The sequence below is a fragment of the Drosophila navojoa genome, chromosome X, assembly GCF_054131105.1.
Source record: "Drosophila navojoa isolate 15081-1374.11 chromosome X, UAZ_NAV_1.0, whole genome shotgun sequence".
NCBI lineage: Eukaryota > Metazoa > Arthropoda > Insecta > Diptera > Drosophilidae > Drosophila > Drosophila navojoa.
The window spans coordinates 15,308,483-15,452,661 of NC_142895.1; the positions used below are offsets into that span (position 1 = coordinate 15,308,483).

The 144,179-nt window shown below is 38.8% G+C and overlaps 3 protein-coding genes across 12 annotated transcripts; 1 reads left to right on the plus strand and 2 right to left on the minus strand.

Moving 5' to 3' along the window:
- Nucleotides 1-1,892: 1,892 nt before the first annotated feature.
- On the minus strand, nt 1,893-10,654 carry LOC149090643 (uncharacterized). Its single transcript, XM_089263008.1, has one exon. The coding sequence runs from the start codon at nt 10,652-10,654 to the stop codon at nt 9,566-9,568; it is 1,089 nt and encodes a 362-aa protein (XP_089119134.1). The 3' UTR covers nt 1,893-9,565.
- On the minus strand, nt 1,893-109,704 carry LOC115565375 (A-type potassium channel modulatory protein KCNIP1). 10 transcript variants are annotated; one of them, XM_089263000.1, is made up of 9 exons: nt 92,855-93,202; nt 88,770-89,197; nt 38,282-39,361; nt 38,090-38,131; nt 26,912-27,112; nt 19,867-19,940; nt 11,558-11,770; nt 10,639-10,882; nt 1,893-6,393 (listed from the first exon to the last, which is right to left on the minus strand). In XM_089263000.1, the coding sequence occupies exons 3-8, from the start codon at nt 39,042-39,044 to the stop codon at nt 10,772-10,774; spliced, it is 1,404 nt and encodes a 467-aa protein (XP_089119126.1). In that variant the 5' UTR covers nt 39,045-39,361; nt 88,770-89,197; nt 92,855-93,202; the 3' UTR covers nt 1,893-6,393; nt 10,639-10,771. The 10 variants fall into 10 exon arrangements, with proteins under 10 accessions (XP_089119126.1, XP_089119129.1, XP_089119124.1 ...); XM_089263003.1 differs by having other exon boundaries at nt 26,921-27,112; nt 88,770-89,062; nt 92,855-93,201; XM_089262998.1 differs by having other exon boundaries at nt 88,770-89,062; nt 92,855-93,201.
- LOC115565142 (uncharacterized) lies at nt 40,402-40,924 on the plus strand. The gene has a single exon (XM_030390145.2). The coding sequence runs from the start codon at nt 40,562-40,564 to the stop codon at nt 40,844-40,846; it is 285 nt and encodes a 94-aa protein (XP_030246005.1). The 5' UTR covers nt 40,402-40,561; the 3' UTR covers nt 40,847-40,924.
- Nucleotides 109,705-144,179: the final 34,475 nt, after the last annotated feature.

Genomic DNA, 144,179 nt, shown 5'->3' on the forward strand with positions numbered 1-144,179 from the left:
CAAATGAGCTGCAGCTTTAAATTTCACTTGGTTTTATATTGTAGTATATATGTATGTATATATATGCACATTACATTTGCATTGCAGCTGCAGCTCATTTGGTTTTTGGGCATTGTTTCGGCCTGGAGCTTCTGGCCCATTTGCTGCACTGTTTGCATTTGGCTTGTTTACATGCTCTTTAAAGTGCGGGGTGAACTTTGTGTCCCTTTTAGCCATTTGAAAGTGCACAATGTGACGTTAACGGGGCAAACAACATTTGCATTCGCACGAAAGCCCCTCGCAGCCCTGGATATTCTATAGAGTCTCGCGCCGTCTCTCTGTCTCACTCGCTCCTGTGTCTGTCCGTGTCTCTCTTCCACTACTAATAGGCACATTTAAGCGCATTACGTTGAAATTATTGTAGCCGGCAAACGCTTTGGAAAATGCAATCAGCTTTTCCGCAACAATTGCAGCAATCAGAGCTGTCTGCATGTTGGATTTTTCCAATACGATGCGAGCACGGATTACAGACACTGTCGTGCTTCCGCTGACTATTTGACCAGAAAACTGATATTGTTTGTGCGGACAGTTTTTATTTTGCAGCAACAACAACAGCAAAAAAAAAGAGATAAAAAACAACTAAATGTGTTTCCATTGGATAAATTCGACGTGCAGCTACACTGAATAGGAAAATGCACAGGTATTTGTCAGCTGGAGCTTTTATTCGTGGTTCTATTTAGCCACGCTCTATATGGGATTCCCAGAGTGTTGTTAGGTTTGTTGAAAATATATTAAAATATCAGTATATCGTTATATTTTACAACAGAAAGTATATTTATAAGGGAATAACATTTTGCTCAAATATCGAATATTTTAGCGATATTTGTGATATCTTTGCGTGGCTCACTCCTGTAATAAGTGAATCAATTGTGAATGTACAACAAAATTGTGAAAATGTATTATTCTGACTTGATTAATGGAAAAACGAAATGTAATTTGTGTAATTAAATATGCTAACACATTAAATATGACAAGCACAATGATATTTTGGAGCACCAACTACTGGAGCTGGCGGTCTGTTTCATTAAAAAAAAAAAAAAAAAATATACTTATTCTCATTTTTCGCTCTTTTTGAGACAGACTATAAATTTATTTTGTGAAAAAAGTTAAAAAAAAAATCTAAAAATATTGATATATCGATATTTTTAAAGTTGCATACCAAATATCATATTGATATATTTTCTAAGCTTAAAATATCATCGATACGATAGTTGAAATATATTCGAAAGCACTAGCTGCTGTAATAATATAAATATATATATAAAAAATATATCGACTTCAGCTCACTCTTTAGAAGCAGAAAAAACTCGCATTAAATTCATAGTCTTATTACTCATTTAATTGATTAGCTCTCTTTGCTTATATACTAGCAATGTTTATTTCCGACAAGAGGTCTTTGTGTTATCCCGTTCTCTATCTGCAAAGCCCGTTCACATGCTCAGCAATTCTCTCTCAATCTCTCTCTCTCATTCTCTCTCTCTCTCTCTCTTTCTCTCTCATCGCTTGCCTATTTGAGTAGCCTCAGAATCATGCTGCCGACTTGAGTAATATCTCCAATACTACTCCAACAATAAGACGCTATCCAGTCACGTCATATTTTATACCTGATTCGGCGATATATTTATATATTGTATATACAAAAATATATATCGACATCAGCGCAGGAAAAAAACTCGCATTAAATTCATAATTTTATTACGCTTTTATTTTTCATACACTCTTTTTATATATGCATATTTTTAACTTTACAAAAAAAATTGTGTTTTTCTTTTTTTTTTTTGTGTGTATTTGGTTTTTCCTTTTTTCATTAATATGCTTTAATTAAATACTTGTTTACTTTTCTTTTTTCCACGTTTTTCTTATGACTTTTGATTTGCATTTGTTGTCATGCATCTGGATTTCAACAATTTGGTTTTTAGTTTGAAAGGAGTTCTCGTCGTTTCTCTGGAAAGTTTTGGTTCCCAGTTAAAAATACACCAAAAAAACTAGAATATATTCGTAATTATCGATTTGCTATTGCAGCTCTTGATTTTCAGATCATCTCTCTGTGACGAAGAAGAAAGTTACACTTGATATACATTCATAATACTTTAGTTGTTCTCTTTTCTCTTTATCTCTTTTCTCTTTGCTCTTTCTCTTATTATTATAATTAATTTCCTCGTTCTCGATAATCTCAATTTGAATCGTTTTTGATAAATGACTACATCATTTTGCAATATCTTGGGTCTGTTTGTGTAGTAGTGTGTGTGTGTGTGTTTTTGTATTCCCGTTGCTTTGGGTCTGATAACAAATACTCTTTTGATATATCATATTTCATACTTTAACAGAGAGCCATGCACTTCCGCATATCATATAATATATATAAATCAATGATTTTTTTTCGCTCATTTCTTACCATTTCTTTAATTTTTTTTTGTGGTTTTTCTTCGTATTTTTTAAGTCACACTGAAATATTGAATACAATTAATTGTACTTAATCTAATGCTATGACATGTATGTATATTTGTTTTGCACTCTATTCTTAGTTATTCTTTAGTAATTCACAAAGCCAAAAAAATATACATTTATTAAAATTTTTTCAATACTTTTGTTTGTTTATACATTTTGGTACCATGTTTTTTTCCAGTTCTATTTTTTTTTTTTTATTATTATTTATTTTTGGTTGTTTTGTAAACAGCAGGAAAAAATGAAAATCTTAACGAAAATTCTCTAATTCTCTAAAACGAGATTTGTTAGTTCACATCATTCATTCTAAAATCCATCGGCTTGTTGAGAGACCAATTTTGTGTGTTTTGTGTAAAATTTGATTTGAACAGCTTTTTGAAAACTTTAGAGATTTAAAAAGAAGTATATTGAATTCATACATATACATACACATATATAGAGACTATATACATTCACTTAACACTTTGTATTCGATTTGATTAAGGCTTAGGCCTGGCAAATAAATGTGGCAACATTTCAGCTGCCGTCGAACAAGTGTCCAAAATTTCTTCGCATTAATATTACTTAAATTTGACACTTCTCAATTGATTCCAATGCCAATTAAAGTCCGGTTAAGGGTTTTTGCAAGTTTCTATAACTATTTTAAATTACTTTTGCTGCCTTTTCTATAATCAGTTAGGAGATTCGTAGAACTGTGTGGGCCGACATTAAATCGTCTAACTAGCGCTTAAAGAGCGTGTTCGAGTTGAGCTTAACTACTCTGATTGAATACCATCTTGATATGAGCCACAGCAGCTTTAACTTCTGCTCTGTTTTGGTAGTTCGTTGCTATTAGATGTTCTTTACTAGCTGTCTATTGGTTAATTGCTGATATTATTTAAAATTATATATAAATAAACATAAATTAAAAATTATTTTTTGATATACGTAAGAATAAGATTTAGGTTTTGGGGAAGATTCAGTTATACCCTATGGCTCGAATAGATGAATAGATAATATATGGTTAGAATATATCTAAGAAGCTAAAGTTCAGCTTTTAAAGTATATTCATATGAATATCTATAAAGAAAAAACCAATTAGATTTGATATAAAACTTTAATTTTCAGAGAATTCAGAGCTTAGGGTATTCATTAGTTATTCACTTCTAACTAAAGCACTCTTACTTGTCTGCATAAAAATATATAATCGAATACTTGTAAATATTTGAGTAGATTACCTAGAGAAACCACAATTTACAATGGGAAACTGAATTTACTTGAATATTGCAATACATATAGATGGAAAAGAAATAATAACAAGCAATTGCATTTAACCTTCAGCTTCATATATCAGCAGGGGGATGGGGCTCAGAGGTTAGACTGTAGCTTTGCTTGGGTGGGTCCGAGTTGAACGTGTGGGTGAATTGGCATTGTGTGGGTTCACTTTCAGCAGTTGGCATATTGTCATGATCCGCTTAGAGTTATCAACAATATACATATATATAGATATATATATAATATATATGTATGTATATATGCTATATACTTGGGCATCAAAGGTGGATGCTGCTTTCATTGTTCGATTAATTTGTAAGTTTTGATAACAAGAAACCAATGATAGTAGAGTCAAAGAAGTAAAGTATTCATTCGCTAGTGTTATATATTGTTAGATTTTCGAAAAAAGTAATTATACCTAATATAGATAGGGGCGTTCGCCTAGTTTTAGTTTTAGTTTTAGATTTAGATTTAGATTTAGTAGTTCAAGTTGTGAAGGAGTTAGTTAGAGTTCTAGGTGTCAACACATGGATAGTTATAGAGCAGTTGGTATGCAACGCTTTTGTTTTTGTAGTTGGTTTCTGGATGTAAACTTTGCTGTATGTAATTGTTCGTACTGCTGCAACATTTATCTAAAAATAATACAATGTTTTATTTTTTATTTCTTTTTCTACACTTTCATTAAACTATTTACTCGTTTCAATGTCCTAAATATTCATTTCTTGTTCATCATTCGATTTATTTATTTATTTTTTTTTGTTTGATTAACAGTTATTGTTGTTTTGGACATTATTTGTTTGTTTAAATTTAATATAATTTTTATTTTAATTTTAATTATTTCTTGTTCGTTTGTTTATGTCTTTTTTTTTCATTTTTTTTAACAATTGCACTTTGTGCAGAAAAAGTTTGTTCGTTAAATGTTTGTTTCTAGTATGTATTTCGGTTGTAAAGTTGAAAGCTTTTCTTTGGGTGTTTCGGCTAAGGTACCAATTTGCTACAGGTTGTCTAAGTGGAAATTACTTTTGCACTATCTCTCTCGCTCTCTCATTCTATCATTCGGTTTGGTTCATGTTCTCGTCTCGGTCAGGCCAATAGGTCAAGGTTCAAGATTTGTTTGCTGTTGGAAGACTATAGCTAAATACATTTGTGTGTGTGTGTGTGTGGGTGTGTTTGCATATACCAGAGTAGTCTGTATGCCTATAGTAGTTAGATCGGTTTGGACTAAGATCTTAACAATCTGCTTGCTACATACAATCAATTATTTACAATCCATTTTAGTGTTTTTTTTTATCTTATGACTATATCTATAAAATACAACACATCCACATATACATATACATATACATATATATATATATATAGTATTTGATAAATATCGTAATTGTGTGTCTGCAAACATACATATATTGTATATCGTATGTCTGTATACATATCATATATACAGAATTTTCCTAATTTAATCATGAATAGAAGAACTAGAACTAGAACTAAGCATTTGATTTGCTTTCTCCTTTTGTTAATACTCAAATTTTGTTTTTTTTTTTTTTTTTTTTCAATATTTTTTCTTTTTTATATATATATTTATTTTTTATTTTTGCATTACATTGCTGGTCCAATTTCTGATTTTAAAACGTTGATTTATCATTTGATTTTATACTTACAATTTGCCTAAAACACACACATACATATATCCATATATATATGTCTGGTCTTATCTGAGTTTTGTATTTTTCTTTCATCTCTTCTTTATTTAAATTTTACATTAATTACGGAAATTTGATATATTATGTTTATTTATATTATTTTTTGGCTGAAATAAAATTTAGATATCTATTTCGCATGCTCTTTTAGTAGTATATCCAATAATCCTCAATTTCATTAAGGTTTCGTATAGTTGAGTTCTTCTCTTCTTCTTCTTCTTTTTTTTTTTTTTTTTTTGCTCTGTATTCGCAATTAAGTAAAACTGGGCCTTAGCTTTGGGTTTATTTTGAATTAATTTTTTTTTTTTTTGTTATTGAAATTTTGACTGTTTGGGATGTTCAGATTTTTAGTCTAGTAAAAAAAAAAATAAACAAAAATTTTTAATACAACAAAATAGGCATTTTATTCTCTACTTAAGTTAGTTATTATAGTTTTGTCTTTTGTTTAGTATTCTTCTGCTTAGATTGGTTTGCAATCCTTTCATATATTTAACCGTTAGTTTTTGTTGGTTGGTTGGTCTAAAGCTTTCATTACGCATGCATTTGTCGTGGAAAATTCTGTTGCATACTTTTGTGGGCGAGCCGAAACAACATTTAGAACTGGCCCATCTATTGTTTGTATGCACATGTGTGTGTGGTACAGATTTGTCTACATATATATATATATGTGTGTGTGTGTGTGTGTGTGTAGGTGTAGCTGTGTGTATGCTCAATCGATCAATCGCAATGGCCACAACCGAAATGTTGGCTTTGTATGCAATTGACATAAATTGCCTATTGTGAATAGTTTGCCTGTGTGTGTTTCTGTGTGTGTGTGTGTGGCACAAGTGAAAAACATAAACACATCCACACTTTTCGAGCATAATTGCATATTTATGGCCATTTCGTAGGTAGTTTGACAATTCGCGTTCGATATTTCACTCGCTCATATTTCATTTTGTTGCTATGCAAATTTCTGTATGCGTGTGTGTGTGTATGTGTGTGTGTTGAGTAGAGCAGCGTTTCAAGCAGTCGACAGCAGCGGAACGAGCAGAACGAGCCAGAACAGATAACAGATAGAGCAAGAGATAGAAAGAGAGAAAAAGAAAGAAGAAAACATATATTTTAATTGGCATACAAGAATTTCAATTTCATGCATCTCTATATATGTATGTATGTGTCTACATCTGTCTCGCTGTATATATATGTTTGTGTGTGTGTGTGTTCATTGTTGAAGAAGAAGAGCAACGAAAAAATCATATCAGAAAATACACTAAAACACAGTGGCAATAACAGTTAGCAAAAGGTAACGAGTAACTGCATTCATTATTCTATTTTTCTTTATTCTCTTTTTGTTTTTTGTTGTTTTCTTTCACCTTTTGCTCTGTGGCTGAGCAGCTGAAAGCTCAGTCGAGCTCTAATTGCTTTGGTCTTAATGACACTTCAACAAATACAAATGCAACAAACACAAGAAAATGGAAAGAATGAAAAGGTAAACACACAGAGAAAGTCATATATAAACAAACATGGACACATGGACACACACACGCATATATGTATATGTATTTACAGTTAACTAATGTGAGCTTCGGACAGAGCTGAAGTTCATTTAAATTTATACTCGTTCACGTGTTGAAAGGAGTATATTGATTAGGGGTAATGCCTGTCCATCTGTCTGTCTGTTGATGTTGGTAGGGTATAGTATAGCTAATGTTGAATATGTATTCATCTTGGAGTACCTAATGTCATCTCATTTGTGTTGTAAATCGGATATCCTTGTATGTGGTAGTTTGATCTATTTATATAGTATCTATCTACCATATGTGATATGATTTACACACTGTAAGCTTTAAGCCTTTAAGCGTGAACGAGCATTGTGCAGTCGGGCACTACCGACTCTAACATATTTGCCTTTAAGTTCACTTATTTCAACAACATTTAGTTCAACAAAGTGCAACTGCAGTAAAATATTTTTAAATTATTGGCTGAAAATCAATTTTAACTTCGTAAGGCATAAAACATATATCCATAAATAAATCTTCATTTCGATATTTATTTGTGGGAGAACAGTAAATTTGAAGGGTATAGGTTTATGATTAAAGTTTACCTACAAAATTCATAGGCATAAATGTTCGTATATCATTGCTCGCAAATAACTGTTAACTATCTGATTGCTTATGCTGTGTTTGCGTGATCAGCCTATAAGGATCATATTCCCTCTTACTTTGAGTGAGGGAATTCGGTCGCTGAGCCAGCTGCTTCGGTTCTTTTGAGCGCTCGTGTGACGCTCTTCAAACGAACATCGTTTAGGGAGCGATACGATAGACGATCGTAGTAAGAAAGAACAAGTAATTAATTAATAGTTCTCTGTCTGATCGCGAACGAAGCTGCTGCTGAGCCGATGCAGTCGGTTGCTCTCTGTGTTTTTTCTCAGTTTGCAAGCAAAAGACATTTATTTGCACACATGAAGAGATAGTCAACAGTTATTGGCAATCTAGCATATAAATATACATATATAAATATATATAAGTATATATTGTATATAATGTTTACTGTAGTACCAATTGTACCAGACTAAAATTGTAAATTATACAAGTTTCTCACTTAAAAATTGTAAAACAATTAATTATATAAACTGATAAATTTAAAACCTGATTTAAATTTATATTAATATTTATTAAATATAAATTCTTCAAAAATATATTAAAAATAAAAAAAAGAACGTTTATTTTGCGCATACCAGAGATATATACATACATATATATATATATGCAGTACAATCCAGATATTGGAGAAATTAAAATTATCGAGAGTTAATGAGAACAAATTTCTTTCAGGGGGATAGATTTTGTTTTGATTTAGCGCGATTTTTAATTTAGCGGGGTACTTTATAAATATATAAATATATTTCGTCATTTGATAATATTTTAAAACATTTTTGTTTTGTTTTGCGCTTGAATAGTTATACAAAACAAATATTTACAGCTGTCACGCGAAAGTGTTAAACAACTTAAAAGTAAATGAATGCAAATACCATAAAATATAAAATCAACCCACACGCATACACCCACCCAAACAACACACATACATACATATAAGTAGTTACATGCACACATATACAAAAGCAGCGCCCTAGATGTTATGAAGTATTCTGTTCGTACACATACATACATACATATGTATTACATATGTATATGTACATATTAGTAGCTCGTTCGTTGAAGCTATTGAGCAATTTAGTTGGATCTTATTGATTAAGTAATAATAAGTAGTACACCTTTGATTTTCTAGTTGCTAGTTGCATGGTCTTGGTTTCCTTTAGCTTTAACAGTTTAAAGTAGTTTTAATTTTCATCACAGCTAACGTCAATTTATTTTTTTTATTATTTTTTAACTATAATAACTATTTTATTTTATTTTTTATAGTTTTTCATTTTCAATATTGAATTAATTTATAGAACTTTTTGCTGCCAATTATGGAACGCAAAAAATTAAAAATAAACACAAAACATTTCAATCGGATTTTATATTTTATTTCTGTTTTTTTTCTTTCTTTTTGAATTTTGTGATTAAAATTAGTTTAGGTTATATAGCTACCATAGTATACTGTTATACAATTGAGTTTAAATTTAGTTTTTGTTTTTTTTTGTATATATTTTTTTTTCTTTTATCACTATAACACAATTTACAATTTGTTTTAACATCAATTTAACATACACATAGCTTTGGGGACTTTCTCTCATGATTTTTGTTTTTCATGCCAGCTGCTAATCTGTTCTACTATGTTTGTAAGTCTAAGTAAAGGGGAAAAAAAAAAAACATCATACAATATGTCTAAATATATATATAGATATACATGTATGTATATATATAACCACATCAAATGTATAAGTAAGTACATTGTATGTAAATCTTATCAATTTAAACACTTTCAGTTGCATTTTCAATCCAGAAAAAAAAAAAAAAAAAACAATAAAAAACACCGTCTCTTCACACTTAATATTTCCATATAAAGAGGGAAGTTTCTGTTGCAATTTGAATGCAAAGTTGCATGCATATTTTTGGATAGCCCAAGTCTGATATCAAAGGTACTCACTGCCCGGCGAGCGTTTGGCTTCAAGTTAACAACTGCAAATATGTAAATGCCTATTAGCAGGAGACGCCCTGCTTGGCCACCGTATACCAGGTGCTGACCTTTACCAGCGAGGGCGAGTCTGGTGTCTGGGGCAGCTCCGTGTTGCCATGCCCATTGCTATCCGCTGGCTGCACCGCCAGGCCATTGGGCGGCGGCAACGGCGGGGCAGGTGGTGCAAGCGGTGCAGGCGGTGCAGACGGTGCTGGCGTGGGCGCTGCAGCCGGCTGCTGCGCTGTCTGCTTGCGCTGCTTGTGCTTGCTTTTACTTTTGGCCGGCTTGGGCGGTGCCTGCTGCTGGAGCTGGCCCAGCTGCTGGGGATGATGGAAGTGCATGGGCTGCGGCGTATGCAGATCGCGACCCACCTGCGGCCCCACCTGCGGACAGCGAAAGCGTATGGCCAGCTCATTGGCCATGCTCAGCTCTGGCCAGCGCGGCCTAGATCCGCGCGCATCCACTGGACCATGTGGATGTGGATGCTGATGTGGATGTGGATGCTGATGGTGACGCTGTCGACTCTTGCTGCGCTTGCGCTGTCGCGACTTTGAATGGGATTTGCGCAGTCGCAGCGTTGGCAATTGGCGCGAATGCAGCTCCGTTTGGGGCCGTTGGCAGTGCCGGCAAATGGCTTGATTGCGTCGAGCGATGCCCATTAGCGGCTGTTTGCCAGCTTCGTAATCATCCTCATCATAATCGTCATCATCATCATCATCATCATCGTCATCATTATCCTCATTCTCGTCATCAACATCGTCGTCGTCGCTGTCGTTGTCGTCTTCATACTCATCCTCGTCATCCTCCTCCTGCTCCTGCTCCTCCTCCTCATCGTAGTCATTGATGACGCGCTTTTTCAGTGTTCGAGGCCTGTGATTAGTTTTGTAGTTGTTGTGCTTGTGATGGCTAGTGCAGTTGGTTGTTGTTCTTGTTCTTGTTGTTGTTGTTGCTGTTGTTGTTGTTGTTGTTGTTGTGCTGGCGCCATCGATGTCAATGACATGACAGCACTTGGCTGCCATCTGGTGTCTTGTGCTATGTATTTGTTGCATTTGTTGTTGTTGTTGTTGTTGTTGTTTCATCTTGTAGTTTGACTTACGTTTCTCAGTTTCCATTTGCTGTTTGCTGTGCTGCTGTTGCTGTTGCTGTTGCTGCTTTTGTTTTTGCTGTTGACTCCGGCTACGTCGCAGTCGCCGCACCGTATACTCATCGCCCTTGTCAGTCGGATATGGTCAGAATGCTGTATCAAAGACAGACATCGATCTGGATATGGCATCATCATTGCGGCACGCCTCCAAAAACTCCTCCAGCGTCACAACGCCATCCCGATTAATGTCCATTTTCTGTGTGCGAAATCGAAATAAAGTGTTGAGCTCACATTAAAAAGGTGCAGACTAGACTTGGACATCTCTGAATAGATGCTAATATTATATGTGGAAAGTGTTTGGGTTGAAAGGCAGGTCACGAATTAACTCAACTTTTGTCAATTTCCAGAGCTTAAGAGTCTCAACTGTCGTGAGTGGCTGGGCTTAAATTGAATATGGGCCAGTGTGCTTTAAGGCTGCGCATAATAATGATAAATATCTGGTCATGTATGCGGCTAGCTGTGCTTAGCCCCATTTGCCGCTTCCGTTGCCATTTGCAGCAGCTGGATAGAGGGCAAGCCGGATAGAGGCATTCAACAGGACCTCGGCCGCTAATGACAATGCGTGACTGGCAAGCAAAGCGAATAGAAAGATAGAGAGATAGCTACACACAGAGAGAGAGAGAGAGAGAGAGAGAGAGAGATTGAATGGCTCTGGCTGTCCAGCTGGCGAAATGGCCAACAAAGAAATACATAATTTGATTTGCATAATGCAGAGTAAATAAGCCGACAGTTTGAGGCGAGCGCAAATTGAAATTGCATAATTAACATAAGTAATGCGAGCATCTGTCGATGTCAAAGGAAGGGAACAGAAACAGGAACTGGAACTGGAACTGGTGGTCGTATTCGCAGTACGGGTATGTGGCTCACTCACCTGAAAGATTTGCTCCACCTTGCCCTTGATCTTCTCCTCCTCGGGACACTCGTCCGGCAGTCGGCCCATTAGCTCGTATATGGCAGTCACAATGTCAGTCATTTCCTCCCTCGTAATGAAGCCGTCGCCATTGATGTCGTACAGCGAGAATGTCCAGCGCAGCTTCTCCTCCACGGAGCCGCGCGACAGTATCGAAAGTCCTTGAACGAAGTCCTGTTGTAAATGAAATGAAAAATATGCCAACATAAATACACGCATTATGCATTACACATTCAGACACAGACACAGATACAGATGCAGACATAGATACGGATGTGGAGACAGATACGGGCAATGGCAAAAAGAAATTGAAAATCTGTTTATAAAGAATTGCCCATAAGATGCGGCCGGCACTCGACTTAAGACTCCCAGTGCCTGACCACAGCTGTCCGCAGATAGCTGCAGCTGGAGACTACACGGAGTGGCCGAAACGTAAGCTGCTGCTGAAGTGGACATTTATTTCAGTGATTCGTATGACAAATGTGACCAGATAAGAACTGGCAAGTGGAAAAAGTTGTACAGCTACAGCAGTCTGAGAGGGAGAGGGAGAGAGCGAAAGAGAGAGAGGGGCAGCAGGAGACGCATTCAAGTTGAACAGCTCGCAACTAGAATATAGCTGAGAACAGGTTTTGTGTGCTCCTATACCCTCGAAATGCGTAGCCGCATCAAGGGTCACATGGGATCCATTTTACATCATTTGTACAGAATTTTCTCTTTTAGATCTATCAGATAAAGAGTATCAAATCCACTCCTGTCACATTCAAAGAAAATTCGACCAATTTTCAGCTACAGGGTATATCTCAGTCGCACCCTTTTCGTTGCCACTGTGAAACGTGTTTGGCTATTTGTATTTGCGAAACATTTGCAGCGGCCCATTAAGCCCCATTTGGACAAGTGCAGAGTTCGCTTGGCTAATTTATCAATGTGCAGGAAACGTGACAGAGCAAGCCAACAAAAAAGAGAAACAAGCAAAGGAAAAAATCGTTGCCTACTTGCGGGCGTTGCAGCCCCAGACGCTGACAAATGCGTGCAGTCCAGGGCACACGTAAGCAAACTCTTTGGATCTCGTTCTTTAAGCTGCATTCCTAAATCAGTAAAGTCATGAGGACAAGTGAAAGCAGATTGGGAGGTAACTTTCTAGCAGATGCTATTATTTGTGCTATGACACTTTCTTTTTTCATGATTAGCTCTCTAGATCAATGAGATATTTGTTTAAAAATTTTTATACGCACTATAAATTACATTATACTCGTGTGGTTTAAAACAAAAAAAAAAAAAACAACAAAAATTTAGAAAAATTTAAATAATATTATGGAAACATAAAAAACTGATATCATGTTCATATAATATTATTTGTGTTAAAAACGAAAATTTAATAAGTAATATTTAAATACAAAATTATCAAAAAGTGCAATAAGATAATAAATAAAAATAATAAACATTTTAAAAATAATATTAATAAAAAATTGACTCACAAAATAAACTGAAAAAGACCAAGAATAGAAAAATTATTTAAATTTTGACAGCTTATAATTTTATCATGAATATATATATATATATATATATATATATATATATATATATATATATATATATATATATATATATATATATATATTTATATATATATGTATGTATATATATTTATAAATATATTTTTTTTCTACATTTTTCATACTATTTTTATATGAAATGAAAATATAATGAAAAAAGTATAATAGCCCGAAATTGCCAACATAAATAATATAAATTAAAAAGAAACAAATCATAAGTAAAATGTATTCATAAAAAATTAATAAAAAAGGCTAGGAATAAGACTTAATAAAAAATTGTATTTGTAGGTATATATTTTAATACACGAATTTTTTAATTTTCAATTATAGTGATGTAATATATAATTTAAAAAAATATATACATTTTTTTGTGCAAAGCAATTCTTATATATGTATGTATAATAAATATATAGATAATTGTTTGCATATATATATATATTTATATATTTTACATAAAATTAGAAAATTATGTAGACAATTTCATACTAATCAATCAACATATATATATGTACATATTTCATATCTATGCATACTTTGCCTTGTTCAACTTGATTTCTTTCACTCTTATTGTCAAATCCAGCTCTGACTAATGTAATTACATTATTTAGCTTGCATTTCAATAAGGCCATTGTTATCTATACACGTATCTAGCAACATGTATGCGTATGTGTGTGTTACATATACTCGTATGCGTGTGTGTGTTAATTTGAGTTGAGGTTTTCTCGTTATCCTCATAAATCACGAACAAATCGTTTTACATTTGCTAGTCGATGTTTTGCACTCAAATTGATGTTGTTAATGCTCTTGTTACTGGAGTTGTTGTTGTTGTTGTTGTTGCTGTTGTTGTTGTTGCACAACGTTGGCAATTTAATAAAAGGAAATGTCGTGCAAATCGTGTATAAAACACCTTGCAACAATATGTGAGCTTAATTGAAAAGCGGAAGTCTACTTAGTCAGCCGTCATTCGACACACTCGCCGGGGACGGGGGAGTGGGAAACGGGAGCCGATGGGACGCCATATGTAAACATATGTGCATGTGCATGTGTCTCTGTGTGTGTGTGTGTGCACATGGTTTATATGGCGAACGTGCCTTGTAGTCATTACAATTTTAGGTCATTATTCACAAAACGAAACTGGGCGAGCTGGCAAAAAGGCAAAGGCAATGGCAAAGGCAAAGGCGAAGCTTCTGGCGGGCCTCGCTTCGCAGCCAGATAAGCGCCTGTCTCTCAGTAGCTAGCTAGCTAGTATGTGTGTGTGTGTGTGTGTGTCTTTCTGGGTGTATAACTGCAGCAGTTGGCTGGCTTTTGTTTGGCCTGTCTTTGGTTTATATCGCACTTGTGTCTTGGCTTGGCCACCCCCGGCGAGTTGGCGTTAAAATCGCCATAATTCATCGTTTCAATGGCGTCGCCAGCGAACACGTGCTGCCATTGTGCTGTTCTCTGGCAGTGGCCCCAAAACAGTTCCCACTCGCACTCACCCTCTCTCTCGCCCTCTCTCTATATCTAGATCTCTATATATAATATTTAGCATAACCAATAGGCGTGGCCGTTTGGCCAGCGAAGTTCATGTAGCAGCAGGAGGCGAACAGAGAACTGCAAAAATTATTTGCAATTTGCATGCGAAGTGCTGCCTGCCACGCCCACAGCGCCATTTGCCACGCTTTTGCATGCGCATATTTATTTGATTTCCGTTTTGCACTTCTTCGCCTCGCTTTGTTCGCTCGCCTGCAATAGAAATGTTGACAATGACAGCAGCAACAGCAGCAACAGCGGCAGCAACTGCGACAGCTACATGAATACCGCACGCGACAGCAGATTGAGATGGACGACTGCATCATGTGCACCACTTCCATACCAACCACCACCTTCCACCACCGCCTGTCACCCACTTGTGCTGCATTTTATTTCAATTTTGAGACATTTCACTTGATTTTTTGGCTTTTGTTTCGTTCGCTCACTTTGGCCCGCCGGCGAACTACCTAAAATGCCCGCGCCCAAAAGCAGGCAATGCCAAATGAAACAAAATGAATACGAAAATGAAAATGCCAAATGCCAAATGCGAAATACGAAATGGGAAACGCAACTGACAACGCCTGTTTCTCGGCTTTCTGCCTGCTGCACACTGCACAAATTGGAAATTTCAATTACATTTAAGTATTATTCTATTTAGATCTACTATGTGAGCTACTGGCACTGCTTGAATTTGATAGAGAAGGTGATGAGAGTCCTGAATCCAAATTGGTATTTAGTGGGCATTTCTATGTGGTTGTGGACTCGATCGAGTTCCGAATGGGAGTTCATTAGGCGACGTCCATTGAGGAGCAGCTGCTGCAAGCGCTTTCCATAAATACATACATACTTATTCACAAAGTGAAAGAAAATTTTGCTTTTGTGTAATGTTCGGGCTGCTGTCCGCTTGTCCGTCCGCTTGAATGAAATCCGTTCTGTCGGTATCGAAGCTAAAGACTTCAAATCTGGAAAAATACTCGTGGGAGTTTTCCGCTCTTAAAATGTAAAATTTCAAAATGTGCCGCTAGAGACTTGAAATATTCTCGATGTGCTCGCATTGACAAGCCAAGATAAAAAATATCAGTGGATATATTTACGCCCATTGGGGCATGGCGAATGCACAAAAGCTCAATTTTCTTCGTTTTAGGAGCCAAATAATTAGAATTTAATTAAATTACGCTCAACTTTCTTCATTAAATTCATGTTAAATTATTCATAGACGCATCTTCGGGGTATGGCGAATCGGTATAAATTGCCTTATCTGTATGAGTATTGTACAGTCGGTAGCACTGGTTTGCAACATATACGATCTATGCATACATATGCGACATTTTCCATTTTTTTTTTTTTTTTAATATATTTTATTATATATTTTGCTAAAAAAAATTTGGTCAAATGATTGAATTTTGTTCTTCAGTTTAAGCAATGATAAAATTGTTTTTTCTTTTTAAATTATTTCTTTTTTAATTAATCATTAAATTTATTTGTTTATTTATGTATTTATTAACTTATTGATTTTTTATTTATTAATTAATTTATTTATTTATTTTCTTATTTATTTATTATATTATTTTAGTTTCATTTTCATTTTTTTATTTTTTTAATTTTATTTTTGATCAATTTGATATATTTTGCTAAAAAATATTCGGTCAAATGATTGAATTTTATTCTTCAGTTTAAGCAATAAAAATTTTTATTTATTTTTAAATTATTTCTTTTTAAATTAATTATTAAATTTATTTGTTTATTTATGTGTTTATTAATTTACTTATTTATTGATTTTTTATTTATTAATTAATTAATTTATTTATTTTCTTTTTTATTTATTATATTATTTTAGTTTCATTTTTATTTATTTTATTTTATTTTATTTATTGTTTTTATTTAATTTGATTTTGATAATTAACAGCTAGCTATATAATTACTCTTTAAATTAAATAAGGATAATTATTATATGGGCGAAAAATGGAGAGAGAGAGAGAGAGAGAGAGAGAGAGAGAGAGAGAGAAAGGGGGAGGGAAAGTGACAGAGAGAGAGGGACTACCGTGATTCCTTCCAAATCCAAGTGCTTTCTATGCAAATCTCTAACTTTTTGCCTGCCAAACTTGCGAGTCATTAATGACGCGCATAAACTTGACAAAAACTTGAGCTGCACATTAAAGCCTCTGCCCAGCGAGAGCGGAAGACAATGTGTGAGCGTGTGTGTGTGGGCGAAATGTGGAAATAAAGTTGTGAAATATCCATCGTAGATAATAGTATAGCAACACGTTTAACGTTTAACTAGAAGTTGGCGTAGCACAGCTTGAAGCTGGGATAGCTGGTGGCACTTAATAGAGCGCTGACACTTAACCGGGGAGTCGTCCGGTTCATTCTAGTTGTTGTCGTGCTGTGGAAACCGCAGCTAAATGAGCTGCTCTAACTACACGCTGCTTGGCCAAGACTGTGGCTGTGCTTGCTGCTCCTGTTGTTGCTGTTGTTGTTGTTGTTGTTGTTTCTTTGCGAAGCATTTTGCAGCATCATTTGGCGCTAACCACTCAGCCACCCCCACACACACAGAGAGAGAGAGAGAGAGAGAGAGAGCCACAGGCCAATGTAGAGCAAGTCGCTTATGATGCCACTCGACTGTGTCGTGGAGTTTCAGCTCAACTGTCAGCCATATTTTATGCTTAAAATGTCTAAAGTAATTTCATTGTACTTAAGCGCATTTTGTTGCTCTTAAGGGGGGGCCAGCTGGGGGATATGGATGCTTTGCCTTCAGCCTCTGCCTCTGCCTTGTCTCACTTGGCTGACCACTGAGACACGCCCACCACCCACAACCTGCCCCCACAACGAAACAGCAGCAAAAAGTTGCCTCAGCTCGGCTCCATTTTCCGGCCCGGCTGGGCCAGGACTCCATAATTTAGTATATTAAAATTGAATTATTTGCCAAGTGCTTAGGCGCATTAAAATGTACCGAGTGCGTTCCATTTGCGACAAAAGTGAGCCTCTGGCACAACTCTTTAAGGTCCACAGCTCGATTTGTCTTCGGTTGCTTGTAGTGCCCAGAATTACCACAGATCATCTCAAATGTCAACGTTACGCCCGGCTTCGCCCCGCCCCCATTTAACGAGCGGCAACTCTTTAACAACTTTGTCGTCTTTAAGAGCTGCACTCGTACCGCTCTCAACTTATGGCAACATCTTCAGCATTTCCCCTTCGCCTCCTTAGTTTTATATCACCACAAAATGGCGCAGGAATCTTCGATTTTTGTGTGCTGCTCTTTACTAGCTGCAGCCAGCACAATGATGCGCATTATCAGGCCAATCAACTGTTTGGCACTTCAAGTTTTATCACGATGCGCGTAAAACAGGGAAACGTGTTCAAGACAAGCGGAAACATGTAGCAAGCGTGTCGAACACTCAGTTGATGGCTCAGCTATGTGTGTCTCATTGACTTGCAGTCGGACAAGGCTGATATTGCTATATGATTGATCTATGCCGAGCTCTGCCGTGAGAGAGCGAGAACTATATATGTTAATGTTCTTCTGCTTTTTTTATAGAAAATAAGAATTATTTTTTGAGTTACTTAAAAATAAATATTTTTATTTATTAAAATTTATTTACATGATAAATATAATAAATAAGAAATACTAATTAATTTTTATATAAAAATCAATTCGTAATTTTTATTTTCAATTTTTTTTTTATTTTTTTTTATTTATTTTTTTTTTTAAATGAAAATAAAACTTATTTTTACTATAAAAATTGCATTATATTTAGTGATCTTATGGGGCTTCGAAAAGCGAGAATGACACATTTCCATCTGTCATATACTTTTTTTTTTAACTTTTTTTTTTTTGTATTTTTATCATATAAATTAATTTAAAAAAAAAAATAAATAAATAAAAATAAAATTCTTTAAGTTAAAAATAAAAGTATATCATGTATTTAAATTTGCCGTAAAAAGACTAATGTCTAATTTGGAATGAACATTTAAAGCTGCTAAGCTCTCACCGAATATTTAGAGTTTATGCAAAATAAAATAAAATAAAATAAATAAGATAAAAAAAAAAAAAAATGGCATTTACCTTATAAGGATGGAAGTACTCAGAGTGGCTCGAAAGCCTTGTTAATTGGTATACATTACTTTTTTACTGCATTGACTGTCGCATTAAAGAGCGATGTCTTTTATATGAAATTCTTATATAGTTTATGCCTGCGATTACTCATACCTTGCTGTTGGGGCATAGGATACAACAAATTTTCGCATATCTCCATGAGAGACTCTCAAAAATTAACAGTGCTCTGTATGCATTGAGTGAAGTTGAATGTGAAGCCCAATATGTTGAAACGAGCATCGGATCCGACTGCCCAATATTCAAGCGAGAGCAAGTCACATTGAATCAGTGGGAATGCGTACAAGAGATTGCATTCCGAATAATTTTTGTCATTGTTTTCGTGTGTAGGGGGAAAAAGAAATTATCAAACTTCATTTCGGCCTTTCGGCTAGTGATTGGACTCTCTTGGGCCTTGCCAAATTATTCCTTCCATTTTATGCTTTATTCATTCTTACTGCAGACTGTGCCTATTGGTCCGTCTGTCAATCTGTTGCTCAGCTAAGTGGAATCGCTGCCTCTTGGGGTTTATATAGCTAGACGATTCTTTGGACTTTGGGTGTGATATCGATCTATGTCAGAAATCGAGTCAATAGCTTGTCTTTTCTATATATATTCAGATCTTAAACACATCATACCATTATATAATAATAATATAGCAATTCGTGTTAATCGATTGGCAATTAAAGAATGTATTGTCACTAGGAGGGAGACAACTATAGATGTTGTTGAATATGGTCCCGGGTATCTCTGGGTAAGGGAGAGACGACTAGTTATGTCCCTCGCACAGGGTCGCTATGCTTCCTATGAACAAGAATATGCGACGAGAACTAAAAGTTTTGACAGGAGAAGAGAAATCACACTTGGTCGAAGACAATTGAGTGAAAAAGAGCTTTATAAAAAGAGGTCAGCGACACCGGGAGCTTGTTGGTACGCGCAACTATAAAACGTAACACCGCGACATATATATATACATATATATACTTTTAACTGTATCAAATAACTATCACATCCCAAGGTTATATACCTCTATCTTACACCTTCTATATAACATAATATAAATACAAAAATTTTATGAACATAATTTCATCACATTCTTTTTGTGGTTGACTTACCTCAAAGCTGACAATGCCGCTGTGATCCTGATCCAGGGTATTAAATACATAATGTGCGTATAATGTTGGATTCGCTGTAGTTGTTGTTTGTATATGTTTTTTTTTTTTTCAGAACAAGAAAAAGAAGAGAAGAAAAGAGAGACTGTGTTAAAAGTGAGTGAACAGCGGTTAAAAGCCAAGACATGTATGTCTAGGACTTTGACTTTTAAGTAGAAAACTTTTGAATACATATATGTGCTTACAGTAACTCTCAACTCTACGCATACACAAATACAGATACGCAACACACACATATGCACACACACACACTCATGCACACCCACAGAAGCATGTTCGATAGACAAGCGATTACTTTGCCACATGCTACGTCATCGATAAACTATGCGCAAAGAACTGTTGTGCTGTGTTGTGGTTGATGTTAAATGGAAATGAAAATGAAAATGTGAATGGGAATGGGAATGGGAATGGGAATGCAGAAAGTGAAAAGTTAAAGTGAAAAAGCAAAGTCTTCTGTTGTGTATTAAGCTCAGTTTGAGAGTTGCCCAGCATCAAGATGGAAATGCTGTCGTGTCATTGTGGGGTCGCAAACTTTTATGGGGGCCTGTCCGACCCTGTTGTCGTCCTTCAATGAACACGGCCGGTACTTGTGTCGGTCTCAAAATAAATGCGAGAGAGCAGCGAGCGTGGGCAAAATGTTGCAACAAAACTTTCGTTTTGCCAGCCGCAAAGTTTTTGTTGCTTCTCGAGAAAGTCAACATGGCCCCAAACGCGACTTGCGACTCTCTAAGACAAGCGCCAGCCCCAGCGCTATCTAAATGCCAAAAAGAATAAAAACAAAAACTGTTCGCAGCTAATTATGTGTGCGGGTGTGTGTATGCGGGCGTGTGAGTGTGCAGATAAGTTGTCAAATGCTTAGCAAATTATGCTGCATGTGTGTCAAGTATTCTGCAGGCGATTCGTATGCAGAGAGGGTATGCTGGGCGTGGGGGGAAGGTATGTAACGCTGATTGGATGGCTGGCCGATTGAGTGAATGACTGAGTGATGGACTAATGGGTCGACTGATTTGATGAATGACTGGTTGACTGATTGACTGATCCACCTATTAGGAGAATAATTGACTAACTGAGGGGTTGATTGACTGTCTTACTGACTGGCTGAGTGACTGATCGTCTGATTGACTGAGTGTTTTATCGAGTGAGTGACTGATTGCCTGATAGACTGAATGATTGATCGAGTGAGTGACTGACTGAGTGACTGACTGCCTGATTGATTGAGTGACTGACTGAGTGACTGATTGCCTGATTGACTGTGTGATTGATCGAGTGAGTGACTGATTGCCTGATTGATTGAGTGGTTGATCGAGTGAGTGACTGAGTGCTAAAATACTGATTATGATTGTCCGATTTATTGATTGAGTTATTGACTGACTGCGTCGCTGAATTATTGATCATTGACTGACTGATAGCGTCACTTACTGACAGACTGATAGACTTGCTGACTGACTCACTGGTTGACTGACTGATTGATTGCCGGATTGACTGACTGATTGATTCAATGGAGTGACCGACTGAGTGGCTCATTGATTGATTGACTCGCTGACTGATGGCTGAACGACTGATTGACTGATTGATAGCCTAACTAACTAACTGATCATTGCCAGACGGATTGATTGACTGACTGTTTGACTGAGTCATTGATTGATTGACTGATGATCATTGTATCAATAAAGTGTTTCACTTGATAGTGTGGACTATAGGAAAAATAGAAAATAGTAGCATAATAGTAATATCTATATGTCTATTTATATATATTGACAATTTTCGATAGATCTTTATGATATATTATTCAACACACAACAACACAATTGAGTATCAAAGCTTGTATAAGCCACAGCTCCCAAGTAGTTCCCATTTGAGTTAGTTCACCTAGAAATACACACTAAGATACACACTAGGATAAAATACACTTAGTCGAGACGAAATCGTAGTGTAAATGCTAATAGGTGCACCTATCTATAGGGTATCAAATAGTCTCCCACGCTCAACTCAGCTCAGCCCAGTTATATGCTCGTGGCACACTCCGACTTCAGTTTTACTGCCTTCGCGAGAGGCGTGGCGTGACGAGGCGCAACCACCGGCGGGCACTTGGTGCAAATGTCCTTATCTGGCCATCACATTACATTTGGATTATTGCCGAGCAGCCGTTCATTTGTACTGGGTCTTTTTATGATTATGACATGATGCCTTGTGGTTGCTCCAGTTTCAGTTCCAGTTCCAGTTCCAGTTCCAGTTTCTGTTTCAGTTTCACTTTCAGCTTCGGCTCCAGTTCCACTGCAGCTGCGGCTCTCCAGTGCGAATCGTGCGCTTTATGGGCGCACAATGCTTACACCTCTTCTCGAGTGGTCACGGCACAGAGAAATGCAGTTCATAAAATGGCCACCACGCCGCCACGCCCATCGTTTTTGGGCGGAATGTGTGGCAGAGAGCAATTTTATTGATGTGCGCTTGCCCTATGTGCTTTAGCGCCGTTAAGTTGGCCCGAAAAGTGGACTGGAGACCGGGGGCTTTGGGGATTGGGGGAGAGGGTGAGAGGGGAGTGCGAGAGCTGCTCCAAAAAAATGTATTTGTCAAAGTTTATTGTCGCCGTTTGATACTTAATGTGTTTTTATGACGCATGACGCACTGGCACGCCCACAACGCCCACGCCGCACATCAAGGTCAAAGCTCAAAGGCAACGCCAGCATCTGCTGCTGCTGTTGGCGCTTTTGTGGCTGTCGAAAACGTTTTTCCCTTAGCCAAATCAAAATGACTGCAAATGTGTCATGTAAAAATTGTTATGAAATTTGCGCTGAAAATTCGCAACACGCTGAGCTGAGGAAAAGCACATGGAAAACAACGGGAAACACATGAAGCGGCACGGACCAAGCCACAGTTTGTGTGTGCGTGTGTGTGTGTGTGTGTGTGTGTGTGTGTGTGGGGGGCAACTGCAGCTGGAGCTGGAAGCAAAAGTGATAAATCACCAACTTTGATGATAATTTTTTGTTGTTTTTTTTTTCGCTCTTCTCTTGGCTGCTGCTGCTTCTTTCATTTTTTGGGCTGAACTGTCGCCTCGTATTAGGCACATCGTGTTGGCTCCGGCGGAGTTTGGCGGAGTGGCAAAGCGGCTTATCAAAATAAAAAATGATTTCATTATTTATTTTTCATCAGATAGCTAAGGCGCAGCGTATCTCGTGTTCACTCCCGCTTTTCGTTTACTTTTTTTACAAGCATTTCCGCCTGTCTCGCTGTCGATGCTTGTTGTGTCAGCTTACCGTTAGCTGCCGCGCCCCCTCCTGTATTCAGCCTCCACCCTTATCGACCGTCCCACCTCCAGCTGCTTCACCTACGCCTTAAGCTTTCGCTGCCATCTCAAGGCCATTACCAAGCTCCATACTTGTTTTTTCTTGTCAGTATCTCTCTCTCTCTCTCTCTCTCTCTCTCTCTCTCTCTCTCTCTCTCTCTCTCTCTCTCTCTCTCTCTCTCTCTCTCCCGCTCACTCTCAAAGGCAAAGCCGAATAAGTTTATTATAATAATTTAGTGCGAAACATGTGTAGCAATATTTCTTTGCTTAGTTTTTTCTTCATTTTTTCCTTTTTTTCTTTTTTGTGTGACCAGAGGGGATTGCGCCATGACATTGGTCGTCCCACTGCAGACAGCAGCAACAGCAACAGCAGCACAAAAAATTATGGAGAAGAAGAAGAAGCTACACAATCATGGATTTTAAGTAGAATTTATTAGGAGCCGTCGGTACAGACACGCAAGCGAGCGTAGCTCTAGGAGCTGCCAGACATCGTGATTCATAGTTTTCCTCTTCTTTTTACAGACTTTCAAATCTGCTGGGTAACTGAGCACATGTTGCAGCTGAGACGAGACGAGCTAACAAATTCTAATTAGTTTTGCTTTTGACTAACTGGGCAAGTCTATGCAGAAAGTAGAAAATGAACGGGTTATTGTTTTCCTAATTTTTTGTATATTTTTTTTTTTTTAGTAAGCTTTGAAGTCCAGGCAATGCAAATGTGGTAAGTTAAGAGCCCGAACACGAAATATAGAGTGGATAATGATATCGTAAGACAGAAATATTATTATGTTAACGAGATGTATATAACTCTGTCTTACATATGGATGCTGATGACTCTGAGCAAGGCTTGAATAGTTTGCCTATCAAACATGGACTTACTATTTCATACTTGATTCAAAACGAAACGAGTAAAGCCGATTCTAAAGTCATAACAGTGGAATAACAGCCGCATAACAGTCGCCTATCTAGAAAAGCATGAGCTAGCTTGGTTTGGTGAAATGTTTATAGACCAAAAAGCCTATGTAATATCAAATACTGTAAGCGTAGTATAACTCACTCCATTTGCATATGCCAGACAGCCTTAAGACATTTAAGGCATTAAGGCAACATTTGCTCTTCAATTTTCATCTTTTGAGTCTGCTTAGGAAAGGCGAAAAGCCTTCCGACTTTTCAGCCCTGTTGAGGTATGAGAAATATAAGCTACACTTAACTTCACTCCATTCGTATATCCCTCACATCTTCAACAGCCTTAAAGCTTTAATTTTCAACTCGTGTGTCTCGGCTGGGGTTACGCCCTAGACTCTGCATGAAATAATCTAGCACTTGTGAGTGTTCAGTTCACTTCGTTCCATTTGTATATCCCAACAACATCTTTAAAGCCTTAGCTCTCGGCCCTTCAGCCTTCATCTGTTCAACAAAATATTGTATGTCTGTCAGGGGTTAAGCCATCGCCCTGATGTTTGCTCATTAATGGGGGCGTGGGCCTTTTGTCAATCAGTCAGTCAGTGGGCATAGTCGGTCCGCTAGTTAGTTAGTTTGGTGTCCAGCAGCTCATTAGCCACGCCTCGAATTGACGCGATGCGGCCAGAAATGGTTTTTGTGGCCAGGGCTTCAATTTATGTTTCAGCAGCCGGCGCGCTACAAAGTAAATGAGCAAATTCACTTGTTATTCAAAAGAGGTCAAGTGGGTGGATTGGGTTGAGCTTGAATGGGGGCTGCTGCCTTGGCCGGCGCAGGCAGCCACGGCCCAGGACGAAGCCCAGATCCTGGCTCGGGCTGTGGCCCAGCCTGAGAAGGCTACGGCACCCTTGGCCCCACCCGGTCGCGACTTGTGAAACATGATTTTGCTTTTTATACATTTGCTAATTTGCGCTCTCAACATTTCAGTTTTCACAAGCCAAGGGTGCGCGCTTGACTACACTGCGCCTAGGCGTAGCCTTTCGGGCTGGCTAATGAAGAGTGCGGCGCAGCGGTGCGGTGCGGTGCGTGTGCGTGTGCATAACTGCTTTTTGTGGGACGGATGCCCACGCCCCGTTCATGCTCATCATCTCGTGTGCATCAACATAGAAATGCTTAGCCCAGTTGGACGCGGGGCCAGCCTTTGTTTTGCCTCCGGCACAAAAGAGCCAATATTAACGATAATCCCAGTCCCAGTCCCAGTTCGAGTTCGAGTCCGAGTCCGCATGCCGGCTGTCCAGGCACAGACAGACAGCCTCAAATGCCGATAAAACCGCCAATGGCAATGGCAACAACAATGGCAATGGCAACGGCAACGTCAATTGGCAGCAGCATCCATTCATGGCTGCCATTCGGCCAATTGCTGGCTTCATTTGAATGCGGGCCAGCCGAACCCATTGGCCCGATAATAGATAACAATAAGAATCAAGTGAGCCAATTGCCAAATTTATGGCTCAGTCCGTGCACTAATGGCCATGTCAAGGGTCTTGTTTCGCCCAGTTTGCCATTCAAAACAGATCAAGATTTTTGTTCATTCTGAAAGCCTGTTGGCCCAATGACTTCAATGAAGTACTGATGTGGTTTACGAACAGAATATGATTTTCAGTGCATGCATGACAGAGAGAGAGAGAGAGAGATGGAGAGTGAGATGATGTGTGTGTGTGTGTGAGGTACTCGACTAGCAAATACTAGCCCTGTAGCTAATGCTCTCCGGTACCATTATCAAATATCGATGATATTTTAGCTACAATCGATCATTGTTATCGATAGTTGCTACCCCTATTTATTATTTTATTTATTATTATTTTCTTTAAAGCAATACTATGATTATTGCAACGGCATATGCATATGCCCGAGTTCAAATTTCTACTCTCTTTAATAAGGTTCTTTGGATTCGACTATGGGAATGAGTTGGGAAAGATCTGAATCCACAGGAGTTTACTGATTGAATGTAGTCCATGTTGCTTCCAGACAAGTTATCCATTATTTATTTATAATTTGATAATATATAGAAATATGGAATGCTTGTATTCCTCAAATTTTCAGAAGAACTGTGTGATTGGATAATAAGTGGACATGGCTAGACAGACTCATTTGGTATATTTTTGTCGAATAGTGTCTGCTTTTTGCATACATCCAAGCAAAAGTAATATACCCTCAATAAGCGTATACGCGAAGGCTTATAAAGTAATGGAAATTATTTTCTATAAGCGAAAAATTTCAAAGCAAACTCTTTAAATCAAATCTCTCTGATTGTTTCTTCTTTATCTAGATTTAAATTAGCTGAACTGAGTTGAGTCCGGGTATATCATAGTCAGTTTTGCCTCTTGTCTGTCAGTTGAATGGATGCTTTTATGTTTTAAGAAAGCTCAAAAGTTTTCCAAAATAATTTTCAACATTATCAAACACACAAATATACACAAATAACAATAACAATACTTAAAACTGTTAACATATAACCATATAGATACATATAAACACATATACATAGACACATAAATATCAAAATGGATTTATTTCAAATATGTCATAATTTTCAGATTCTCAATTTGATGGCGTGCTGAGCGTGTTTTGCAAGCTGCCAGATGCAAGGCTAAGGCAGAAATCTGAGCTACAAGCAAATAGGCAAATGGACCAATGTTGCGTCTAATATGTAGTAATAATGCTTGGAATGATGGAAACATAAATGGGCAGGCGTTAGTAATGCACTAGTTCAAGTCACAAATGTTAACGAAACAAATTATACTGTACCGCACGAACCTCCCTGTGGAAAGAACTGCGAATAGATCACTTTGAAGGTATCCTCCTTGACCACGCCCGTGGGGCACTCAGCCTTAAAACCCCGATAAATTCGTTTGATCTCGTCCTCTGTGAAGCGGGTGGCCCTGCTCAGGGCGCTCAGTGAGTCTGGTCTGTAGCGCGCCGGCGTCTCGAACTCTTCTAGTTCGGAATCTGGAAATTCGATCGATGGACCACAAAGCACATAGAATAAAACGGTAAGTGAGAAAAGAGAAAAAAGTGAAAGCAATGCATGAGTGAATTGGTTTTTTTTTTATTCGTATTATTTTTTTTTTATCAAGCAAAAGCTGTGGAATATTTATTGTAATATCAAAAAATTATTAAGCTACAAGCCATGAAATCAAATAAACATTTCTTTTGTGAACTGAATTGGGAAACAGTTTTAGAAATTGAATAAATTGAAGTGGTATGCCGAGAGAGAGAGAGAGAGAGAGAGAGAGAGAGAGAGAGAGAGAGAGAGAGAGAGAGAGAGAGAGAGAGAGGGCAAGGGAGAGAAATAGAGTCGTTATAATTTTAGAGATGCATCGAGTTGGAGCACAGAGAAACTTGGAAGTTATATATTCCATGTCATTTTCCAAGTTATGTATTGATGTATTGATTGACTCCTGTTACAATGGAGCTTTAGCTGCTTGTAAGAATCTCAGGTGATCAACTAAATATCGAAAATTTGTACCTCATTAATCGAAAATTGCGATAAATCGAATAAAGATTCCATCCCCTTGAAAAAAATCGTTCTCGATAATTCTAGATGATTTGAACTTCTGTGTAAATCGAATTATCGGGACTCGACTCTATATTAGTTTGCAGGGCAAACCGTACTTTATTATTTATAATTTTTTCTCTGGTCCCCTTTACTTCTTATATATTTTCTTTCTCGGGATTACTTCCCTTGCTCTTTCACTCAGAAAGACAGTTTCTTCCACCCATTCCTTGTATCAGATATATAGCATTCCTTATCTCATTTCTTATATACTCGAACTTAATCTGATTTTCTCTCAGTGTTTACCTTTTCAAAAATCGAATTTTAGCTCTAAATAAATAACAAATTCTGGTTCTCGAAAGCAGCTTTCTCTCTTCGCCCTTTTTTCTAGAAATACAGTTCTTTTTTTACTTCATCCCGGTTTTTCTCGGAAGTACATAGAGATGCTTCCTGCCTTTTTCCCTTTAATTGCTCTCGCTCCCTTACTTTCCATGAAATGTAAACTTTTTCCATTTGTTGCTACTTAGAAAGAAACCCTTTCCGTCCCGCTTCCCTCCCTTCTCTTTCCCATCTCCATCCATATTAATAGCTTCAATCTCTCATCTGCTTTAATACATTCTGCCTACCCACATCTACCCAATACCCACGCTCGCAATAAGTACTAATAAATCACAAATTTTTGCTTAAATTGAAGCATGTCTGATAGAAGATAAGAGCGCAAAGAAATGTTAAAAATGGAGAAGTTCAAGCAGTCGCGTGTCAGCTTTTGTCAGCTGCCCAAATTTGTGCATTTTTGTGTGAAATTCGTGTCATTAGCCGGAGGTAGATTTCGTGAGGTATTTTCTTATCAGTGTACGTCTGTCGTAGTATGTCTTGTTGACTACCTAGCAGCTCGTTGGCCCAAGACACCACACACACACACACACTTCTATGTGGCGTGTAGAAGTTGGCGAGATTTTGATCTTTTGAGTCGCTTCTAGCGCTGAATTGACTTGCAACTTCCTTAAGTACTTGGCCTGTCGCAGCGCAAAACTTTTTCAGGCTTTTCATGTAGTTTTCTTCTTCTTCTTCTTTGATATTTAGACTGTGTTTGCATGGCAAAGAATCTGCAACTTTTGAGCAGGAGCGAGAGAGAGAGAGAGAGAGAGAGAGAGAGAGAGAGAGAGAGAGAGAGAGAGAGAGTGACTTTGCAAGGTAAATGCCCCTTTTTGACTTTTTGCTAACAAAAAAGTCTTTGTGGCTGCTGTGTGGAGCCTCAATTTTGGTTAATTAAAAGTTTTGCACAACTCATAAGTACACACGCACACATACACACACCGACAGCAGCTGCAGGCAACCATGTGTGTGTGTGTGTGGGAGTATGCCTAAAAGCAGGCAACACTTTTCACGCGCTTGACAAATGGCTGCTTAAAAATGCATGAAACATGCGCTGCGACTGAATTGTGGCAGACAGCCGGAAGGCCGGAAGGCGTTGGCCAAAAAGAAACAGTAGAAGAGTCAGGGGTTGGAGATGGAGGTGGCAAATGCAGATGAGCTTTGGCCGGGCAGGAGAAGGCGGGGCAGCACATCAACTATTTGTTAGCTACGCCCATATTTAGCACAAACAAACGACGCGATGCGACGCGACGCGAATGCGCCGAGCTCAGTTTAGCTGCCTGAAGTTAGACCTGCATGGGTATCTGGAATGCAAGTATGCAGTCTCTCTCTCTCTCTCTCTCTATCTCCATATTTCTCTACGTATATGCACAAAGAGATTGGGCAATTTGCCATGCATATTGATAGGTATTTATATGTATATGCACATATATTGACGGCAGCTCTTAAAACGAGCTCATACTGAATCAAAAATTTGCAATCTCAACAGCATTTTCATATATATATATAGGAGTACATATATATGAGTATATATAATAAAAAGAAGTTATTAGCTTGCCGGGTATTTGGCCGTGTGCTATGCTCACTCAAAATGTTTTTAATTTTCATATGCATGCCCGTTGGCATAACGCACACACACATACACATGCACATGCATATGCAAAGTCTTTGTTTAATATGCATTTTCTTTTCCATTTTTTTCTCTTTTTTGCATGTTTGTATGGGTATATATATGTATATATTTGTATATATATTTATATTGCAAATATTTAAATGACTCCCAGCTGCAAATTGTGGGTCAATATTGAAAAATCTGCGACAATTATTGAGAATCGAAAAGTGCTCGAGGTGTGATGAATGCGAGAGAGAGAGGGGGAGTTTCATAAAGAGAGAGCGAGCGAGAGAGATAAGGAGTTTCATAGAGAGAGAGAGAGTGAGCGAGAGAGAGAGAAATAAATATAGAGAAAGTGAGATAGAGAGATAGAGACAGAGAGAGAAAGAGAGACAGAGAAAGAGAGAGAAGTAAAGATTAAGCCAATCTAATCTTTACTTCTCCCTCTCTCTCTCACTCTCTATCTCTCTGTCTCTGTCTTGATTCAGAGCGTTGTCCTGATCAGGATTATATAAACCTTATAGAGTCAGCTAAGTCTTAGCCTGTCACAAATATTTTCACACAACCAGCATACCCTCTGAGATCTCATTTGCCATGGGCTCAGCTTATAAAAACTATGGCTGCCATTGGATCTGTTTAATGGAAATCATATATTTGTAAATATTATATTTATATGTAGAACTATGACTCATATAAAATGACATCAATCAAGGCATATCAAGTGCTCAGTACACAATCTCCTAAGCGCTTAAGATTAACTTCGGAATTACTTATAATTTTACATATTGTTCATTCTTTTATTCGTAAATTACTCGATAGTTCGATTGCTGTAGTCTTACTTATAAGGTTACAGTTGCTGTTAGTTGTAATTGTATTCATCTCATACTTAATCTACACAAATCTTGTCCATGATTCGCAACTGCCTATGACAGAGAGAGAAAGAGAGAGAGAGAGAGAGAGAGAGAGAGAGAGAGAGAGAGAGAGAGAGAGAGAGAGAGAAAGAGAGAGAGAGAGAGAGAGAGAGAGACCCGAAGCTGTACGAACCATTGGGTCGTCTCTAACACAAGTTTATAATATATACGAAACCCAAGAGTTCTAAGCTACAGCTCTAAGCTCTAATAAAGTTCAATTTCTCAGCAAGAGCTTATAGAATTAAATGATTTAGCACAAAGAATAGAACAATACACTATTCCAAGCACTAAACTAAAATGAAAGAGTGGAGCTTCAATACTCTCTTCTAGGGCTCTAACACTAAATATAAGTCGAGTTTAAGGAATACATTTCGAGCCCATTCCCGTTTGCTTAGCTCATAGCCTGAGTAGCGCTGAGTTACTCTATTCATACCGAGTAGTACAAATAGCTCTGTGGCATGGTCTGGGTGTAGAAACGTAAATATTTATATAAGTTTTTGATATATATCTCGACTGAGTTACCTGCCTGTCGCAGCCAGGCAGTTCGTGCTTAGAGCTGTCTCTGCATATGAAATGCAATTTTTATTGTTGCTTGAGCTGCTCGGTCTCTGGTGCGTTATGCGACCTGCATTAAATTCGTGGCCAGTGCTGTTACACTCGAGCGCACACAGACTCTGGGAATTTTGATAGCTCCCCATCTCTCAGCTGCCATTTGCCATTTGCCAGCTGGCGGCTGCAGTGCGAGTTGACGAAATGCATTAATTTGAATATATATTCATGTGGCGTTTGTGTTTAGCTACGAATTTCAGTTTACCACTTGCCCCAGCTGACACTCACACACGCACACATAAATGTGTGGCTGTGTTTTATTATCAGTTGGCAAACAAAAAGCAGCCAAAAATATTCACACAAAATGTCTAAATTATTTGCGAGCATAACAAAGCTATTTGTGCGACCTCGGCCTCAGTCAGAGAGCAGTCAGGCATTTGGAGGTTGCGGTCTCTAGCTGTGCTTTGGGGCTGCCACCAGGCTGATGGTGCAGGAGAGGGGGAGGAGAAGGGGCAGGGGCAGGGTATAGGAGTACGCAGTCAGACTTGGAATCTCGCAATGCCCAAAAACAGGCCACACTTTTGCTGTTTATTCTTGTTTTTATTTCACTGCTGCTACTACTCCTGCTGCTGCTACTCCTGCTGCTGCTACTCCTGCTGAGGTCAAGGTGTGAAGAACGTGAATTGCGACGCCAATGCAAACAGGCCGCTCATTTGCGTTGACACATTAGCTGTGGCCGACCACATGACACGCCCTCCCGTGGGCGAGCTGGCAATGGAGCGTGGTCAGTGGCAATTGCCAGCCATAACAATATACATAAATGCCGAGCGTGAGTGGAGCTTCAAGCTGCCGCCAGCTGCGCCCCTGTTGTCATTGTAATTGCAGATAACGCAACAAGCAAACAGAGTGGGAGGGCGAGAGAGAGAGAGAGTGGGATAGAGTATGAGAGAGACATATGTATGTATATGTATGTGCGGCCCTTGCAACTTGCAATTTTGCATGCGCTCGCATAATAAGTTCCTGTTTATCTCGACTCGGTTTGTTTGTCTGTTTGTTTGCTGCATTGCTGCGGCTTGCAGGTTGCATGTGTGTGTGTGAGTGTCTGTGGGTGTGTGTGTGTGGCTGCGCAGGTGTCATGTTTCCGTTTCCGCTGCAGCACTCGTGCAACGGCAGCAGCAGCAGCAGCAGCAGCAGCCGCCGTCAGCCAAGCGCAAATATTTTTGCATGCTGCTGCAAACCACATCAGCCTCAGTATCTGTGTGCGTGCGTGTGTGTGTGTGTGTGGGTGTGTGGGTGTTTGCGGTTGGCTGTGTGGGCGATGCAACAACTGTGAAAATGCTTTTTATTAGACATGCCCGCTGTTTTCCCCACTGCAACTGCAAAAATATTTACTTTCGTTCAATTTCAAGTTTACCGAGTGTCGATAAGTGCACCACCGCCAGCCGCTCGGCTGGGTAGCATAGTATAAATTAATATAAGAAATATAATGCATATGTATATAGAGGAGAGAGACAGAGAGTGTGTGAGAGAGAGATGTTTGTTTGTGAGCTACCAAATGATGTGTGCTACGTGCTTAAGCGAGTCTGTTCTTTGCCCTCGTTCAATAATCCTTTTGAAGATTGCGAGCTCAATGGAAGCGTTTACAGATTAGATTCGCACACACACACACACACGTGTATGACAGCGCCTTTGGCAGTTTTATAGCTCTACATTCTCTGTTTGATAAGCGACTGCCAAAAAAAATAAAATAAAAGAAGGCAAAAGAAAAGAAAAGAAAGAAACTCAAAGCAATTCGTCGTCATCATTAAAATGAGCTGCAAGCGTAGCAAACTAAAGCGAATCCTTGCCGAGCAGGAGACAGAATGAGAAAGAGAGAGACAGACACACACACAGAGAGAGAGAGAGAGAGAGAGAGAGAGAGAGAGAGAGAGAGAGAGTGGAGCAAACCAAAGGGCAAATAACTTGGCTGACTGTCAAAACGAAAAGAATCTATAAAAAATTTTATGAAATCGTTAAAACTAAGTAAACGCGTTGCCTCGTAAAAGACAAACAGATATTGTTGCTGCTTTGCCTGTCCGCCTCCTGCTGCTGCTCCTGCTACTGCTGCTGCTCCTGTTCGACAAGTGATGAACAAGTTATCAAGCACAAGAAAACGTTTTCATACATGCCAATATCTATTTGGATATACTTATAGTATATAAATCGCTTTCCTCAAGGTTTCCTATTAAATTCCTTTGTTGAGTTGTTCAATTTGGCATTTGTCTTTGTACATTTATATTTTATTTTATTTAATTTTTGATAGGGTTGATTTTGCTCACTCCATAAAATGATGTAAACTAATGCTTGGCTTAAGCAATATATAGAAAATATTCTACATTTATAAGCAAATGTGGGAATTGCTAAAGAAACTATCTTATTTATATCTAAGAAGATTGAGCTGAAATATTTGTGGAATTGAAACAGCTCAGTGAAGGTAATTTGATGTCACTCAAGCCCAATTACGCAAACCTGAGAGGCTTTAATATAATATTTATATATAATATACTATTCAAATATATCCTAAAAGCAGAGAAATGAAGCTTAGTGTAAAAAGAATATTATATAAGAGTGGGCAGCAGACATTTTTAGAGTTCATTTAATTTTGTCTAATTCAATTACGCTCCGCATGGAATGAGACGTAATTCCATGTTGTCTCTTCTCAAATGCCGATTGAGCATCGTGTCTCTCGCATTGCCTTTACGAGTTCGGCTCCTTCAACAAGGATCATTGCGCTTCACTGGGCTGAAGCGACGCTCTCAGTATCAAACGTCTCCACAGTGGAAGACTATCCCATGCAGCTGCCTCTGATTCGCCAAAGCTCTCTCCCTCTTTTTCAATATTCTCCCACAGCTCAATAGAGCAAAGAAATATTCTCTCTATATAGACATACTTTAATGAAATTTCCTCTTCTCTATATTAAATTATCATACACGGTACTCAGAAGACCCTCTGAAAACTTGTACAGCACTATATTATTCGGGTCATTCGCGCTGCTTGCCTCGCATTGTTATTCAGTTAGCCGAAACTTGAACCACTTTAGCAGTTGGCTATCCACTTAGCCAGCTATAGTTTCTTACCGCCTTTCAGGTAATACGATTTTGAAGCGAAAATCCACTTGGGCAGTTGCGGGGCGCTTATCACGCCAAAATGCTGTACAATTTACGGCCGTGGATATACATTTGTTGTTGTTGTTGTTGCTGTTGTTGTGGTAGCAGCGCACTGGGCGTATGTGTAATATTTTGCAAGAGGAAATGCGAAGGATAAAGTTTGTGGCGCGTGCTCGTCACAATGTTGCAAAAGTAAAACTATTGCAGACGTTGTTGTTGTTGTTGCTGCTGCTGCAGTTGCTGCTGCTGCTGCTGCTGCTGCTGCTGCTGCTGCTGCTGGCGTGTGTGGATGCTTTGTTTTATTGCGCATTTAACAGTGCTGCAATTGTTGGCCAGACAATTACCAACTAATTGCAGCAGCAGCAGCAGCAGCAGCTACCAAATCTGCAGTTAAGTTGGCAGCTGCTACCAAACTCACCTCTATCAACAGCGAGCAAACAACTACGAGCACACACACACGCACACAGATAAAAATAAATGCAAAAACTTTTTGTGCAAACAAAACGAAATGAAAATATTTTCAAATAAATGAAAAAAATGTGCACGAAATGCACTTAACTCATTTGCAAGCCGCACAGAAATGCGCTTAAATAAATTAAAATGCGGTAGCCCTGACACTTAAATGCGAAAGGGAGAGGGAGAGGGAGAGGCAAGGAGAAAGGCAACATGAGAAGAGGCGAAAGAAACAACAGCAAACACACACAAAAACAAACATGACAGACAAAGGACAAAGTGTCCTGGCATCCTTGCGCTTTCGGCTGAATGCCCGTGAAAGGCTGTGAAGGCGCGAGGAGCCAAGGCGGAAGACGGAAGGCGAAAGGCGAACGGAGCAGGGCAGAGGGCACAGAGTGCAGGACGCAGGACGCAGGACGCTTGGCGCAACTGTCAAGATAGTCAGCTGCATGGGGCTTCGAAGGTGGCAGCTGCAGGTGTTGCACTAAGTAGTTGCCGACAAGACGAAGACACCCCAGCTGCCCCAACCAGCCGGCTTGAGCCCTGTGCAGCGAGACAAGCACTTAAGATGTCGCAGTTCCCATTAAAAATGATGTATAGAGTATCAAACAACGAATAATGAAATGATAATTAAAAGCATGGGCGGGGGCGCTTCTACAGCTGGACAAGTGGGCGTCTGTGCTGGGTCCTGCAAGGACCTTCATTTGTTAGCCATAAAGTGCACAAATTGGAGCGACCACAAAATGCAGACGCAGAATTCAATTACGTGGTGAATGCGAGGGGCGGCACGTGAGCGGGGGGCGCGGCAACTAATGAAGAAATTATGAAGTACAGTGAAGCGCAGCAGCAATGCCAAACAAAGCTCAAGCCAAGAAAGAAAAAACTGTTGACAAGGACACACACAGAGACAGGCAAACAAACAAACAACAACAACAACAACTGGCAGCGCCAGTAAATGGACTCAGCCGGAAATTGAGAAGCAGCTGTGTAGCCGAGTGTTGTTGCAAATGGCAATGGCGATTGGCAGATTGAGCATCGCTGGCATCGGCAGCCCATCTGGCCCGAGGAGAAGGAAACAATAAAATGCAGCCAACGGCAATGCGGGACTCAAAGGACGAAAAGGCGCGTCTGCTGAAGCAAAAACGAGCTGCAATCTCCGAATATTTCATTCCAGCTCATCGTTATTCTGCTCTCTGTTTTCATTTCTTCTTTGCTTTGTGTCTATCTGTGTGCCATTAAAATCGGAGAACCTAATAGAGGCAGACACTTTCATATCCAGTTCATTTTTAGGGTATATATTCCAATTTATAATAAATAGTAAAAAAAGAAAAAATTAAAAATAAATAATAAATAATAAATAATAAATAATAAATAACAAATAATAAATAATGAATAATAAATAATAAATAATAAATAATAAATAATAAATAATAAATAATAAATAATAAATAATAAATAATAAATAATAAATAATAAATAATGAATAATAAATAATAAATAATAAATAATAAATAATAAATAATAATAAATAATATATAATAAATAATAAATAATAAATAATAAATAATAAGTAATAAATAATAAATAATAAATAATAAATAATAAATAATAAATAATAAATAATAAATAATAAATGATGAATAATAAATAATAAATAATAATAATGAATAATAAATAATAATAATGAAAAATAATAATATAATTATTGATTATATTTTCCCAATTAAATTAGGGGTTTTTCTTATGCAATGTCTATTTATTCATTATAATTAGGACTCACTTAAATAATTAATTTTTATAAAATACAAATGAAAATGAAATAAACTGTGTTACATATTACAGCATCTGCACTTTTCCATGCCCATTTGCAAATTTATATAAATATTTTATGTGAACGTCAGCAGCAGGAGGAGCATAGTTAATAATCACAAAGTGCTCTATACGATTCACTTGATTTTCCAATACTGTTAAAAGCATTTTCAGATCGATTACATTTTCAGCTTTAATATGTGTGAAATTACGCAAATTGCGTCAATGTTTTAAGTGCAAAATCATTTTGTGCATTTAAAACACACACAAAAAATTGTCCAAAATCAAATGGGCGTGGGCGTGGGCGGCAGCAGGTGGAGTGCGCTTCCCGAGCTGGCGCGGCAGCCAACTTGTCATTCATCAAACTTTTTCAATAAAACTTTTGCGCTGCTCATCGCTGGCCGAAAAAAATAAAAATGGAAAACGTGGCCAAAACCAAACGGAGCTGCAAATCCGGCGCTCATTTCGCTGTAGCCAAAAGTCAAAATCTGATCCTGTTGGCCAAGTGAATTGAAATTTGTCTAGATTGAGCTGGAGCCACGTTCATGTGAATGAGAAGCTGTGGCTGTCCTTTCAGCGACTCTGATTGGATTGAGTCTATGCAAAAGTTTTTCGCAAATCCGTTGAATGTCAGACCTCGCCTGCTTCAATTCCATATCTGTCTGAGAGCGAGGTCAGACATCTCCACTCTTGCCAATAAACAATTTACCTGATATTTTGAGCTGACTTCAAGCTTAAGTTGAAAGCCCAGCCATAGCACGAGAGTTCAGCTTGGGCGTAAGCCCAAATTCTTTGGGATATTACTTGACTAGAGATAATATCGTAGATTATTGATAATACCTAATTTATATGCAACCCTGTAGAATCGCATTCGTTATGTATTATTTGGCTAAACAAACCCTTTCTGTTAAGTCGATGATCTTAAATCTGTTATCAAATAGACTAGAAACCAAAAGTTAAGGGATCGCATGATATGATACCCTGCAATGATGTATTCGATGCCCTAAGAGAGCCTGAATTGAACCTCTGGGCTGTTATAGAAGAATCTAACTTAAGTCGATAACTATTAAGTTTTTATCGAATAGAGTTGCAAGGAAAAGCTAATGGATATTATGATATGATACCCCGTAATGCTGCATTCGCTGGCTTGTGTTAGGCGTAACAGAGCCTCAATTAAACCTAGGAGATATCATGGAAGAATCTAAGCTAAGTCGATGATTTTAAATTAGTTATCGAATAGACTGGAAAGAAAGACTGGGAGTTAAAGGATTGTATGATATAATACACATATAATTATGTTTTATATAGCTTCAGTTAAGCTTAACAGAGTCTGGGTTGAACTTCTTTGTCATAAAAGAAGAATCTTTCCAAAAGTCGATAAATATTAATTTGTTACCTAATGGACTATGAATGGTTTCAGTGACTGTTAGACAAAAGAGCGGATGCAACAGACAGTTTGTCTGGCATGTGCGACGGCTGAGTTAATAACAAATTGAGACCAGTTAGTGGCAGTGGCACAGATCGGGTTGATCAGGCGAGGGGGTAGCGCATGGGCAAGGGATACGAATCGCTTACGCTTGGAGATGCAGCCCCAGGCCACGAGCAGCTCGATCAAAGCTGTACAAGTTCCATCAAAAAAGTAAAAGAGAGAGAGAGAGAGAGAAAGTAAAGATAATGTTGGCACAAAAAACACAAGATCAAAAAGGAATGTTGTTGTTGTTGGGTCGGGTTATACAAGTACGACATAGTTGGCTCCACTGTGCTTACCATTCTGTGCGTCGCTGCCCTGGAACAGGTTGCGCAGATAGCTGATGAGGCGTCGGTGCAGTGGCCGATGGCGATGGCGCGAGGACTTGCGCAGCGAGGACGACGACTCCTGGCCACCGTCGCCCTGCTCAACGTCGTCCACGTCGGCCGCCTCCTTGCCGCACTGCGTGGCATCCACAATGATCTCAATGCTGCGCTGTGTGCTGGACTTTTTGAGAACGACGCCAGCGGTGCCGGCAGCAGTGCCACCCACACCACCGACACCACCGCCACCACCACCGCCGCCGCCGCTGTTGAACGCCGCCAGGGCGCTGCTGCTGCTGCCAGCTCCCGTGCTGGTGGCAATCGTGCCGATGAGTGCATCCGTCGCCAGGTTGCCCGTGCCCGCGATGCTGCTCACGACATTCTCGCGCGAGCTGTGCGCCGGCTGGTGCTGTATGATGCGGCCGTGTTGGCCCATGTGGCTGCTGGGCAGCTGTCGTCCCGCCTGCCCACCGCCACCGCCACCGCCGCTGCCGCTGCCGCTGCCGGGCAGCTCGTTCACTGTGCCATTGCTGTGACTGCCCCGATAGATGAGCTCCGTTTCGTTGGACACCTGGCGCAGGGCATGCAGTCCCAGGCCCGTATGCGAAGCGCTGCTGGCCATGCCCCCAGCCCCAGAGGCTGACCCACCACCACCACCAGCAGAGCCGCCGCTGCCATTGAGCCCCGTGTAGTAGGCGCTGTTCGGACGCTGCGTATGCTGCACCTGTGGCCCGGCCATTGCGCACTCCTCGCTCTGCGCAGCGGTTCTTGGGGGCGGGTCGGCGGCTGACTGGTTGGGCGGTTCACCGGTTGACCGGTTGAGCGGGTGAGCGGGTGAGCGGTTGGCCGCGTCTCTAGTTACGTGCTAAGCGCCTGTCGTTTCGGGTTAGTAGTTTTAGTTGCATTGCGTTCATTTTTGGTTAATTACATTTTGCCCCACTGTGCGCTGGCCTCTCTCTTAGCTTTGACTCTGGCTGGGATTAGGCTAGGATTAGTCTTAGCTCTTGCGCCTAGCAGTCGACAGTCGCTGCAGTCTTAACTTTAAATTCTCAACATCTGCACGGTGCCCAAGCAGTGACAGCAATTGGGGGGAGAGAGAGAGAGAGAGAAAGAGAGACAAAATATCAGAGGCTTGTTAATCAAAATTAATATTTAGTTATTCAGTTGGTTAACATTTCACAGCCAGCAGCAATGCATAGAGAGTCGGTGCGTGTGCGTGTGTGTGTGTGAGGGTGTGCATGTGTGTGTGCTCGAGTACCTTGATATTGCATTTACATACATATATATCACATACATACATGTATATCATTATAGAACTACAGCATTTCGTCGTAGATAATTATATACTAATTCATTTAGTTTTGACTATGGAAATAAGTTTTTTTATATATACACATCTTTATCTCTTAAGAAAAATACATAATAAAAAGAAAAAGTAATACAAATTCAAGTTAATATAGTAATAATAATATTTAATAAGTCTGGCTAGGCACTCCCTTTCTATGTACTTAGCAAACCCATATAAATATTCCATTTGCCCAGTTCGCAGTAGGCATAGCCTAGCTAATGGACGCTACTATAGTACTTGTGGCTTCTTCGTTCCCGGAATTAGCAACAAAAGTATATGGGCTCGCCTTTGATTTCACGTAAACAATGAATTAATTCATAGCGAGTATACGGAGAGCGAAGATACGGAGGGAGGGTAAACGAGGAGTGAGTATAAGAAAAACGAGTATACAGAGAGTAAGTACACAGAGTACGGAGCTTTTCAAAACCCAAATTCAAATAAATTTAAAAGTTCTCGCTTTTTGCTCTCTCATATACTCTCTTTATCGTAGCGTCGCACTACCACAACTGCAACATTGCATCGTACAATCTGAGCAGACAAACTCTTCTATTCCATTCACAATGTCACTTCATCTTATTATAGTAAGAGAATATATGCATTTACTCGTATTCTATTGCAGTTCACTTCAGCCAAATTAAATCTTAGACCATTTATAACATGTATTCCAAATCGCCTTTATTAGCTCTTATGAAAAAGAATAGCTTATATTCATTTACCAAAAATCAAAGCAAGCCATGCTGCAAAATTCGCACTCAAATTCCTAATGATGTAGAGATTATTTCGTAGTGTTTTCAGTGTTCGGCTCGAACAGTTATAAATTGTTGTTTGTTTATTTTTTTTTTTTCGTTTTCAATTTTTTATAAATATTTTGTTTGTCGCCTATCCGTTATTTGGTTTGCCTTACGAAAATGGAGAAAGAATGCGCCGATGAGATGCCCTTCAATCCCTTCTACATCGGTCCACATCCCAGCCAGGCCTGCTCGAATTCAAAGCCCGCCGTGGAGACTGGGCGTCAATGCTCGCCGAATTACACGGATACCCAAAGTCTGGCAGCCAATCCACCCGGACCTCACTCAAGCAGCAGTCAGGCGGATTGTAGCCAGACCACCAAGGGAAACACACCGGCGAAACCTGCTGCTGCTCCTGCTGCTGCTCCCTGTGGTCACTATCCTTGCAATGATGTACGGAGATAGGCAGTCGATGCGGATAGGCGTACAAATTGAATATTTCTTCAAAATTCACAATGTGCAATAAAGCCCGAAATTGAAAACAATTTATGAGCTGTCTTTTATTGTCTATATTCATGGAGCTGGCTGTCATCTTAAGATCACAGCTATTGGGAATGTGGCATAACAGCTAAACAGCTGCATGGCATAAGATTGCTTTAGTCTTGATCTCCCATCTCTGGGTCTGCAAAGCCTTAGAACTGTTTCCATAAGATGTATAGCTCTTGTTTCCAAATCTACCAAGTGAGTTAGTGTTGATCTTTCTTATAGATATTATACATATGCTAATTTTTAAAAATTTATTTTGAAGTTTGTAACATTTCAGCAGTATAAGAAATAAAAAAAATAATTAAAAAAAAAAAAAAAAATATTTATAAAAAATAAATAGTAAAATTTTCTCAATATTTCCTAAAGCAGCTGATTTAATATTTCATTCACTGTTACTCAAAATTGCAACTCGTTGATTATTGTAATATTTAACTGCATATATATTATGCCATCAATTGTTTGACTGTCTTGGGCTTTGAACAGCAACAATCGGAGTCGATTTCGAATTGGCCAAGTCAAACTGATTTCACAGCAGCAGCTGCAAGTTTAATGGCTTTGCTGTCGGCTGTAATGCATCAACAGCAGCAGCAGCAGGAGCAGGAGGAGCAGCAGCAGCAGGAGCAGGAGCAGGAGTAGCTGCATCAGCATCAACATTCGACTGCTTGGCAAATTTGAATTTTGCATTGGCATCGCATCGTGGCATTCTGCTGCGTATCTATCGAGCGTATTGCACTTGCAAATTGAATGAAGTACAAATTTATTATTTATTGATAGACTTATGCAAGTGCGCAGCAACAGCAGGAATACGAGCAGCAGCATCTTATAAGTGCTTATGTATGCATACATGCACACACACATATGTGTGTATGTGTGTGTGTGTTTTGTGTTGCTCGGCACTTGGCTAAATTGCTAAACGCAGCTGACTTCTTTGACAGCACTGGCAGCAGCTGCACACCTGGTGCCACCTGTATGACCTTGGGCTTTGCCAACTGCAACTGCAAGCCCACACACCCTCGGCCCTGCCCACACGCCCGCACGCCCGGCCGTTTACAAAATGATTTATGCATTTCAACCATTTGTTGTCGACTTTGCGCACGAAAAACAGGAACCAACAACGTTTAATGTGATTTTCTTGTTAAATGGAAACGCTGGAGCAGGTGGTGAAAAGTGCGGAGCTTTTCTAAGAAAGCGCTTTTCACGCGCTTCGCTGTTTTCTGTCACTTTTCATTTCTCAACAAATTGTCTGCACTTACGAACCCCTTTGTTAAGCACTTGTTCGCATTTCGTTCTCGTTCCCCCACTCCCCTCCCCCATCCAGTGGGCTATTGTGAACGGAACGAACGACTAAATGGATGGAAACGGGCTTATAGTTATAGTCCAATTGACTGACTATTTCTTCGCCAGCAGCCAAGCCCAGCCCCACTACGATCAAGGTCGATCGCGTTGCACTCAATGGATTGCGTTGTCCATTGTGCGGCCACCTTGAACTGAGTCGAGCTGCAGGGCTACGTGAGCGCTTAAAGCTTGAATTTGTAATACATTAATAGAGGTAATGTCTGCTGTAGAGCCAGGGGCAATTCATATTATTGTGAGAAGCTGAGACTGTGCGGGCTCTATGGGAATGCAGTTACTATATAAGACTTGATTTATCGATAACCTAAGCAGCAGACAAAATGTCGGTTTTCGATAACTAAAGCTCAAATTCAACTATCGATAAATGCTTACCCCTAGGCTTAAGCAGCTGCTGAACTAAAGCTGTACACTTTCATTGATTATCGATATCGATTATAGATTATCGATAGTTTAGGAGGCATATAGACCATGTGTATAAAAAACTTAATATTCAGTCTGTGGTTATCAATCTAAAATGCTTGAGTTGACGATAACTATAACAGCTGCTGAATAATAGCTCGCCAAAAGAATCCATTTTCCTCAGTTATCGATAGCTCAACCAGCTATAGTTATCGAAATAATTATACTGTAACAGCTGAGCTGTAGTTATCGAAAAATGTGTACCCTTTCTTTGATTATCGATTACTTTACTAGCTGCGGCGGTATAGTTCCCTTGACATCGATAACTATACCTATCGATCAAGCTGTACTCCCAGGAAAGTCGCCTTTGCATGCATAGTAATCTCACTGCAAATCAAAATGTAGTTCTATGATGATTTCTTTCGATAGCTATGCTAAACTTGAAATGGATATAGGAATAGTAATTTCTATGCAGGTGCATTGATTTCACCTCTGCAAATTGTCAACAAATCAAATTTGAGAACTTAATTTATTGGCATGTCGGAAGGTACGTCGGAATGGCAACGTTGCCGAGTGAAGTGAATAAAAACAATGCATAAATATCTATTAAAATTGGATTGAAATAAATTATGGTTTACAGAACACAGGCGACGGCGACGGTGGCGGCAGTGCCACCAATAAATAGGTGTGGGACTGGAGGTAATGATAATGTGGCGACAGAGGTTAATGGCAGAAAAGAGGAGGGAACTGAGTGGGCTGTGTGGGTGCTGGGGTATATATAGGCCACAAGACGGCAAGACGTTGAGATGTTGAAGGTCAGCTAGAGCTCTCCAGCTAAGCTGGGGCGAGCAGTGGAGTGCAAGGCAAACACATCGATGGGGAAAGGCAAAATCAACTTGACGTGAACAGAGGAAATTAAGTGCATGGCAGCGTATCAGAGAGGGCGACGAGCAGCTGACGAGTGACGACTGCTGCTGCCCCTCCTGCTGCTCCTGCTGCTGTTGCTGTATAAAATGTCGAGGACAACAAAAGGACTCGCATACTTAGACGCACTTGAGCATGTTGAAAGAAAAGAAAGCAAATCGCTAGGAAATGAAGCTGAAATTTATTATAACAATACGGCGTAATCGTGTGCGCCGCCGGGCTGCAGTTGCCTTCGCTCCGCCGGATGGCCGATAAACGGATATGCCTTTCAAATAAATAAATCACGAAAATAAAGGTAAGCGTAAGAAGGGTGAGCGTAAGCCTCAGCCAGCTACAAATGATTATGATATGGCACAAATAACAGCAGCTGCCAATTGGAGGCACGTAGCAGCAGCTATTCGAGTGCTTCGCCTGCACTTGTCAAACACGGCCACGTAGAGGGAATCTGAAGTGCACTTTGTCAGAGGGCGCTGTGGTTTGTCTGACTGCTTTGCCGTCAAATAGACCAACCGAAAAAAAGTCGAAGAAGAAGAAGCAGAAGCAGAAGAAGACGTGCCACAACTTCACTCGCTCTCTCTCTCTCTCTCTCTCTCTCTGTCTCAGTCTCTGCCTTGAAATATGCGCAATATTCAAACGGGAAGGTAAAAGGAAATTGGATTTTTGTTGACATTATTTTACAAATATCCGGGCGTGCAAATAGCTATAACAATGGCTGCTTCTGCTTTTCGTCTGCTTCTTCATCTTCTTATGGCCAGTTCTGGTCACACTCACACTCACACACACACAGGCACACATACACGCACACACCTTCATTTATGCAATGAGTTATTTGCGAGAGCTGCTACTCAAGTACATCCGATTCAAAGTGGGTGCTGCTCGAGCAGCATCTAAAGCTGCCTGGCCAATTTCAATAGAAATGCCAACCATTGTGTATGTGTGGGTGTGCGTGAGAGTGTATGTGTGTGTGTATGCTAGATGGCGGTAAACATATTTTGATTTTGCATAATAAATTGCTGTGCGCGCCGAGCGCAAGTCGACAGCCAAGAAGGCAACGCTTCGTACCAAACACAATCTGCTCCTTGAGCCACACGGATGCACTTTTCAACCCACTCGGAGATGGCTTGGCTGCCCGAACAGACGCAGCTGTATACCCTTTGATTTGATAGTGCATATTGGAGATGTATTTGTATCTTGTGTGATGTTCCCTCAGAGAACTCAATATAAGATATGCAGTCAGCGGACTTAGCAGCTAATGATCGTTATGTATTTGGCCTAGTCGCATTTATTTGATATGTAGTTACTGCTGATATGTCCACTGCTGTTCACTATATATCTGTCTAGGCCTCAGCTCTTTTAGAGTTTCATGAGATGGCAGATAATCTATAATTTTTCTTCATTTGTGATCAAGTAGAGAAGAGGCCAATGGAGCACATTTATTCTGTCTTTGAGTTAAGTTTCACTACCTGATTCTAGCTATGAATTTTGAGTCATTTCAGTTAATGATCATTATATATCTTCTTTATTCCAAGCTATATCTTAGTTGCAAAAAATGTAAGTTAATCTATAATTGGAATATATTTGTGAACAGCTAAAAGAGACGAATTAATTTTCAGTCAGGAAACCAATTCTCGAAGCCTGTTCAGATCTCAATATGATATATACTTATGCATGTATATATTTGAGTATGTAGCAAAGCTATATCAGTTAATGAATATTAAGTAGTATCAGCTTAAGGCATATATGGTTCATAGTTACTTAAGAGAACAGCTTCTTCCTCTCGCATATCATATCATAGGAATGCCTTCAGCTGAAGTGCAGCTCCTACAACTGCAGCTCCTTCAACTACTCTCACGCTCCCTCGTTCCCTCTCTCTCTCTCTCTCTCTAGCTCTCTCTCTCTCTCTCTCTCTCTCTCTCTCTCTCTCTCTCTCTCTCTCTCCTCTCTCTCTCTCTCTCTCTCTCTCTCTCTCTCTCTCTCTGCATAAGAGCATTTGATCTTCGTTAGAGCTGCTTATTTTTCGCAATTTCCTCCTGCATTTGCTTGGCCTGACATGGCCTGGCCTGGCATTGTTTATGCTTGAGAGATTGCACGAAATACCACTTAGTTTGCCGCTGCACTGGCAATGTAAACATATTCATATTTATGATTCCTTCCACTGCTGGCTGTCAACTGTGTAAGCCAATCAAATATACGTGTACGCTGTATTTGCAGAGGCAAAAACAAAATGTTCCAGCATCTAGAGAGATATTTTCTGTTTAAATATATTTTGAAGATTTAAGGCTACAGCAATTGCAGTCGATGCCAGCTCATTGGAATTCCTTTTGTCAATTTATTTATTTTCGAATTTTCCCTGGCACAATGCGAAATAAGAGCAACAACAGCAATTCAATGCTGACAGAGCATTTAATGTCAATTAAAGAAGATCAAACAATTATTAGGAATTGCTGTGTCTGTGTTTGCCTCTTGTGCTGGGGCAAATATTTGGGAATTCATTTGAAATTTACTGTTGAGACCAGAGTCTATCGTTTATGACAGCCGGCCAGATTTGCACAAGGCAAAGGATTACGCACTGAAAATCGAATGAAACATGCCTTTGAGTTGGGGCTTAGGAATTTGTGGGCTTGAGCTAGAGAGGGAGCTGGAAAGAGCGAGAAGAGGCGAGACAATGCTAAGCGTAATGATGATGAGCATTGCTTGCCACTCAGCCAGCTCAAAATTACAGGGTATACGAAGCATATAAAGCAAGCCAAACAAGAGAAACTTTTGCTGCCGTCTACTATGCAATATAATCAAAATTAATTCGGCTTTGCTCAAACTAATTAGCCTTAAATTATAGAGAGAATTGCTGCGGTATGAAGAGTGTAATAGAAGCAAAGTATATACATATATTTAAAATATTTATAATACGCTCTGCAGTAGTAATAATTATTGGTTATTCTGTAATGAATTAGCTGAAAAGCAGATTTATTTGTCTCTCATATAACAGAGAATGTCCTCGGTTCGGCGCTGTCTGATTAAGAAAAACCATCACCATAGCGAAGAGCTGATATTCGAAATAAATGTCTATTTCTCTCAAGCATATAACACACACATACATACGCACACACGCATTAGCGCGCGTTCTGCTGACTGCGCTCGGGCTGCACTTTGGCTAATTTAATTGTTGAGCAACTTTTCTTCTAGATGAACTTTGCTAATCAAATTCGCAGTATGTGATAATGACATTTATATGTGTGTGCAAGTCTCTAGATTCATTTGCCATTATTTGTGAGGAGGAGGGAGGCATCCAAAATAATTACACTAATATGGAATCCAAAAGGGAATCCTTGCTGTATACCATGAAATATAATTTGCATGTGCATATGTAGAGATTTCATATGATTTATGAGCAGCTATACAGCTCATGTAATTTTTGGGATATTTTTGGCATATGAATATCTCAAGTAGACGTACATATTAAAAATACAATTAAATATAGATGTAAATTTAAATTTTAATTTTTTAATTTTAAATATCTAAATTATTTGCACATAATATTTAAATAACTATATATTATATTTAACTTAAGTAAAATAATATTCATATAAATGTATTTTATATTTATTTTAAATACAATAAAATAATAATAATAATAATAATAATAATAATAATAATAATAATAATAATAATAATAATAATAATAATAATAATCATCATAATCTAATAATAATCAGCATAATAAATAATAATAATACGAATAATAATAATTAATAATCATAATACTAATAGAATAATAATAATAATAATAATAATAATAATAATAATAATAAAAAATATTAATATACATAGTAATAAAAATTATTAAATTATCATGTACATTTGATGTAAAAATTAATAATAATAATAATTATATTATATAATAATAATAATTATATTTATACCTAATTTATATTTTAAAAATCTCTAAAATATATCAATATTTCTATATCAAATTCATTAAATAGGTCTAATTAATTTTTTTTTTTTAATAGAATGATAATATTTATGTAAACATATATAAATAGAATTTTTATAAATAATAGATAATATAAAACATAAATTTTTAGTTAAGTTCTTAATTTATATTGTATAACTCTACATAAAATATATATATTTTAATATATGCCTGCATATAATTATTATGTTTTATTATTCCTGTATAACTTAAATATCTATAGTCAAGTTTTGGCACAGTGAAACCAAACACAAATCGCAGTGCAAAAGTTTGGCTTGGAAAACAATTGAAATTTGATTATCTTTACGCTGGGTTCGATGCTTTGCCCGAAGTGCGCCCTGCCAGCTGTCAGCAGCAACTAAATAAATGTGACTTGGCTCAGAGGAACAACGCACAGGACATGCATGACAGAGAGCGAGAGAACGAGAGAGATATAGAGGAAACGGGGTGCATCATCTTGCTGCACGTGAGCTGCTGCAATCTGTATGACACTTTTGTAAAACGACCACGCCCCCAGCTAGAGGGGCTGCCAGTGCCTTTTATCACATTTCTATGCGCTGCGTTTTTCGTCCATTTCTAGTTTTATTTAAAGCGCAGCTTGCGTGGCCAATGGAGCAGTCGTCGCTCACCTGGGCGAGGACCAGCCAGGTGCACCAGTGCCAACCTCGCATTTATGAATTCGCACGTGTGCTTAAGCGCACGAGCATCTCTTTTGGCAACAGAAATAAAAATAAAAATACCAAAAATACAGGAAAAAAACAGAAAAACAGAAAAAGCAAAGAAAACACAGAGTGAAAACTCTCGAGTGGGGTTTCGCTTTCAAGTGAGCGACTGTTTGTTCACTTCTCTACGTGATGCTGTTTAAGTGTCTGCAATGACTTTCTGTCTCTGTGCGTGTGTGTGTGTGTGCACGTGTCTCTCCGAGCTTGACATGAAAAAATAACATTTATTGTGCCAGCTTCAGCTGCTCAGTGTGTTTAAGTTGACTTGAATCGAAATGAATTTCATTCCATTGTCGATTTCTTTTCGCGCTCAACTAAGACCCACTTGATTCCTCTCGGATCGCCCTCAAACTAAACATTGTTCGCAACTATTTGGATATACATATACTGCCGGCATCTGCCCAGGCTAGAGCTGAGCTGGGGGCTAAGCATGCTCAGGTGTTTAGCAGCCGGAAATAGCACTCGGCTGCAATAGCTTTTAATCTTAAATGAAGTGGGCTTAGCCATCGTATGCATTACATTTCGAACAGCAGCACTTGAGAAGGCTCTCGTTTGCTTTTTAGCCAGATTAACATAAAAGCTTAGAGTTGTGGCATTGTCAATGCAATCAGCCGATTACGGCTAGGGTACACGTGTATGGGCATGTGTAAACATCTATAAGTAGATGAGTGCGTGTGGAGGATGAGTGTGTGTGCGTGAGACTTATGGCAAAGTAGACTGGAAAGCGCACGCCTTCAAGCTAACAAGTTTTAGTTGCTTCTTTCATCTCTATGCGAGCGGGAGGAGGCGGAGAAGGTGCGGTTGAGTACGAGAGAGCTACCCGAATTTCGCCTTTGGCCAGCTTCGGCCTGGCTATACATCCATTCCGTTCGTTCGTCCGTCCGTCCGTCCGTCCGTCCGTTTGTTCTACCTGGCTGCCATTCATTGTCAGAGAGACATCAGGTGCAAAGCATTTTCTATTTTCACAACTTTTCCTTAGTATAATTAATTCAAATGCTTTCATAAAGGCAAGCACAGCATTTCCGCCAGCCGCTGGCTTCCACTGCTGCTAATGTGCGCAGCTGTGTTATCGTTTATATGGTATTTATTTTTCCTTGCCTCTGCTTTTGTATTTCCTTCTGCCACTTCTAAACGGCTGCTACCTGTGTGCCCGCCCCGCCTGAGCATGGCTTTAAGCATAGAATTTACTGACTTCTTCGGGGCAGTAGCCAACAGCGATTACACAACAGCAACAACAGAAATTAACGAACAGCTCGAAACTGAATCAAGCTAACCGCAAGCCGTAGCTCAGCCATTCGATCTACTGGCTCTGACGATGGCTATGGCTATGGCTCTGGGTATGGCCAATGCCATTGCTATTGCTCCTCTCATTAGTATGCATTGATAGTTGCTCGGCCTATCGGCTGGCTAATGTAATTGAAAGGGATATAAAAATTAATTTACGACCTTTGCACGCGCACCGATTGCAACAGCAGCAAAAAAAAACAAAAAAAAAAAAAGACGGCAAAGAACCGATTTGATTATGTATTGTATAAAGAGCGAACACGGTGCGTATGCGTAATGCATAAGGACTCTCAGCTCTGCTGGCTGCTCCAGCTGAATATAATGAATGAATGCTTTAACATGACAGATTCTTTGGAAAGGCATTTCAGAAAGTTGTTAACCAAATTAGATTAAACTTCTATTTATAGATATAAAAATAGCGAACAATTCATTTATGCCGCGTGCTGTATATAATATACCCTGCACGAGTTGAATATGCTATGAAGTATATGCTTGGTTAGTATATTCGTCTATTCAGTAAAGTAAAATAAAGGATATTTAAGGAGGAAGTGACTAGAGCTAGAGAGAAGAGCTAAAGACAAAGTTAGAGATAGAAGAGAATAGCTTGAAAGAAGAGCTAAAGACAGGAGCTAAAGATAGGGGTTAGAGACAAGAGATAAGAGCTTGAGACTAGAGCTAGAGCCAAGAGTTAGAGACAAGAATTACATGCTAGAAATTAGAATTATTAACTCAGTGAATTAAAATTGTTTAATTTTTATCGATAACTCGATAAATCGATGTTTCGACATTGTTCTCTCAGCTCTCTAAAAGTTCTAGATTTACCATCTTCATCCGTTTATTAACCTATATACTCGAGGTTGTTCTCATTGAATTTTAGGAGCTATTTCTCCACAAATTTGCAACTTTAAACTAATTTCAAATACTAGAGACTTGCACACGTATAAACCTCATTATCTCACTCTGCGAATTTGATTAGCAAAGTTCATCTAGAAGAAAAGTTGCTCAACAATTCAATGTGCCAAAGTGCAGCCCAGGCGCAGTCGCTGCGCAGTCAGCATGTGTGTGTAGATATTATCACACTATCAGCTCTCTGCCGAACTCAGGGTATTTGCTAGTCGAGCAGTGAGCAGCTCAGCCCGGCTCTCGTAGTTGCTTTGTACACGCTCTTCAAACATAATTGAACTGCTTCTATTTATAGCACGTCCACTTGGTTCGTTGCCCCGTGCTTAACTTTTCCGCTTGTCCGTGCTTTAAAATAGACAAAAAACAAAAAGTGAAAAAAAACCACATGGAAAAAGAGGAGGAAAAACAACCGAAATCAGATCCTGGCGCCAGCTAGGACTCGTTGCTGCTGTCGCTGCCGCTGCTGCTCTTCAATTCCCAGCTCAAGTGTTTCTCCAGAAATTGAATTAAATTTGTGTATGAATAAAATACAAAAAAATAAAAATAAAAAGAGAGAGAAAGTCAAGCGAGAAGACAACGATATTTGAATACCCTAACGGACGTGCAGTATATATGTATGTAAGTGTGAGTCTCGTATGCCCAAGCATTTGCTGGCAAGCCCCGTTAGATGATTTATCCATGTATATCGATGCCCCACACATATGCCCCATGACCCGCCTGTGAGTGTGTGTGTATGTGTGTGTGTCTATGTAAAAAAAAAAGGTTGGCTCGCTGTCGCCAATGAGCAGATGAGCAGGTCGTTGAGCAAAATCAAAATAGCACAAAATGAAAATGAAAATGAAATTGAAGTTGGCCGAGTGCTATAAAATCAACAACAACAGCAACGACTACGGGGCGTATAGGGCTAGAGCCGGGGCATAGGGTTACGGCAGCATATAAAGCACTAGACACGAGCGGAGGAATGCTGCAATCCCAGGCCCTAGGACCAGACCCGGCCACAGAGCAAGAGCAAGAGCCAGACACAGATCCAGAGCCAGCCCCCCCCCCCCCCCCCCCCCCCCCTCCAGCTCCTGCCCAGTTGGGGGCAACGTGTTGCTGACAATGCGCGGCAGCGAGTGGGGTGTGGGGAGTGGGGAGTGTGGAGTGGGGTTTTGGTAGTGTAGGACTTGTCGTTGACAGCGTTGACGCTGGCTGGCGATGATGGCGATGACCATGAAACGATAATGATGTTCATAATGAAGCCGGCGATGGCAATAATGATGATGTTGTGACTCTGCCCGTAGCTGAGGCCAAACGTTGCCACCACCGCCTGGCTCAGTCTCAGTTCGACGCTGGCAATTTGAATGATGCTAAACTGTTGTTGGCGTCGCCATTGCTGTTGCTGCTGCTGCTGCTGTTGTTGCTGTTGCTGTTGTTGAGTTTTATTGCCGCTGGCTCACATATTTTGCCTGGCAATGGCTCCTCAAAATGAAAACATGAAACCAAATTAAGAAGAACACGAGACCTAAACGGAGACAGAGACAGAGATGATGATGCTGCTGCTGTTGTTGCTGTTGCTGCTGGAGCCATGGCCGGGACCGGAAATGGAGACAGAGACATGGCATAAGCCCGGACCCGGAAGCGCCCGGCGGTAGGCCTCAAGATGCCGCTGCTAATGATAGCATACAGCGCAGCCCATCATGCAGATGAATATACATACATACATAGATACATGCGTGTGTGTGTGTGTGTGTGTGTGTGTGTATCTCTATGACCAGTTGCTATGCCAAAAGGCTCTAGCTGCGTCTGTGGCCATTAAGCAGCGACGCTGCCGCCGCCGCCGCCAATGTCCGTCCGGCTGATGTCATTCCGTGCGTTGATGGATTTGAGTAATTTCTTTATGCCGCTTGCTATTCGGGCCACTGCCACAACATAAATTGAAGCTGGATTTAATTACGGCCAGCGCCGCACAGTGCCGCCAGAGCGCACATAAAGCAAGAGAAGAAATTGCAGAATTTCCCTTTAGACAAACACTTGAATATCATAATTTCAATCAAACGGATTTCCATTGCACGTCACTAAACATTCTCCTCTCCTCCTCTTCTTCTTCTTCTTCTACTGCTGCTGCTGCTGTCTGTCTGTCCCATGTGCGAAAATCCTTTAAATATTTTTGCATTAATTCGTGGCATACGTGGCATTGCCACAGGTCCGTGTCCGGGGTCTGGAGCTGGAGCGCGCGCTCAGCTGCCTCGACAATTATTCAAGTCATGCAGATTCGCTCCCCAGCCGCCAGGTGGCGCCCCCGTGCTAATGTGTGTCACGACCTTACGAACCAGTCGCAAATTGTAATTTCTAATTTCAGAGACGTTCTCGTTGTCGTTCACTGCTGCTGTTGCTCTTGCTGCTGCTGCTCTTGCTGCTGCTGCTGCTGCTGCTGGCACAAAGCGTTGCACGGCATTTATTAAAATCGCATTTCAGCTCGCACGGCCTGCAGCTTTTCATTTCGATGCTCTACTTGAGCTGGGGCATTGGAATTATGTGAGCGAATATGTGAGTGGAAGCTATTTGTGAATCTATTATCCACGCACATAAGTAAATTCTCGATCAGCAGTTGAAGATATACACTCATACAGTATATACAGCAGCCAGAATAATTAGGAAACTTAACATTCGCTCATCAACTACCAACGACAGTCCAGCACTCTTTGTTCTTTGTTCGGATCTTGAAGGTGTTGGAAGCACTCAGTGTATGATTTACTTGTTTAATTAGTAATTGTAAAAGCTGCTCTTCAATTTAAAAAATGAAAAATAATATAATATAAAATATACCATACATAAAAAGGATGACAAAAAAATAATAAAATGATAAAGAAACATATTTTAATCAAACTGAATTGAAAAGCAGAAAATATAACAAAGAAATTAATTAAAAAAAAAAAAAAAAAACAGAAATTTAAAAATTACTTTAAATATAGTGATGTCCACAAATATTGATTAATCGATTATTGAATCATATGATTAAATTTAGCCGTGAGATTATTAATCGAAATTAATCAAATGATTTTTTGTTTAATATAAATATATGCTTATTATTTATTTACTGCTTGATGAGGCCAAACAAAAAGTGACAATTATTATTATTATATTCTGTATTGAATTCAAAGCTTTCGAGCTATAATAGGTATTATTTTTCATCTACTTAGTTACTTTGCATGAAATTCATATGCTATCGAAAGGTTTATTATTTAATACCATAAAATTGATTTTTTTATTTTATATTTTTTTTTTTTATGTATTCATTTTATTTATTTATTTTATTTATTTCTATTTTTATATTTTATTTTTTTGCAAGTGTTTCAGATATTGTTGATATTGATGTTTTGAATAAATTATATCACATTTATAAAATATGTCAGATAAAATATATAGAATATACATCTGAGTTAGTTAAGGATTCTAATAGAAATTGCTTCCGTAGTAAGTTTTAGAGCTTATTAAATACAAGCCATCAATCAATTATTTCTTTTCTACATATTAGCACAAACAGATATGATATAACATATTTGACCAATCAAAAGGAGCAAAAGCACATTCAATCTTCGTCTAGTCATAAATTTACATTTCTATTTGGATTTCTTTTTCGATTATGCTCACTTTGCATTATTAAATTGGAATTCTATTTTCTCTATTTTTTTGAGGTTTCCCTTTGGTTTTGTTGGGTCAAAGGTAGACGTAATTAGATGCGGAACGTGCCTTTAATTGGCAGCAGGTGCTAATCGATGGGGCAATGCTACTCATAAACTCGACCCGAAAAGCACTTCACGCGAACATGAAGCATTTCTTGGCTTGAACGACAATTTGCAGTTGTCACGTTTTGCACCTTGGTCACTTAATTACTTAATTGGCTATTAGCTAATGGCAGAGCTGACTGATGGGCGTGGCACGCACTCACACACACAAACACAAGCAAACAAATGAACACACTCTAAAGTGCAGCCACGGCCTAATTAAAAACTTAACTCAACTTGTACAAATTGCTTGCATTTTGCATATGCATCGAATGGCCATGTTGCATGTTGCATGTGGCATGTGGCATGTTGCACTTGGCTGCATGTTATGCTCGCATCACATGCCACAAATACGCCGCACAGCCACAGATGCGATAAATTTAATGCAGCCACAGCAATCAGTTATCAGCTCGATCAACTCGAGTTGCTCTATGCTATAAAAGCCGATTTAATAAATATTCTAGCAAGCCCTTATATATCCTGTAATTGTAGGCATAGTGCATGCTAGAAACATATCTTAAAGATTTTTTAATATAATATAATTAAAAGCGATTTGACATATTAAAGCAGTTCGTCAATTGACTTTGTTTGACTGGGCGTATACGTAATATTTTCTAACAATTTGATGAGAACAAAATCAGATTCGCGGTTAATTAGTTGATTTGCTGATTAAGCACAGCTATTTGTTAAAGGTGGACAGTGAGAGCGTGACTAACAGATACCCTTTAGTCTTTAGTCTTTAGTCTTTAGTCTTTAGTCTTTAGTCTTTAGTCTTTAGTCTTTAGTCTTTAGTCTTTAGTCTTTAGTCTTTAGTCTTTAGTCTTTAGTCTTTAGTCTTTAGTCTTTAGTCTTTAGTCTTTAGTCTTTAGTCTTTAGTCTTTAGTCTTTAGTCTTTAGTCTTTAGTCTTTAGTCTTTAGTCTTTAGTCTTTAGTCTTTAGTCTTTAGTCTTTAGTCTTTAGTCTTTAGTCTTTAGTCTTTAGTCTTTAGTCTTTAGTCTTTAGTCTTTAGTCTTTAGTCTTTAGTCTTTAGTCTTTAGTCTTTAGTCTTTAGTCTTTAGTCTTTAGTCTTTAGTCTTTAGTCTTTAGTCTTTAGTCTTTAGTCTTTAGTCTTTAGTCTTTAGTCTTTAGTCTTTAGTCTTTAGTCTTTAGTCTTTAGTCTTTAGTCTTTAGTCTTTAGTCTTTAGTCTTTAGTCTTTAGTCTTTAGTCTTTAGTCTTTAGTCTTTAGCCCTTGTTTCATTCCCGATTCCTTACAAATTGACACTGTATAAATTGCAAGAGATATCGCAATTTGATGGCTGCGACAATTGATCTGATTGCCAAGCGAGACAACTGCAATTGAGACGGGCAATGGGACAATGTCGACCAAGAGTTAAGCTAACAAATTGAAAAACTGTTTGTGTCTGGGCTGCGAGTCCAATGGACGGTGCAGCACTGATAGCGGACAGCGGATGGCTGAAGGACGTCCCGCCTGGCGGCGTCTCCTGTTGAGTGCTCGGCGCGCGCTCGTTTATTAACTGCAGCTGGGACAGGGCAGGCGAGCGAAGGCAACGGACTTGCTGAATGCTTAAATATTTTTTAATGGATCGCTTTCAATTAGCGGACAGTAAAAAGGAGACGCTGCAGCCAGCGTCAGGCAGGCATGAATCAATGTGGCAGAGACATTTAACTTACTCCTGCCAGCAGCACTTTAATATAAGCTATCACTCTCTCTCTCTATCTCTGTTTCTTTCGCTCTCTATACATAATGAAATGCCAATTAGCTGACATCGCCGTGGCCCTGCCTGCTACCGGCCACACATAGCCATGATAAACAATAAGCCCAATAACAATGTGGCCAACAAAATGGACGATACCTAATTAGCTGGGCGAAGCTGCATGAGCGGCGACCAGTTGTCCTTGCCACATGTCGGTTGGCCTTCGTCCAAGTGAATTTGCTTTCTTAGGGCTGCGTCTGTAAGTGTATAAGTGTGTGTGTGAGCTGCGCTTCTATTCGCACACATTTCTGGCTCATTGATTGCGACAATGCCCCGAACAAAAGCCAGCAAAGTGTCAACTTTTGGAATTGATAGTTACAGATACCAACACATGAATGACTTTTGGCCATTCCCCAATTTTGACACCCCACACAAACACACACACACGAACACACACATCCCCACACAGCTGCAACAGTTTTTATATAATAGATAGCAGCATCAACACAGCTCTCGCTTCAGACGAAAGAGAAACAAAATAAATTAGTATGGCCAGCGTATCGATGACAGTATCGAAAAGTTATCGATCGCCATTACCAAGTGTTGACAGGACTCGAGGGCTGCTATATCTGAGATGAGTTCCGCCTTAATGACGACCAGTATTAAGTTCTCTTTCGTGCAGCCAGAGCTCCGCTCCATTACACTTAATACTCGGACTCAACATTCATTTACATAGCGTGCAGAGAACAGTTGAGACTTTTATTCCGTACGCTCTCTACGAAAAATCAACTTGAGAAAATCATACACAATAGCTCTCGGTCTGAGATTTCGGTTCTTTCCTTATTATTTTCTGTTGAATGTCTTGAGTTGAACTAGTCGTGAGACGGTCTCTTAACTAACTTCGTTTGTGATGAGACAATGAGTAAAAACGGGAATATAATTCACATGCACACACTCAATTCACGGACTAGAGAGTACTACGTGTGTACAATACTCGCATACAAACATATATATCCATACATATACATACATCAAATACTGTTTGCTTACAATTATTCTTTACCATGGGGAACGAACCTGTTGAAGAACGGCTGCAATTGGTTCAACCCTGACTTTTGATTCAAGTTCTCAGTAAGAGACATTTATAAGCTGAAGTCGAGAACCTGTCAACATTTATTTGCCAGCTAGGCTTATTAATAATCAAAGCAAATATAGATGAAAATAACAGTTATGAAAAGTCCTGGAGGAGCTGTTCGACAAGGAAATATGCTGAGCTCCAAATGATTTATAATAAAAACAAAATTTGTTTGAAAAAACTTTTGCCTTCTGCTGCCTCATGATTTTTAGATAAATATTATAAAAAATTTTCAACACATGAGCTACACATACTATTGAATATTTGTTAAGACGGACAGCGCTAAATAGACTCCAATGTATATACTTAATAGGCTTTGCCGCGCCGCCCCCTTTCTGCTGTTACACATACAATATTTTAGGATTGCCCAAACTTTCCATCTCCAATAGCTTTCGGGTGTATGTAAAACAGAAAAATAAACCTTTAACATTCAAGTAAATGCTGCAAGATATCTCCTAGTGACCAGCCCTACCCAAGCAAAAAAAGAAAAAAAAGAAGAGAGAGAGAGAAAAGAAACTTTGCTCCGACTTACTTAAACGTAAACTAAGACTTGCTCGCAATAGACTGTGGATAGAGTTAATCCCTGTGGTATTTGCAGCCTTTTAGCCAGTTCATATTATGATTGTTCTCCCTGTGTGTGAGTGTGTGCGCTAATGCTAACGTCAATATATATATTCGCTGCTGCTGCTGCTGCTGCCTGTCCTTGCTTGTTCACAGCATCGGCAGGACATGTGCTCCAGCGAATAATCGGCAATTGAATTATTCTGCATCAACTGTGCAAAGAGGCCGAAAGTAGAGCATCAAACGCCTCAGCTGAACGCCTTGTGCTATGTGTGCCTAGATCGGGTCATGTTTTTGCTTCGGCCACAGTTTGAGTGTAGCCCACGCAGGGTTTGGGTGCGCTTTAAGGGTTTATGTTCGGGTTTTTGGGTTTTTGCATTAATCAAGTGCTTAAATGCCTAATGCAGCAAGTCGATGGCATTGTTGGCGGTGCGTGAAATCGGCTTTTCGGCAGGCTCGAGTGGGTGAGTGTATGGCCGGGTGGGTGAGTGGGTGAGTGGGTGCTGGGATGCGTGGTTGGCTAACGAGCAGTGACAACAGTGTACATACAGCTACATCAAACAATTTGGCTTAAACGGCGGCTCATTTTAAATTAATTGCAGATCGAGGAGAGGAGCCACAGCAACTTGAATGAATAATTCGAGTTTATTGATTTCCAGCCTTGCACACACACGCACACACACACACTCGCAAAGCAAACAAGCAAACAATTTACAACATGATACATTGTTCGTGTCTGTATGCGTGTGTGTGTGTGTGTGTGTGTCTATGTTTTTGGGCTAATCCTCAGACGCATACCTACTAATACCCATTGGTATTTGAGACTAATGACAGAGATGAACAGAGCTTTGACGGCCGAATGGCCGCCACAACACGAGTCAACAAAAACAGAGTTCAAGAAGAACACCAGCAGGAAGCGCATCACACACACACACACAGAGAGCGAGGGAGAGAGGGAGCATTGGCAAATGAGGGATTAGAATTTGCGCAGTGGCCGTATTATTGATTACGGATCTGGGGCTTTGGTGCCAGCATAGCGCGCCAAAGGCAATTAACTTCGAATTATGAATAAGAGAGCGATACAGCTGGCTCTGCCTCTTGCCCACTCGGGCGTATGCGTGATGCTGACAGTTTCACAAATGTGCTCACATTTGTTTCGTCGCATTTCACACTTGGCCTTTCGCAATTTTCGGCTGCAACTTCGGCCCCATCTCTGACATGGACAAGGCGAGTGCTCCCTCCGTCCCTCCGCCCCGCTGACTGTTTGTCCAGCGGCTGGCAAGGTGTATTCGACGCATCAGCTCCGCCGGGACATCGGGCTTCCATGTAAATTATTTAAACTCTAAAGATGCGAGCATCGGGCAATTCCCGGCCCGGGGCACGTGCCGGCGCCAGTAGGTCCAGGCCAGGTGCGAGGCGGGAATGGAGGCGAACGTGTTGACGAGCCCGAATGAGTTGCCAACTCCAGGCAGCCCCTCTACCCGCCCGCCGGTGGCAAGGCTGAAGCCAAGGAGGCTAAGGGTTGGCAACGGCATGAATATGCATAAAGCGTAAGGTGGTTTTCGCATGAATTAGTTATGAGGCCTATAGCCGTCGTATTGCCAAGCCCGGCCCGGCCTGACGTCACAAAAGCTTTAATATAATTAAGCCAAACAAAACAAAGTAGGCGACTCAAAAAAAAGGGGGGAAAAAAGGAAAACGGAGTCAGGCGGCCAAAAGGAAGGACAGGGATAGCCCTCAGACAGCATACAATCCAGGACAAAGGCAAAGGCAAGGGCTAAAGCATCACATCATTTTTGATTTTGTGATTTTTGTGCGTCTATGCCAGCTAAGCACGACTAGCAGATACCCTAGCTGCTAAGGGCAGCCTCTTGTTAAGAGGCACTTGCCATGCAAATGATCAGATCTATTGTGACTTAATCAATTTTTACGACTCTCGAACTACTCTCGCCGGTTGTGCCCCATAAACGTGACTCAATGTGAGTGTGCCAATAAATGTGATGTGAATATATATATGCATAAAATATATATATACAGAGATGTCACCCTGTATGTGCGTGTGTGTGTGGGGAATATGCAAAATGTTGTCATAAATATAACAGAAAAAGCTGAAAGCTAAAACAGACTGACAGCGAACGAGAGAGAAGCAAAAGGAGGAGCAGAGGGAGGGAGTGGCAGACAGTCAGACAGTCAGACAGTCAGACAGACAATCAGTTAGTCGACGGCAGTCGAGTTTTGCTGCTGAATGGCAAATTGCACTCAGCTACTACACGTATATAGAGACACTCGGCGAGAGAGATGTGCGTTCCATAGACAGAAAGTTTTGCCAATCAATAAGTTGCCATCGAATGTCCTCTGTATATGCTTAGTTTACAAATTATATATGCGTCTGTGTGAATGTATGTACATATGTATGCTAGCTATATTTGTCTACATTGAAATTGCATATTCAGCTCAGCTTTTGTTATTGTTATGATTATGTAATTGGATTTATTGTTTACTTGCCTCCATTTCTATGGAGCACTAATAAGTTATATGGGAAAATTACAGTTAACTTGATTACAAAGTTTCGCTTGGCCTCAAGCGCCAAATCATATCACAAGGTATTCCCATTCCGCCCACATGAAATGGAATTACAGGGTATGCTGATTGTGGGAAAATGTATGTTACTGAAGGAGCAGGAGACGGGGCACACCATATAGAGTGTAATGTTAAATACCAAATCATTTGATCACTTGTTTCTCGATGCGTGTTCCTATAATCTTATTATCGATAAAAATCGATATTTTGACTTTAGTCTTAAGCGTAATTTAGATACCGTAATGCATTAGAAAATATGTTAGTTATATTCTGCACCATCTACATCTCATCTCTACACAGGATTCAGAGTATTTACTAGTTGGTCTATTGAAAAACCTCCCATATCCCGCTCGATTCTGCTCATGCAGCGTGACAACAAATTGAACTCGTCGTCTAAGAGCAAATGGATAAAAAAATTACCATTCAATTTAGTCAATAATCTGTGTAATTGCTGCGTTGAGCCCGAGTGGATCATCGAGTGGGCTCAGGCACTTCACACACTCGACACACTATGCGAGCTGGAGACATTTGGAATTGGAATTTGGAATGCGGAATTTGGTATTCGGTATTCAGTATTTGGTATTGCAAGTGGAATCGGGCAACTGGCAATCGGCAACAGGCTCGTTGCTCATGCTCAATTGAACGACTAACGACTGCAAACAGAATGAAAATATGCAAATATTGCTCATACGCACTGTGCGACGGACAGAGAGGGGAGGGGGCGACAATGGGTGGCTGCGCTGGCCGTTGTTGTTGCTTAAAAGTCACGGCTGTGACAAACACGTGACAAGCGCGTGACACGCCTGTGACAGCGCTGACAAATCAGCGCCAAGTCGTGAGGATTCCTGCTGCGAATCTCTGACAGATGAAAGCGGAAGCAAGAGAGACGGAATGACAGGCTGAAGTTGAGGTTGAAGTTGGAGCTGGAGCTGGAGCTCTGCATCGCAGGGGAGATAAATGGAATGGGGCGGGAGCGTGGTCGGGGTTGCTGCGCATACGTTTTACTTAACCCATTATTGACAGCTCGACGGGGGGCGCGCCTGCTGCTAAATTTAAATGCGTTCGCAGGCTCACGTTGCCCTGCCACACGGGCACCACCCTGGGTAGGCGCACATTTTATTTTAATTAAATGCTGGAAACTTTTTCCTCCCGCCCGAATAGACCGAGGCGAACGGACCCTTCCTTCTAGCCGAATGGGCGTGCGTGTGTGAGTAATTAGACAGGCAATAGCCCGTTGTCGTCGGTGGCTTCTTAGCGCGCCCCGAAAAATTATTACCCGTCAAATGTGTCATAAATTTTTCTGGGCTGCCAGCGAGCCTTGACAGCCATTTTGGAGAGCGAGAGAGAGCGGCGCCTGGTTGCCCAGGGACCAGGTGAATAAAAGGCGCCAGCAGCGAGCAGAGCGGGAGAGTGGGGAGGAGCATCGGAAGTCAATGGAGCGTCGTAAACTCCCTGGCGAGCAACTAAGACAAACGGCTGTGCGTTTTGCACCAAGTCAAAAAGCTCTCAAATTCAGCTCGACTAAATGTATATTTTTTGGTTTATTAATAAATGCAGAAGCCTCAATGCGGAGCCCTTTATGGCTATTTGCTGCGGGGAATACGAGCTGAGTAGAGAGCAAGACTGCGCCACTTTCATTTGAATATTCGAATTGTATATTGAACACTCACTGAGCTCTGGTGTGCCAGAGTCTACTCAGTATTCCACGAATTTAAATTTAGTTGGAGTAATTAAAATGCGGTTCCCATGAACTGAGTTTTCGTTTGAGCGACTCTTATCAGATTCTCATGAACTTAAGGCATCCTCAATCTGATTTTCATTGGTTATATTCTCTAATGAATGTATTTAGATATTGTATAAGTATATATGTGTACAGCTTAGTATTTATACTCTCTCTCTCTCTCTCTCTCTCTCTCTCTCTCTCTCTCTCTCTCTCACACGCACACACAAATAAACACATTGTATTCGTAATCTTATAAGCTCTAGCTTACCCCACGCTCTTGTTCTAATTAGCTCTTTCTACTGCATATACCTCAATCTCTCTATCTCTCTCTCTCTCTCTCTCTCTCTCTTTCTCTCTCTCTCTCCCTCTCTCTCTCTCTCTCTCTCTCCCTCTCTATCTCTCTCTCTTTCTCTCATACACACACTTTATATCACTACTGTTAAGCTGCCGAGATTTTTCGTATAGCTTTAAGTCAATGCAAACAAATTTAAGAAACAATATATTTACTTCATATTGAATTTCCTTTGGAAATAAAAAAAAAATTGTGAGAACTTAACTCGATCTGGATAAAGAAAATATTTGACATTCACAAGGCTACATGCCTGTGTGTATGAAGCTAAATACACAGAGTGAAGGCATATATATATTGTATATATTAGATAATTGAGTCAATTTATAGATCTTCAACCTCTGCTCTCGCTGTGAAGCATAGTTGGAAAACGGAACGAATGAGAATGAAGAGACTGAAGCAATATGAATCTCTTATTTCTTCTGAATAAATAATTTATTATCATAAGAAAATTTGTGTTCATTCAACTAAAGAAGGGTATATTGACATAGATATTACACAGCATATTGAACTTTATTATTGGAAATGATATCTAGGTAGGCAGTTCTGACTCCTTAACTTTTTCTTTTTTTATTAGGCTCAAGTCATAATTTTCTGTTGTCTCATATCTTCTCGTAGTCTCGCGCTTCGGCTCTCTGCATGAGCTTCGTCTACTAATACGACGCCACACTGTGCTCCACTCCCAATTTCCTCACTATCGAACCTCGTATCTCATAGAAGCTTCACAACACTGCAAGATTTTCTGTGGCTCAGCTCTGTGAGGCTCTGCTGCATTTAATTATTCTCTCTTAACATAATGTTAGTTAACAGTACTTTAAAGTAATGTGACTAACATTTATGTAAATGAAGCAATATACGGTAAATATATTCTGTTACATTAAAATAGATAAATGTAATAAATACCCAGCTCGTATCTGTGATAGTAGACACACGCGAGAGAGTGAGTGAGACAGAGAGAGATCGCTTACACAACTTTTGCTTACACTGTAGTTTTTTTTTTGTGAATATTTTCTCTTTTCATTTCAGCAGAGTTAAATGTTAGAAAGACACTCAACATATTTAAATATAATTTATATATATTTATATAAATGCATATTTCTTGCTTTACATTTTATTAAATCTGCATGAATAGGGACTGAAATAGCGTAAATGCCGTTGGACTTGTCTGGTGGTTAGCGTCTGCTGCTGCTGCTGCTGTTGTTGTTGTTGTTGTTGTTGCTGCTGTTGCTGGCGCTGGTGGTTGTTGGCACAGTTGGAGCAACTGCCGCCGCATATGTGTCAACGACTTGGTCAACATTAAAAGCTTTGCGCCTCGTTCGGCGTGACCTCCTGCCGCGCCTTGCTCTCCAGCCAAGCAAGTGTGTAAGTGTGCGTGCGTGTGTGTGTGTGTGTGCACAAGTGACTGAGTAAGTGTGCGTGTGTGAGTGCATGAGTGAGTGGGTATCTTTGTGTGTGGCAGCCGTTGAGAGGCTGGCTTGGGGTGAGGCACAAACTTTGTAAACTCGGCATGTTCGTTTAATCCTTTGCCGTAAGTAGCTGCCATAATATGTGAAATCCTTATGGAATTTAATAAGCTTACGCCGGCCAGCCCCACCCCCGACCGCTGCCCATTCAAAGACTGCAGAGCCAAAGAAAAAAAAGTGTATATTCAAAATTAAATGAGTATTAGCTCAGCTGATGCTGCCAGCTAAGTCGAAGGACTTTTCTCTCTCTTTCGCCCTTTCTCTGTCCCTTCTTTTTGACCGATTGCCGAAGCATGCAAAGCCACAAGCTCAGCGCAGAGAGCGCACAAAAAACTTTGAGTTTTTAAACATAGATATCAAAAGTTGGCTTAGCCTTGCCCTAAAATATATTTCCCTACCAAAATTTCACGAACATAAATTGAAATGAAAAAAAAAGAAAATAGGAAAAAAAATCCAAGTTTCTTATACGGTTGCCCAACTGGCATTAAATCGAAGTTCTTTGTCAGAGCTGGAGCTAAAGCTGATCTGCTGTAAGTGTGGACTGAAGAGATTTGGCTCCATTGCTGGCTTGTGCCCAGCTTGAGGTCGAGGGAATAGCACAGGGCACAGGCGAGTTGCCCTAACAACTGGCGTTGCGAAACTTGTGAAGAGTTTGGCTAAGAGAACCAGCTGCACGTTGCGAGCTCTTCGAGCTTCACTCGAAGGAATGACAACAATTACTAATTTAATTTCTCTGTGCGCCGGCTGTGGGCTGCGCCTGCCTGCAGTTGATGTCCTGCCACTCAGGCAGGCCTTGAGCCCTCCAAGCCGGAGCTCTGCCCGCTGCTTTGGGCCGCTGCGAGTGCTTTGCTGTTAACTGTGGCCAATGTAGCGCATTTCGACTGATAGAAAGAGTCACACGGGCGGAGTGGGGAGTTGGTGGGGGGGACTGACTTGGCGGAAGGGAAATGCCGTCCAAAGTATGGTACATGGCAATTGTTTAGCCCTTTGCACAGAAAGTTTTCTTATTTTCGCGCCTGCTGCTACATAGTTGTTGCTTGTTGTTTGCCATGTTGTTGTTGCTGCTGTTGTTCTTGTTGTAGCTGCCTCTTGGGTGCTTTATTACAATTTAACTTTTCTTTTATTGCAGCGTTTTTGCCTCTGCGCTCGCCTGCGGCTAACCGAGTAACCAATACACAGCCGTCCCTCATACATCCCCACATAGCCCCCATCGGGCCCCAAGCGCCACGCCCCGAGCCAAACAAAGGTTCGCCATGCCGGATGCTGGCCGCAGACACTGACTGACTGGAACTTGGGTCTGATTATGTGCCATGCATGAGTGTGTGTGTGTGTGTGAATAGCAACAACAACAACAACAACAGCGACAGCAGCAGCAACAGCTCGACTAAAGCTCATTTTTATGCTGCTTTCAGTTTCATTTTGCGCTTAAGATTTTCGACCCAAGCATCGACATCGGCTCCGAATCAAGCGGCAACAACTGTCCGTGCTCCAGCAGCCTTCAGCCTCGTCTACAGTCTCTGCCTTCAGCCTCGGCTATGGTCGCCGTCTCCAGCTCTCCTCCGTCCTCGTATGCATGCTAGGTATGTGTGTTATGGCTTTTCTTTTATTTTATATGTATTTTACTTCATTTCACTGCTGATTGCTGCTCATACGCCCGCTGCCACCTACCCTACCCCTAGGTAGAGGCTCGAGCAGAGGGTGGCCGGAGGGGGGCAGAGCTGCCTGCACAGCAGCCGCTGTATTTCCACTTCTTGGCTCATGCATATTTGAATGTCCCTTAAAGGCACTTCAGTTCTTTTGCTGTTTCTGCTTATATTCCACTCGCTGTTGTTTCGATTGTTGTTGTTGTTGTTGTTGTTGCGGCTGCGCTTTGTGCGGGCAATGCCGGCGGCTGTTTAGTGTGCCACACACACTACAGCCTCGTCTGCTCACACTCGTCTAACCACGCCCCCCCCGCCTCACCTCACCACACCTCACCTCACCTAAGCAGGCCCCTTGGCCGGGACGACCATCTCTAGCAGCATCATCATCAGAGTTGACGGCCGCCATTGCCGCAGTCGCCGACCTTAATGGTCAGATATGTGTGTGTGTGTGTGTGTGTGTGTTTATGTATATGCCTGGAAATGATTTCTTAAACTGCAATTCATGCTCTGCAATTGCGATGATGGCGCGTTTTTATTGCTCGACCTGCCCACACACACACACACACACACACACATACACATCCAGAAAAAAGGAGCAGAAGAAGAAGCAGAAAAAAAACAACAAAATTTAATCGAGTTTATCACATTATTTCGCCAGCCTCCAGCGAGTCCTGCTGTGTAAAGGAAGCACTTAAGACGTGCTTATTAGGCTCTATTAGTAATAATTGCACTACTGAGTCAATTTAGGTATCTTGTGCAGATTTTTTGATATCATCATCAGCATCATCATCAGCATTGGCATTGGCATTGGCATTGGCATCATTATTAGCCTTATCCCCCAGCATTATGCTTAGCCGCAGGTAAGAGCCAAGGCAGTTGACTTTCGTCGCAGCACTTTGCTGGCCCATTTAGATATAACTGATCCACATCAGGATAAATGCTATGCGTGGTAAATGAATTAACAATTCCAAAGAGCTGAGAAACCGCTGAGGCCATTTCTAATCCATGACCAAATAGAAAATGAGTTCAAATGCCTTTGCATAGAAATGGTCTGGCCACTAAATGAAGCTAGGCAATTGCATCTGTAATCAACTCTCTGTGTGTGGCCTCCTCTTGACCTATCACACACGCACACGCACACACACGCACACCCACGCACACACACTTGAATAAATGAAAATTGTGCACATTCATAGCATGGCCGTAGACATTATGGATGTGGGCGGAAATTTGACTCGTCTGACCTTTTGCTTTTGCGGCCAACTCAATTTGAGACAGGCCATGCACCTCTCCCTCTCTCTCTCTCTCTCTCTCTCTCTCTCTCTCTCTCACTCGAGGCTGGCAAATATTTTACGAAACAAATTGAGGAGGCAAGAGACAAAGTCAAACTTAAAGATAAACAGCAGACATAATACGCGTATACAAATGAGCGAGAGGGAAAGAGAGAGAGAGAGAGAGAGGGGAGTGTGAGAGATATGGAAATATCTGCTATAATAAACAAATTTTTATGCCAAAATCACAAAAACAAGTCGAACGCTTGCTTCGCGACCTGAAAACTCGCACCGGCCACGCCCACAATCAAGTTTGGCCGCCACCTTCTTGTCGGCTGTGCATACTGAGGACTCGCCCGTCTAATCTCTATGGCGTGGCAGCGTCCAGCGACACAGTCGCCGAGACAGTCGAGATCAAAAGCTTTTGATAAACTCCAACAAAGCGCCCAAAGTATGCGCCAAATGCCACACGAGCAGCGATGCGTGAGGCAACAACAACAACAACAACAACAACAACAGCAACAGCAACAGAAGGAAAGCAGAAAAAAAAAAGTACAATATTTAAACATTTTATGTTAGGCCGTCGTCCCTAACTGGCCCCACCCCCGGCGCCTCGATGTGTCTTCATTTGGCGGCGCAGCTCATTTTGCGTTTTCATTCTTTTGGTCGTCGCACAGCCGACGGCGATTTCATTGTTTGCCTTTTTTGTATCTGGCGCTTTTATCTTGCCACTTTGGCATTGTTTTATGGGCCAGCACCAACCGCCCTCCCCCTCTCACACCCACAGCCAGACAGCGAGCCCCGCCTGCCCCTTTAATTGCATTAAGCGCCTTAATAGATGACACAGCAATTTGCGCATTTCTTGTGTCAACTGTTAAGCAAATTATTGCGAAAATTGTGTAAACATAAATTACGAGTTAGCTTTAAAGGTAAACACGCACACGCACACGCACACACGCACACATACAAAAAACACTCATGCATTAAATAATACCTGGCCTTAACGTAGACCACATGAAAATAATTAAAATATTTAATATTAATAAACAGACAGCGGAAATCCTATCAATTGTATTCATCAATGCGCTTTTACAGGGTATATGGCTCAGATATGAAGGACTATATATTTGGACAGTCATGGCTATTATCACACTTTAATTAATAATTTATTTCTCATTATTAATTGTGTATAATTAGGCTATTAATAATTAAGTAATCAACTCTTCGATAATGAGCAATTCATAATTAATCATTATTTTTCTTAATATTTTATGATCAATTAATTATTATTATTTTTTTTTTTAAATATTTAATTATACTATTTTGGATATATTTGATCAGCCAAGCACTGATTCTATCTAATTATCGCTCATATTTAAATAGCAAACGCTCAAATATAATAAATTATTAAAAAAAAATTGTAATTTTTTTAACTAAGACTTACATTAAAAAAAATGATATTAAAAAAATATATTATTTTATTATCTTATTTTAAAATAAAAATTTGATATATATGTTTTTTATGAATCAAATACTTAAGAATTAATTACTTAGTTATCTTATTTTAAAATAAAAATTTGATATGATATATTTACCATAAAATATTTTATAATTATGCAACGAGTTAACTTGCAATTACATAATTTATAATTAAATAAATAGTAAATTAAAAAATTAAGAATAATATTGTATGCATCATTAATTTCTTAACTCATTTAATATTTAATTCAAATAAAATATTTTGAATTAAAAAAAGGTTTTAGTTCGTAAAGGATCTGAGTCAACTACTTCGTTTACACTATTTTTACAGGGTATGTATGCGCACATCAGCTAATTATGTTTGCTTTGTTTTTGGCACACATTCACGCATAATTATTTCGTTTATTATTGCGTTCATTATTCTTTTGCCAATTATTAAATATTTGTTATTGTTGCCGTCGCTGCTGTTGTGCGGTTCACAATTTGCGCATCATAATTTATGGCGAACTTTAGCCGCGCTGATCCTTTGGCGGAAATTAAAATAATTATACGCTCGACTATCTCGGCATGTTGCGACTCGTCTGTTGTTGCTGTTGCTGTTGGTGGATTCATTTGTTTTGCCCAGTGCGGTCAGCCCGTACAGGTAAATGTGTCTTTAATGAGCGGCCAGCCAAGCAAACATTGTTGACATTGTTCGCCCAGCAAACAAGCCGAACAAAGAAGGAAACGAAGAAGCAGCATAAGAGGAGCGAACAAATTATGAGGAAATTGCAATCTCAGCCAGCTGGCAGAGCTGTCAAATGCTTTACCGCAGCAAGCGGCACGCCGCATGGGGTGTGTTCAATGAAATTTATTAAATCCCAATCAATAATTCAGCGCCCGCCACAAACGCGATGCGCTGCAATTTTAATGCAGCAAATGGTGCGGACTGTAGCCGACAGTTGTGTAGGATGCATAGAAATATCCAAAGAAAGCCCAAATCTAGTCATTGTCATTGTCATTGTCATTGTCATTGTCATTGTCATTGTCATTGTCATTGTCATTGTCATTGTCATTGTCATTGTCATTGTCATTGTCATTGTCATTGTCATTGTCATTGTCATTGTCATTGTCATTGTCATTGTCATTGTCATTGTCATTGTCATTGTCATTGTCATTGTCATTGTCATTGTCATTGTCCAATCTAAAACATTTCCATTACTTTACGAATTTATTTATTGCGTCTGTCTAGCTTACGCGCGGCCAATGTAGAAACTAATTGAATATCGTTTGCCGAATGAATGCTCGTAAATTCTAGCCAAATTACTTGTAAGTTGTTCAAAGCAATAGTTGGAGCCCGCACAACGACCATTAATTGACATCGGCTCAATGGGCCGCCAAATGTCGAAAGTGGGCGAGCAGCGCAGCTCCAGCACGACTGAATCCTAGAGGGCGGGAGCCTAGCTCCAAATTTTTAGTTGCTTTGAGTTACAGCTGCAGCTGCTGCAGTTGGACAGTTTGCTCTATTTTCGATGTTCTGTGATTGAGTTGACCGGGCCGAACAATATTTATAGAGCATTCGTATACAAGTAGACGCCGTTGCTCTTTGCTGCACTGCACTAGCTCCAGTGGTCATTGGGAAGGGACATGGGACAAGGAGCAGGGACCGCGGTGACTGGGGACTGAACGGCTGTCTGTGGCTCTGCTAACAAATTGCAGCGCTGCGGTTTTTGCGGCTGGGCGGCAGCGTAGTCCATAAAATATGAGCAAGGTCAGCAGGGGCGAGGGCGAGCAAGGTGGGGGCGGTCAAACGAACGGACGGGCTTATGTTGGCTGCTCAATTTCAATAGAGTCATAAAAATAGTTAGGCTATTTTGAAATACGAGTTATTGAGGGCGACTGCACAGGCAGAGTCAGGCAAGGCTTCTGCTCACTCTCTCTCTCTCTCTCTTTCTCTCTGTCTCTCTTCGTTTCTGCTCTTCTTTTTGGGCAATTTGTTAAACGGCATTGCAAGTAAAGTCAATTAGAAAAAGTGGTCAAAAATCCTTTGGCTATGGCCATGGCACGCCCACCCATGGCACAGCCACACCCACTAGAGCTGGCCGCTGTTGCTGTTGCCGTTGCTGGAGCTGGAGCTGGAGCCATCATCGACCAGTTTTTCAGTAACCATTTACCAGTTAAGCCTTAATTGATTTACAACAAAGGCAAATGCAAGAAAATGTACAACAACAAATGCGAAATGATTTCACTTGGCCTCTTTCCGGTTGATGCCTTCACTTTTGCTCTCTGCTGCGCTGTTGCCCTCGTTATGCAGCTGCTGCCAGCTTGCCAAGCAGACGTAAGAGCCCAGTTCACCTTCAAGCTACCCTGCAACCGGTCGACCATGGCGCACAGCGTATGCGCTACGAGCCCGGGGCGATTCTCCTTCACTTCGGTATCGCCCGCAAGGCTAGTCAATTTATAGCGGGGCTTTCGAATGATGTAGGGTATCGGGCAGTTGGGCAAGTTGTACTTTATGCGTATACATAAAGATATATATACATATATATATATACATAATTGACCCAGTCAATTAATAAATGCCCGCTTTGGCCTGGCGTTGGCTTTTGTTCGCTCTGCGCCGTTAAGTATGCTGCACTTTATTTGCAAACGAGCAAAGTTGGCCAACAGAACAGAGCCTGAAACAAAGCTACAGAAACAGAGACAGCAGCAGCACAGCGAATGAGTGAGAGCGAGAGAGTGAGAGAGAGCGAGAGAGGGAGACGACGCAAGGGCAACCAACAGTGGGAGGAAGCAAAAGCGATTTTTACATTTCGCTTTTGACTTGCCGCTGGGTCGCTGGTGAAATATCTTTATTACAACATAATTAAAAGTACATTTTTGCCGTGCTCATTAAGTAAATGCGCAAAAAGGAAAACACAACTGCTGCGGCATGATGCGGCGGTGCAGTGGTGCGGCGGTGCGGTGGTGCGGCGGTTTGACTAGGCTTTGGGGTGCGCTTCGTATTCGACCAGCCACAAATCTAAGCAATTTCCTTGCAGCTGCCCCCATCGTAACGGAGTGCGGCTGCAGCAGGAGAAGGGCGGGAGGCAAGTGCAACCGCTCTGGCTATAATTAGATGAATTCAATTATCTATTAAGTGCACCTTAACGGTTTCCAGTGCATAGAGCAGCACATATGATTGGCACACTTTCCTCATAATGCAACCCGAGTCCCTCAACTGGATCTAATAAGAGTTTTAGCTAACATCACAAATGGCTTGATGAGCATTAATTAAATTATTCATTTGGCTCGTGTTTTTACAGCAATTCGTGTTATTTGCTTTGCGTTTTCGCACATGGCCAAAATGTTGGCCAACTGACCTCAGTGCTGGCTCAAAGCTCGCCCGATAATTAGAAACTTTGGCCAGCAATCATGGTCGCGAATGGAAGCAGAGGCAAATAGAGAGGGCGTGTGTGTGTGTGTGTGTGTCTGTGTGTGGGTGTGTCCATGTATGTGTGCATGCATTGACTAGCATGTTATTCCATTAAAGGATACTTGCCCGCCGCATGCACATACATACATCTTAACGAGCTGGTTGTATGCAGACTTATGTGGACGACTGTATGGCGTCGCTGCAGCGCCTGGGTCTTGGCCATGTGCAGCTGCTGTTCGCAGCTAATTGGCTGTGGCCAATTGGCAATTAAATTGCATTTAGCCGCCCTTCCTCGCATCGCTCTCTGGCTTAGCAGCACATTATTGCAGCCATATTTATGTTAATTAAATTACGAAAGCCAAACACAGTCAGTCCGGCAAGTGGCCATAAATTGTGCATTTCATTAGCCGGATCGAACTGACTGCTGCGACCGCTTTGAAGTTGAAGCCGATGGCAATTGGATTTAATGCCTCGACTTTGAGCTTAATTAAATAAATTACTTGCACGGAAATTTACAACATTGTTATACCCTGAACCCATTGAAAATGGGAAATCAGGGTATAATGGTTTTGTTAAAATGTATGTAACAGGCAGAAGGAGGCGTGGCAGACCCCACAAAGTATATATATTCTTGATCAGGGCGACGAGCTGAGTCGATTTAGCCCTGTCCGTCTGTCTGTCCGTCCGTCCGTCCGTCCGTCCGTCCGTCCGTCCGTCTGTCCGTATGTTTGAACGCGTCGATTTCAGAAGATACAAGAGCTAGAGACTTCAACTTTTTTTTAAAATGTCCGTATATATCACGCGGATATCGAGTTTATCACTAAAAAACGATAACTCATTCCGATACTTTTTTATCGATAAAAAACCTTATCGAAGATCAGTTTAAAAATTATATCTCCTACATCTTTCAAGCTACAGTCTCCAAATTTAAAATGTATATTAAGACGCATGTCATACAATTTCGGTTTTTGTTAAAATTTACCCCCCACCCCCAAATCCACCCCCTCACCATAATCTTTGTAAAAGTCGTATATCAAATACTAGAGACTTGTGCTTCGGTATACACATACATTTAAGCAATATGAATACGTTCTGAAAGTTTCATTACGATCGTACGTCTAGAAATTAAATTATTCAACAAATAAGTTCTCCTAATATTGCCAGCACTGCAGCGCAACCCAAGCGCAATCGCCTGTATATGTGAGTGTGTGTGTGTGCGTGTATTTGTTTGCATGAGTGCGTGTGTGGGTGCTAATTATTATTGAAATATCAGTTGCTTGTAGGGTTCAGGGGATCTCGTAGTCGAGCAGTCTCGACTAGAGCTTTCTTACTTGTTTTCTAACTAAAATTAATAACATTACCAAAGACGAACGCAACACATGTCTCTCTCTCTCTCTCTCTTTCTCTCTGTTTGTGCGTGTGTGTGTGTGTCGTTTCTCTTGCAATGAAACTTTTGAAATTTTTATGACGCAAGTTTATTTTAAAACTTTTTGCCAGCCGCTTTGGCTGCAGCAGCAAAAAATGAAAAAAAAAGTAAGCAAGAAAAATACTTGGCAGCTGATTCCCGTGGGCTATACAGGCCACCAACGAGAGAGACACAGATAGAGGTAGAGAGGGAGGCAAATGTAGAGAACTCCCTTGGCTCTCTTGTACTTTCATTGTTTTTTCACTTGGTATTTTGACTCACTCGCAGCTTATTATGTGACACAAAAAGGCGCAGAAAGAGACAGGCATACATTAACTGCAGGAAAACCAAAGAGCGAGCGAGAGGGAGAGAGAGAGAGAGAGAGAGAGAGAGAGAGAGAGAGTGCGAGTACGAGTGGCATTGGCAGTGTCAAGGCGCGTTAAGTTGCCGCTGAGCCCGGCAAGAAATTGTAAACTTTTTTAATTAAGGTAAAGAATTTGCTCTGGCCCGCAAATTCAAGTCAACTGAATTCTGGACTGGCCACACGGCACTCCTCCCATCAATGGCAATGCCGCACCCTCCCAAGGGTGCAATGCATATTTAATACTTACACTTTGAATATCTTCGCCATATGACAGTTATTGCCCGAGCCCAATGTGAACGGCTCAAGTATGCAATGAAAAATAAAAAAAAAAAACAATGGAGAAATACCTAAAATTCAAGGAAACTTTATTTTATTAATTGCCTATTGGAGCGTAACGAGTGAAGCTCTAAACTGGGACATGGGACCAATAAAAAGTCTGTTCTTAAGGAAGCTCTATCTCTCCATCTATCTATCTATCTATATATCTATATCTATATATATATTTCTACATTTCTATATATCTATATGTGTATATATATCTACATATCTATGTATATATCTATGTCTCTATTAAACTATTCAGCCATCTCTTTCTATCTATCTATGCCCATCAAATCTCAGCACAATTGAGTAGAGTTACGAATGGGAAATTCATATTAAAAATATAAAAAATTTCACTGCATTCCCTCAGTCACTCAATCACTCTCACCTCCACCTCTCTCTATCTCTCTCTCTCTCTTTCTCTCTTTCGCTGCATATCGCTGTCATATGAAGTCAATCTTTCATTTTATCTATCCTTCTCTCTCCTCTCTCTTTCTCTCTCTGCATATCGCTGTCATATAAAGTCAATGAAATATTAACCTGTGCTTTTACGTTCAATTGCGAAAGGGTAAATCGCTTACGCGGCCTAAATTTGATCGCTTTTCCGTTGCATTTGTAACGCTGATTGGATTTCGTTACGTTTATAGGCGCTGGCCCATGCGGCGTATGCGCAATGTGCATACGTTTCATAAAACGCGGCAAATCCAGCGAGCAGGCCGCGCCAAATAATTAGGCATAATCTTAGCGGGCACTGCAGCTGACAGGCAGACGGAAGGACAGGCGGACGGACGGATGGACGGACGGACACCAACAGTGTCTGTGCGTGCTGCGTGTGGCACATTTGAAAATGCCTGTGGCATATCGCGAGTGAAGGCAACGCTGCCAAATGGAATGACGTTTAGCCGTGCAATTTTGACAGCGTTTTAATATGCAGCCAAACGCCCAACACTCGCCTGCCTGCCTATCTGTGTGCGTGTGTGTGAGTGTGTGTGTGCAGGTGAACGGGCTGGCGCTTCAAATTGAAATTACTTGGCTCTTAACTGTTACCTGCACTCGAATGCGCTCTGCATTTAGCAGTTGGCTTTCGGCTTTCGGCTTTTGGCTTTTTGGCCTTCAGCTCGCAGCTTTGTGGCACGATGAGGCACAGGTAATTAAGTGCAGAGCTGCGGCTTATGCTGAAACAGATACCGTTTTACTGGCAAGCGAAAGTGAAATTAGAGCTCAAGGCTTTAAGAGCTGCCACACATAACACACACACACACACACACAGAATCACACGCTCATGTGAGCACAAACAATTGCGAGGGCAAAGCAGGAAAGAAAAAAAATACACCTGCAAATTTTATGGGCCGGCAGCGGGCAACGAACGCTCTCAGGCTAGGCAAATAAAACTGGGCAGTTAAATTAAAAATGTAAAAGTCATCCGGGCCGTTGGGCTGTTGGGCCCGTCGGCCTGCCCCAGCTCACTGGATGACCCGTGTAACAGGCATTGTCATGTGCACAAACGTGGCCAATTCTAAAAATAGTCGCACTTCCATTTGCAAGAAATAATCAGGGCATAGGTAAGTGCAGAAGTAGGCGCACGCACAACCAGAAGCACCTTTCAAGCTCCCCGGGGTCTTCCGGCTGAGGCGTCAAAACGCCGTCAAGCTGCTGCCGTGACAGCTGCACACGCAGGTGCTGCCTGTAAATGAGGAATACAAAAGCGTCCTACAGTCCAATTGCCATTTTGCAGCACTAAAGCTACGCAATATCAGGGAATATATGTGTGTGTGCGTGTGCGTAGGCGTGTGTAGAGATACACTCGCTCTGCCATAAACCTTTGACATGTGCCATGTCAGCACTGAAGGACTCTGCTGTTATTATTAAAGCACCTCGTCCACTGAGCAGCCGCAGCCTGGGCTAGTTGCCAATAACTGTCGAGCCTTTGACAAGCCCTGACAACAAACACAATCAGCTCAACATACAACTAGTATGGCCTTCTCCACTTATTGGAAGAGCAACAAACACAGAAAATTCAAAATGAGCTTACAAGGCAGTTTGCTTTTTATCAAAGAAAGAATATGAAACCTATCCATGTGAAATAATAATAATAGTAATGATAATCATATTCAGAATCATGACGACAATGACAATGACAATGACAATGACAATGACAATGACAATGACAATGACAATGACAATGACAATGACAATGACAATGACAATGACAATGACAATGACAATGACAATGACAATGACAATGACAATGACAATGACAATGACAATGACAATGACAATGACAATGACAATGACAATGACAATGACAATGACAATGACAATGACAATGACAATGACAATGACAATGACAATGACAATGACAATGACAATGACAATGACAATGACAATGACAATGACAATGACAATGACAATGACAATGACAATGACATGACAATGACAATGACAATGACAATGACAATGACAATGACAATGACAATGACAATGACAATGACAATGACAATGACAATGACAATGACAATGACAATGACAATGACAATGACAATGACAATGACAATGACAATGACAATGACAATGACAATGACAATGACAATGACAATGACAATGACAATGACAATGACAATGACAATGACAATGACAATGACAATGACAATGACAATGACAATGACAATGACAATGACAATGACAATGACAATGACAATGACAATGACAATGACAAAATACTAATGATACTAATGATGATGATGATGATTCGCAAATACATAGATGAAATAATAACTGCAAGTAATAAATTAGCTCTTGCAATTTCGTATTGAGTTTCCATACACCCATTTTTCATTTCTCATTTCCCATTTGCTTGACTTCTTAATTGACTTGCAAGCTTTTGTTTGACACATCGCATTTATGTTATAAAATATGCATATGTTTACATACATACTGATACATGTGTGTATATATTTATAATTTATTGCCGACATATTTACATTTAGCATAGCTCTAAATCAAATTATCGTAGTCAAAAAAGAAATATACATACATATACATATATACTTTTCAACTCCTTGAGGTTCATAAAACAAAAGAAAGCAATACATTTTCATATAAACAGAATATTGAGTTTTCTCCTCTTCTTCTACTTGTGTGTGTGTGTGTGTGTGTATGTGTGTAGATGTGTGCGCGTTTCATCGCTAGCGATTGCTCGAAGAAATCGCATTAAAACTGATTTATTGCTGCAGATAACATTTGGATTTATGTTGGACTCGCATTGAAGGCACTTTGCTCTTGGCGCGCTGCCACCAGCCCGGCTATCGCAGCTCCATCCACCGAGTGGCAAGCCGCAGGCCAGCGTCTTCAGCCCTTCCAGCTTAATCGGCCGATGGCAGGCGGCAGACAGCGGTCGCGCCCGGCCTTATCAAAGCGCATTTAATTAGGATTTAACCTTTAATTATGATTTAAAAGATTACAATGTCAAATTTGCAGCACATACATATATATACTACATATATATATATACCATCTGTTGCCCAGCCCACGCCCGAGGCCCCATTCGCTATCCCATTGTTAGCGTTAAGCATCGATTGGGCTACAGCTGGGATATGATTAAGGCCACAGCAACAAAGCCGTTGCGCGCGCTGCCGTCGGCAATGCCATATAATTTTCCATTAGCGCGGATTTAGCCATTAGCATGGCTCGGCTCTGTTCACATGCTTAGAATATTCGTGCGATCTCAGTAGAGCGCACAATTGAATAGCCCAAAGGCTTAGCTTGATCCTCAAATAATACTGGAACACACACACACCCTCTAATGCTAATGCTAATGCGAATGGCAAGTGCTGAGTGCAGCACGCGCTGCAGAATATCTAATAGTTAACAGATAACTGTAAAGAAATGTGAGCAAACTTTGTGACATATTATGCTAACGATTTATTGTGAGCGTAACCGACTAATTACATGTGCTATAATTGTGAGGGAACTCTAGAGTGATTTAATTGCAAGAGTTTGTATTGCCATTACTGGCTCTTAAACTGTGATTCATACTTCGATTAGCTATGCATGGGAATCTTTCTCATAGTATTCGTAGATCTTATAAATATACATAAATCAAACTTCTAGTTTCCAACTTCAAGACAGAAAAAGGTAAAATTGCATAAAATAGATGCCTGTGGATGACTTGAAAACGAAAGAAATTTATTTGAGCTTATACTAAGGGAATCCATTAACAGGGTATTTCAAAGCTCATCATGAAATAGAAGCTGAAATTTTATTAACTTGACTATTATTGCCAAGTATTTCGACTTGAATAATAAATGCAATTAAATAATAAATGATTATGAAAAAGTTGGCTTGTATATAAGAGAAATTTGATTTGCAAAAAATATTAGATAAGTTTAGTTTAGTGATATTTGTAAATATATATTGTAAGTCCTCCTGAATCATCAGAAGGTTAGGCTCTAATATAATATTCCAACTGTGTTGTTAAAGTACTATATTTGCATGTACAGGTTCAACGCTTAAATAAAATCAAAAAAAAAAAAAAAAAAAAAAAAAAAAAAAAAACCATTTTATTTGCCTATAGATGTACAGGGTGTTTCAAGGCTTATCATGAAATATGTTGAAATCATTGTCATATTAACTTGATTATTATCAAAGACTCTGGCTTGAATAACAGAGGAGTATAAGTAACGGAAATTTTATTTGCCCATTGCTTGAAGTGTATACAGGGTATTCCAGAGTCCATCATAAACTATTTAAAAGTGATACACTTACACTTACAGGGTATACACTTACAGGGTATTCCAGAGTCCATCATAAACTATATAAAAGTGATTGCATAAATTTGTACGCGTATTAACTTGATTATTATCTGGAACTGCCAAAACACTTTGGCTTGAATAACTGATTACATATAAATATGTGTATATACATATACTCATATACGCCTATATACGTGTGTTTGTCTGTTTGTGTGTGTGTAAACCGTTAATATTCATTACAATTTGCTTTTAAATGTCAAAGGAAAGTCGTGGCCCAGCGCCCAGGCGTCGCCCACCTCACAGTCTCCCAGTTTCCGGCCGATTTCATTGTCGCCATATTTAGCTGTGTTTGTGTGTGTGTGAGTGTACGTGCTTGTGTGTGTGTATGTGTCTGCGTGTATTTGTGTGCTGTTTGTATTCAAGACAGCTTTATGTGTGCGAATATCTTTCGTGCATTTGCCCAGTGCGAAAAGTAGTTGGCTTTTCTGCTTTGCTGTTTTGCTATTTTCTTTTACTTGACTTTACTTTACTTTATTTTATTTTATTTTATTTTATTTTATTTTATTTATACGAACCGCCCGCAAGTCGCTTTCATAAGTTTATTATTTATAAGTCTCACTCGAGTGCGACACTTTGGACGAGTGTGTTCACAGTTTACTATGCACACACACACACACACACATGGTAGGGGAGAGAGAGAGAGAGAGAGGGGGGGGGGGGGCGTGCCAGCTACAGTTGTGTGCAGGCTTTTATGTGCGCCTGGCAATCAGTTTATATTTTGTATGGTTTATTAACAATTTGTGCTCCAGAAAGCGGGCAGCAACAAATTCAACTTTTATTGCAATGAAAGAGAAAGAGAGAGCGGTCGAGAGACTGCCAGAGGGAGAGGGAAAACCGAAACAATAAGCATTTTAATGCACGCGTCATCTCTGATATGTATGTGTGTGTGTGTGGCCTTTACATACGTACATATGTACTGGGAGCGAAAATATTGTCGCATCAGTAAAAAACGAAAATGTTTTTATTGTATTTTATTGTTGAAGGCGCTTATGTTTTTATGGCCAGCATAAAACATGGCCAAATGCGAGGCTTTTGGCCCACTGGATGAGGCTGGATGCTTAGAGCTGCTAGAGCACGCAGTTGGGTCCTCACTAACTAAGGGCTGAGGGCTGGTGGCACGCGCTTTGTCACGCCCATTTGCACAGCAGGCGCCGCGCTTCAAATTGAAAATTACAAATGCTTTCATAAACAAAAAAACAACGAAAAACGAAACGAAAAACGAAGCGAAAAAACTGCTAACTCAATGAACAAACGAGCGGACGGCAAGCGAGTCAACAAACACGAGCAAACATATGCATATATATATATATGTGTATATATATGTATGTACATTATGTATGTGTGTGTTTGCCAAGTTTACTTCTTAACTGCTTAAAGCCTAAAACAAATTATTCACCATAGCCGAGGCTGCACACAGGTAAACAAAATGAAGTTAGCCAGAATCACAGTTTGGCCACAGCTAATAGGTCAAGACCTATTGCACTTAAATCTGTATAGCCTTATTCTGGTAGCCCAAAAAAGTAAAGAAGTATATATAGTAGTAGTCTAGCCTTAAAACACCTTTGACAGCAATTTTAGCATACTTATTACTTTTTATTTATTTATTTTTTTTTTTGTTATGATATATTATCAAGCAGCATTGGCAAATCGAGCCCTGGATGGATTATCTACTGAATAGATATATCTACTCAATAGAAATGCATGTGGAACTTGCAAATATACTTGAAGAAAGAAAGTATTGTATATTTTTGAAGACTTAAATAAAAGTAAATAAATAAATAAATAATGAATTAAAATAATAGACTGAGCTATATAGAAAAAAATATAAAATCTTATGTATGTAGTATGAATACAAAATTTAAAAAATGTTTTAAGTAAAAGTTACAGTCTTCAATATAATTGATAGGAGTGACTCGAAATGTATATACAATCAGTATCTGCCAATTGAAAAGAAATTTATAATTTTTCTTTCCTTAAGTTTTATAAATATATTTTTCATTAAAATCGCATGGTGCTCAATGAAGCTCGCTGATTGGAGTATTGCTACCTGTTGAGGAGTTCCGAAACTCGAGTGTCCGTTATAAGTAAGTAGTTACTAACGGCAAGTCATGACAACTAATTGATTTATTTGATTAACAGCTTGTTTAAGCTCAACAGCAAGCTAACAATACTTTAACCATTTTCAATTCTCATATTTTCAACTAAGCACAATTGAGGCATAAAAACTTTGCCTGCTATCGCAAATTTCTTGCAGTAAATTTTAATTCTACTTTAACGTAATTAGTAACTGAGCAAGTCTGTGAGTGTGTGTTAAAATATTGAATAGTTTTAGTTAAACACTTTGCAGGTATTGAATGCGCCTAAGCTGCTTAAACTTTGTTTGCTTTGGCTGTGGCTCTGCCATTTGCTGATTAAGTATTCATCAAAGCGATTATCGATAAGCGCCTTAACTCGGCTGACGTGGGAGACAATTGTCGGAATGCTGGACATTCTTTAATGGCTAAACTAATAATTGTTTTATAATAAATGCAGTCCCAAGCGATTGGTAAAAAACATAACAAGTAGATGTAGCAAAAAGGAAATTGATTGAATTTTAATGAAAATAAACAAGATTCATTTAAATTAAATTGACTTTGCTTTAAATACCTCAACATGAGCAGCTTAAACTAATTTGTATATTCAATAAAAAATAAATATTGCAATTAAATAAAGCGAATTTAATTTTTAGTTACATTTAATAAAATATTTTAATTTAATTAATGACATTTAAATTAACAAAAATTGCTTTTGAATTGTTTTTATTAAAAAATTAATAATTTTAAAGGAAAATATGAATTGAATCTTCATTAACTTTAATTTATCTTTATTAACTTTAATAATTAATTTATTTTATAATGTTTAATAATTTAGATAATAATGCTAAAAATATACTTAAATATATTTTAAGTCTATTGACGATTGCAAAATCCACTTTAATAATTGGAATTCACAAATGAAATCAAAAAATTTGGGAAATATCTGAGATTATCAACCAAACAAGGAAGCTAAAGTAAATTAATTTTAAATACATTTAAGATGTTTGTAAATTCAAGGAAAAAGAAACTTACTATTCGAAATCCCCTTTTGAAAGTTTTCAAAGCCTTCTATCATCGAGATAATTGTTTATTGCAAGAGATTTTCAAAAAGAGTGGGAGATTGTTGGTTGGATTTTCGGTTGAGCTCTTCAATTGAATTTTTGAAGCCCTAACGCAAATTTCCCAAAGTTTCTCAGTAATTCATATTCAGGCTGGTGCTTGAAGCTCGAATTGTTTTCATGTTAGCTAAACACTTATATATGTATGTATGTGCTTTTGTTTGTTGTTTTTCAAAATTGAAATTCAATTTGTAGCTCGCTTAAATTTCACTTGTCTGCTGTTATCGATTGAAATGCTCATGAGGGCTGTCGCTTATCGATTTTCGATTTGCATACAACACACGTGTCTATTGTGTGTGACACGAATTGAAAATGTTACAACAAACTGCCGGCATTTCCATTTCGACTGTCGCGTTGCCATAGGGATTGATGCAGGGCAGAGAGAGAGAGAGAGAGAAGAGGAGAGTGACTAGCGACAGAGAAGAGAGAAGGCAAAAAGCTGGCTGCTGTGGCAAAAGTAAATGTCAAAGGACAAACATTGCTGATGCCTACCTGTTACCAAAAATAACGAAGCAGCTGTAATTATGACACGTCAAATACCCTGTAAAAACCTGAGAAGTTTTTAGCTGAAAATGAGGATTCCATAAGATAGAAAATCTATATATCTGAATATATTTTATACATACATATTTTGTTGTCTTATATTATGTATGTATTATGTCTGTAGCTGCGCATACTCCATTGAAATTGTATACTTAAGAGGGCATTGCAAAGGGCAATGGGGCGCCTGTTGAATGTCAAAAGCAACAGCTTGTTCGCTCACTGACTGAGAGACTCACAATTGGAAGCCATAAGAAGGTGGGCCGTGTGCGAGCATGTATTTCATACGGAAAGGGTTGCATACTTATTCGGTTGCACGTCAATTTGATTCAACACACACACACACACACACACACACACAGAGACACGTGAGCTAATGAAATTTACTTGACTTTTATGTCGCAACTAAAATAACTAATTAACATTCGATAGACTTGGCGTGTCAGCTGGCTGCGGGGCGTGGCAATGTTGCTGCATAACTTAACAAAGTGTTGAGGTGCGACCGAAGGTAAGAGAGAGAGAGAGAGAGGGAGAGGTAGAAGGAGAGAGAGAGCACCAGAGGTGGCTTATGCAGCGCGTTATGTTATGGCGCAAGATAACGCTGACAGGCAATGGCAATGTCAATGGCAATGGCAATGCCAATGGCAACAGCGAGACGCTCATGGGTAGTCGGAGGAGTTTCGGCAGCAACAACGCAAACTACGTGGCAACATTGACAACGACAACAACATCGAGCAGCGGGGATGACACAGATGAGTGTGGCATGAAAGCCTCTAAGCCGCAATATTTGCTGCTGCCACCAAAAGCAAACGAAACAAAGCAAAAAAATGAGGAGAAGAAACCTTTGGCTGCTGGGCGGGGCCAGTAGGGCGAGCGGGCGTTTAACAAAGCAGCATCAGCAACAACAACAACAACAACAACCCAAGCAACAACAGCAACACTAAGGAGAATTGAAAGGCTCACGCACAAAACACCAAAAACACAGCAAAAAACATGAAGCAAAAGGGAATGGCAAAACAAGTGAAATACTGTGTGAGAAACTACAACAACAACAACAACAACAACGCGGGAAAGGGCAGTGGTCGGGCGAGAAGGGACAACAGCATGATAAAGGCACGAAAATCAATTTTTGTGTCAATTTTTTGCAGTCCGCTTTTTTTGTGCTTCGTGTGAAAGCAACTACCCATAAAAAGAAAAAAAAGGGAGTAAAAGTGAACTAGTTGAAATACCCTGTAAAACCAGCTCAGCTATGTTAATCGATGAACTGGTTGTTTACAGTTACCTCAGAGGCTTGAATATGGCGTGAGGTGAAGTCTTCAAGGAGCCGTATTGGCTGCCAATCGATAACTATCGATATATGTATAGGGCTATGTGGAGTAAACTTGGCATGTGATGAAATCTTCAGGTCCACACGCGTCCATCGCTTCGGCCTTCTATCTCTTGGGCCTGTAGTTGGAGTCAGTGTCGGATTTTGGGCTTGCTTTTAGGTACGCTCTCTCGCTCTCCCTTCCTCCCCTCTCTCTTTCTCCCGCTGTCGTTTTCCCTTTTCCATTTGTGCTTTTGCTTTTGGATTTTGTTGTCGTCGTGCCTAAAAACCGCACAAAATGCGGCTCATATTTCAAAGTCCGCTGTCGGTCTGTGGAATGCTCGATCTGTTTTCATGCCCTGGCAGGCGCTGCTGCGGTCTGCTCTGCTCGCTGCCCGCTCTCAGTGCCAGGGATCTGTCTTTCCGGCTGTCAAGATTCAGTTGCAAGCCAAGCCGCTTCGGCAAGCACACACGCCGGCACGCACACACAATTAGAAACAATCGCAGACACATAAATCTAGCCACAATTAACTCGCACCTCAACGGACAAGCAGACATTGCTCGGTTTCTATTCACCCAATTTTCGTCTGCTGTTTGCCCCTTTTTTTTTTTTGGTGTTTGTTTGACAACTCCTAAATGGATTTGCAGATTTTGTCACTTGGCGAGCCACTTTTCAGCTCATTTGAAATGATTTTAATTAGCAAATTTTCAATAAGCCAAAGGCAACAGAAGATATATATGAATATCCAATAAATAAATGAAATAAACTTTAAATATTTTTAATGGGACTTTGAAGAGAATCAATTTGATTTGAATATAAATCGGATTGGGGGCATGAAAAAAGATAATTCTCTTTCTTATCCACAAAATGGAGACTGAACAATATATCAATATATCTATAACTGAACCGAACTTTAGCTAGCTAAAACTTGGCTAGTAGACGTAAATAAACTTCATCAGTTGATGATTTAGTTAGTCGAACATCCACTCCAGACCAACTTCATTGAAACTTGGAGTAAAACAGCACCGTTAGCTGAGCCGCAGAGCAGCTCAAGACAGGCAGCTAGTAGTCATCGTAAACCTAGTTGAGGCACGGGCTTACGGTTAGAGTAAATCAAGCTTCAAGCTTCAAGCCAAACCCAGCCACAACTCCAAATGGTGAAGTTTGGTGGCATCGTAAACCTAGCTAAGGCCGAGGCTTACGTCTGCGGTCCATCAGCTTTACAAGTCGAATCGAATCGAGGCGTGGCAAATCGAGATGAAAACTGATTTTATGGCTGCTGTGAATCAGTTTCGCAAGTCGCAAATGCTGACACGACTAAACTTCAGCTCATGTGAATGGGCTGCCGCATTGATGTGAAAATGATTTAAGTGAAATGCGAACAAAACACTTGCATTGCCCACAAGGGGGGCGTGGCTGCTTAGCGTCGCTGACGCCCCCATTGTGCCGTCAATTGTCAAGCATGAAGCATGCTTTGGTTTATTCCGTTGTTGTTGTTGTTGTTGTTGTTGTTGTTGCCTGGTATGGTTTATTTTTATGCTGTGCCTTCTACCTTTTTGATGTACTTGGCTGGTGATGTGCGCAGTTATTGCTCCAGCCACGCCCCACCGCCCTCTCTCTCTGCCTCGCTCTCTCTCTATGTGTTTGTGGCGCCATCAGCGTAGCTTTCGCTCATGTGTGTGTGTGTGCTTGAAATTTATATGTCGCCCAAGTCAAATTGACGCGAATGCCCCGATTAAACTGAATTTCGCTTTGATTTTCGTTTTGTTTGCAATATTTTTTATTTTATTTACAACCGCCGGCAGCCCTGCCCTCACATTTTCTCTCCCCCTCTCACTCTCTCTCTCTCTCTGTGTGTGTTTCTCTGTCTCTCTATGTGTGTCGAGTGTGCCGCGTGCCCAGGCAGACAAATTTATGCCGACATCGCCTATATTTATAGACGCCTTCACCTGTCTTGCCAAAAATCACTTACGAAATTAAATTTGCTGCCGCCTGTCGCTCTCCATTTGTTGTTGTCAGCCTCAACTCTCTCTCTCTCTCTCTCTCTCACACTCTCTTCTCTCACTCTCGTTGTCTCTATGTTTTTCCCATTAGCTGTCAGACATTCGCTTTGGCAATGCGCGAGAGCAGCTCGCGCCTCAAGCGTCCATCTAATTATTATCCCTGTCATCATCATCATTATTATTATTCCTATCACCATCATCATCATCATCATCCTCATCATCGTCATCGTCGCTGCTCGTCAACATCATAAGCCAAGCAAAAGCAATTGAAAAATGTTACAATGCCGTCGGCCATCAAGTGCTATCAACAGCTTATTATGTGATATAGCATATAATCAGCTGAATGGATATAGTAGGCTGATAATTGAGTTTGATTAGATAGCGAAGTAGCCTGAGCGCAGACATGCGTAAGCTGACAACTGTATGTACTACATGACACAATATAATATTAATTTTCTATTCATTTTTTATCTAGGGTATATTATGTTGATTGCAGTATAAATAAGTCCTAACTATAAGTGTAATCGGGGAAAAAATACTGCAGCCATCTGCAGTGGGCATATCATTTGTATGTCTCGGGCAAACTAGCCAATTGGAACTTTGAATGCACTAAGAATTCATGACGAATCTCAAGGCTTTTCAAGGCATATACACATTTAGATATATGTGCAAATATGTTGTACTTGCATAGAGTATGGACGAATAGCGCATCTAATTGAAATAGATGGCATAGAGCACGTTTCAATCAGATTGAAACTAAATTCTCGCATTATTCAGAATTTTTATCGGCATCAATACAGAACTTTGAATGAGTCTGAGCTCAGTCATACTAACTAGAGTTGTATATATGATTTAAGAACATCAAATTTCTTCACACAACTCCAAGATTCCCAGGTTACGGAATAACATTTTCCTTTTTCTCAGATTCAGCTGCAATTGCTTGAAACAAATTGAGAAATTTGTCAAACAACTGGATTAGCATTTGACTGCAGGGTATTCAATGTACGTCGAACTTTGTGAAGTGTTGTTGTTGTTGTGTTGTCTTATGCCGATCAGATATGCAAAATAAAAAATAAATAAAAAAAGAGAAAAAACATGTCTGTTCCATTTATAAATTACATTTGAGTGCGCCTGCAGGTATTTTCTTTTATTTGCTTACTCCGGATGTGTTGTGCATGCAACTAACTATGTGTGTGTGTGTGTGTGTGTGTGTGTCGCATGTATGTAAATATATTTATGCATACATACATACATGTTTACATAGAATGGCATATAAATACTCATTTGATTGCTTCTAACAATTGCACAAAGGCCTTCGGGCCGCTGCCTTTGTTACCTTTCATTGACGTTTGCTTTTGACACAAAACTAATTAAATTTATTTTTACACATTCTCTATTTGTGGTTAAATAAACAAATTGTGTTAAATATGTATTTCACTTCGCTTTGATGAATATATAATGATAATAATAAAAGCATGAATCAAATTCAAGTTAAGCTAAAAATTCCTCTCGAAATATTTTATTAGAGCAATTCGAGAGAGAGATGGAGAGAGAGAGAGATAGGGAGGGAGAGAGAGTGAGTTGATGAATTTGTAATGCATTCGCAGTGCTTTTGTGTGGTTTCTTGGCTTGCAAAGTGCAAAATATTTGAGTTTGGTTTATTTCTGAGCAAAAACAAACAGGGATTCAATATAAACACTTTGCAATATATAAACACACATCGAGACCCACAAAATGTTTATTTTCAGTTCAGAAAACTTGCCGAGAATTAGATAGACAAACAGGCGGACAGATTGACAGACGGACGGACAGACAGCAGACAGATATGGGATATAAGGTCTCTGTCTATCCCATGTGTATATTCGATTAATTCTAAAAACAAATTACATATATACATATGTATATACATGCATATATTCTTGAGCAAATTGAATTTTTGGATAGTTTGAAGTCCTTCACAGACAGAAGTTTGGATTTTCTTCAGTTCTGCTGTCGGAAGGTTTCACCTATTATGATATGAGGAAATAAATAACTAGGACTTTGATAGGTCTAGTGAAATAAAATTGATTTTATTTTATTTAATCAATCAATTGATGGGTCAAAATATGTAGCAAAGGAAAACTCTGTATATGGACTGAAAATATTGATTAAAAATAAAAACCTTCAGTTGCTGTTTGAATTATTATCATTTACTTTAAAATGTATTCAAATGAAGCTAAGCTGCCTAAAATAATATGAATTAGAATGTGACTAAGAAAAAGGTATTTTTACTTAAGTCAGGCTGAGCTAGACTGTAACTGAAGGCAGCTGAATTATAAAAAATGTAATTAATTAAATTAAATTAAAATTATCTCAAAGAGATACTTGGTAAAGCAAATTGAATTAAATGCAATTTAGCTAAAAATAATCTCAATCAGAATATCATTTTTAAATTTTAGGAATGGGTCACCTTCAGGAACCAAGCTAGCAGAATGTGAATTCGATTTTTGCCCAAGCATAATCCGAGTATATGCATAGATAATTTGAATTAGGACCTGACTAGCCTTAGAAAATGCAAAGGCTCAGATCTCTATTCAGCTTTGACGAAGTTGTGTAGAGCTCAGATGTAGACATTTATGTGAGAGCACTTCAGTATAAAAAAACACTTGAACAAAGAGAGAGTGAAAGAGACAGAGAGAGAGAGAGAGAGAGTGAAAGAGAGTGAGCGCCTCTGTTTCGCCAAGTTATAGCATAATACGCATTATGTGCATTATCCTTTAAGTAATTGCTGTTATTTTGAAAGGCTTGACAGCAACTGCTGCAGCTTGCCACACGAAGCCGCACGAAGCGCATTAGGCAAAGGCAGCGAGCAACAAAATAATCACATCATTTATTTAGTTGTCGCTTGTTTGTTGTTTGTTTTCTCCTTTTTTTCCCCCAGCCAGGTTAAATGCACATTGTGTGCGTGTGTGTGTCCGTGTGTGTGTGTGTGTGTTGTTATGTGTATTTAGTGTAATTTTTATGCACTTGCTGCTCGCCTGTTTTTTGTCGCTTTGTTTTTTGCTTTTCACATAGCTTTGGTTAGTTGTTTTCACGCTGTTTTTTCTTTTCTTTTTTCCTTCTTTTTTTCTTGTTCTGTTGTTGTTTTGTTTTATAGCCTCATTTTTGTTGCCGTGTGTTGCTTTTCGTTTACATTGTTGTTTGTGCAATTGTTAAAGCACACACATAGACTCTCTCTCACACACACACACACACACACACACTCACGCCTCATTAATTATTTATTTGTGTGGCTACTCACCGAAAGTTGCCCGCTTGCCGCTGTTGTTGTTGTTGTTGTTGTTGTTGCTGTTATTGTTGCTGCCACAAATCAATCAAATGTTGTTGTGCTTTGCACTGAATTGTTGAAGTTAGTTTCTGTTGCTGTTGTTGTTCTGTTGCTGTTGCTGTTGTGTTTTCTTTTTTTTTATATTTTTTTTCTAGTGTGATTACTGAGCTTTGGTTCTTTGTTTTGATATTGATTTGTTGCACGTCCAAAGAGATACGTTTTTGTGCTTCTCACTAGTATCTATGACTGATCCGACTTTTGTTGCTCTATTTGGCGCAGGGGTAGGGAAGGGAGTGAGACTTTTCAATTGAATAGCAAAACAAGAGTTTCCGCTTAAATGTCGCAACTGTTTCACGCCTTTCGCTGCGTGCGGCCCGGCCGCCGTGTAAATCTGGCGAAATCTGTGCGGCGGCAAATTTGAGCGAAAAGTAATATACAAATATTTATGCACATCAATTTGGAAAGCATTTGTTAGCCCCCATTCGCGGCCAGGCTGTGGCCCCAGGCGAATTACACAAATTACGCTCATTTCATTTCGTTTTAGCTTTCCTTTATTGTTTACGGCCCCAAATTCTTCTCATGAATGGACAGAGATGTGTGCGAGTGTGCGTGTGTGTGGGTGTCTGTGTGGGCGCTTCGAGCTGATTGTGAAAACCCGCAAGTAATATTTATTGATTACATGAGCGGCCGCTGCTTATGCAGATGCAGCTGCATTTTAGCTGCGACTTTTTAATGCACCTCGAGTGTCTGTCTAAACCGCAAGGCAGCCAGATGAAGAAGTACAACAACAACAACAACAACAACAACAACAACAACAACAACTACAACTAGAACGACAGCGACTACGACAAAGATGCTCGCATTAATAGAGTCGCTCGCCTTTTGTGCCCAGTTTGTGCCGTCATCAATTCACAATCGCCTCTCCAGGCCATGACGGACAAAGGGACAAAAAAAGCTGCCTTCAAAACTTTTGCTGACACACGAAGCGAACGCAGCCACAGGACTCGCACAGGCCTCGCAGGCCTCACTGACTCGCTGACTGGCTGACTGACTGACTGACGTTCATTGTCCTGCTAGCACTTGTGACCTTAACAAATACGCACACACACATACACACATACACATATTTATGTGTATATAGATGGCAGCTGTCTTTAAAGCAGCCTTAAAGCCATTGCCGCTGCCACAGTCAATAATCGCAGCAGGAGTCGGCTTTAAAGGCTCGTCATAGCTTGTTGTATGTAGATGACAGAGCTGCGTGGACTTTAATTCAATTGAGAATTCTGTTTGCCAACTGTCATTTGCTTGTGTTTTTCAAATTTCGGCTCATGTGGCGTATGCGTAATATTTCGAAATGCAATGCAAAGCTCATGCAACTGGGAATTATATGGATGCATAGAGAGGCATATATATGTATACATTAGCACACACACACACACAAATACACGCTCAGAGCTCAGCTCAGTTGTGCCTTCGCTGTGAGCAGCGGCGGCAACGCGGCGTATACGCAATTTTTTGTAATTTTCCTTTTCTCGCATTTTGTTTTTAACTTTAAGCACTGCAAATACAATTAAAATACAATTAAAAACAATTTGATGTTTCGCAGACAGTTAGCGTGGATGTTTAGAGCATCTCATTTGCCTATTGTTGTTGTTGTTGTTGTTGTTGTTGCTTCGTTTTGGTCTGTTTTCGTTTCGGCAGATTTTCGTAGTCTTTAAATTGTTATGAAAAATTTATGAATGTTTCGCTTGTGTTTTAAATGGTTTCAGAAAAAAAAGAGCAAATAAAAGGAAAAAATGAAGCATATTCAAATTCTTATTGTTTATTTATAACAAATTGTTGTTAAGTGCCTGACATGTAATTAAGTATGCGCAACTATTTGCCCTGTCGAGGGTTTCTACCTTTACAGCTCAGTTGCTGTTGGGTTTGTTTGTGCACATTATTATTTTTATTTTTTTTTTTTTATATACAGTCTTTGTTTGTTTGGTTGTACTCGGAGTCCATTAGAGATATAAATGGGCGCACAATAGAGGGTATTCGGATTTTCGTAGCATGTGCATGCGGAATAAGCTAAAGGGAGCAAAGGGAATATCAGTATCTGTGAGCCGAGTTGAGCCTGGCCCAATTATTTGTTCAGTTGTGCAGCTGAATGAACTAGAGCTAGAGCTGATAGATCTCCCAACATTGCGAAATATTCATGAATATGGTTTTCGTAATCCTTTCAAATCCATTGAGCGGCAAAGTATTTGCGAGTCGAGTCTTTAAGCTTCAGTGTACTGCAATACTTCCGTAACTTCCTCCACTCTAATTTTCTTTTGATATTCTCCCAGTTAACTTGCAGGATATTTGCTAGTCGCACACTCCCTATCAAATTACTCTTAGCCTATACAATATATATTCGTTCATTCATGTTAGTTACATTTGTTTACTTTACTGGGCCTAAGCTATGTAAAATGTCTCTTTCAAGCCAAACGGACAAGCACACATCCACACCCACACACACACACCCACACACCCACACACACACACGCCCAAATACATTTGGTCATTAGAGTTATGACATCAAATTGTTACCTAGCTTCCAACAAACATTGTCGATTGCTTAATGTTAAATGTTTCTTGAAACTCAGTTGACATTAGAAGGTCAAATTTCACTTAATAATAATATGTAATATAAACAATTTTAATTAAAAATAAATACGTGGATATGGTTCAAGGTCACTTCTTGAATTTTAATCATATATAAGCCAAAGTCATAAATATTAGCATATTTATGACAAAAAAAAAAATATATATATATATATATAAATTAATTATAATAATACGAATTGCAATCATAATAATAAAATAATAATTAACAATAAAAATAATATTGATAATTAAAAAATAATAATTAATTTGCCATTATGCGAATAACAATAACAAGCAAGAGAAAAGATAATGCTCGTCTTTTATGTGGAAAAGAGCATATTGGTTTTAGTGTAATATATACGCCAAACTGGGGGCTGGACATGTTAAGAAGAACAAGGTCTTGAACAATGGCAAACCAATCATGTTTAGACATGATTAGACAATAGATTAAGTGCAATGGATATATTCTAAAAATCTAATATAAATCTATGCCTCTTGGGCGCTTGGCAAATCAGTTAAAACTTTGTCTTCAGCATTTTTAAAGCGAGTATTGCGAAGCACTGCATATGGCTTACTATTGTAATATTAGTGACATGAAGCGGAAATTATTTTGACAAAAACTAAAGCTATTTGTTAAGGGTGGAGGAGTATTCAAGCATCCATTCACTTGGTATATGAAAAAATTGGAATTTTCGAGCATAAATCTGGGCACACAAATTTGAGCTCAGTGCTCTTATCAGAAATGATTTATCACAATATTCAACGGAGATATAAAACCTATAATGAGCGCAAGTTGACTACAATTAAATATATATAATAAATAAAATATATAAAAAAAATATGCATAAATATGTATTTGTAATTTATATTGAATGCAATTTTTTGCTGCATAATCCGCTTAAGCCGAGCTCAACAAAAATATGTATGACAAAAATAACATAACAATTTATACCCCAATTAAATATTCATCAAGAGCTTAACATAATTCCTTATATTCGTATTTTTATATATGTATATTTATAATATATATATTTATACATTTTTTGTTGTTGTCAATTTGCATTTTTCAGCTCTCAATTTAAGGCATTCAAAAAAAACTCACTCTTGAATTTTGTTTAAGTTTTCTAAGTATTTTTTTAATACTTAACTTAGTCTCATTAAATCTTACACTTGCTCAAATATATAATAAAATTCTTAGATATTTCTTAATATTTTGTATACATGTGGTTGTTTGTAAAATATTAAATTTTTGTAACTTGCCAAATTTTTTGCATAAATTTGTTTTCTAATTATTAATTAATTTGCACACTTTAATTTACAAAAAAATTAACCCATTTATTTTTTGTTATGGAAGTCCAACACCAAAAATAAAAAAAAAAAATTAGCTCTATATATATATATTTTTTTTTAAATTTTCGAACACTGACCAATTGATGAAACAGTTATTTGGATTTGTTTTGTTTGGTTTTGTCGCCGCTGGTCGCAAAGCAATGGCGAAGGCAATGGAAATTGCGCTTCAGCTGCTGCTGCTGCTGCTTCGGCGCCCGCGCCACACACACAGGCACAGGCTCACGCACACGCACACGCACTGCGCACACGTACACACACACACACACACTCAGTGAGTAGAGCAAACACGTCGTGCCGTCGGCAATGCTGAACGAGAACTAGAAACTGAAATCACTTTCACACACGGCCACAGCACACACACTGGCAACACGCGGGGCGCCAGGCGACTCTGTCGACGACTGCAGAGCGTTTGGGACTTGCCACAATTTTTGCCAGCGTGCGTGCCGAGACGTTGGCGGCAGCAGCGACAGCGACAGCGACATCGACAGCGACGTCGACGTCAGTGGCAGCAGCGAACGCGCTTGCGAATTTGCCGAGCGATAAACGCGCACGACGCTCACAAATCGCATGCGAGAAGTGCAGGCGTCTGCAAATCCGATTGTAGCAGGGAAATTTTTCAAGCATAACTTAAAGGCGAGCGAGCTATGGCCAGGGAGAGAGAGAGAGAGAAAGATTGCGGGAGAGAGAGAGAGAGAGCGAGTGCGCAGATAATATGTAGAAATTTCCCAGTTCTTGTCGCAGCGGCGAATACGAATGCCAAACCCGAGCGCCATACGAATGGGCCGGGCACAGGCACAGGCACAGCCATAGCCACAGCGACGAACGCCCAAAAACAGCTGCATGCTGTGGCTCTCTCACACACAAGACGAGAATTGTTGCCCATGTGTGCGTGCGTGAGGGTGCTTTTGGGGCGGTGGGGTGAGGAGGGGCAGCCAGCCTCGCAGGCCAGGCCAAAATGCTGGCCTACCTGTTGCTTAGCAACTCGGCAACGCGCCCAGACGCGCGCTTCATTATCATTGTCAGCATGCCAAATGATGGTGGCGCAGCCCTAAGAAGTCGCTGCTGTGACAGATGTTGCACGTTTGTGCCTGCAACAGCTGTTCGATGCGAGAGCAGCCTTTGGTCGCAGCACTATTAACATGGCCAGAACAGGCCGATTGCTGTCCCTTGAAGAGGGTATATCAAATGCGTAGAGTACGTGCTAAAAACGAATAGACACGAAATACACAGAAGCGCTCAAGCACACACACGCACAAGCCCAAGACGCTGGCGACGATGATAAAAAGCACTACAAATGCTGTGCCTGTGTGTGTGTGTGTGTGTGTGTGCGTGTGTATTTGAAAATTGAACATATTGCGCTGGGATTATCAATCGATTGTATAGGACTTGAGCACTTGACACACGCTAAACGCCAAGAGACGCGCACAAAGGCGTTTAAAGGCAATTCGACATTTCGACTATGTCAGCATCTTAAGGCGTGGCAGATTGGTTGGCGGTTAGCATGGCTGCCACATGGGGCCAACGAGCATGCTGCAGGCACTGAACGCGACAGTAATGCGAGTTTTAATCATTTGATCAGCTAACGCCAAAATTTGAGTGGAAATTTAACAAGCTGCTAAATTCCAATTACAAATTGAAGCAAGAAATTGAACTGTGGCCACATCTATCTTACATATAAAAGATATACCTATACATTTATTTGTATATTATATAGTCAAGATCCTTACTGAGCTGTGTTGAAGAAAAACATAAGAAATTAAATGTAATACCCAGAGACTCATTAGGCCCCACAAACCCAAAAGTATGCAGCATTCTCATTAGACTAAACGAACAGCAATTCCAATAGGTACATGTGTCTATATGTATGTACACACCTACAAACATACAGAAAAAAAGTTATGTGAGGACAGGTCATGTCAATACTAAAGAAGAACACCGAAAAAACAAAATCAAGAATGATTAGCTAAAGACATTAAAAAGTTCATAATAAGCCAAAGTTCAATTAGACGCTGCCCTGGGAGAGACCCAAAATAATATTTAATTTTTAGATTTGGAGATGACAATGACAATGACAATGACAATGACAATGACAATGACAATGACAATGACAATGACAATGACAATGACAATGACAATGACAATGACAATGACAATGACAATGACAATGACAATGACAATGACAATGACAATGACAATGACAATGACAATGACAATGACAATACAATGACAATGACAATGACAATGACAATGACAATGACAATGACAATGACAATGACAATGACAATGACAATGACAATGACAATGACAATGACAATGACAATGACAATGACAATGACAATGACAATGACAATGACAATGACAATGACAATGACAATGACAATGACAATGACAATGACAATGACAATGACAATGACAATGACAATGACAATGACAATGACAATGACAATGACAATGACAATGACAATGACAATGACAATGACAATGACAATGACAATGACAATGACAATGACAATGACAATGACAATGACAATGACAATGACAATGACAATGACAATGACAATGACAATGACAATGACAATGACAATGACAATGACAATGACAATGACAATGACAATGACAATGAAATGACATGACAATGACAATGACTAATGACAATGACAATGACAATGATACTGACAATGACAATGCAATGAACAATGACACATGACAATGACAATGACAATGACAATGACAATGACAATGACAATGACAATGACATGGACCCCACTCAATACACCCAACTTCCTGTGCACCGATTATGGGGTATATTAAGTTTTAACGTGTACTTTGTTTGTAATACTCATTGCGGCTGCCCTGGAGCCGCGCTGCCCGACGGCCCCAAGTGCCCGGCTGCTTTGGCTTTGGCTTTGGCTTGTTGTGTTTGCGGGCTGTCTTGTTTGCATTTGGCAGTGCAGCGCACGTAACGGCAAATGCCACTGTACCATTCAACACTCAACACTCAGCACTCCACATGCCAAATACAAACAGAGGACCAAAAGAAGAAGCAACACAAATGTGTAGCGCAGGGGGCGGTGGGCGTGGTAGATGAACAACAGTTAGAAGCGGCGCCAGGCGCCTCAGAGACACAGGCGCGAGGCTGAAACAGTCGAAGCCCCAACAGTCGAAGTGGAAGTCGAAGTCGAAGTCGAAGCAGAAAAGTGTAAACAAGAAACGTGATATTTGACAGATGACTGTAGATATTTAGATACCAACATAAATACTACTTATGCCCAATGTCTCTCCACATCGTTCTCTTGCTCCCTCGCTCGCCCGCTCTGCCTACTGTCCCGGGCCTCGCCCCTCTGCCACAGCTGCCACTGTCTCGGGGGTCTTATTGATTTTTTGCTGGCATTCACAGCCACTTGCCGCTTGGTTTGAAGTTCCAGCCACGCATAAAGGACGCAGCCGAAAAGAGACAGCGACAAAGACAGAGACAGAGACAGAGTCAGAAAAAGAGAGAGAGAAAGAAATAAGACACAAGAAATAATGACAGGCAAAAAAGAGACAAACAAGACAAAAACAACACACGCACAATCAACGAATGGAGCACAAAAGAATCGAAAGATGCAAATATTGTAATGGATTCATGTTGTACGTTCTCTTTGTGCTCCTGTGAGTGTGCTCCTGTATGTGTGTGTGTGTGTGTGCGTCTACCACCCACTCGAGCCGCCATCCATCCTGTTCGTCTTCTTTAATTTAACCATCAGCTACACGGCGTATACTTAACATTGGCAAACAGCCACTCAACACACAATTTATTGCTCACTAATAGTAATTAAATTTCATGAAGTTCTCATTGACAACGAACACGCGGCTCTTATTATTTATTGTTGTGCTTCAACTGTTTGTCTTAACGGCTGTAATGCCCTCTAAATTGTGTAATCGGGTATTTTGATGAAGAATGATGACGATGAAACGGAGATGAAATTCAAATTGAAGAAGGTCATTGCGCGTTGTATTAATGCTGAATACATATTTCAAATGGATATATATTCATTGTTTTTATTGGTCAGTTAATTTTCATTAAAATTAAATTAAATCTAATTAAATTAACTCTAGTGTCTTATAAATATTTATATTCTCCTTTTGAATATTATATGTACTCCAATATATGAATTTTTAAATTTATAAATATTACTATTTTTACCAAGACTACATATGGTATATTACATTATGATGCCATACCATACCATACCTCACAGTCCCATCTATTCGATAGACAAATTACTTTCTGTATGGAAGAACACATTCTTTTTGCTTTCTCAGTTTGATAAAGTCGCAGGCAGATAAGTTCATCCACATACGAAAATTAATATAAAGCCCTCTAAATTCACATAATATCCTGTCAAGTCGTTTGCCTACGAGGCTGCTTCGTCAGTTAAAGCATGTCGAGCGTGAGGCTGTGCTCACACCATGTGCAAAACAATTGTCATCGAAAGGGACTTTTAAAAAAGTAATTTTTCAACAATAATGAGTTTCAGTCACTTTCGAAGAACCTTTGAGCTAGGCAAACAATTTTCTGCCAAAGCAAATACAAAACGTCAACAAGTCGGGCTCGATTTGTCGACATACGATTTGTCATTTAATTGCAGTTGAAGTCGTTGTTTATTAATTAATTGCAAAACTTTTGCATGGACAGTAATAGGAATAGAAATAAAAGCTGAGCGTATCCTCACAGCCTTAATTATGTTCGTGGGGCACACGTGGCGTATGCTTAATATGAGATATGAAATTATATAAAATGGAATATTACTGTACTCACAATCGTAATAATCATATCGATCCGCCTCGCTGGGATTATTGCTGCCCATGATTTTGCCAAGAACTGGGAGGAGAAAGAGAATAGGGGAGAATAGAGAGTTGCGAATGCAATTCAATTAAGCGAAAGCAAAGCAAAGCAAAATCGACGCTGAAAGCTTTCCAATCGGAATGCAATTTGGTCTCTCCAAATCTGGATCGTGAACTGCAGATTGAGCATTGCGGATTGGCGGCTGCGACTTTGCATTGGGCACTCACACTTGGCGAAGCTGCGGCGAATGCGAACGAAACACGAGACGGAGCGGGACAGCTGGGTGAGGTCCTCGGGATGGGTGCCGCTCTGGCTGCTCAGGCACAGAATGGGCGCCAACGGTGTGATGCGACAGTGGCTCTGACTGCGACTGCGACGTCGACGCTCCAGCAATGGTATGGCCACAAAGCTGTGCTCCACTGTGCCGCTGCCGCTGCCGCTGCCGCTGCTAGCGCCTGCAACGCCCACGCTCGACTCGACAGGTATGATGTTGCCGTTGTTGTTGTTGTTGTTGCTGCTGTTGTTGCTGTTGTTGCTGTTGTCGCTGCTGTTGTTGTTGTTGTTGTTATTGTTGTTGCTGTGATTGTTATTGTTATTGTTGATGATGGTAATGACATTGACGGTGCCCTGCAATGGGCCAGCGTTGCTCGATGCTGAAACGGGGCAAAACAAAAAACAAAATACGAAAAAAATTATGTAAAATATTCTCATCAATTGCTCGCTGATTTATGATTTAAGCAACAAAAAAGTATCTATATACATATATGGGTAAAAATAAAAAAAAAAAATGTGAAATCGGGAAAGGGAAAATCCCATTTCGCACGCGACGCATCTGTGACAAATTTTTCGCTGTCCCGTGCAATTCTATGCTCTGTTTTTCTTTGTCTTCCTCTACGAGTGTCGTAAATCATTCAAATCTGCATTCAATGTATTTCTATGCTTCCTTTTACTTTCTTTTTTTTTTTTTGTTATGTTTGGGTTGCGGGTAAATGTTTTTTTTTAATCTAGATATGTATGTATATATGTATATGCAAGGCAATCTGCCAAATGGCGCAGAATGCGCACAAAACATAACAAGCATAGCTGAAACTCTATGTGGAAACTCAACAGCTCAAGCGCCAAAAGGGAGCAAAAAAAGGTGAAAGTGTTGGATATGCATGACTGGCGAATGCCCTACGCCAGCTATTAATCGCTATATATGACTCTGATGAAACTGATATTTTATAAGAAGTAAAGAAAATACCATAAATTAAGAGATTGTTAATTGAATAAATGTCGATAAACATATTTTTATGTAATATAATAAAAATTATTTGAAAATATTTATAGATATATATTTTGTATTATTTATTATAATATATATAAATAATAATATAATATATATATTATAATAAATAATTAATAATATATTATAAATATATATAATATATTCTATATAGAAATCCAAGTTTTACGGCACTCAATCTCTCTTCAGCCAAATACCCTTTCATTCACCCACTTCCTCGGCTCTCATCTGCTTGATGTGAGATATTTGGCGAGTTTGTGTCAGTATCTCAGCCATGTTGCCACCTGAAGCGCTTGCTGAACAGGTGCTAAACACAGTGAGCCGACTTATTTGCACCTACTTAGCTGGCTGGCTGTCTGGCTGCCTACCTAGCTGCAGCACATTTGATTTATTTGCCAACAGCTGTCGCCACATTTGCATGTAGACTTTAAAAATATGCCGACCCTTTTCTTGCCCACCTCTCACTCACTCTCTCTCTCTCTCTCTCTCTCTCTCTCGTAGTGCTGGCTGCAGCTGGGTATTTGCTTGACAAACTCTTATTCTAACCGCAGCTAGCTAATTTTTGGCTCGCTGCCATCTGCAACATGGTGTTGGCTGTTGCGGTGCTGTTGTTGGCCATGTTTATATTTGTTGCATCTCGCATATTTCATCGCTTGGCCGGCAATGGCAATTGAATAGATCTATTACTTGTGACATATCTTATTGTTATTGCATGTTCATATATTACTTAACGCTTTCCTCTCTCACTCACACACTCTCCCTCTCCCTCTCCCTCCCTCTCGTTTAAGCTGCTGACATCATCAATGGGTGAGCGGCTCTGCCAGTTCATTTTCATCATTTATTTTATGGCTATTGCAGCGACACACGATTTTATTTCTTATTTCTCTTATTTATTTCGTTTGCTCTGTTTGCCTGGCCGGACCCCCACAAAGAGAAGAATCGAATCGGGGAGCAAAAAGAACAAAACAATTGATTATAAAGTAAAACAAGCCGCATTGCTAAATTTTACGCACAGTTTCCGGACTGCCACGGAGCCTCAGAGTAAAACCAATTGTGCGCCCATCCATCACTTGATGTATTAGCGCAACAACAGCTGCACACACACACACACAGAGAGACTCATCTGTGTGTGTGTGTGTGTGTGTGTGCATATGTTTGCTGGCGCGTTGGTGTGTCAATGTCGGCGTCAAAGTGCCAAACAAACTGCCAACTGCTGAAATATAAATCGCACAACAATCTTGTCTGCGTATACGCAATATTTGCTGGCATACTATGTCCTTGCAACCAAATACACACACACACACACACGTACATACACACTCAAATACCCACAAACACACACACACACAAACACATGCATATGCATTTTTAAGCGCACTCACAATGCATTCAACTATTTCAGGACCTTAAAATATCCTGGATATGCTAAAGGCTTGCCTAATTAATTCATGCTAATTTTAATATTATTATAATAATTTAAAAATAATGATTATTATCATAGCTACTAGCATTATTTTTACTTTATTTAGTATTTTTAGTATTATCATTAGTATTTTTCGTTCTCTTTTTATTTACGGCTCATTTTTGCTTCTAATAATTAGTATTCTTCCTTCTTTCATTATTCCTTAATATTTTGCCAAGTGTTTCCCGCTGTTTTACTCTTAATTTATTTTTATTTTTATTTTTTGTTTTCGCATTTTTTATCATAATTTTTTATTTCCTGTTTGTTTTTTCGTCTGCTTTTTTCCTTCAATTCTTCCCTTCCTACTTTCTTTTTCTTTTTTTTTTATATCTATTTTCCTAATCGATTTTGTTCTGTTATTTTTTCCTCTTTTCTTGATTCTTTTTATGTTTTCTTTTCGCGTTTTCCCTTTTTAATGGAATACATCATAATTTTTAATCCTCTTCATTCACTCTTTGTTTTTCTCCTTCTATCTTTGTTCATTTTGTGATATTCGTTTTTCTTGCCTGCTTTCTGCTCCTTTCTCTTTCCATTTGATTCTATATTTTCTTCTGCTATCCATTTCTGCTCCTCTCTCATTTAAATATTTTATATAATATTTCTACCTTTTTGTGTTCCTCCTCCTTTCTTTCTTCTTTTGATATCTTTTGCTTTTCGTTCTTCTCTTTCCACTTTCTCTATTGTTCCATTTCTATTATTCCATTTGTCAGCTCCCTTCTATTCTGATTCTTTCGACTCTTTTCTCGCTTTTCTATTGTTATCTTCACCTCCATTATCAATCAATGCATTTAATATACCCCTTATCCAACTCATCAGCTACTGGGTACAAATAAATTAAACTTTGTTCACAATATTTGCCTTGCAGCTGGCTGAATTCGTGTCTGCCTCTGAGTCCTCCCCTGCCTCTACCTCCGCCTCTGCCTTTCCCATTGGCTTTACCCTTGCCTTTGTACTTCAGCATACCAACTACTCAGCTGAGCTGTGCTGAATGCCGCACGCTTCATGTTTCGTGCATTGTGACTTATTTATGGTAACTGAAGCTTGATCAGCTTACTCTATTCGCGTCGAGATAATTGCGAAAAAGTATTTACTCCCAGCCGCATCCCTTGGGCACATTCAATGAATAATAAAATAAAACTGCATTTCGCGCTGCACACCTCGCTCCAACAATTTATCCGCACACACACACATTTAATTGCCTTCAATATGCTACATTTTGATTTGGACAAATGAGTGCCATAATTAGCTCTAAACTGCCACTTGACGATGCATTTCTGGAGGCGTTAAGTGCCGAGGCTGCCAAATTCGCGGCCCATTAACCAGCGACACAATAAGCGGAAAAACACTCTCGCTGTGCTTAAATATAAAATGATCTAATAATAATGTAGAGGCTGCCTTCGAGCAATTTGTTACGTAAAGCCATGAAATACTACATTTAATCGGATTATGTCGAACTCGAATTGTTAAAAACTAGCTCTAGTCGGGAACTGTCGTGGTACCATATAGGAAAAATCTGCAAAAAGCTACGATTTTAATGTTTTCTAGACGTACTTCAATGTTTTCTACACATAGACTTGTGTATAAATCGTATAGATCTAACATATACCAATAGGTGCTGTACTTATATTATTTGCAATTCCCATTTCATTAGTGATTAATATTACTTTAATTACTATAAAATAATTAAGTTTAAAAAAATTATAATAATAATACCAATAAATATTTTTTTTAAATAATAATAATAATAAATACATATTGAGAGGCAATATATTTTGCTGTTTGTCACTCCGGCGAAGTTTATTCAATATTCTTTTATAAGACCTTAAGTATATTGCCATAGTTTACCAAGGCCTTAAATTTGAACAGAGAGCAAAAGTACTTTTCGCATATTTCTAGAGTCGAGCGCATCGACGTTGGAAATGAAAGAAATTCTATTTGCCCCCTGATACATACAAAATTAATGGAAAAATATGACAGGCTTGACCAACCCTACAAGGCTTTTTTTATACCCTGAACCCATTGAAAATGGGAAATCAGGGTATAATGTTTTTGTGTAAAAGTATGTAACAGGCAGAAGGAATCATCGCAGACCCCACAAAGTATATATATTCTTGATCAGCACGACGAGCTGAGTCGATATAGCCCTGTCCGTCTGTCCGTCCGTCCGTCCGTCCGTCCGTCCGTCCGTCCGTCCGTCCGTCCGTCCGTCCGTCCGTCCGTCCGTCCGTCCGTATGAACGCCGAGATCTCAAAAGATATAAGAGCTAGAGAGCTGAAATTTTGTGTGCATACTCGTGTATACCATACGCAGTACGAGTTTGCTTTATTTTTTCGATAACTCATCCGATAACTTTTTTATCGAGAATAATCGAAAAATTGATTTTGTTTTTTGAGCCTCATCGGAGTACTATTAGACGTAGAGACTTCAGATTTACTGTGTATATATATATGATGAATACAAACATTTTGTAATCAACAGATTTTGGATACCACGCCTCCTTCGCCCTTAATTTGTAAAAAACGTATTTCAAGTACTAGAGACTTGTGCTTTGGAATGTACACACATTTTGACCATATAATTACGCCCTGAAAGTTTCATTAAGATCGTATGTTTACAAAAGAAGTTATTCACCAAGTAAATTCTCATACTATTGCCCAAACTGCAGCGCAGCCCAAGCGCAGTCGCTGCTTACTGCGCAGTTAGCAGAGCGCGGGCGCGTGAGGGTGGATGCATGTAAATGTATGTGTGCGTGCATAAAAGAAGTGCAGAATGATCAGAATATCAGCTTGGAGGGTTCAGGGTATCTCCTAGTCGAGCAGTCTCGACTAGAGTCTTCTTACTTGTTTATTTATTTATTTATTTTTTTTTTTTTTTTAACTAGAAAAACACAATAGTAATTTTCTTAGGTTCAAGTAGATTTGTTGACATCACTTTTTGAATATGATAAATGACTGCCTTGAGCTGTGTGTGTTGGCCCCTGTCATAATATAGGATTACCAGATGGATCCATTGAATATGGGCAGCCCTGTACTTTAATATTTTCAAAGGTGATTTGCTTAAAGTTGTATATTTTTTAAATGTAGGAAATACTTATACTACATTTTATATATCAAAATTCATATGAGATTCATATATACAATACATATATATTTTTAATAGCTAAAAGTTTTTTTTTTTTTTTTTTTTTTTTTTTTGAATCGAACTAGCTCTTCATTCCATTCGTTCTAATTAGAAGTCGAAATGAACTTTATGATGGCATTAGTGGCTGTCAGTGAATCGTTTTGTCTATTATTAAATTTAGTTTTTTTTTTTTTTTCTTTGTTTCCTGCTCAGCAATTGGCAAACAATAAAAATTAAATGGCTGTTGGTAGAACATCAATTAATGTCAATTAGCAATTGCTGCAGACAGGCTCATTTACTAGTTGTTCCGCCTGTCCGGCTGTCCGACTGTCCGACTGTCTGTCTGTTTTGGAATCGGCTTCTGTACAGTGTAGGCTAATGCCATGCCTCACTGCCTGAGTTATAATAATAATATTTCAATTTTTTTATTGCTTCACACGAAATTTTGTAGAACGCACAAAAGCCAGAAATGGTGCCATTGTTATTATTGTTGTTGCTGTTGTTGTTGTTCATTGTATTTATTAACGTTTGCATTTAGCTTGAAAAACAAGTCATTTTATCATCCAAACAACAATTTTACAAAACTCATAAAATCGCAATGCAAAAAGCCAGAGCAAAAATATTTATATTAATGATATGCATAAATACGTTTTATAAGTCGAGCACAATTGCTGCCAGCTCCCAGCTCCCAGCCACATACCCCTTTAGTTCCTTCCCCCTCCCCACCCCTCGGGGCACCAGCATTCATCTCTTTGCTGCCAATTATTCGCATGTTTTGTCTATGCCAGAGAACTGGAGAGCTGGCAAAATGTATTTATGACGAGACAAAATCTAAACAAATATTGTATGCAAGAGAAAACATATTCCAGACATTGTTTAGATCTCACGTTTGGCTTTCGGTTTTCAGCTTTCAGTGTTCAGTGTGCTCAGCATTTGGTATTCTGTGTGTTTTCTCGTTATTCGGCTATTCGGTTTTTCGTCTTTCAACTTTTCATTCTCGTCAGTCTGGTTTCAAACAGTTTTCAATTGCAATTTGATGGCTGTCGAAGTTACACTCTCCAGCCACAGCGAACGTTTCCGTTAACAATATTTTTTAACCCTTAATTTCAATGTTTATAAATGTATGAAAAGTAATAGAATTTAATGTGAACATCTGGAACTAAAAAGAAAATATCTTGAGAGACGATACATAAGAACTGTTAGCCTCACTCAATGGAATTTGCAGCAGATTCAGATGGCGACTTCATAATGGTCTAATAAAATATATCATTAGACCTTAAGTGTGATAGTTGTACACACAAAGTTCTTTCCTTCGCTAGCCCTATTATTCTATTAATAATAACTATAATAAAATATTATATAATATAATATAATATAATATAATATAATATAATATAATATGATATAATATAATATAATGTAATATAATAATGATAATAATATAATTAATTTCTGCTAGATTAAGTTACCCAAATCGTAGCACTGTTTTGCAAAAAAAAAAAAAAAAAAAAAAATAAAAAAAATAAAAAAATTAAATTAAATTAAAAAATAAAAGTCAAAATAAAAACAGCATGTTTGTTGCTCAATATTGCTTAATAAATGGTTTACCTAGGTATAGGTAGCTTTAGCTTCTACTATCAGAAAATCTTTATATGTATGTCTACTACATTTCAGTCTGTTTTCCACTTGCTTCCCATCTGCTTGCTTTCCATCCTTCCACACAGTCGCACTCTCTCCCATGCCTCACTTTCAAGCAGCCTCCCACTCTCACGATATTTGGTTGATATATAAAGAACATCTGTGATATTTAATTGCAATCAGAGTATTGGCATATTTCGTTCATAAACAGCCTACGCAGTATGGAATGAGAAATGTAACCCATGTAAAGACTAGCTAACTACTTTTATACAATATATAATTAAATATGCATATGTACATATATGTAACTAAATAAATATATATCTAAGCATAAGTACAACTAGAATTCCTTTTCTAATTTCCTGATCATAAACTAGATCTGTTCACGTAGACGAGGCTTTTAGACTAACTGAAGGACATTGAAAATGTTTACATGAGAACTAAATGAAGCCACCCAGCGAGAGTAAAGTCTTCTGGCAAGTATGTTAGACGGTAGTCTACACAACAGCAACAATAACGACAGCGAACATGTTCGAACATGTCGGAGTAGAACGAATAGCAAATACCAATTGCTCAAATTGAGTTCCACGGCACTTGAGGTCTGCCTTCTTATGAGAGATCGTGGTGGTTGCGTTGGCGTTAGTTCAACTTATCCTCGTTGATGGATTCTTCTCATCTCAACAAGGATGGAATATACATACGAATTGGCATCTGCAAGGCTACCCTCGTTGCCAATCAGGAGTACCCTTGTTGAAGTCAACTTGCTTTTAAATAAAAAATGAGCTACCACAGCTGATGGGGCATATTTGCATTTCTAGCTATTGGCTGGCATGTATGTGAGCCCTTTCATCGAAATCCGCAAAGTCAGCCTGACTCAACGTCTCAAAGCGACTGATTAGGAAACAAGATCAACAAGTTTAAGTTGTAAATTTAACTTTGTATGTCTACGTGAATCCTTTATTCAAGTTGTCCCTGAAGCAGAGCATTCGCTTGAGAGCTGAGCATGTACTATAGCTGTAGCTACTATATGCTCTATATACTACACTGTAGCTATACTATATATATTGTACCTCATCTTCTAGGTCTAACTCAGACTACTTTCAGCTTACTCCTTATGCAGCCAGCCCTCAATAACTTCACAGCTTCTATCTTCCACAACACACTCCTCGACTTTGTTGCACAGTGTTTTTGCAGAGCAGATCAGTCTACAGATCTAGGCTGGGAGAGTTGATATTTCTGACAGCCAATCGAGGCGCAGCGAGCATTTCATGCCGCATGCAAACAGTAAACAGTGGAAAACAATGCCGCGAATGCGAGCAATTTTTAAACAATCGTAATGCAATGGATGTGTACATTTCCGTTTGGCAGTTCAAGTTCGTTTTTGGTCATTGTTCCGCTTGGTGATTTGGCGATTCAGCGATTCAGCGATTCGGCGATTCGGCGAATCAAATTGCTTTTGGGACTTCCAAGATCTGTTCGCTAGACATTAAAAAGCAACATCAAAAGGCAATTGCCACCTTTATGGGGGCCGTTCATAATTTGTGTGTGTTTTTGCTATGAAATGGGTTTGGGGCCAGAATCGGGGCACATATGTTCGCCTTCTTCCTCAACGGATGCTATGAGCGGTTTTTCTTCTTCTTCTTCTTCGTCATGTTCTCAGTTCTTTTCTTATGGCTATGGAAAATTTGCCGCCTCGCTTCTTGTTTATTTGCTAAATTATATTGCACTCGTATTTATTATTTTAAATGCCAACGATTTCATATACATAATATGCTCGGATTCTATAAATTTAATTACGTTCCATATGCTGACCATCTTTAATGATGCACCCACCCGTCCACGCCCCGCCTCTGCGTCTGCGTCCGCCTCTGCTCCTCCCTCCCTCGCTCTGTTGCTTGCCGCACACAATCAAAATGCCCGCACGTGTTGCACGCACAGCAATTCGAATGGATCTTAACACCATTAGTCTGATACGATATGTGGGTGGAAATTGTATCTGGGGAATCTATTTTAATGCGAATCGCACGGCCATTATAGAAGCCATTTAAACGCCGTGGGTGGCACATTATACATTAGTGCGTGTTCTGCTAAGTGTACAAATCGTGTAAATACTCAAAAAGGGCAGCCCAATGCACATGCAACCCCACCAACCCCACCAGCTCCACCAACCCCACCAATCCCCATATCACTTTAAACTGAAAAGCTGGCAATTCAATGGGGCTGTACGAGCACATGAGTAACTGATGCCTAGCTAGGTCATCGATTAGCTGGGGGACTACTTCTGGGATTTCTCAATATGTATGTATTTATGTATATATTATATGTAATTTATATTTCATCCAAGTTTGACGAGTTCTCTGATTTCTCGCATTTTAATAATCGCAGTTGTTGTTATTTTCCATGAAGTCTTTTTTTTTAATAATATACAGCCGTTTTTTTTTTAACTAGGGAAAAACATTCTCTTATAAAAAAGCCTCAAAAAATAAATTTTTTGTTACATGCAAAAAAAAAAAAATAATAATAATAATATATATATATATTTTTAAAGAAAATAATAATTATAAGAAGTCGTCTAGCATTATCTTTGAGGGAAATATAAAAATGTCCGAATTGGATTTCCATCTGCTTTGCAAAAAATAAATTAAATATTTTTTATTTATCTCTGTTACTTTAATGCAGCACTCAAAGGAAAACTTTTCTGCATTTCTCATGTTAAAACAAGCATCAAACAATCTTTAAAACTATGTACTTCAGAGGTACTTCAATGGGTTATCCCAGCACAGCTGACTCATTCACTAGGCCTACCATATACATGCTCTTGAATCAAATATCTTTCGCCAAGTACTCGCAGGCAACTTAAGAATATTTTTCTCTAAAGATCAAGCACTGGCATGAAAAAACAATTAAGGCAATTTATAAATTTGTGAGCAGTTAATTATTTTTTTGCCTTTTAGATCTCTAATCAAATATTTTTGTTTATTTAATGGAGCGTGTAAAGGAGATTTTTGTTTACAAAACATATCATATAATACATACACTCTATATACATACATCTACTATTATATGCGCGCTTGTGAAATCAATGTTCGAGCATATCTGATGCCCAAGTTTGAGTAATATTTTTGCCTAATATTCCAGCAATTGTTTACGCCCATTGTTTATAAACAATGTTTCATTTGAAGGGCGAGACCCAAATTTCAAACGTTATGGTGTAGGCCTTCTCGCGCTCTTGGTCAAAAGTTCGTCCAGAACCAGGAAGTAGGAAATACATCAAATAGAATTAGATCTGTGCAACGATTGATGTTCAATGGGATCACAATAAAACTGCTCAGGTCGATCAAATTTGTTACTTGCCTAAACAGAAAAGTAATGTATCCGCTAGAGATAGAGTATACAAAAGAAATGCCTATAAGAGCTTTTAAATGTCTATAAGAGCAAATCGCAATCATTAGGCCATTATATATTTGATTTCAATACATCTTGAGCAAAAAAAAGAAAACAATAAATATTTAATTTGAATATATCGAAGTCGAGTGTAACCGACTCTTCAATACTCTGCTTATGGCCATCAAATTATCTGTGAAAGAATTTGCAGCTATTTTGATGGATTTTTAATCAAGTTCTGGGAGACGAGAAGGTGCTGCAGATATAGAGATTGCCGGAACAACCAAAGCTTCAAAGTCTTTAGTTTCTAAGACAGCGAAAATAAAACTTTTGAGAGAGGAAATCGCGAAAAAAGAAGCCCTCTGCTATATCAATAATCATTCAAGACTATTTATACCTTCCGATTCTACAATATTGCTGGTCCCCAGCAAAAATTTCATATTCTCGGACTCTAAGCAAAACCATCTTTAAACAAGTAAAAAATCTACCTAGAAAAATAAAATTTGTTTTACTTCAATTATTTTCCTCGAATTTTGCAAATTAACTACTAGACATATATTTATATATACAAACAATTTGAATGACAGGAAAAAGCTGAACAAATAGGCTGACCTTCACCTTGTAAATTATGTATACAAAAAAAAATTAAATAAAATTGTTTAATGAAAAGTTTTTTTTTTTATGAAGAGTATTTTGAGTTAATATTTAGGGTGTTTATTATTATGACAATGAGAAGGGCAAGCTCAGCTAATCTAAAAACTAACAAAGGCAAATCCATGTCAATAGAATTGCATTCCGTGAAGACCGAACATATATACCCATTTTAGCACACGCGAACAGAGTATAAGAACCAATAAATTTATATACAGATTGTTTATATGAAAGCACTTTCTCCATTAACTATATCAGCATACAACATATTCTATATTGAGAAGTTGTTGTGCTAAATCCCCCAGAACTTACGCATCTCAACATCCAGAGTTTCCTGTGGCGTTGCCATGACGCTCAGCATTTCGTTGAGAGACTCTGGCGCGCATTCACAAACCGTTGCACGTGTCAATCGTGAATGTGGAGATCACCTCAGCTCGCATTATTATAATTATACACTGGTGGTATTTACGTACGTTTCGACTGCTGTCCGGTGCAGTTTATTGCATTAGCCAAGGCTAAAATTAGTTGCGCACAGAGCAGCACACAAATCGTATGGAAACAACAAAACTTAAGAAAAATGAGATGGAAAAACCAAATGAGGCAAGCGAAAAAAAAAAAAAAAAAACAGAAAAAAAATATGTGGGCCAAAAACCGCGCGTTTGGTCACACACAGACACAAACACACACACACACGGACACACGCACACACGGGCGCGCACACACCTGAGTGTGTAATTAGCACACGTGCAATAGAAATCGCATCAATTGCAGAACTTTGTGAACTTTCGAACGCGATCAACGCTTTCAGATTTATTAGAGTATTTAGCTATTCGGTATAATCGATTGCACGCTCTCTCTCTGTATGTCGACTCGTCTGTTTGCGTTGACGGCTGTGCGGCAAATGCTTTTCGCCGCTTTTTACTTTCCATTTCTTCCTCAGATTCAGATTTGGTCGTGCCTAATCGTGCCAGGCCGTGCCAGACCGGAGCGTTCCTTCAACATGAGCAGCAAGTACACATATTTTGTATTTTTGGCAGCACACACACATTGCCTTCAATTGCTCCCAAACTGTACGCGATCGACTCATGGAATTTTGTGCTCTTCGCAACGAAGCGAACGACACGAAGAGCGCTTCGTGTACTTGGCCAGCTGGACGATCACGCTGGCTGCCCGGCTGACCGGCTGCCCGGCTGCTCTGCGGTCAGGTGAGAGCACTTCAGTGCAGTCATTGCTGTGCATATACATAGACGAGCATACAGTGTCTATTGAGACAGCAGATCAAAACACTAGATTCCATAAAGATCAATAAACACCAAAGGGCATCGCATGAGTAGATTGAGGTAAGAGCATTGCTATGCTGGGAGAGCAGATTACTAGACTGCTAGGGCTTCAATGTAGTCTGAGAGGGCATTTACTGCCACAGAAAGCAGATCAAAACACTAGATTCCAAGAAAGTCTATAGGATCGATAAATAGCAATGGGCATTGGATGAGTAGATTAAAATGGGCTCTAGAGTATTTAGAGCTATTGCGCAGCCAGAACTCTCTTGTGCCCTACTTTACATCATGCAAGAAGAAGATTTAGATGCCTGCTCCCCCCATAAATATAACCAACAATATATGTAAATACCGCAACTACTACTACTACTACTACAACTGTTACTGCTACTACCACAACTACTACCACAAATGCTACTACAAATGCTTCTACATCTACTACTATTACAATTAATGCCACAGCTACTACTACTTCTACTACTACAACTAATACCACAAATGCTACTACATCTATTACTACATCTACTACTATTAAAATTAATGCCACACAAATGCTACTACATCTATTACTACATCTACTACTATTACAATTAATGCCACAGCTACTACTACTACTACGACTACAACTACTACCACAAATGCTACTACAATTACTACTACTACTATGGCAGATCTTTCCGATAATATCATCTGGTATTCATGTGAAGTCATCAATAGCTCTTTTGATCAGTGTATTCAGTTGCATATTAACAATCAATGAGACGAGACGTCAATAGACAAGAGTTGATCTCAGACAAGTCATAGTAGAACACACAATCAAAGTAGTCCTTGCACTTCACGATCGTGTATAGAGAGACGCAGCAGAACATAGACTTGATAAGGGGAGGCCAAGCACGAGTGAATCACACACAAACCCAATATACTCTTTGCTCTTTGTGAACGAGTACGGAGAGACAGGGCACGGCAGGGCAGGGCAGGGCACGGGAGGGCACAGGGCAGCACGGGGCAGGCCAGAGGCAGGGCTTCAATTCAATTCAGATTTCGTTACGCACTGAGTGACAATAAATAATGGCATAGATGTCAGCGCTGTGTGGGTGGTTTGGGTTCAGTTTTTCCTTTAGTCTTTTGGGGCTGTCGAATCGATATGCATGCAATAATAAAATATACGAAAAGCATTTTCTTCTCACCCAAAACAATTCAGTTCGTTTTAACAGTTGTGTGCGTTAGCGTCGTAGGGGAAAGAGCCTGGTTGCGTTGTTTTGTTTTGTTTTTGTTTTTTTTTTGGTAGTTTCGTAAATTCTTTGCCGGATGGCAGTGCATTAACCTACAACCCCGCCCCAAGGCCCACGCAGATTCAGTGGCAGACTTCCGCCCATTCACGAGATGTTTCACATATGCGCATTGGAATTTGACAATGCGAGCAAGAAATGTGCCCATGGGGGGACGCGGAATGGACCAGAACTCACCAGCTACCGGCGAATGCCGAATCGTTGGTCAGAGAAGAAATTGTATTGGTTGCGTTGATTGTGCTGTGCACGCACTCGGTTAGGAATAATAAAACGAATCTTTTCTATTAAATTATTGCTATGAAGGAGCGCTTAATGGCCAAAGTGTTGAGAATCTATTGTCAATGCTGCTCTATTTAAACTCTATAAGTATATGTATGTATATCGAGTAGAAAATTTATGCTCGGGTAGTGGTTTGTTAGGTCTGACGATGGTGTTAGCTCTGGTAAAAGTATTACTAGGAATAGAGGTAGGTATGGTTATAGTAGTAGTAGAAGTAATAGTAGTAGTAGTAGTAGCAGTTGTAGTAGTAGTAGTAATAGTAGTAGTAGTTGTAGTAGTAGTGGTATTAGTAGTAGTAGTAGTAGTAGTAGTAGTAGTAGTAGTAGCAGTTGTAGTAGTAGTAGTAATAGTAGTAGTAGTTGTAGTAGTAGTGGTATTAGTAGTAGTAGTAGTAGTAGCAGTAGAAGTAGTAGTAGTAGTAATAGTAGTAGTAGTTGTAGTAGTAGTGGTATTAGTAGTAGTAGTAGTAGTAGCAGTAGAAGTAGTAGTAGTAGTGGCAGTTAAAGTAGTAGTAGTAGTAGCAGTTAAAGTAGTTGTAGTAGTAGCAGTGGTAGTGGTAGTAGTAGTTGTAGTAGTAGTAGTAGCAGTTAAAGTAGTAGTCGCAGTTGTGGTAGTGGTAGTAGTAGTTGTAGTAGTAGTAGTAGCAGTTAAAGTAGTAGTCGCAGTTGTGGTAGTGGTAGTAGTAGTTGTAGTAGTAGTAGTAGCAGTTAAAGTAGTAGTCGCAGTTGTGGTAGTGGTAGTAGTAGTTGTAGTAGTAGTAGTAGCAGTTAAAGTAGTAGTCGCAGTTGTGGTAGTGGTAGTAGTAGTTGTAGTAGTAGTAGTAGCAATTGTTATAGTAGTAGTAGCAGCTAAAAACGTAGTAGTTGCAGTTAAAAAAGTAGTAGTAGCAGTCAAATTAGTAGTAGTAGCAATGTGAGGATCAATGTTAGGTATTTCCAGAGGATGATGTATTAGTTAGACATAGTGTTCTCATTAAATGGCATCAGAGAAAGTCTAATGTGACAATGAAATCTGATTCCCATTCTATTCTTACAAGTAAATAATCGAGTATTTTTTCCCACTGTTCCCACAACATTAGCATGCACATACATACATACATATGTATATCAGAGAAGAACGGAATTGAATTTTACCGGCTTACTAAAAGCGCCATGGCCTACATTTTGCAGAAAATATTCAGCACAAACATCTGCAGGCCCCAGCAGCCAAAAGCCCAGTGGATCGGCGTTTTGTCATAGTGTTATAATATTAATGATAATAATAATAATAATAGTAATAATTAAAAAAAAAAAAACTTTTTCGGCAAGGCGCATAGAGTCTACCAAACTTTTCCACATAACGTCAATTCAAATGAAAACAACATTCTATAGCACCATATATGTATGTATCAGTGTTGCCAATGTTTGTTGAGAAAAAAAGCTGTTTTTAGTGGGAAGATACTGAAAAAAAGCCAAAACAAAATATCTGATGTTTTTTGCTTTAATTTGATTGATATTTAGATATGTATATTTTATCAACTTGAAATCATGGCATCATTTCTTCAACCCCCGCAACCCGTATCTGTGAAGTTTTATAATATATATGTTTTACCTGACGCTTGAAATTGAGTTAAGCATCACAGTATTGATCTGACTAAAAATTTTGCCCACTAGCGCACAGACATATTTAATTGCTTTATAGCTCTGTTAAAAAATCTTTACGTTTTATTTGCAAAGAATCAAACAGTTCGATTTTGTTATTCACAATAAGTTGTTCTGAATTAAATATATGTAAATCATCCTCGTTTAGTTAGTTCCATATTATTACCTATTGGTTCTTTCATAGAAAATTGAATTACTGAACTATTTGGTTTTAATTCAACTACAATGAACTAAACTTCAATTTGCTCAATAAAGAAAAAAAGGGAAAATAAGCCAATTGTCCTTTAAAGAATCCAGAATTCCCGCTTCCCGCTGTTTAGGAATTTTCCCCGCAGTCGGTTTTTCAAAAAAGCCAGATTTGACGGGAAATAAGCTGATTTGGCAGCACTGGTATGTATGTAAGTTTAGCAGCCTGCCACACTGTTTTCAAAGCAACTCTGAGCCACAGAGTTGCAGGAAAATCTACCATCGAAGCAGGGTTCCGCTTGCTATAAAAAGGCCATGGTCTCAGTGAGAGGCTCAGTCTGCTTCTGTGGCTCGCCCTGAGCGGACTCGTTTTTGTTAACAATTTTTGGCTGGCCCATTGTTAATATTCTTTTGGCTTCTGTGCTGATTTTATCAGCATCTGTGGTTCGCGCCCAGAGCAGTGCCAATTTTATTAACAATTTAAATTGGCCATTGTTAATTTTTTTTTTTTTTTTTTTGTACCTGCGCTGAGTATATCAGCCTCTGTGGTTCGCCCAGAGCAGGCTCAACTTTATTAACAATTTACATTGGCCCATTGTTAATATATTTTTTTTTTTTTGGTTTCTGTGCTGATTATATCAGCTTCTGTGGTTCGCCCAGAGCAGTGCCAATTTTATTAACAATTTTCGTTGGCCATTGTTAGTTTTTTTTTTTTTTTTTTTTTGCCCCTGCCAATGGCTTTCTTGGGACTTGATGAAATCACGTTAGTGACAATTTAGTATGGGTTTAGAGAGAATTTAGATGGTTTTTTTTTCTTTGTTGGTTGTGTGGAGTGCTTTCTTTGAATTATTAAAAAATGTCAGTTACCCATAAATTTCCTGGTCATTGACTTAAAACTCGGCATTTAGGCGTTGAAGAAGAAGAAGAAGAAATCCAATTCAACTTTGTCGACGTCTTCCAATGGCATTTTTGGCGGGAGGTTTCTTTCTTTGAGTGTAATGTGGAATATTTTAGAAACCGCAAGCTCAGAAGTCTTCCAATGCCACCCTCGGGAGTTGATACCCAATGAAATCACATTGGAGGAGACAATTTAGTGTGGATTTGAGAGAAACTGGATGTTCTTTCTTGGTTATGTGGAGTACTTCGAATGTTACTCCACTATTTTAGAAATCGAGACTCCAAATCCCACTAGCTGCTACCCAATGAAATCATATTGGTTGACAATTTAGTTTGGGTTTAGAGAGAATTTAGATGTTTTTTTTTCTTTGTTGGTTGTGTGGAGTGCTTTCTTGTAATATTTTTCATCAGTTACCCATAAATTTCCTGGTCATTATTGACTTAAAACTCGGCATTTAGGCGTTGAAGAAGAAGAAGTAGAAAATCTATTCAACTTTGGCGACGTCCTCCAATGGCATTTTTGGCTGGAGGTTTCTTTCTTTGAGTGTAATGTGGAATATTTTAGAAACCGAAAGCTCAGAAGTCTTCCAATGCCACCCTCGGGAGTTGATACCCAATGAAATCCTATTGGTGACAATTTAGTTTGGGTTTAGAGAGAATTTAGATGTTTTTTTTTTCTGTGTTGGTTGTGTGGAGTGCTTTCTTGTAATATTTTTCATCAGTTACCCATAAATTTCCTGGTCATTGACTTAACTCGGCATTTAGGCGTTGAAGAAGAAGAAGTAGAAAATCAATTCAACTTTGTCGACGTCTTCCAATGGCATTTTTGGCTGGAGGTTTCTTTCTTCGAGTGTAATGTGGAATATTTTAGAAACCGAAAGCTCAGAAGTCTTCCAATGGGGAGTTGATACCCAATGAAATCATATTGGTGACAATTTAGTTTGGGTTTAGAGAGAATTTAGATGGTTGTTTTTCTTTGTTGGTTGTGTGGAGTGCTTTCTTTGAATTATTAAAAAATGTCAGTTACCCATAAATTTCCTGGTCATTGACTTAAAACTCGGCATTTAGGCGTTGAAGAAGAAGAAGTAGAAAATCAATTCAACTTTGGCGACGTCTTCCAATGGCATTTTTGGCGGGAGGTTTCTTTCTTTGAGTGTAATGTGGAATATTTTAGAAACCGCAAGCTCAGAAGTCTTCCAATGCCACCCTCGGGAGTTGATACCCAATGAAATCACATTGGAGGAGACAATTTAGTGTGGATTTGAGAGAAACTGGATGTTCTTTCTTGGTTATGTGGAGTACTTCGAATTTTACTCCACTATTTTAGAAATCGAGACTCCAAATCCCAGTAGCTGCTACCCAATGAAATCATATTGGTGACAATTTAGTTTGGGTTTAGAGAGAATTTAGATGTTTTTTTTTTTCTGTGTTGGTTGTGTGGAGTGCTTTCTTGTAATATTTTTCATCAGTTACCCATAAATTTCCTGGTCATTGACTTAACTCGGCATTTAGGCGTTGAAGAAGAAGAAGTAGAAAATCAATTCAACTTTGTCGACGTCTTCCAATGGCATTTTTGGCGGGAGGTTTCTTTCTTCGAGTGTAATGTGGAATATTTTAGAAACCGAAAGCTCAGAAGTCTTCCAATGGGGAGTTGATACCCAATGAAATCATATTGGTGACAATTTAGTTTGGGTTTAGAGAGAATTTAGATGTTTTTTTTCTTTGTTGGTTGTGTGGACTGCTTTCTTTGAATTATTAAAAAATGTCAGTTACCCATAAATTTCCTGGTCATTGACTTAAAACTCGGCATTTAGGCGTTGAAGAAGAAGAAGAAGAAATCCAATTCAACTTTGTCGGCGTCTTCCAATGGCATTTTTGGCGGGAGGTTTCTTTCTTTGAGTGTAATGTGGAATATTTTAGAAACCGCAAGTTCAGAAGTCTTCCAATGCCACCCTCGGGAGTTGATACCCAATGAAATCACATTGGAGGAGACAATTTAGTGTGGATTTGAGAGAAACTGGATGTTCTTTCTTGGTTATGTGGAGTACTTCGAATGTTACTCCACTATTTTAGAAATCGAGACTCCAAATCCCACTAGCTGCTACCCAATGAAATCATATTGGTGACAATTTAGTTTGGGTTTAGAGAGAATTTAGATGTTTTTTTTTCTTTGTTGGTTGTGTGGAGTGCTTTCTTTGAATTATTAAAAAATGTCAGTTACCCATAAATTTCCTGGTCATTGACTTAAGACTCGGCATTTAGGCGTTGAAGAAGAAGAAGTAGAAAATCTATTCAACTTTGGCGACGTCCTCCAATGACATTTTTGGCTGGAGGTTTCTTTCTTTGAGTGTAATGTGGAATATTTTAGAAACCGAAAGCTCAGAAGTCTTCCAATGCCACCCTCGGGAGTTGATACCCAATGAAATCCTATTGGTGACAATTTAGTTTGGGTTTAGAGAGAATTTAGATGTTTTTTTTTTCTGTGTTGGTTGTGTGGAGTGCTTTCTTGTAATATTTTTCATCAGTTACCCATAAATTTCCTGGTCATTGACTTAACTCGGCATTTAGGCGTTGAAGAAGAAGAAGTAGAAAATCAATTCAACTTTGTCGACGTCTTCCAATGGCATTTTTGGCTGGAGGTTTCTTTCTTCGAGTGTAATGTGGAATATTTTAGAAACCGAAAGCTCAGAAGTCTTCCAATGGGGAGTTGATACCCAATGAAATCATATTGGTGACAATTTAGTTTGGGTTTAGAGAGAATTTAGATGGTTGTTTTTCTTTGTTGGTTGTGTGGAGTGCTTTCTTGTAATATTTTTCATCAGTTACCCATAAATTTCCTGGTCATTGACTTAAAACTCGGCATTTAGGCGTTGAAGAAGAAGAAGTAGAAAATCTATTCAACTTTGGCGACGTCCTCCAATGGCATTTTTGGCTGGAGGTTTCTTTCTTTGAGTGTAATGAGGAATATTTTAGAAACCGAAAGCTCAGAAGTCTTCCAATGCCACCCTCGGGAGTTGATACCCAATGAAATCACATTGGAGGCAATTTAGTGTGGATTTGGAAAAACTGAATGTTCTTTCTTGGTTATGTGGAGTACTTCGAATGTTACTCCACTATTTTAGAAATCGAGACTCCAAATCCCACTAGCTGCTACCCAATGAAATCCTATTGGTGACAATTTAGTTTGGGTTTAGAGAGAATTTAGATGTTTTTTTTTTCTGTGTTGGTTGTGTGGAGTGCTTTCTTGTAATATTTTTCATCAGTTACCCATAAATTTCCTGGTCATTGACTTAAGACTCGGCATTTAGGCGTTGAAGAAGAAGAAGTAGAAAATCAATTCAACTTTGGCGACGTCTTCCAATGGCATTTTTGGCGGGAGGTTTCTTTCTTTGAGTGTAATGTGGAATATTTTAGAAACCGCAAGCTCAGAAGTCTTCCAATGCCACCCTCGGGAGTTGATACCCAATGAAATCACATTGGAGGAGACAATTTAGTGTGGATTTGAGAGAAACTGGATGTTCTTTCTTGGTTATGTGGAGTACTTCGAATGTTACTCCACTATTTTAGAAATCGAGACTCCAAATCCCACTAGCTGCTACCCAATGAAATCCTATTGGTGACAATTTAGTTTGGGTTTAGAGAGAATTTAGATGTTTTTTTTTTTCTGTGTTGGTTGTGTGGAGTGCTTTCTTGTAATATTTTTCATCAGTTACCCATAAATTTCCTGGTCATTGACTTAAGACTCGGCATTTAGGCGTTGAAGAAGAAGAAGTAGAAAATCAATTCAACTTTGGCGACGTCTTCCAATGGCATTTTTGGCTGGAGGTTTCTTTCTTCGAGTGTAATGTGGAATATTTTAGAAACCGAAAGCTCAGAAGTCTTCCAATGGGGAGTTGATACCCAATGAAATCATATTGGTGACAATTTAGTTTGGGTTTAGAGAGAATTTAGATGGTTGTTTTTCTTTGTTGGTTGTGTGGAGTGCTTTCTTTGAATTATTAAAAAATGTCAGTTACCCATAAATTTCCTGGTCATTGACTTAAAACTCGGCATTTAGGCGTTGAAGAAGAAGAAGTAGAAAATCAATTCAACTTTGGCGACGTCTTCCAATGGCATTTTTGGCGGGAGGTTTCTTTCTTTGAGTGTAATGTGGAATATTTTAGAAACCGCAAGCTCAGAAGTCTTCCAATGCCACCCTCGGGAGTTGATACCCAATGAAATCACATTGGAGGAGACAATTTAGTGTGGATTTGAGAGAAACTGGATGTTCTTTCTTGGTTATGTGGAGTACTTCGAATGTTACTCCACTATTTTAGAAATCGAGACTCCAAATCCCAGTAGCTGCTACCCAATGAAATCATATTGGTGACAATTTAGTTTGGGTTTAGAGAGAATTTAGATGTTTTTTTTTTCTGTGTTGGTTGTGTGGAGTGCTTTCTTTGAATTATTAAAAAATGTCAGTTACCCATAAATTTCCTGGTCATTGACTTAAAACTCGGCATTTAGGCGTTGAAGAAGAAGAAGTAGAAAATCTATTCAACACCGGCGACGTCCTCCAATGACATTTTTGGCTGGAGGTTTCTTTCTTTGAGTGTAATGTGGAATATTTTAGAAACCGAAAGCTCAGAAGTCTTCCAATGCCACCCTCGGGAGTTGATACCCAATGAAATCCTATTGGTGACAATTTAGTTTGGGTTTAGAGAGAATTTAGATGTTTTTTTTTTCTGTGTTGGTTGTGTGGAGTGCTTTCTTGTAATATTTTTCATCAGTTACCCATAAATTTCCTGGTCATTGACTTAACTCGGCATTTAGGCGTTGAAGAAGAAGAAGTAGAAAATCAATTCAACTTTGTCGACGTCTTCCAATGGCATTTTTGGCTGGAGGTTTCTTTCTTCGAGTGTAATGTGGAATATTTTAGAAACCGAAAGCTCAGAAGTCTTCCAATGGGGAGTTGATACCCAATGAAATCATATTGGTGACAATTTAGTTTGGGTTTAGAGAGAATTTAGATGTTTTTTTTTCTGTGTTGGTTGTGTGGAGTGCTTTCTTGTAATATTTTTCATCAGTTACCCATAAATTTCCTGGTCATTGACTTAAGACTCGGCATTTAGGCGTTGAAGAAGAAGAAGTAGAAAATCAATTCAACTTTGGCGACGTCTTCCAATGGCATTTTTGGCGGGAGGTTTCTTTCTTTGAGTGTAATGTGGAATATTTTAGAAACCGCAAGCTCAGAAGTCTTCCAATGCCACCCTCGGGAGTTGATACCCAATGAAATCACATTGGAGGAGACAATTTAGTGTGGATTTGAGAGAAACTGGATGTTCTTTCTTGGTTATGTGGAGTACTTCGAATGTTACTCCACTATTTTAGAAATCGAGACTCCAAATCCCACTAGCTGCTACCCAATGAAATCCTATTGGTGACAATTTAGTTTGGGTTTAGAGAGAATTTAGATGTTTTTTTTTTTCTGTGTTGGTTGTGTGGAGTGCTTTCTTGTAATATTTTTCATCAGTTACCCATAAATTTCCTGGTCATTGACTTAACTCGGCATTTAGGCATTGAAGAAGAAGAAGTAGAAAATCAATTCAACTTTGTCGACGTCTTCCAATGGCATTTTTGGCTGGAGGTTTCTTTCTTCGAGTGTAATGTGGAATATTTTAGAAACCGAAAGCTCAGAAGTCTTCCAATGGGGAGTTGATACCCAATGAAATCATATTGGTGACAATTTAGTTTGGGTTTAGAGAGAATTTAGATGGTTGTTTTTCTTTGTTGGTTGTGTGGAGTGCTTTCTTGTAATATTTTTCATCAGTTACCCATAAATTTCCTGGTCATTGACTTAAAACTCGGCATTTAGGCGTTGAAGAAGAAGAAGTAGAAAATCTATTCAACTTTGGCGACGTCCTCCAATGGCATTTTTGGCTGGAGGTTTCTTTCTTTGAGTGTAATGAGGAATATTTTAGAAACCGAAAGCTCAGAAGTCTTCCAATGCCACCCTCGGGAGTTGACACCCAATGAAATCACATTGGAGGCAATTTAGTGTGGATTTGGAAAAACTGAATGTTCTTTCTTGGTTATGTGGAGTACTTCGAATGTTACTCCACTATTTTAGAAATCGAGACTCCAAATCCCACTAGCTGCTACCCAATGAAATCCTATTGGTGACAATTTAGTTTGGGTTTAGAGAGAATTTAGATGTTTTTTTTTTCTGTGTTGGTTGTGTGGAGTGCTTTCTTGTAATATTTTTCATCAGTTACCCATAAATTTCCTGGTCATTGACTTAAGACTCGGCATTTAGGCGTTGAAGAAGAAGAAGTAGAAAATCTATTCAACTTTGGCGACGTCCTCCAATGACATTTTTGGCTGGAGGTTTCTTTCTTTGAGTGTAATGTGGAATATTTTAGAAACCGAAAGCTCAGAAGTCTTCCAATGCCACCCTCGGGAGTTGATACCCAATGAAATCCTATTGGTGACAATTTAGTTTGGGTTTAGAGAGAATTTAGATGTTTTTTTTTTCTGTGTTGGTTGTGTGGAGTGCTTTCTTGTAATATTTTTCATCAGTTACCCATAAATTTCCTGGTCATTGACTTAACTCGGCATTTAGGCGTTGAAGAAGAAGAAGTAGAAAATCAATTCAACTTTGTCGACGTCTTCCAATGGCATTTTTGGCTGGAGGTTTCTTTCTTCGAGTGTAATGTGGAATATTTTAGAAACCGAAAGCTCAGAAGTCTTCCAATGGGGAGTTGATACCCAATGAAATCATATTGGTGACAATTTAGTTTGGGTTTAGAGAGAATTTAGATGGTTGTTTTTCTTTGTTGGTTGTGTGGAGTGCTTTCTTGTAATATTTTTCATCAGTTACCCATAAATTTCCTGGTCATTGACTTAAAACTCGGCATTTAGGCGTTGAAGAAGAAGAAGTAGAAAATCTATTCAACTTTGGCGACGTCCTCCAATGGCATTTTTGGCTGGAGGTTTCTTTCTTTGAGTGTAATGAGGAATATTTTAGAAACCGAAAGCTCAGAAGTCTTCCAATGCCACCCTCGGGAGTTGATACCCAATGAAATCACATTGGAGGCAATTTAGTGTGGATTTGGAAAAACTGAATGTTCTTTCTTGGTTATGTGGAGTACTTCGAATGTTACTCCACTATTTTAGAAATCGAGACTCCAAATCCCACTAGCTGCTACCCAATGAAATCATATTGGTGACAATTTAGTTTGGGTTTAGAGAGAATTTAGATGTTTTTTTTTCTGTGTTGGTTGTGTGGAGTGCTTTCTTGTAATATTTTTCATCAGTTACCCATAAATTTCCTGGTCATTGACTTAAGACTCGGCATTTAGGCGTTGAAGATGAAGAAGTAGAAAATCAATTCAACTTTGGCGACGTCTTCCAATGGCATTTTTGGCGGGAGGTTTCTTTCTTTGAGTGTAATGTGGAATATTTTAGAAACCGCAAGCTCAGAAGTCTTCCAATGCCACCCTCGGGAGTTGATACCCAATGAAATCACATTGGAGGAGACAATTTAGTGTGGATTTGAGAGAAACTGGATGTTCTTTCTTGGTTATGTGGAGTACTTCGAATGTTACTCCACTATTTTAGAAATCGAGACTCCAAATCCCACTAGCTGCTACCCAATGAAATCCTATTGGTGACAATTTAGTTTGGGTTTAGAGAGAATTTAGATGTTTTTTTTTTTCTGTGTTGGTTGTGTGGAGTGCTTTCTTGTAATATTTTTCATCAGTTACCCATAAATTTCCTGGTCATTGACTTAAGACTCGGCATTTAGGCGTTGAAGAAGAAGAAGTAGAAAATCAATTCAACTTTGGCGACGTCTTCCAATGGCATTTTTGGCGGGAGGTTTCTTTCTTTGAGTGTAATGTGGAATATTTTAGAAACCGCAAGCTCAGAAGTCTTCCAATGCCACCCTCGGGAGTTGATACCCAATGAAATCACATTGGAGGAGACAATTTAGTGTGGATTTGAGAGAAACTGGATGTTCTTTCTTGGTTATGTGGAGTACTTCGAATGTTACTCCACTATTTTAGAAATCGAGACTCCAAATCCCACTAGCTGCTACCCAATGAAATCCTATTGGTGACAATTTAGTTTGGGTTTAGAGAGAATTTAGATGTTTTTTTTTTCTGTGTTGGTTGTGTGGAGTGCTTTCTTGTAATATTTTTCATCAGTTACCCATAAATTTCCTGGTCATTGACTTAAGACTCGGCATTTAGGCGTTGAAGAAGAAGAAGTAGAAAATCAATTCAACTTTGGCGACGTCTTCCAATGGCATTTTTGGCGGGAGGTTTCTTTCTTTGAGTGTAATGTGGAATATTTTAGAAACCGCAAGCTCAGAAGTCTTCCAATGCCACCCTCGGGAGTTGATACCCAATGAAATCACATTGGAGGAGACAATTTAGTGTGGATTTGAGAGAAACTGGATGTTCTTTCTTGGTTATGTGGAGTACTTCGAATGTTACTCCACTATTTTAGAAATCGAGACTCCAAATCCCACTAGCTGCTACCCAATGAAATCCTATTGGTGACAATTTAGTTTGGGTTTAGAGAGAATTTAGATGTTTTTTTTTTTCTGTGTTGGTTGTGTGGAGTGCTTTCTTGTAATATTTTTCATCAGTTACCCATAAATTTCCTGGTCATTGACTTAACTCGGCATTTAGGCATTGAAGAAGAAGAAGTAGAAAATCAATTCAACTTTGTCGACGTCTTCCAATGGCATTTTTGGCTGGAGGTTTCTTTCTTCGAGTGTAATGTGGAATATTTTAGAAACCGAAAGCTCAGAAGTCTTCCAATGGGGAGTTGATACCCAATGAAATCATATTGGTGACAATTTAGTTTGGGTTTAGAGAGAATTTAGATGGTTGTTTTTCTTTGTTGGTTGTGTGGAGTGCTTTCTTGTAATATTTTTCATCAGTTACCCATAAATTTCCTGGTCATTGACTTAAAACTCGGCATTTAGGCGTTGAAGAAGAAGAAGTAGAAAATCTATTCAACTTTGGCGACGTCCTCCAATGGCATTTTTGGCTGGAGGTTTCTTTCTTTGAGTGTAATGAGGAATATTTTAGAAACCGAAAGCTCAGAAGTCTTCCAATGCCACCCTCGGGAGTTGACACCCAATGAAATCACATTGGAGGCAATTTAGTGTGGATTTGGAAAAACTGAATGTTCTTTCTTGGTTATGTGGAGTACTTCGAATGTTACTCCACTATTTTAGAAATCGAGACTCCAAATCCCACTAGCTGCTACCCAATGAAATCCTATTGGTGACAATTTAGTTTGGGTTTAGAGAGAATTTAGATGTTTTTTTTTTCTGTGTTGGTTGTGTGGAGTGCTTTCTTGTAATATTTTTCATCAGTTACCCATAAATTTCCTGGTCATTGACTTAAGACTCGGCATTTAGGCGTTGAAGAAGAAGAAGTAGAAAATCTATTCAACTTTGGCGACGTCCTCCAATGACATTTTTGGCTGGAGGTTTCTTTCTTTGAGTGTAATGTGGAATATTTTAGAAACCGAAAGCTCAGAAGTCTTCCAATGCCACCCTCGGGAGTTGATACCCAATGAAATCCTATTGGTGACAATTTAGTTTGGGTTTAGAGAGAATTTAGATGTTTTTTTTTTTCTGTGTTGGTTGTGTGGAGTGCTTTCTTGTAATATTTTTCATCAGTTACCCATAAATTTCCTGGTCATTGACTTAACTCGGCATTTAGGCGTTGAAGAAGAAGAAGTAGAAAATCAATTCAACTTTGTCGACGTCTTCCAATGGCATTTTTGGCTGGAGGTTTCTTTCTTCGAGTGTAATGTGGAATATTTTAGAAACCGAAAGCTCAGAAGTCTTCCAATGGGGAGTTGATACCCAATGAAATCATATTGGTGACAATTTAGTTTGGGTTTAGAGAGAATTTAGATGGTTGTTTTTCTTTGTTGGTTGTGTGGAGTGCTTTCTTGTAATATTTTTCATCAGTTACCCATAAATTTCCTGGTCATTGACTTAAAACTCGGCATTTAGGCGTTGAAGAAGAAGAAGTAGAAAATCTATTCAACTTTGGCGACGTCCTCCAATGGCATTTTTGGCTGGAGGTTTCTTTCTTTGAGTGTAATGAGGAATATTTTAGAAACCGAAAGCTCAGAAGTCTTCCAATGCCACCCTCGGGAGTTGATACCCAATGAAATCACATTGGAGGCAATTTAGTGTGGATTTGGAAAAACTGAATGTTCTTTCTTGGTTATGTGGAGTACTTCGAATGTTACTCCACTATTTTAGAAATCGAGACTCCAAATCCCACTAGCTGCTACCCAATGAAATCATATTGGTGACAATTTAGTTTGGGTTTAGAGAGAATTTAGATGTTTTTTTTTCTGTGTTGGTTGTGTGGAGTGCTTTCTTGTAATATTTTTCATCAGTTACCCATAAATTTCCTGGTCATTGACTTAAGACTCGGCATTTAGGCGTTGAAGATGAAGAAGTAGAAAATCAATTCAACTTTGGCGACGTCTTCCAATGGCATTTTTGGCGGGAGGTTTCTTTCTTTGAGTGTAATGTGGAATATTTTAGAAACCGCAAGCTCAGAAGTCTTCCAATGCCACCCTCGGGAGTTGATACCCAATGAAATCACATTGGAGGAGACAATTTAGTGTGGATTTGAGAGAAACTGGATGTTCTTTCTTGGTTATGTGGAGTACTTCGAATGTTACTCCACTATTTTAGAAATCGAGACTCCAAATCCCACTAGCTGCTACCCAATGAAATCCTATTGGTGACAATTTAGTTTGGGTTTAGAGAGAATTTAGATGTTTTTTTTTTTCTGTGTTGGTTGTGTGGAGTGCTTTCTTGTAATATTTTTCATCAGTTACCCATAAATTTCCTGGTCATTGACTTAAGACTCGGCATTTAGGCGTTGAAGAAGAAGAAGTAGAAAATCAATTCAACTTTGGCGACGTCTTCCAATGGCATTTTTGGCGGGAGGTTTCTTTCTTTGAGTGTAATGTGGAATATTTTAGAAACCGCAAGCTCAGAAGTCTTCCAATGCCACCCTCGGGAGTTGATACCCAATGAAATCACATTGGAGGAGACAATTTAGTGTGGATTTGAGAGAAACTGGATGTTCTTTCTTGGTTATGTGGAGTACTTCGAATGTTACTCCACTATTTTAGAAATCGAGACTCCAAATCCCACTAGCTGCTACCCAATGAAATCCTATTGGTGACAATTTAGTTTGGGTTTAGAGAGAATTTAGATGTTTTTTTTTTCTGTGTTGGTTGTGTGGAGTGCTTTCTTGTAATATTTTTCATCAGTTACCCATAAATTTCCTGGTCATTGACTTAAGACTCGGCATTTAGGCGTTGAAGAAGAAGAAGTAGAAAATCAATTCAACTTTGGCGACGTCTTCCAATGGCATTTTTGGCGGGAGGTTTCTTTCTTTGAGTGTAATGTGGAATATTTTAGAAACCGCAAGCTCAGAAGTCTTCCAATGCCACCCTCGGGAGTTGATACCCAATGAAATCACATTGGAGGAGACAATTTAGTGTGGATTTGAGAGAAACTGGATGTTCTTTCTTGGTTATGTGGAGTACTTCGAATGTTACTCCACTATTTTAGAAATCGAGACTCCAAATCCCACTAGCTGCTACCCAATGAAATCCTATTGGTGACAATTTAGTTTGGGTTTAGAGAGAATTTAGATGTTTTTTTTTTCTGTGTTGGTTGTGTGGAGTGCTTTCTTGTAATATTTTTCATCAGTTACCCATAAATTTCCTGGTCATTGACTTAAGACTCGGCATTTAGGCGTTGAAGAAGAAGAAGTAGAAAATCAATTCAACTTTGGCGACGTCTTCCAATGGCATTTTTGGCGGGAGGTTTCTTTCTTTGAGTGTAATGTGGAATATTTTAGAAACCGCAAGCTCAGAAGTCTTCCAATGCCACCCTCGGGAGTTGATACCCAATGAAATCACATTGGAGGCAATTTAGTGTGGATTTGGAAAAACTGGATGTTCTTTCTTGGTTATGTGGAGTACTTCGAATGTTACTCCACTATTTTAGAAATCGAGACTCCAAATCCCACTAGCTGCTACCCAATGAAATCCTATTGGTGACAATTTAGTTTGGGTTTAGAGAGAATTTAGATGTTTTTTTTTCTTTGTTGGTTGTGTGGAGTGCTTTCTTTGAATTATTAAAAAATGTCAGTTACCCATAAATTTCCTGGTCATTGACTTAAAACTCGGCATTTAGGCGTTGAAGAAGAAGAAGTAGAAAATCAATTCAACTTTGTCGACGTCTTCCAATGGCATTTTTGGCTGGAGGTTTCTTTCTTTGAGTGTAATGAGGAATATTTTAGAAACCGAAAGCCCAGAAGTCTTCCAATGCCACCCTCGGGAGTTGATACCCAATGAAATCCTATTGGTGACAATTTAGTTTGGGTTTAGAGAGAATTTAGATGTTTTTTTTCTTTGTTGGTTGTGTGGACTGCTTTCTTTGAATTATTAAAAAATGTCAGTTACCCATAAATTTCCTGGTCATTGACTTAAAACTCGGCATTTAGGCGTTGAAGAAGAAGAAGAAGAAATCCAATTCAACTTTGTCGGCGTCTTCCAATGGCATTTTTGGCGGGAGGTTTCTTTCTTTGAGTGTAATGTGGAATATTTTAGAAACCGCAAGTTCAGAAGTCTTCCAATGGGGAGTTGATACCCAATGAAATCATATTGGTGACAATTTAGTTTGGGTTTAGAGAGAATTTAGATGGTTGTTTTTCTTTGTTGGTTGTGTGGAGTGCTTTCTTTGAATTATTAAAAAATGTCAGTTACCCATAAATTTCCTGGTCATTGACTTAAAACTCGGCATTTAGGCGTTGAAGAAGAAGAAGTAGAAAATCAATTCAACTTTGGCGACGTCTTCCAATGGCATTTTTGGCGGGAGGTTTCTTTCTTTGAGTGTAATGTGGAATATTTTAGAAACCGCAAGCTCAGAAGTCTTCCAATGCCACCCTCGGGAGTTGATACCCAATGAAATCACATTGGAGGAGACAATTTAGTGTGGATTTGAGAGAAACTGGATGTTCTTTCTTGGTTATGTGGAGTACTTCGAATTTTACTCCACTATTTTAGAAATCGAGACTCCAAATCCCAGTAGCTGCTACCCAATGAAATCATATTGGTGACAATTTAGTTTGGGTTTAGAGAGAATTTAGATGTTTTTTTTTTCTGTGTTGGTTGTGTGGAGTGCTTTCTTGTAATATTTTTCATCAGTTACCCATAAATTTCCTGGTCATTGACTTAACTCGGCATTTAGGCGTTGAAGAAGAAGAAGTAGAAAATCAATTCAACTTTGTCGACGTCTTCCAATGGCATTTTTGGCGGGAGGTTTCTTTCTTCGAGTGTAATGTGGAATATTTTAGAAACCGAAAGCTCAGAAGTCTTCCAATGGGGAGTTGATACCCAATGAAATCATATTGGTGACAATTTAGTTTGGGTTTAGAGAGAATTTAGATGTTTTTTTTCTTTGTTGGTTGTGTGGACTGCTTTCTTTGAATTATTAAAAAATGTCAGTTACCCATAAATTTCCTGGTCATTGACTTAAAACTCGGCATTTAGGCGTTGAAGAAGAAGAAGAAGAAATCCAATTCAACTTTGTCGGCGTCTTCCAATGGCATTTTTGGCGGGAGGTTTCTTTCTTTGAGTGTAATGTGGAATATTTTAGAAACCGCAAGTTCAGAAGTCTTCCAATGCCACCCTCGGGAGTTGATACCCAATGAAATCACATTGGAGGAGACAATTTAGTGTGGATTTGAGAGAAACTGGATGTTCTTTCTTGGTTATGTGGAGTACTTCGAATGTTACTCCACTATTTTAGAAATCGAGACTCCAAATCCCACTAGCTGCTACCCAATGAAATCATATTGGTGACAATTTAGTTTGGGTTTAGAGAGAATTTAGATGTTTTTTTTTCTTTGTTGGTTGTGTGGAGTGCTTTCTTTGAATTATTAAAAAATGTCAGTTACCCATAAATTTCCTGGTCATTGACTTAAGACTCGGCATTTAGGCGTTGAAGAAGAAGAAGTAGAAAATCTATTCAACTTTGGCGACGTCCTCCAATGACATTTTTGGCTGGAGGTTTCTTTCTTTGAGTGTAATGTGGAATATTTTAGAAACCGAAAGCTCAGAAGTCTTCCAATGCCACCCTCGGGAGTTGATACCCAATGAAATCCTATTGGTGACAATTTAGTTTGGGTTTAGAGAGAATTTAGATGTTTTTTTTTTCTGTGTTGGTTGTGTGGAGTGCTTTCTTGTAATATTTTTCATCAGTTACCCATAAATTTCCTGGTCATTGACTTAACTCGGCATTTAGGCGTTGAAGAAGAAGAAGTAGAAAATCAATTCAACTTTGTCGACGTCTTCCAATGGCATTTTTGGCTGGAGGTTTCTTTCTTCGAGTGTAATGTGGAATATTTTAGAAACCGAAAGCTCAGAAGTCTTCCAATGGGGAGTTGATACCCAATGAAATCATATTGGTGACAATTTAGTTTGGGTTTAGAGAGAATTTAGATGGTTGTTTTTCTTTGTTGGTTGTGTGGAGTGCTTTCTTGTAATATTTTTCATCAGTTACCCATAAATTTCCTGGTCATTGACTTAAAACTCGGCATTTAGGCGTTGAAGAAGAAGAAGTAGAAAATCTATTCAACTTTGGCGACGTCCTCCAATGGCATTTTTGGCTGGAGGTTTCTTTCTTTGAGTGTAATGAGGAATATTTTAGAAACCGAAAGCTCAGAAGTCTTCCAATGCCACCCTCGGGAGTTGATACCCAATGAAATCACATTGGAGGCAATTTAGTGTGGATTTGGAAAAACTGAATGTTCTTTCTTGGTTATGTGGAGTACTTCGAATGTTACTCCACTATTTTAGAAATCGAGACTCCAAATCCCACTAGCTGCTACCCAATGAAATCCTATTGGTGACAATTTAGTTTGGGTTTAGAGAGAATTTAGATGTTTTTTTTTTCTGTGTTGGTTGTGTGGAGTGCTTTCTTGTAATATTTTTCATCAGTTACCCATAAATTTCCTGGTCATTGACTTAAGACTCGGCATTTAGGCGTTGAAGAAGAAGAAGTAGAAAATCAATTCAACTTTGGCGACGTCTTCCAATGGCATTTTTGGCGGGAGGTTTCTTTCTTTGAGTGTAATGTGGAATATTTTAGAAACCGCAAGCTCAGAAGTCTTCCAATGCCACCCTCGGGAGTTGATACCCAATGAAATCACATTGGAGGAGACAATTTAGTGTGGATTTGAGAGAAACTGGATGTTCTTTCTTGGTTATGTGGAGTACTTCGAATGTTACTCCACTATTTTAGAAATCGAGACTCCAAATCCCACTAGCTGCTACCCAATGAAATCCTATTGGTGACAATTTAGTTTGGGTTTAGAGAGAATTTAGATGTTTTTTTTTTCTGTGTTGGTTGTGTGGAGTGCTTTCTTGTAATATTTTTCATCAGTTACCCATAAATTTCCTGGTCATTGACTTAAGACTCGGCATTTAGGCGTTGAAGAAGAAGAAGTAGAAAATCAATTCAACTTTGGCGACGTCTTCCAATGGCATTTTTGGCTGGAGGTTTCTTTCTTCGAGTGTAATGTGGAATATTTTAGAAACCGAAAGCTCAGAAGTCTTCCAATGGGGAGTTGATACCCAATGAAATCATATTGGTGACAATTTAGTTTGGGTTTAGAGAGAATTTAGATGGTTGTTTTTCTTTGTTGGTTGTGTGGAGTGCTTTCTTTGAATTATTAAAAAATGTCAGTTACCCATAAATTTCCTGGTCATTGACTTAAAACTCGGCATTTAGGCGTTGAAGAAGAAGAAGTAGAAAATCAATTCAACTTTGGCGACGTCTTCCAATGGCATTTTTGGCGGGAGGTTTCTTTCTTTGAGTGTAATGTGGAATATTTTAGAAACCGCAAGCTCAGAAGTCTTCCAATGCCACCCTCGGGAGTTGATACCCAATGAAATCACATTGGAGGAGACAATTTAGTGTGGATTTGAGAGAAACTGGATGTTCTTTCTTGGTTATGTGGAGTACTTCGAATGTTACTCCACTATTTTAGAAATCGAGACTCCAAATCCCAGTAGCTGCTACCCAATGAAATCATATTGGTGACAATTTAGTTTGGGTTTAGAGAGAATTTAGATGTTTTTTTTTTCTGTGTTGGTTGTGTGGAGTGCTTTCTTTGAATTATTAAAAAATGTCAGTTACCCATAAATTTCCTGGTCATTGACTTAAAACTCGGCATTTAGGCGTTGAAGAAGAAGAAGTAGAAAATCTATTCAACACCGGCGACGTCCTCCAATGACATTTTTGGCTGGAGGTTTCTTTCTTTGAGTGTAATGTGGAATATTTTAGAAACCGAAAGCTCAGAAGTCTTCCAATGCCACCCTCGGGAGTTGATACCCAATGAAATCCTATTGGTGACAATTTAGTTTGGGTTTAGAGAGAATTTAGATGTTTTTTTTTTCTGTGTTGGTTGTGTGGAGTGCTTTCTTGTAATATTTTTCATCAGTTACCCATAAATTTCCTGGTCATTGACTTAACTCGGCATTTAGGCGTTGAAGAAGAAGAAGTAGAAAATCAATTCAACTTTGTCGACGTCTTCCAATGGCATTTTTGGCTGGAGGTTTCTTTCTTCGAGTGTAATGTGGAATATTTTAGAAACCGAAAGCTCAGAAGTCTTCCAATGGGGAGTTGATACCCAATGAAATCATATTGGTGACAATTTAGTTTGGGTTTAGAGAGAATTTAGATGTTTTTTTTTCTGTGTTGGTTGTGTGGAGTGCTTTCTTGTAATATTTTTCATCAGTTACCCATAAATTTCCTGGTCATTGACTTAAGACTCGGCATTTAGGCGTTGAAGAAGAAGAAGTAGAAAATCAATTCAACTTTGGCGACGTCTTCCAATGGCATTTTTGGCGGGAGGTTTCTTTCTTTGAGTGTAATGTGGAATATTTTAGAAACCGCAAGCTCAGAAGTCTTCCAATGCCACCCTCGGGAGTTGATACCCAATGAAATCACATTGGAGGAGACAATTTAGTGTGGATTTGAGAGAAACTGGATGTTCTTTCTTGGTTATGTGGAGTACTTCGAATGTTACTCCACTATTTTAGAAATCGAGACTCCAAATCCCACTAGCTGCTACCCAATGAAATCCTATTGGTGACAATTTAGTTTGGGTTTAGAGAGAATTTAGATGTTTTTTTTTTTCTGTGTTGGTTGTGTGGAGTGCTTTCTTGTAATATTTTTCATCAGTTACCCATAAATTTCCTGGTCATTGACTTAACTCGGCATTTAGGCATTGAAGAAGAAGAAGTAGAAAATCAATTCAACTTTGTCGACGTCTTCCAATGGCATTTTTGGCTGGAGGTTTCTTTCTTCGAGTGTAATGTGGAATATTTTAGAAACCGAAAGCTCAGAAGTCTTCCAATGGGGAGTTGATACCCAATGAAATCATATTGGTGACAATTTAGTTTGGGTTTAGAGAGAATTTAGATGGTTGTTTTTCTTTGTTGGTTGTGTGGAGTGCTTTCTTGTAATATTTTTCATCAGTTACCCATAAATTTCCTGGTCATTGACTTAAAACTCGGCATTTAGGCGTTGAAGAAGAAGAAGTAGAAAATCTATTCAACTTTGGCGACGTCCTCCAATGGCATTTTTGGCTGGAGGTTTCTTTCTTTGAGTGTAATGAGGAATATTTTAGAAACCGAAAGCTCAGAAGTCTTCCAATGCCACCCTCGGGAGTTGACACCCAATGAAATCACATTGGAGGCAATTTAGTGTGGATTTGGAAAAACTGAATGTTCTTTCTTGGTTATGTGGAGTACTTCGAATGTTACTCCACTATTTTAGAAATCGAGACTCCAAATCCCACTAGCTGCTACCCAATGAAATCCTATTGGTGACAATTTAGTTTGGGTTTAGAGAGAATTTAGATGTTTTTTTTTTCTGTGTTGGTTGTGTGGAGTGCTTTCTTGTAATATTTTTCATCAGTTACCCATAAATTTCCTGGTCATTGACTTAAGACTCGGCATTTAGGCGTTGAAGAAGAAGAAGTAGAAAATCTATTCAACTTTGGCGACGTCCTCCAATGACATTTTTGGCTGGAGGTTTCTTTCTTTGAGTGTAATGTGGAATATTTTAGAAACCGAAAGCTCAGAAGTCTTCCAATGCCACCCTCGGGAGTTGATACCCAATGAAATCCTATTGGTGACAATTTAGTTTGGGTTTAGAGAGAATTTAGATGTTTTTTTTTTCTGTGTTGGTTGTGTGGAGTGCTTTCTTGTAATATTTTTCATCAGTTACCCATAAATTTCCTGGTCATTGACTTAACTCGGCATTTAGGCGTTGAAGAAGAAGAAGTAGAAAATCAATTCAACTTTGTCGACGTCTTCCAATGGCATTTTTGGCTGGAGGTTTCTTTCTTCGAGTGTAATGTGGAATATTTTAGAAACCGAAAGCTCAGAAGTCTTCCAATGGGGAGTTGATACCCAATGAAATCATATTGGTGACAATTTAGTTTGGGTTTAGAGAGAATTTAGATGGTTGTTTTTCTTTGTTGGTTGTGTGGAGTGCTTTCTTGTAATATTTTTCATCAGTTACCCATAAATTTCCTGGTCATTGACTTAAAACTCGGCATTTAGGCGTTGAAGAAGAAGAAGTAGAAAATCTATTCAACTTTGGCGACGTCCTCCAATGGCATTTTTGGCTGGAGGTTTCTTTCTTTGAGTGTAATGAGGAATATTTTAGAAACCGAAAGCTCAGAAGTCTTCCAATGCCACCCTCGGGAGTTGATACCCAATGAAATCACATTGGAGGCAATTTAGTGTGGATTTGGAAAAACTGAATGTTCTTTCTTGGTTATGTGGAGTACTTCGAATGTTACTCCACTATTTTAGAAATCGAGACTCCAAATCCCACTAGCTGCTACCCAATGAAATCATATTGGTGACAATTTAGTTTGGGTTTAGAGAGAATTTAGATGTTTTTTTTTCTGTGTTGGTTGTGTGGAGTGCTTTCTTGTAATATTTTTCATCAGTTACCCATAAATTTCCTGGTCATTGACTTAAGACTCGGCATTTAGGCGTTGAAGATGAAGAAGTAGAAAATCAATTCAACTTTGGCGACGTCTTCCAATGGCATTTTTGGCGGGAGGTTTCTTTCTTTGAGTGTAATGTGGAATATTTTAGAAACCGCAAGCTCAGAAGTCTTCCAATGCCACCCTCGGGAGTTGATACCCAATGAAATCACATTGGAGGAGACAATTTAGTGTGGATTTGAGAGAAACTGGATGTTCTTTCTTGGTTATGTGGAGTACTTCGAATGTTACTCCACTATTTTAGAAATCGAGACTCCAAATCCCACTAGCTGCTACCCAATGAAATCCTATTGGTGACAATTTAGTTTGGGTTTAGAGAGAATTTAGATGTTTTTTTTTTTCTGTGTTGGTTGTGTGGAGTGCTTTCTTGTAATATTTTTCATCAGTTACCCATAAATTTCCTGGTCATTGACTTAAGACTCGGCATTTAGGCGTTGAAGAAGAAGAAGTAGAAAATCAATTCAACTTTGGCGACGTCTTCCAATGGCATTTTTGGCGGGAGGTTTCTTTCTTTGAGTGTAATGTGGAATATTTTAGAAACCGCAAGCTCAGAAGTCTTCCAATGCCACCCTCGGGAGTTGATACCCAATGAAATCACATTGGAGGAGACAATTTAGTGTGGATTTGAGAGAAACTGGATGTTCTTTCTTGGTTATGTGGAGTACTTCGAATGTTACTCCACTATTTTAGAAATCGAGACTCCAAATCCCACTAGCTGCTACCCAATGAAATCCTATTGGTGACAATTTAGTTTGGGTTTAGAGAGAATTTAGATGTTTTTTTTTTCTGTGTTGGTTGTGTGGAGTGCTTTCTTGTAATATTTTTCATCAGTTACCCATAAATTTCCTGGTCATTGACTTAAGACTCGGCATTTAGGCGTTGAAGAAGAAGAAGTAGAAAATCAATTCAACTTTGGCGACGTCTTCCAATGGCATTTTTGGCGGGAGGTTTCTTTCTTTGAGTGTAATGTGGAATATTTTAGAAACCGCAAGCTCAGAAGTCTTCCAATGCCACCCTCGGGAGTTGATACCCAATGAAATCACATTGGAGGAGACAATTTAGTGTGGATTTGAGAGAAACTGGATGTTCTTTCTTGGTTATGTGGAGTACTTCGAATGTTACTCCACTATTTTAGAAATCGAGACTCCAAATCCCACTAGCTGCTACCCAATGAAATCCTATTGGTGACAATTTAGTTTGGGTTTAGAGAGAATTTAGATGTTTTTTTTTTCTGTGTTGGTTGTGTGGAGTGCTTTCTTGTAATATTTTTCATCAGTTACCCATAAATTTCCTGGTCATTGACTTAAGACTCGGCATTTAGGCGTTGAAGAAGAAGAAGTAGAAAATCAATTCAACTTTGGCGACGTCTTCCAATGGCATTTTTGGCGGGAGGTTTCTTTCTTTGAGTGTAATGTGGAATATTTTAGAAACCGCAAGCTCAGAAGTCTTCCAATGCCACCCTCGGGAGTTGATACCCAATGAAATCACATTGGAGGCAATTTAGTGTGGATTTGGAAAAACTGGATGTTCTTTCTTGGTTATGTGGAGTACTTCGAATGTTACTCCACTATTTTAGAAATCGAGACTCCAAATCCCACTAGCTGCTACCCAATGAAATCCTATTGGTGACAATTTAGTTTGGGTTTAGAGAGAATTTAGATGTTTTTTTTTCTTTGTTGGTTGTGTGGAGTGCTTTCTTTGAATTATTAAAAAATGTCAGTTACCCATAAATTTCCTGGTCATTGACTTAAAACTCGGCATTTAGGCGTTGAAGAAGAAGAAGTAGAAAATCAATTCAACTTTGTCGACGTCTTCCAATGGCATTTTTGGCTGGAGGTTTCTTTCTTTGAGTGTAATGAGGAATATTTTAGAAACCGAAAGCCCAGAAGTCTTCCAATGCCACCCTCGGGAGTTGATACCCAATGAAATCCTATTGGTGACAATTTAGTTTGGGTTTAGAGAGAATTTAGATGTTTTTTTTTTCTGTGTTGGTTGTGTGGAGTGCTTTCTTGTAATATTTTTCATCAGTTACCCATAAATTTCCTGGTCATTGACATAAAACTCGGCATTTAGGCGTTGAAGAAGAAGAAGTAGAAAATCAATTCAACTTTGTCGACGTCTTCCAATGGCATTTTTGGCTGGAGGTTTCTTTCTTTGAGTGTAATGAGGAATATTTTAGAAACCGAAAGCCCAGAAGTCTTCCAATGCCACCCTCGGGAGTTGATACCCAATGAAATCCTATTGGTGACAATTTAGTTTGGGTTTAGAGAGAATTTAGATGTTTTTTTTTTCTGTGTTGGTTGTGTGGAGTGCTTTCTTGTAATATTTTTCATCAGTTACCCATAAATTTCCTGGTCATTGACATAAAACTCGGCATTTAGGCGTTGAAGAAGAAGAAGTAGAAAATCTATTCAACTTTGGCGACGTCTTCCAATGGCATTTTTGGCTGGAGGTTTCTTTCTTCGAGTGTAATGTGGAATATTTTAGAAACCGAAAGCTCAGAAGTCTTCCAATGCCACCCTCGGGAGTTGATACTCAATGAAATCTAATTGGAGGCAATTTAGTGTGGATTTGGAAAAACTGGATGTTCTTTCTTGGTTATGTGGAGTACTTCGAATGTTACTCCACTATTTTAGAAATCGAGACTCCAAATCCCACTAGCTGCTACCCAATGAAATCATATTGGTGACAATTTAGTTTGGGTTAAGAGAGAATTTAGATGTTTTTTTTTCTTTGTTGATTGTGTGGAGTGCTTTCTTGTAATATTTTTCATCAGTTACCCATAAATTTCCTGGTCATTGACTTAACTCGGCATTTAGGCGTTGAAGAAGAAGAAGTAGAAAATCAATTCAACTTTGTCGACGTCTTCCAATGGCATTTTTGGCGGGAGGTTTCTTTCTTTGAGTGTAATGTGGAATATTTTAGAAACCGAAAGCTCAGAAGTCTTCCAATGCCACCCTCGGGAGTTGATACCCAATGAAATCACATTGGAGGCAATTCAGTGTGGATTTGGAAAAACTGGCTGTTCTTTCTTGGTTATGTGGAGTGCTTCGAATGTTAATCCACTATTTTAGACATCGAGACTCCAAATCCCACTTTACAGCTGTGGACGTCTTCCAATAGCATCCTCGGCAGTTGATACCCAAGTATTTAATGAAATGGTAATATGGGTAATAATTTAGTGTAAGTTTGTTGGTAGTGTGGAGTGTTTTTACACCATTTTAGACGTAGAAGACGAAGAGGGAGGGAAGTTGGACAAGGAATTTGGAAGACGAGGAGGAAGAGGTAGTCGAAACTTCAGATCCATCTTTGCAGCTGTGGACGTCTTCCAATGTTGTCGTTGATTCCCAAGTAAATAATGAAATCATTAGTTTGGGTTTGAGAGACTGGATGTTTTTTTTTTTTTTTTTGTTGGCTTTATATATAACAGTTTTTTTCGTTAATATCTATGTATATAGTCCGGAGATATATTTCGATTACATCCATCCGCGACGAAATGCTTCCAATACGAAGGTCTTTATTTAGTCTTTATTTGGATTTCGAAGAGAAAACATGAGAAGATCTATAATCAGATGTCGACAAGAGTTTTAGTTGAATGAACTACGTAGTGTAGGTATGAAGGAGGATTTAATAGAGGTGAACCGTTGAAGTACCTGGAAGGTTTTTTGTTCGGAAGATTTTTTCAATATTTCTGTATAAAGGTTGAAAGCCGAATGCCCCAGTTGCCAGTACTTAAGTTTTAGGCACGAATGAAGTTTGTAATAATTATATATTATAAAATATAATAAAGTAACAAATCTTGTATTTTAAAACAATATAAAGCGAATATTTATTTTAATACTTTAGTTAATAGTCTTATTTATTTATTTATTTTTTTTTTCAGTTCCTAATAAAAAATATCATTAGTAACGTTACTACTAAAACAAGTAAGAAGACTCTAGTCGAGACTGCTCGACTAGGTGATACCCTGAACCCTCCAGTCTGATATTCCAATCACTCTGCACCTTTTTTTAGGCACACATACATACACACGCACGTATTATTGAATAATTTATTTAGGCGTATTGTTGAATAATTTATTTTCTAGACGTCCAATCCTAATGAAACTTTGAATGTACATTCCAAAGCACAAGTCTCTACTCCTTGAAATACGCCTTTTACAAAGGTGATGGTGAGGGGTCGAATTTGAGTAGGGGGTAAACTTACAAAAACCGAAATTATATAAAATACACATAAATCTACATATAAAATTTGGAAGCTCTAGCTCTAAAGGTGTAGGCGCTATAATTAAATAACTAGCTTTCGATACGGTTTTTAATCGATAATAAAATATCGGGAGTAGTTATCGATTTTTAGTGATAAACTTGATATGCGCGTGATATACACGGACCTAGGAAAAAAATTTCAAGTCTCTAGCTCTTATATCTTCTGAGATCGACGCGCTCATACATACGGACGGACAGACAGACGGACAGGGCCAAATCGACTCAGTTCGTCGCCATGATCAAGAATATATATACTTTGTGGGGTCTGCCACGCCTCCTTCTGCCTATCATATACTGTTAACAAAACAATTATACCCTGATTTCCCATTTTCAATGGGCTCAGAGTATAAAAAATTATATATAATCCTAGCTACACATAGTACACATATACATAGCAACAAAGAATGCATTCAACTAAATGAAACTACATAATATATATAATAAATATATATTCCCAGGCCTTATCTTAGATAGATCTACATGGGATATTGAAACCTCTATGATGTTTCTATAGATGGATTTTCAAGGAATATTGTATTATTTATCTACGAATTATTTATGGTAGAAATAATTTAAATTTAAAGCAAATGTAGCTAAATCCCTAGCTGTATGGAACTCTCGATAAATATTTTCACAAATTATATGAGTATATCCATTCCCACCGAGTATAATGCAGTCAGTTGCGCCCGACCTTCTTTCAACTGATGCTACTTCAGTTCTGTTGCCTGGGCTAAGCATATGTTAATTGCTTTAGTTCTCATTCGATCTTAAATTTATTTTTAAGTATTCGAATTCGGACTATCGTTGACTGGCGATACGATGCGAGAGTGTACACTGCCAGCGGCATGAAGCCTGTCATAAACTTTTGACACTCTTGTGGATGTTGTCAGTGGCTGCCAGCTGCCAGTTGCCAGTCGTTGGGATGTCTATCTGTCTGCCTGTCCGTCTGTCCGCCTGTCTGTTTGTCATTTTGGCATAGTAAAAATTTGAGTGCTTTGGCAACACGATTTTAGCACAATCTCGAGTGTTCTTTCAAGTTTTGCGGCAGCCACAGACCGAGGTCTGCTCCTCTGCCAAGACCTAATTAGCTCTGTCGCATTATTGCCTGCCCGCCTCTGAGCGGCCTCTCATAATTATTATTCACACAGCTCGACGGGCGGCGCGATTGGATTTGGGTCTTGGGGAGTACTGGCTCTTAGCGTATGTAAATGTCAAATGTGTCAGCACTTTAAAGATAACTTTTCTCTTTTGAAAAGATTCCTTGCAGGCAACATAATTAGATTGTGGACCATAATTGATTTGAGAATAGATTTATGGAGCTGGCAATTAAAGAGCATTGTTCATAAAGTGTTCTACGCACAAAATCAAAAATAGATAGGCAGATGGCAATAACTCTGGTTATCAAATAATCATATAATATCGTTTGCAGATATGCAGGCGAGTCTGTATATTGATTCTACACACTCTATTCCACAATCTATAGATTCGATCATTTTCCAGCACTGTGATATAAATCCTTATAATAATTCATATATAAACAAGTTTATTGTGAAATGGTCTCGCACCGCAGCTCCTCGCTTAAGCCCAGTCAGACATTTTAAAGAGCATACTTTTTGGCTTGAGCGAAATGCCTATCCCAAAATCATAACAGAGCTCTCGTATGGACTATATCGAGTGCATATACGTTGTGTATAGAGAAACACTCGTAAATTATTTCTTTTGAGTGTCTCTAATCAGCCAGAGACTTTATTTGAATATAAATTTGAAATGAATATGAAAACAAATTGATAAATAAATAAACTGATGAATATGCGTATTGCTGTTGCCCGAGGCACATCATAACCTTTGCCTAGACGCCCACCTGCTCGCCGTTGAGTCAATAATACGCTCGTACTCACAGATATATAAGCCCGAAAGACATATTAGATGCGATTTTTTTCTTAAATGGTTATACGAGGCCATCGACTAAAACAAACAAACAGATGCCGACAAAAAAATGGAAATACAAATTTTTGCCGAATGCTGGAGGCCAGCATCAACACAGCTGAGTGAGAAAACTAATTGAAAATTTTATTTGTAGCTCGCATTCACGTCACAGCGTTTCACTCTTTTGCATACTGTAGGCCAGTATTTAAGGTATTATGAACTAGGAGAATTGCAGAGCACATACATATGTATGTGTGCATATGTGAGCATTTGTTGTGAGTCGACAAATGTATAACAGGAGTTGTATATATGTATGCATAGAGAGTATGATTGCGAGTCCATTTTACAGCTCTTATATACAGTATATGAATGTGTATCAATGTAGGCATGTAAGGATATTTTAGATGTATGTGTGGGTGTATTGTATGTGTTAATGTATGAGTATACATATATGTATATTTGCATGTACATACATACATAGATCAATCTGTTGATGTATATGTTGAGGTATGTATAGACTTATGTACAAGATCTGTCTGCCTGTGTATGGGTATGTATGTCCATATATTCATTTGCTACTGTGACCATCTATGAAACTATTTAGCTTATACTCAAAGATGTATTCAAAATAAGAAAATATACAAACAATAGCTAAGCTCGTTGGCCGACGCAGCACAAGGTACATACATGAACAGAATGTCCCCCACCCACCCAAAGCAGACAAGGAACACAACAAACAGAAGACTGAAAGATTGCATTCCTTGGATCGCAAAAGTAACTTAAATTCAAAATAACAAAAGACAAAAAAAACATTTAGCTATATCATGGTAAAGTATATATATAAGACTGCGCTATAGAGTGTCGAAATTGCCATAAAATAAATAAAAAATTAAAAATTAAAATATTTAGTAAACAAAAAAAAATAAAATAAAAAAAATAAAATAGAATTTTATTTAAATCTAAAACAAAATTTTAAATAAATATAAAAACTCAAGTTAATTTATTAATCATTTTTTAAGCTCAAAAAATCTTTTAAATATATGTATATATAAAAACATTAATTTTTGTTGTTGTTAAATCAAAATAAAAAATGTAATGCATTAAAATTTGTCCTCTTTAAAAAATAAATATCTCAAGAAAATACTATGAATTTCGAATAAAAATTATAAATAAAAACAACCATATTTTTAATTAATTATTTCAACATATTCAAGCAAAGGGTATTCAACTTTCGCATGGCAACCATAATAATTTCCTTTCGGATTTCACATTATTTATTATTATTTTTTATTATTATTATTTCTGTTGTTGTTGCTGTTTTTGTTGCTGCGGTCAAACACAAATGCAGGCCAGGCCAGGCCCAATAAAATGGCCATAATTTTTCACAATCGGGCATTAAAATTTTTGTTGTTTTTAGCATTGTATTCAGCTTATAATAATAGAGGCGGGCAATCGCTGCGGCTGCTCAAAAATAGACAGACAAATTGAAATTGGAAAAGCAATGGCAACTAAAGCAACAAAATAATAATACATATACATATATATGCATATATTTAATGATATTTCGGATTGTATATACTCACCGCAAAACAATACGCGAATCGAGCAAAAAAATCAAATTGATATTTACGCCTTAATTTATTGCTTTAATGCATCCGAAATATTGCTAACAAAATACACTCACTCGACTACTAAATAAAATCGAAATGAAAAACCTCAAACAAAAATTTATATTGGGAAATGAAGAAAATTGGGAAAAACCAATTTGTTTATTGAATGTTTTCCAATTTTTTTTTTGTTTTTGTATTTTTCTTTTTTTTTTTTTGACACTTTGAAAATTTGCATACGAAAGCAGCGCACGAGACAATTAACAAATGGAATTTGCATACAGCGAATCGAAAATAGAAATTATATATACATTTAACTAGTATATACTATAAATATATATAGACTATGTGTGAGTGTGTGTGTGTGTGTGAGTGTGTGGGAGGAGCCGCGACTGCAACGCGCTGCGAGACTGCGAACAAACTGAAAAACATCTAATCAAATGACTGGTCGCAAAAGTTTCTGGAAAACACCGCAAAAAAAAAAAAAAAAAAAAAACAACAACTGACCGAGTGGGATTATACAATAACAATTCTATATATATAAATTATATATGTATATAAAGTTTTCCGTTTCAAGCCGGCGCACGTTTGGAAATTCACTTTGGCTAGGAATACAATTCGGACGTGGACGCAGACAGAGGCGACGCAGCACTGAGTCGCTGGAAGCCCGGACCGATCAAGATTAAACAGAAGCAGCATTAACATTAACAGCAGCACCGGCAGCACCAGCAACAACAACAACAACAACAACAACTACAACTCGTCCCAGCTGAAGATAAACAAAAGTTATGATTCGGAAATAAACCAAATGAAAAATTTTTTGATGTGTTCAGTGCGCGCGTCGCAAGACTTGTTTTATTTTTAAGACCTTTTGGAATTTCAATTCCATATATACACAGCAATGTAAGTGTATGAGTGCGCGCATATGTGTGTGTGTGTGTAACTGCTACACTATCGAGCTCCAAATAGCCGAACAATTGCCCCACGCATTGGGTGGCCAAGCAACAGCGACAGCAGCAATTGAAGCAGCTAATTGCAATCGAAACATTTTGTTCACAGAGTTCATCAAATTGTCCACAAATTGAAAATTCAGATCTGCATTTGGGCTAATTACATTTTAAAAGCTCCAGCTTTATACGTGATGCGCATTAACAAATAAATGAAAAATCAACAAATAAAAAAAAGACAGCATGGACAAATATGATTGTTTTTCGTTTGAATTTCATTTACACTGAATACACAAAACATAATTATTTTCGTGTATTGAAAATATTCATAAATCAATTTCGTATTTATCATATGCATATTTATGCATGTATATATGCGTGCGTGTATATGTTTATATATGATTAATTGCTGCCGCAAACCCAATTTCAAGTCAAGGCCAAACATAAACTCAATTTTAAAGATTTAAACAGTTCGATTTGTTTTATCTCAAAAGCGAATTGATAATAAATTTAAGAATATTTGTAGGGTATTTAATAGAGTATATATTTGTAGAATACTTGCTGTGGGCTTTTCAATTAGTCAAGCAGCACGCCTTTAAAAAATATGCCCAAATTCCATTACGAATTATGTACATATATTGAAAGTATTCCGCAGCCAAAAAGAAAGAAAATAATTATAAAATAGGTGATCGACGTTAAGATACCCTCATTTATCTATGTATCTATATATGTATGTATGTATTTGTGTATCTATATTTCTATACGTATCTATATATCTACATGTCTATGTATCTATGTATCTATGTATATATCTATGTATCCATACATCTATATATCTATGTATCTATATAGCAAAGTATATATGAATATATGTATCTATGCAGCCATGTAACTATGTATCTATATATCTATGTATCTATATATCAATGTGAATATATATGTATATCAATAAATCCATATTTCTATGTATCTATATAGCAATGTATATATGTATCTATGTATCCATGTAACTATGTATCTATATATCAATGTGAATATATTTGTATATCAATAAATATATGTTTCTTTGTATCTATATAGCAATGTATATATGAATATATCTAAATATCTGTCCTTACATTTATCTTTGTATCTATCCATTTATATATGTATCCATCTGTATATCTATTCATCTATGTATACATTCTACTACCAATTCAACCACCCATTTATCTACATATGCCACTACCAATCTATGTATCTATATCTCCATTTACAACTCTCGATCGATTCTCGCCTCTATCCACTCATCATGCGTTACATTCTGCATATCGAACTCATACGCTTCCACTTTGTACTGCACGAAATGCTGAAAACTAATCGAATATGCTCATTCTTATGGCATCTGCTAAAATATTTATTGAAATACATAAAACATCTGCAGGCGATGATCAAAGCGGCGCAACGTTTTAGCCAGCGCCAAAGTAATTAATTAGCCATAAAAATCCATTGCTAATGGGCACTTTTTTTTCGGCCATAAAAGATGACAGCCGGCGTTGCGTATAAAATAGCGCACAAATAGTTGTCTAATAATCAATATGTG

What these genes read in the sequence shown, in the direction of transcription:
- LOC149090643 (XM_089263008.1), bottom strand. Translation starts at nt 10,654, where the DNA reads ATGGAAACTGAGAAACGTAAGTCAAACTACAAGATGAAACAACAACAA.
- LOC115565375 (XM_089263002.1), bottom strand. Translation starts at nt 39,044, where the DNA reads ATGGCCGGGCCACAGGTGCAGCATACGCAGCGTCCGAACAGCGCCTAC. An exon ending in CTGGGGCTGCATCTCCAAGC is followed by an intron (nt 27,113 to 38,089) that starts GTAAGCGATTCG and finishes TCGAATTTCCAG; the next exon opens with ATTCCGAACTAGAAGAGTTC. An exon ending in GCGGCATTGTCAGCTTTGAG is followed by an intron (nt 11,771 to 19,866) that starts GTAAGTCAACCA and finishes CATTTACAACAG; the next exon opens with GACTTCGTTCAAGGACTTTC.
- LOC115565142 (XM_030390145.2), top strand. Translation starts at nt 40,562, where the DNA reads ATGGAGAAAGAATGCGCCGATGAGATGCCCTTCAATCCCTTCTACATC.